Source organism: Podarcis vaucheri, assembly GCF_965113315.1.
Source record: "Podarcis vaucheri genome assembly, chromosome: 11".
In the NCBI taxonomy this organism is placed as follows: domain Eukaryota; kingdom Metazoa; phylum Chordata; class Lepidosauria; order Squamata; family Lacertidae; genus Podarcis; species Podarcis vaucheri.
Window position 1 is genome coordinate 39731869 of NC_138749.1, and position 144179 is coordinate 39876047.

General features: G+C 42.5%; 1 protein-coding gene across 1 annotated transcript; it reads right to left on the bottom strand.

Moving 5' to 3' along the window:
- Positions 1–12205: 12205 nt before the first annotated feature.
- On the bottom strand, positions 12206–95152 carry ST8SIA4 (ST8 alpha-N-acetyl-neuraminide alpha-2,8-sialyltransferase 4). The gene is made up of 5 exons (XM_082191499.1): positions 94763–95152; positions 84288–84419; positions 71966–72223; positions 60622–60915; positions 12206–13646 (listed from the first exon to the last, which is right to left on the bottom strand). Exons 1-5 carry the CDS (start codon positions 94873–94875, stop codon positions 13367–13369), a joined length of 1077 nt encoding a protein of 358 aa, XP_082047625.1. The 5' UTR covers positions 94876–95152; the 3' UTR covers positions 12206–13366.
- Positions 95153–144179: the final 49027 nt, after the last annotated feature.

Genomic DNA, 144179 nt, shown 5'->3' on the forward strand with positions numbered 1-144179 from the left:
GTTCTCCATTTAATTGGATCTTTAATTGGCTGTAAAGTGCCAGTGCATGATGGGAAAAGGTTGCAACAACATACAGTGGTACCTCGGGTTACATACGCTTCAGGTTACAGGCTCCGCTAACCCAGAAATAGTACCTTGGGTTAAGAACTTTGCTTCAGGATAAGAACAGAAATTGTGCTCCAGCGGTGTGGCAGCAGCAGGAGGCCCCATTAGCTAAAGTGGTGCTTCAGGTTAAGAACAGTTTCAGGTTAAGAACAGACCTCCGGAATGAATTAAGCACTTAACCCGAGGTACCACTGTACTGCGGAATATACCAGCTACATGGATCAAATGTTTGGATTTATATAATATTTTCTTCGGCATGAGAGTCAGTTGAGGAGGGGGAAGCCGCCCATGGTTTGTTTATTCTAAGCTTCTTTATATATTTATGATTCAACAACCCTCTCTGGAATAAATATCTTTACAAGTGAGGAAGGGACATTGGAGTAATATTGATATTAACAAGCAAAAGTGGAAACTGCGTGTGATCTGAAATGAAGAAAGCTGGAGGAGGGGAAGCTCAAGTATGACTATGTTGGAAAGACAGAGTAACTTCCCTCACCTTGTTGTAGACAAGGAAAAAGAGACTGAGATTTGTGTGTGCTACTGATGGAATGTAATCGAAGATAAATTTTAATTGGGCCATAAATTTCTTGCTGGAAAGAAAAAAAAGATTGGGGGCTATCATGAGAGTGCTGCAGAAATTCTGGGGGTTGGAAAGAAGTATTAAATTTTCAGTGTGTTCGAAAACTGCCCACCTTTTCCTAGGCTGAGGGGAAAATGATAAAGATCTGCCATTCTGTCTACTAGTGAGACAGAATGGTTTCTAGCAGACTGTTGCCTGTTCTGAGACATTGAAGCAAGAGAAGGAGAGATAAGACCTCTGAGAAACTTCGAGATTCAGCTCCATCCCAAACCACGATGGAAGAAAACAGCTGGGAAGTGAAAAGGACAACACCATATATGGACAGAAGGAATCTCCACGGACATAACAGTTTTCACACACAGGGCAGAAGAAAGATACAGTAACAGTTTGAGTTCCTCACTTGAAGCTTTAAATATATATACACTGTAATAATAAATTTTTATTTATATCCCGCCCTCCCCAGCCGAAGCTGGGCTCAGGGCGGCTAACAACAATCAAAATAATCCAACATTCTAAAAATCTAAAATTTAAAAAACATTCATGTAACATCATGAATGGAAATCATTAATTATGTAGCTGTTGACTAAGGGATTATTATTATAATTGAAATGTAACTGACATTAATTGAGATTATGGAACGCAGTGATATAAGATCAGAAATGCACCCAAACTACCATGTGGGGGGCTATTATTGGGGCTATATCAGAAAACTAATTTTATATATATAAAATAAAAATCCCACAAAACTTTCCACATGAATCCAGTTATTTTCATTCTTCTTCTCTTTCATTGTTGGCATTGCTCCTCGTTCTCAGGCTACAAGATGATATGGAAATGTGGAGGACTGAGCTTAAAAATTGGGAAAATGGAAAACTGAGAGAAACCAAGATTGACAGATTTGATCATCCTTAGTTAGGACCAATGCAACTAACAGGAATGTGCTTCTCTCAGCCAGTAGCAGTAAGGACATTTCTTGTATTTTTGCCCTAACTGCAAGGTTGGCTCAAGACATTTTGCTGCTGAAGAGATTTACTGCAGCAAATGAACTCATTGTTTCCAAGTCAAGGTATATAGTGCCCAAGCCAATCAAGATATTATGACAGCTGAGGCAGGAGAAGAAAATGTTACACAAGCGCTTATTCCTCTCCCTGCAAGACAATACATGAAAGAATTAATTAGCTAGCCTTTCTCATCAACCTGTTTGCCAAAGATGTAGCATTGATTATTACTAAATATGAAACCTTACTTTTGGCAGTGATGCAGGAACTAAAACTGTATGGCTCTGTTTTTGGCTTTATCGTAAATGTATCTAAGTCTGATCCGCTAGGTATTCACACCTGACAGGAATTAAGAGCTAAATTACACAACATTACTGGACTTAGCACTGAGAAAACATATACAAAATATCTGGGTACACTGATTCCAAGAAAATTACTTTTTACTTGAAAAGTTTAAACCTATTATTAAAGACTTTAAATTTAAAATGTGCTTGTAGAAAAAAAAATCACACCCCAGGCAGCCTAGTCATTAACTCCCCTGGAAATATAATATATACCACAGCTCATTGGCCAATTTTTCTTCCAAACCTTTAAATGCTCTCAAACTCCACTGGGAGAGACATTTGAACGATACTATAAATGAGGCTTCCTGGAATAGAATCTGGGAGAAGTTTTCTCTTAGCTCTTCTTCAGATAAAGTGAGGTAAAACACACTAAAACTCACTCATAGATGGTTTATGCATCCTGTACTACTCAATAAAATCAATGACGTTGTCCCAAAAACTAGATGGAGAAACTCTAAAAATGTAGCTTTGTTTGTCTACATGTGGCGAATTTGTCTGCTCATTTTGGAAAAAATGTTTTTTGTGAAATAAGTACTGTAAGTAAACAACAGGTAGATCTCAGTCCCAAAATTCCTTTATTATTTATGTTTGAAGGAGATGCTGAATAATTCTCATCTAAAAAGCTTATATTACAATTGATAATAGCTGCTCACTTGGCCATTGCCGGGAACTGAAGAACTCTAAATGTTGACTTATATAAAATGTGGCTGAATCAAATCGGGGACACGGCACTAATGGATAAATTGACTGGAAACTAGGTGAACAAAGAAAAGACAAAAGAGACATGTTCCAGAACACATGATTTTATTAAAAAAAAATTTTTTTGCATATGCTTATACAAAGAGCATGACTGTCAATCACAGCAAATTGTGGACAGATATTTTTATTTAACATCTCTTAGTAGGATGACTTTCAAATGATATCTTTTCTGTATCTCTTGTATGAATCTGTTCTTCCATGTGGGGCAGAGAGGAGTTTATTGCATCTTCTTGTTCTGTATAATATCTATAAAAGATAGAGTTTTTAATATAAAAAAATAGCTAGCCTTTCACGACACCCCAAATTAGCTCCTCACTGTGTCTGATGGTGGGCCCAGTCTTGCCTGAGATTTACAAAGCAGCCACAAAAATATGATTTGCATTATTTGATGGTGGTTTGTTGTAACTTTGTGGCGTTGCAGTATATTTTCTTGACTGCATATTTTCTCTTGGGCATTATTTTATTACTTTTTGGCAGTATTCCTTTTGTCAAGCTCTGCTGTCACCAACAACATGAACTTAAGATGGCGGTTTAGCATGCTGTGCACTCTGCGTAATAGCCCAGACCTACAGGAGCTCCTGAGAGAGAATATCATGGGCCTATTTTAATGAGGAAAAAAGATTTGCTATTAGCTATGCATTAGGAGCAAATTTGTGAACTGATAACCCTTGAGAGCAAAGAAAAACACAGAATGGTAAGAATTAATGTTAAAATAATTGTAATTTTATACCTGAATGGAGATAAACAGGTTCCACATTAATACTGTTATCTCATTCATGGACAGTGATGGATGGCTTTGTAATTTTTTTCCTCCAAACTAGCCAGCTACAATGAGATAATTTCTTTGAAAAAGCATTATGCACCGGAGAAGCTGTAGGTGGTGGGGGCCTCTGATTGAATCATGTATTTTAGACGGGAAAGGCTACATTAATTCTCTAATTTTGTCAAATTAAGAGGTAGCTGAGGCAAGCTGTCTTTTTATGGTGTTCATGCATTTGTCAGCCTAATGGATAGTTAAACATTTCCCTCTATTGCTATATAAAGCTTTGGTGTAAACAAATGTTTTGGAGTTATGAAAGGGACCTTGCACAGGCTGAATCAACTGTTGATTCTGGATAAAGATTTGGAATATCAGAGAAACATATATTTTTTCAGGGTGATTCTTTAATCCTTGTTTTTGGCAGAATGAACTCACCTGTAAGCAGTATCTATCCATACAATGATGAACCCAGATAACATGTCTCTTCCCCTGCTTTAAGATATAAATCAGGCTTCCTCAACCTCGGCCCTCCAGATGTTTTTGGCCTACAACTCGCACAATCCCTAGCTAGCAGGACCACTGGTCAGGGATGATGGGAATTGTAGTCTCAAAACATCTGGAGGGCCAAGGTTGAGGAAGCCTGGTATAAATTAACATAATGGTGTGGTGCATTAACCAAGGAGAGCAGAATCACTGTTTTCTCTGTGTTGTGGATCCCTTGGTAGTCCCATAAAAATAAGAGTAATCTTCAAAAAAAAAAAAAAAATCCGATATACCATTGCTACTAATTTAAGTGGTCCATCTGCTGTTTTCTTTCTGGCAAGCATTGAAAGCAAGATGATATCCAGAATAAGGTCAGGTGGTAAAGTGATCCACAAAAAAACTTGGTGATGGACTCAACCAACACTTTTGCATGTGATGATTTCAGATTCTCAAGGGCTCACCTTGGACCAACCAGGCAAAAGTCTTCAAGGATACCTACCAGCCATGTGTTCTGGTCTCCTAAGTGCTTAACAGCAATAAATAAACAAATAAATAACAAACAAATAAAATGCTGAGAATAGAAGCAAAAGGGAAAATTGAAGGGCAGGAAGATGATTCAGTATTCCAGTTGTTTTTCTGATCCTTCACATAAACGGAGGTATCAGACAAGAAAAGGACAAAGAGGAGTTGTTCTAAGCATGTGGTTCTAAGGGTGCTTTCTAAGAAGCAATATGAAGGTCTTATTGAAGGAGCCGTTTAGAAGACACTTTTGGTTTTACAATCTGAAGCCAGTATAGATACCCTGCTTGTTTATATTGGAAAGCATGGACGGATCATGGTGGTAAGTTTGTGTGTGTGTGTGTGTGTGTGTGTGTGTGTGTGTGTGTGTGTATTCACAGTGTCACTTGTCTCCTTGCAAGTAATGCTTCTCACACTTTTGCCTTCAGTGTGAAGACTAGCACAGTGAATGTCAAGTCATGTGGACCATTTGATTGCAATGATGGAAATTATTTGGTGCTCAGTGTGCTCAGTGACACCTATGCCATTGTACTGAATGGCTTCAAGCAGAAAACCCAAACTATGCAATTGCTTGCCCACTTTTCCCCAATAGCAAATCACCATTATGCAATGGTGGCTGGTGTCCACTGAGATCAGTAGGGTGAAAGGCAGAGAAGTCAGTAGTAAGTGGTGCCAAAGCCAATGAATGCTGGATAAATATGTTAATTTCATTGTATATTAGGCCTTAGAATTCTACAGAAGTGTTACGAAATCTAACAGGATTATTATCTATTAAATTTGTATATTGCCCTATAGCCGTAAATCTCAGGCCAGTTCAGAACATTAAATCACAATATGAAAAAGACAATATACATAATGGAAATAAAAGCAAAAATGAATCCATAATGCCCCCTCCCATAAAGCGTGTTCTCATTAAAAGAGAGCGTGTTTTGCAGATGGGGCCAAGCAAGACACCCTGTAGTTGCCAGGCAGGTGAGGACTGAGGGGCCTGGCAAGGATTGGTTGTTTGTGTTGCTGGGGTAAAATTGATGTTGCCAATTTGGGGGTGGGAACAGAGATTATTTAAACAGTGCTCACAGTGATCTGCTTTCTCTTTTGCTATGGGCACCAGATCACCCGCCCTCCCTCCCTTGTTTTGGGCTTGTGCTTTGACCTTGTTATGCCTGTCATGGGTTCGTCTGCTTTGGGGCAGGGACCCGGTAGGAATTTTGCCATCTGGCTGATTAGTGAGTGCCATTTGGTTTTTTGCCTACTGCGTAGCAAATTGTCACAACTTGTAAGGTTTGCGGTTAGGCATTGGTTTAAATTGGTTGGAGGAGGGGTATGGATTGGCTGTGCCTGCCCCTCCAATGCTGCTGCTGCATGGGAATTCCGTTAAAGGAATTCAGGGGCTTACCATCCTTTCATCCAAACCCCTGGAATCGGGTTTGGGCCGTGTAAGCCCCTGGGAGCATGCGGGGAGAAGGTGAGGGTCTGTGTTGCAGCTCCAGTTATCCCCGAACTTGTTTCCCCTCACTGGCTTTCGCTGGAATCCGGGAGCCAGTTCTGTCCCCAGGCGGGGGGGGGGGGCAGATAGCCATAACCAATGGCTAAGCAACCACTCACATCTTGTATGTTTAATAAAGTTGTGGCCAAAATTATGCCAAAAACCTTAAACAAAAATTATGTGTGATGTGTGAGTTATTGGGGTAGGGGTGTTTTGGGGGACCTCAGCACGCAACACATTTAAAAGGCATCAAGTGTCAATCAGCCCAAAAGGCCTTGTTAAAAATGAATGTCTTTGCCTGGTGCCTAAAGGTGTATAATCAAGGTGCCAGCCAAAACTTCCTGGGGAGAGCATTCCACAAATGGGGAGCCACTGCAGAAAAGGCCAGTTCTTGTGTTTCCACCCTCCGGACCTCTCATGGAGGAGGCACATGAAAAAGGGTCTCAGAGGATGGGAAGGTTCATACGGAGAGAGGTGATCCTGATATGTGTTAATTTTCTATTTATGGCTTTTGGTGAAATGAAATTATTGTGTACAAAAACTTCGACAAAAGAAGTACTGGAAAAAAAGTTTTAATTTGTTTTACAGGTTGTACAAGTAACAAAGAATTAACAACAACTCCTGTACACAAAATAATAATAAAAAAGCATCAGACAAGATGATCCTGACAGAATACATCTCAACAGTGCACACAAATGGGAGCTGGGTATGCTCAATAGCAGTAGTACTGTCCAGGAAGGCTGGTTTGGGCAAACTTGCTTCCTTTAGTATATACAGTTAAAACAATTGTGCTTTTGCCTATCCAGGTTAACAGTGCTCTTAAAAAAAAAAAGAAAGGGGAAAGGGGGAAAAAATGAAATTGCACCAAGATCCAGAGATATGTGTCCACCATCTCAATCTAATAGGAGAAACAGATAATGAGTGCCTGTTTCATAGAGCTCAATGTCTGATCCAGACACTGGAACTTTTTCGCCCAGGAAACACACATGCAAATACTTGTTTGTAACTGTCCCCTCCCATTGGATTGGAGCACATATTTTTAAACTATAATGAAACTTTTCAGTCTTTTTAAAAGTCAATTGCCCCATTCTGGGGGTGCCCAACACATGTCATTTACAAAAAAAGAAAAAGGACTGGAGCTTTAGCAGTTGAGATACTGGAATATATACGGAAAGGCTAATTGTGAAATATATTAGGGGTGTGCCTCAGAACCAGAACCCCAAGTTGAAGAAGGATGCTTTGGAGAGATTTTGAGCTTTTCAGAAACAAAACAGGCTCTGTTCAAGGTGTCATGAGTAAAAATAGGCACCCCTGAAGCATTTCACGGCGCCTCAGCAATCCAAATGTCAAAAAATGCTGCAGACAAGCATCTGAGAAAAGCAAAAGTAATATCTCTAAGTGATGGGGAAATGGACAGCAGACACCATGGTGGGATGGGGGCAGAAGAAGAGCTCTGCTATGAATGTCAAATCAAGATTATAATCAGAGGGAATGATTTTATCCCAAAAGTGAAAACCGTTTTGTTCATCTGCCCCCCAAAATAAATGTCACAGGTGCTTAACACAAAAGCCCCAGACCTATTCACCTGGAATTTGGTCGGTTTTTTTACCCAAAGGCAGCTTTCATATCTACAAATTTCAGAACTATTGCCCTCAAGACACTAGCCTAGGAAATTAAGGGATTCCTTTTTTACCTATCCTAAAACTTTAAGAGACATTCTTCTGAAATTTGGCAGGAGTAATACATTGAGAAGGGGCAATAGCGTCTGTAAATTTCTTCCAATTCTTCCAATTCTGCCCTCCAAATGAAATAATATAGATATCTCCTTTACAAAAGGAATTGTGCCCAGCACAAAAGCTCGAAAACCAATGTGCTGGTAATTTTGAACTGGTAATTCCACTCTGGGGGGACTTTCATCCACTGTCAAAATGAGTTATAGCTGTTTTTAAATTTCCCAATAGTGAATTCAGGTGGTGGGGTGGAGATGGTGGACTGGAACACCAGGTATTTGGGTGGTCCTTGACCTGATGGTCCCTGAACTGTTTTCTGAAGGGCAAAACTGGGGTCTGAACGGAAACTTGTCGTCAGTGCACACACCACTATTGCTTGTCTGAATAGGTGTTATCTCATTGGATAACAACCTATCTAAGCATTGTAGGATCTAAGAAGCGGCATAACTTCCACACTTGCTGAAGGCAGTGGGTAACCAGTATTGAAAGTTGCCACAAAGCAGACTAATTTGAATCCTCGCTTTTATGATCTTTCAAGGTATCAAATGTGCACATGCAAACAGAATACTAGCTGGCAATTGCATTCATTTTCGTTTAGCTCCATTACATTGTATTTCTTTTTTGTGGGACGTTATTCTGGCATTGTTGAAGAGAGAGACTCCAAACTCAATTGAAACGTTGAATAGTCTTCACATTTTAGGAAGGGAGTAAGAAGGAGAATCTCCTCAAAGGATAAACATGAATATATTATACATTTATCTTCATTAATCTGAGGAGCTCCAGAGCTCCAAACAAAAGGAAAAACACAAATTATAAAACACCGCTTTATGAATTACAAGTCTTCACAAGTAAAATTATCCGAATGAAAACAAATTCCCTTTCTTACTGTGCATTTCTAAAGAGACTGTTCCTACAGTTTTGCATTAAGGGATCAGATTTTAACTACTGGGTATGTGTTGGAGATAGTGCTGGTCAATTATGATTCTCTATCACAGTAGCTATTTGTGGTAGGAAACAAGCAACAAATATATGTTATGGAAAAATTATGAAAACAAAGAAGCCATTTATTCCTTACCTGTATTTGAACACCTTTAATTTTTTGCAATGTGATGAGCAAATGTAAATCCCACTAACTGTAACCTTGCCCAAGTTTCTGTAGGCTACCTTTTTGACTCTTTAAGTTCTGGGACAGCCTTTCCCATCCTGGTGATCTCCAAATTTTTGGGGCTACAATTCCCATCAGACCCAAGCAACAAGGTCATGCTGGTTGAGGCTGATGGGGGTTGTCGTCCAAAACATTGGGAGGGTGTTGGGTTGTGAATGGCTACTCTAGGGCTTGATCTCAACGGGGAATGTAGATCTTAAATGGTGATAGTTTTTACTACTCAAGAGAAGAGATATATAGTAAAAGCTCAGGGCAGGATGTGAGAAGTTTTTGCCAACATCCCACTGGTGAAATGCAGGGTTCCTGCCATTCAGGGAAAATTCCAGAATCTGTGCTCATGTAACTAAGAGCAGAGTTCTGGCAAAGAAAAGAAGAAGCTCATGGTCTCTGCATAATATGCAAACAATGAGGGGGCTGGAGGACCCAAAATGGCATCACGCATAAAAAAAGACAGTTGTGACATCTGGATTTAAAATTACTGTCATTTTAGATTTTCAATGAAACAACACCTAAATGAAATGCTGAGCCAAACACTGCAACACTGTATTTTAAGCAGACCATTCCATCATTTACATCTTTCCTAGCATCTTTTAAATCATCCTTATTCTTCATCTAAGTGGCTTTTTTTCACACTCCCAAGTCTATGCACTTCTACTGAGAGGTAAGTCCAATTGTGCTCAGCGGTGTTTACTCTCAACTAAACTTGCATAGGATTGCAGCCTCATGGTGCAAATCCCATACATGTCCCCTTGAATTCTTCCAAGGTGCATGGGACTGCAGCCTCATTCCATTCCATGAAAAACCTTGCTTCTTCTTTTTTATGTAATAAAAGGCTTTCATCCACTTTCAATTCTATCTTTTCCTGTTTTGTTTATATTGAAAAACTGATATTTCCCTGAGATGCAAAACATAAAAGTGGTTTTGTTAACCAGTTTATTAGCCCTTTATAGACATGTGGAAATAGTCTAGATAAGGGGAGGAAAACATGACACAAAAGAATTAAGTAACAGGATTGAAGTTATGCTTGAGGATGAAAAAGGCACTAGTCTCAACTTCTTTAAGGTGATTGTGTGAAATCTAACACCTTTTATGGAAAATCAGTCTAGCTAGACTGCTCTAACATTACTATATTTCAAAAGGAAACATGCCAACATTACTATTATGGTCATTAAACAGCCTAAGGAACTTTTATTTTGGACTATTTTTGTGTGTGTGTCATCCTAAACACCATACGTTTTCCAGTAATATCTTCGGAGTTTACAAAACCAATCCTTAAGCCTACACTTTCCTCAAAAAATGTTCTTTCGCTCTGCTATGGGCTTCCTTTTGTAAGGAAAAGAATAGTAAAAATTAATGATAACAATGGCGAAGCTCACTGCCTATGCTGCAAAAATCAACAAGCAGTATTTTACTATTCATAGTTTCCTGGTGGGCAGGGGAAATCACATTCCTTTATGGGTTTATCCATTTCATCCAATGTATGAATATCCTGATGAGAAAAGAGGCAGAATGCCGCTGAATATGCACTCTAGGAAAAGGAAAAGAGAAGGCTTTTACCTTCAGGTCTTGCTTGTGGACATCTGGTTGGCCACTGCAGCAAAAAGGATGCTGGACTAGGTAAGACTTGTTGGCCTGGTAGGTTCCTGCAGGAGCAAGATTATTCCATGCATTTGGGAATGGCATAATCAGCCCACCCTTCCTTCTACACAGCATTGTATCACTCTCTTCAGGCACTGGTCTGAACACATAAGGGTTAAAAGAGTAGTGAGATGCAGGCATGCACATAGGCTACACTCCCTTTGTCTTGAGGTCCCTCACAGACTATTATGCACTGAGCACTAAAACCTGTGCAGGTCCTGTCTGTTCCTTTAAACACACTAAATGTGTGAAGGTCATACGAGTGTGTGTGAAAAGGCCTCGAATATCTGAAAAGGGCTAAAATGAAGATTTATTCTGAATTTGTTTTTCTTCTGTTTTTCTTCTTCTTCTGCTTCTATATGGCAGAAATCTGCAGGTGAAACCACATGAAAGAACCACTGGTTGTTTCCCCAGCATGCATTTCTGAAGTCACTCCATCAATTGTGCTTTGATACTGTAGATTTACAGCCATTCTGTTTACAACCCTTTTTGTTCATACAAAACCATTAATAATTCTCATTGTCTGCTGTCTCAGAACAAAAAACACAGCCCCATATAGAAAGTGGAGTTTCAAAGAAGTGAAAAGGCAAGGGAACTTGTCAGTGGTATTTTCACATATTGCTCATCAGGATGCTATAGAACAGGAATAATGCACATATTGCCCAGCACTATGAAGAATCTGCATTTTAAAAGTGGTTTTGTAAACTAAAAACAAAATCCACTATGCCAACTAAACTATACAGACTTTGACATTTCAATGATATTTATAACTTACATTAATTCTGATTAAATATCTTGATTCAATAATATTATGGTCATAGTCTGATTATTATTTTTTTAAGGGAAAGCAACTGTTTCAGATTTTCAAGGCATATATAAAAAGCAAAGTCAAGTTAAGGAATTTGTCCTTCAAACAAAATCTAGACACCAAGTTAGCAGTAAACAAATAAACAAAAAAAATGACTGAAAACAGTTTCTAAAGCAGCACAGCAACAAGTACTAAATTTTACACATTTTCATCATTTGAAGGAAAACAAATCTACATCGATTACAAAATCAGCATAATCTTTGGTACCAAATGTAAGGGCACCTGCTTGTTAACAATATCATCTTCATAAAAAAAATCTTGCCTTAAAGACAGCTCAAAACATCAGATTGTTTAAAAGTGCTAACTTGCAATTTAGCTTCTGTTAAGTTTGTACTTTAGGCCAGACTAAATGTTATGATAAACACACTTTCAGGAAAAAAAGTATGTTTAAACTACTTCTGTTTTGAAGAAAAAGCAACTTTGGGATCTGGAACACACACCTAGATCAGGATAGTATCCTGTGGAAAATTCCTTGCCCTTGCTGCGATTTGTCTCCTAAAGATAACAATGTACACTCTATAAAAGTTTGTACACACCGTGTATTTCGTATGGTGTTTTCCTAAATACATTCAGGAGCCATCATCAGCTAGATAGAAGAGGTTAGCAGAAAAAATACCGTATTTTTTGCTCTATAAGACTCACTTTTTCCCTCCTAAAAAGTAAGGGGAAATGTGTGTGCGTCTTATGGAGCGAATGCAGGCTCTGCAGCTATCACAGAAGCCAGAACAGCAAGAGGGATTGCTGCTTTCACTGCGCAGCGATCCCTCTTGCTGTTCTGGCTTCTGAGATTCAGAATATTAATTTTCTTGTTTTCCTCCTCCAAAAACTAGATGCGTCTTGTGGTCTGGTGCATCTTATAGAGCGAAAAATACGGTAGTTTGGAGCCCCGATGTGGAATGTGTCACCAGTCCAGATTCTGACTACACAGCTGCTTTTTGTTCAGACGTTTGAGCACACTTTTGTTGTGTGTTTATTGTAACATGCAGTTCACCCTAAAAGAAGCACCTAAAAGCAGTTGGGAGATCCTAAGCTTTTTTCAACAAGTTATACCATCCAGAACAACCTAGTGAGATGACCCTCCCCGCTCCCATTTCCCATACACATCCCGACATCACCTTCCCCAGCAGAACATGTTCCTAGCAGTGGCTGGTGCTGAGATATAGGGCTGCGGGGGCAAAACCTGATGACTGGCTCTAAGTGTTACTGCAGCAGCAAGTTGTCACGTGGAGGCAACTTCAGCTGCAATGAGTAAGCTGAGCAATAAGATGCAATGAAGACTTTGTTTAAAAAATAAGATCTTCTAAGACCACTTCTTGAAGATTACTTAAAATGTTCATAGTATTATCTTGTCAAAATCCCTTAAGGGGCTCCAATACCCAAACACCATAGAAAATGAATGACAATTTTAAAAACAGGGAGGAAAAAGAGAAAGGTTATAATACAAAGCCAGGGATGGCCCCGGCTGAAGGTATTTTGCTTGATGTTTGTGATATTATCCACTGCTCTGCCAATTCCGCCTTGATTGTTGCTGCCAAATGCAAAGTATTTCCTTCAGGGCAGACCCCACCTCTTGGGTATTTCGTTACACAGCTGCCAGACTTTGTGTTGGCAAATGAGCAGCAAATGGACTATTTGCTTCTTTAACGGGTGATGAATGCATCGTTGGATCTTGTAAACACTACTGATTTTATACATTCAAGCTTTGCTCTTAGAGAAAGTGGCACTTACTCGAACCATTGCACTCAAGATTTAGCACTTCAACAGGTAAAAATGTTCGCTGGTATGGGAGTTCCGGTGCACTTCCTTGTTCTCCAATGGCTTGGTACAGCGCACAGGGATAAATCCACTGTTTTGATCCCACTGCTCTTCCATAAAATCTGCATGGCGAAGCCCATATCCGGCACTTCTCCTAGTCCTCGACTTGTGCTTTATTACTGCGCACACCGCCCCGTCGTCAATTTAAGTGCTCCTCTGTTATGTAACATACTTAAAGTTTTAAACTCTAATGGCATCCTATGTGGGCTGGCATTAGAAAAAAATCGATACTTTAAGTCATCATAATAGTGATATTTGACAGGCTTTCCATTTATATCCTTTGGGAAGGGCCAGAATCCATAGAGATGAATTTCATCGCAGAACCTCGTTGCAAGTGTGTACATGAGGAGTCCTGTGCTAGGTCGCTTGATGAAAACCTTGTTGGTCAGCCAATAACTGTAAAGGAAGTGGAAAAACAAGAGATGCACATTTGATTATTCGGATATCTTGTTTGCACTTCAGCATGCACAACTCTCTCTCTCTCTCTTTTCAAAATAAAATAAAATTATAACAACATTGAATGCATTTTGATAATTACAAATGTTATAATCACCATGGAGATGAAAGTTCCATCCTATTTCTGTGGCCCATCCCATCCCATTTCTGCATTAATCTGATTTTTAATTTTTTTAAATAATTAAACCTATTAATGATGTATTGATAAACATAGTTCCTTTTAGGAAACACGCTTGCAAATGTGTTTTCTATTAGAGTAAACTTTGTGCTTGTTTGTTTTTTAAAAAGGAGCATTTTGATACAGTTTTTGAGCTGAGAACTGCATTGGAACATTTGAGAAGTGAGAAAGCTAGTAGATAACAAAAGTTCAATCCAAATAGTAGCTGAGGAGGTGCAGAACAGGTCAATTCATATTGAAATCTAGAAAGACTGAATTACTCACACATCACTAGTGGAGAAGTCCAGGAGGAGTCTACGCTTTGCAGGTACACAGTTCAAGTATAAAGGCCACTTACCTCCCAAGCATATTACTATTTTAGCTTCTTCAATGATTGGCATTCTATTTCTTTTCCTGGGGGTGAGGCATAACACCTCCATATTTTTCTCCCACACGCACAACCCAACAAACCATCAGAATCAATTATGACTATACAGTGGTGCCTCGCAAGACGAAAAGAATCCGCTCTGTGATTCTCTTCGTCTAGCGGTTTTTTCGTCTTGTGAAGCAAGCCCATTGACGGATTAGCGGATTAGCGCTATCAGCACTATTAGTGGCTTTTAGCGGCTTATCAGCTGATCAAATCAGCTGATAAGTGGCTTAGCGGCTTTGAAAAAGGGGGGGGGAACCAGCAGGAACTCGCAAGACATTGTTGTCTTGCGAAGCAAGCCCATAGGAAATTCGTTTTGTGAAGCACCTCCAAAACGGAAAACTCTTTCGTCTAGTGAGTTTTCCGTCTTGCGAGGCATTCGTCTTGCGGGGCACCACTGTACAGTGGTACCTCGGGTTACAGAAAAGTACTGGAAGACACAAGATTTACCCACTCTGGAAGAATGGCAGATGAAGCTGATGGACTATATGGAATTGGCAGAAATGACTGGCAAAATCCGAGACCAGGGAGAAGAAATGGTGGAGGAAGATTGGAAGAAATTTAAAGACTATCTGCAGAAATACTGCAAAATTAATGAATGTTAAAATGATGTTGGACTGAAAAGAAGTGGTTTTGGTAATAAGGTTAATAAGAATAGGTAAATATAGATAGTTATACGGATGAAAATGTATAGTTATAATAGGTTAAGTATAGAGCAAAGTCAAATGAAAGAGGGTAAGGATTTGCTGAAAAGACTTGGAAAACAGGAATACAAAAGGGGAGGTGTGAGGAGGTCAAGGAAATAAGCAAATGAGATCAAAGATGCTGAAAAATGGATTTATCCTTTTTTTAAATATCTTTTTTTCCTTCTTTTTCCTATTTCCTTCCCCCCCTTCTTTCTAGGTTGCCTTTTTGTCAACTTTCTTGTTAGCTTGTGTTTGTTAGTTTTTGCTTGTTTTTTCTTTATGTGTAATTTTTTGTATAATCTCAATAAATATTCATTTTTTAAAAATAAAAAAAGAACTTTGCTTCAACAAAAATCGTGCTCTGGCGGCGCGGCGGCAGCAGGAGGCCCCATTAGCTAAAGTGGTAACTCAGGTTAAGAACGGACCTCCAGAACTAATTAAGTTCTTAACCTGTGGTACCACTGTACATCTTGCTAAGTATGGATATGAGATCAATGGATCAACTGGGCTAACTTACAAGATCAGCAACAGTTCATACCCAACGGTTGCATGAGCTGAAGATACCTTGTCGTTTTGTCCCTTGCAGTCCTGTGTGGCCCTGAAAACATTCTTCCCAGGGCTGCAGGACCTTCCTGAACAAGCTATGTGGCAGAGGGCTGCAGTGTGAAGGGGGAATTGCCCATAATCAGGTGCAGAAATGTTGCACCAGTAAAGCGGGCACTTGTGATACAATATATGCCTTGTGCATCATCATTATTACAATATATGCAATATATATTATATATATTATATATATTATATAATTATATAACTATATAATTATATATATAATATATATGTGTGTGTGTGTGCGCGCGCGCGCGCGCGCGCAGAAGCGGCGAGTCACAACCCGTGTGTGCGCAGATGCGCCGCTGTGAGTTGTGTTCTGCTCATGTTGCGAATGGGCCTCCGGAACGAATCCTGTTCGCAACCAGAAGTATCACTGTATGTGGATGCCATATGGGTTCCCCAATAAGGCAAATAGCAGCTTGGGGGAAGAGGAGCAAAAAGGTGGCAAGGAGATTGGATTTACCCACCCATCCTGTTGTGCTGCAATGCAGTCCATCATTACCCTCCACCATGCTACTTAGAAAAACAACAACTCTTAAGGGAAGGGTGATCAGTGCACAAATCTGTAATTCCTTGCTTAGTTTAGAATGATCAGTCCAGAACTCAGAACCAGCCTTTTGCTCATGCCATTCCCACTCTATGAAGGCTTAAGCACATGGAAATGTATTTGTGCAAAATAGAAACGATCAAACAGGATTATCTCTTTTGTTAATGCTGCGCCTCAGCCCTTCTCTGGTTTTCAGCAAAATCTCCTTCTGAATATAGCTGAATATAGCAACATTTTTTTATTTTTTTTAAATCTCTTTTGCCAGGCTTAGCTTTGGCTGTCATCAGTCACATGTTGGGCAGGTTTTCCCCCCTCTTCCAAAGCCTACATTAGTTGTGACTTGAAACCTCTAAAAAGCAAATGTTGAAGCAACAGTAGCAGACCTGGGGAGGGGATGGAGTATGTGAAGCATTTGCTAATTTTAGAGTTATTTTCTTTTCTGTTAAGAGGGGGAGGAGGGAGGGAGAATCCTGACTCGCAGCAAATCCTTCAGTAGATAATTAAGGGCCACTTTTCTGGTATGCTATGAATAAACCTAAAAGAAATGTAGTCTGAAAACAGACACTGAGCCAAAACACTTGTCTTACCAAAGTTTGATTTTTATTCAAGCTTCTTACCATTTCACAAGTTCAACCAGTAGCTCTTTTGTTGTTGTTAGAAGCAGAATATGAGACACATAAAGCTATACATATTTTGGTTCCAGACTAGGCTCTGGACACTTCCAGCCAGGAATTTATTCTGCAATCTCAGCAGCTCATGTATACAGGTTTTGTGGCATCATCGTCATCAAAATGCCAGGCACAACTCTTTTTTTAATCTGGATTTTCCCTTACTGTGAAAAATCCAATTTGTAAAAAAAGGAAAAATCTATTATGTTGCCATAGTCACTGCTGGTGTGGGAACTCATTACTGGGGGGGAAAGCCCCCACCTCATTTTGGGGGCAGGATATGTGTGTGGCGATGTTTTGAGGGGTGTTCTCTAGAACTGTCCCCTACTCCCATTTGTTCACCATCAAATCACAGCCTATCCATTTGGTTTAGTTAGCCCCCAATACTAAATGATGTGAGTGTGACTCCGAATTGTGTATTTGACATCTACTTCCACCGATTGCTGCAATGTAATGGCACCTCTGAATTTCAACAACCCAGTTCGAAGGAGGATTTCCACACAGTAAATGTGGGTAACTGATAGTTGCCTCAAGGTCTGTAATAACAGGACATACACTGGCCTTAAAAAAGTTATTATATGGGGGTTTTCTGGAAGACTAATTTTGTCTCTCCCCCCCCCCCCGTTTTTGTGGGGAAAATGTGTGATTGTCTGTCAACTGTTACGGGGTCCTTCAAGGTAGTATTCTTGGGGACTTTTATACTGCCTCTCTGCTCCCCCAAAATTAAACAGCAGATAAATATAGCCAGATATCAAGCTTGTACAAGACTTCCATAGAAATGGGTCTTGAAGGGCCAAAACTTCAAGCCTCTGCTTTGTCCATTGTGAAAAATGATACCTATGAGGTGGTAATAGTTGCCTGCTTCTGGTGGGTTGTTTGTTTTTTAAGTACACATGCACAGGTACAGAAATAGCATGTACAGTGATATCTTGGTTCCCAAATGGCTTAGTTGACTAACAAATAGGCTCCCAAATGCCACAAACCTAGAAGTAAGTGTTCCAGTTTGTGAAAGTTTTTTGCAGGCCGAACTGCTGTCGGCATTATTTCTGGGGCCAATCAGCCAATCAGAAGCTGCACTTCGGTTTTCAAAGGTTTTGGAAGTCGAATGGACTTTCAGAACGGATTGAGTTCGAGAACTGTATACATGTCCAGAATGGGAGAAGGTGGAGGAGCAACAAAGTAACAGAGTAAAGACAAACAGTCAAGCTCCCCCTACTGGTGCGGATGGCAAACAGCAAAATAGCAGTGAACACCAAGGAATGAGAAGAATGGACTGTGTGGATGCAAACACACCAGTTGTACACACGGGGGGGGGGAATAGATCTGAACAACCCATTTGCTATATAAAGCTCATGTCAGGAAACGCTCCTCCAACACTGGGAGAAAACTCTGTTGGCAATTGTTCCTTGGTCCTACTAAAAGAGATGAATAAAAGCACAGCAGCAGAAATAATGAATAAGGCACAGCTGCATATATTTGAGACATTGTCACTTCGCCACTGTGTGCAGAAACACAACAAGTGTTAGAGAAATAGATTGCAGGTTTCTATAAATGTTCTGCTTGGACAGAAGTTCTGATCATCATGTGCCTATAGTACAGAGATCCTTCTTTGGCTGTTGTGGATGGAACAATGGTCCCTCTTTCAATGGGCATTGTGTGGGGCAGGAGAACCTCATGCCAGCACTAACTGCCCACTGTACTGAACCTGCATTCAACCCTGAGCAAGGAAATAAAGAGCAGCAAGGAAATGGAACTCTGGATCCCAAGCAAAGCATTCACTTCTCAAGCAGAAGTTGCTTTGGGAAAGATCATCTTTAGCCAGCAGAAACTAGAATCTTGTGATGCCTGTAGTTTTTTTTTTGTAACATGAACAGTCTCAGCTTTCCAGGAATGCAGTAGAATATGTTTCTATGGCTCAAATAACCCTGGCATTCATATCACAGGGAAAGAAGAAATAACCCAACCTCATTTTGCATCGTAGTCAAGCAATTTACAAAAGTGGAGTTGGTCCCATGGAGCTGAAGCAACTTTAAAATGAAAGGTGAAGATGGCACACTCACATGCGCTGTCCCATATACGGAAGTTTGGGTTTATCAGCTGGAAGTTGGTATCAGCTTCCTTCTACATGAATCTCATAGAGCATCTGGGATTTGCCAGATGCACTGCTCTGCCTTGGGCTAGCTTCCTTGGTTAGGCTGGTGCGAATGCCCAATTTTCTTTGCTTGGACCCATGCCTAGAGTGAACATCTGCTGAGTTTTTTTATTCTGGACTAGATTTCTAGTGCCTACTGCAAATTCAGATTTGCTATGCTGGCATATGCTTAGCACAACCAGTTCCAGCTTTTATTGGGTGCTTGCGAAAGAAAATCCTTGTCAGTAGGTCCTCCTAGTCAACATTTTGCCCACAGAGCTTCCAAAAACAAGACAATGCCTTTGAGAATGGACAAAATGCTTTCTCACTTGCTTAAAAAAGTAGAAAGTTATAGGACTGCCAAGTGCCAGCCAACACCAAACCAATAACCTAGCAATAAATCCTGGCTCATGGTGTCCACATGGGGAGACACAAAGACCTAACTGGAGAAAGTATAGAGTGGAAGTAAGTGAGGCAGAGAAAGTCTCTGTCTTTGGCTACTATCAGCCTTTTGGCTCAGCTTCAGGATTTTCCAAGAGGCAGCTGCTTCTAAAAACACCAGTCACCTTGTTCTTGCCAGGGAGTGGGGGTTGCGGCTCAGGGCAGCCTGCCCCTTGGCCGAAGCAGCCTTCTGGGCCCTGCACAGCTGGCAGATGATGTCATTTCCTCCTCAGCTGCGGGGGCTGTCAGAGCCCACCCATGGCTTGAGCCAATTGTGGGTGGGCCAAGGGGGCATGGCCTGGGAAGCGGACCAGAGGGGAGACTTCCCCCCTCTGTTTTCAGTCTTTTCTACAACTCCTGATTGTGGGTGATTTTTAATAACTGAAGAAATATCGGTTTGATTATTTTTTAAATAAAATTATGAATTGTTATTTGGGACATCATTGAAATGCCCTTATGAGATCAGAAATGTGTTGCCATTGAAATGTGCATTGTTCATGTTTATTTACTGGTGTAACTGACCATTTATCTTGTATATTGTGAGCTGCCATGAACACAATTTCCTTATAAAAAGGGAGTGAGACTTTTAGGGCTTGTGCAAGGGGACCTTCCTTTCTTCTCCTACTCTTTGTAGTCCTTCATGCCTCCTCAAAGGTGCTCTGGAAGGTGCCCCAACCCTCCAGGGCAGATTTGTGGCTGCATGGGAAGGAGAGAATGGAAATGTGTTCCACAAATGGAATGGTATTCAACTAAAACAGACTTAGAACAGACCCACTGAAATTGATGGGTCTAATGTAATCACATCCACTCATTAAAATATATGAGTGGGTGGCACACATGATGAACAAAATTTGCATTTTCTTGAAATGAATGCAGATGCATGCTGGCTCATCACATCTGCTGCCTGCTTGGTTCACACTACCCTTTTCTCCACTTGGCTATGTACCTGTACAGTGGTGCCTCGCAAGACGAAATTAATTCGTTCTGCGAGTTTTTTCGTCTTGCGAATTTTTCGTCTTGTGAAGCACGGTTTCCCATAGAAATGCATTGAAAATCAATTAATGTTTTCGTTTTCGTCTTGCGAAGCAAACCCATAGGGAAATTTGTCTTGCGAAGCAACTCAAAAAACGAAAAACTCTTTCGTCTTGCGAGTTTTTCATCTTGCAAGGCATTCGTCTTGCGAGGTACCACTGTATACACAACTGCGTGAAGAAATTCAGTAGTTTTAGTTGACCCTTAGAAAATAAGAGGGGAAATGAACAAACAAAAGACACATTTCCCACATTCTGCACAAGTCTTGATGTGGTGATATTAAGCCAAAAGAACCAAAAATAACGGTTGGGTACTTTATAAATGAGAAAGGAGCTCAAGATCAATCTCAATTTCTATAAATCTAGGACACCTTGAAATTCACAGTGAAATTTTGCAGCTTCTAACCATCTCAGAGAGAATCCAAGTGCATCCAAGTAACAAAAATGACTTGAGGCATTTAACCTGCAGTTTAGAACTTAAATCCCTTTCCAGAGGCTGAATTTGTAATTAATCAGTCAATAACACATCTCATCCCAGTAAATCCCTGGCTTCCAGTTTCTGCTTAAATGATTTTAAAACTGACCTGTGGGTTTATTTGGCTTCTATGATTTGTTCCTAGATTATGCAACTGAACCGGTTAGTGAACAGCATTGCTGCCTAAGAGATCAGTCAAATCTGATTATTGGAAAATTGCTTAACCAGAAAAGTAATTGTTTGATTAATAGTCTGCTTGCCCTGTTTCTGTCCTATGGGTGAGTAAATTCAGGTAATTATTGGCCATTAAGAAATCCTGACATGGCAGTGTTTCTTTGAAGATACAGATTCTACTTATAGAATTCCTTTCCCCCACAATTACCAAGACAATGACCCAACAGGAATTGGGGGTTGGGAGGGGGAAGGAAGCAGTTTGAGGTCTCAGTGGACATAAATTTTAACAGGCATGGAGCAAGCACTTCAGAATTATCTGATAAAATGTCCCATTTAAAATCTCCTGTGCATGTGATCCAGCAATTGTTTTATCTGAACATTAGCTACTGACATGCACACGCACAAGAGGCTGTCTGTCCACCATGCAGTTCCCAATCCTTGCTGACCATCTGTTAACAAGATCCATGAGCGTATATCTGGATGAGAACAATCTGGATTGTGTTGGGGAGGGAAGTAAAGGGCGCACATTATGCATGCCTTTAAATGGCTCCACAGCTGTTCATTACACATGTGTTATTTTCTCATAATGAAAGCAGTATTTTGGGAGCAGATCCTTTGAGAAAAATGATGGAAATGGTGTCATCTGTGAAAACTATGATTAGTAACAAAACTAAGTTTTCCAAGTCTTGAACATGGACACCACATTGAATCCATCTGTGTAAATGCAGTGGTGTGAAGGAGGAAGTGGGGCCACCTCACTTGCAAGAACTTGCAGGCCCACCTCAATCAGATCTACTTTAGGCCTGCCATTTTTTGCCAGCTGTTACTGCCCATATGGCTGATATGATGAAGGATCAGGTTGGTGTGGCTGAAGCCATAGTGAGCTGTCTGCTATCTGTGGAACTTAAGGAAAACATAGCCAATTGTACACAAAGAGCTTTCCTTGTTGGTTGGGAACCACCATAAACATAGCCCACCTCGTACATCCTTGGATTACTGTACAAGCTGGGGAATGTCAGGGCATTATTGGAAGGCCCTGGGTCTGGTCCCTGCCTTAAACATAAGACTATCAAGGAACAAAAGGAAGAATATAAACATAATAAATAAAAAAGAAACCCATCAGGAAAAGATAAAACAATCCAGCCTATTCATACAAAATAAGTAACAGCATTTGCTCAGCAATGATTTCACACTGATCTCACACCATTTCTATTTTTCTGGGTCTGGCAGTTTGAAGACCTTGATAACACATCAATTCATCAATCACCACAGAATGTACTTGTCATTTTGTCACAATTTGTTAATCTATTCAATGGACCTCAAGTAGTGCATTAAGTAATATAATTGACATCTGTCACTGTACAGGCCTCATTTTGTCTTTGATCTCATTTTCCCCAGGGGAAAAGACGTTTTTGGAAGAGTTTTCTTTATGTTATCCAAAGCTTGTTTACTCAAGATTAAGAGTGATATCCAACAAAGTTTTACTCAGAGCAGACCCACTGGAATTAATGGACCTAACTTAGTCATGTTCATTTATTTCAGTGGGTCTATTCTAGGCAAGCTACTAACATGGGTTTCAAACTGCGGGAGGCAGTGGAAGACAGGAGTGCCTGGCGTGCTCTGGTCCATGGGGTCACTAAGAGTCGGACACGACTAAATGACTAAACAATAACAATTCTAGGTAAAGTTTAGTTCAGTGTTTCTCAAACTCGGGTCATCAGCTGTTGGACTAAAACTCCCATTATCCATCTTTAGCAGTACCAGTGGTCATGGTTGATGGGAGTTGTAGTCCAACAACAACTGGAGACCCAAGTTGAAGAAGCACTGGCTTTAGTTGAATACAACCCCTTGTCCCCTTAACTTCAAGTAAGTGTGCTCCGGATTGCACTGAAGGAATTTGTAGTGTTGCAGGCATGTCAAAGCAGGCATTCCTTCCACTTCAGGACTATTCTGCTGGCTAACAATGGAGGACTGCCAACCACAGCTTACTGCTGCTCAGGCCTAGTGGAGATTTGTATCACCTTATCCCTCCGCCAACAATAAACACTGGGAAAGTTGGGGTTCCTGCTGCTGATCCAAAGACACGGCAGAATTATCTCACCTCTGAAGATGCCTGTTGCAGCACTATTTGAGTCACTACTCTGAGCCTGCCTCCTTTTAATAACACTGCCCAAAAGTAACCTTTTGAGGCCATAAGGCTTCCTTGTGTGTCTCCAATTTTAAAGCCTGTTTGAGCAATCAGAAGTTTATGAAAATAAGTGACACAAACCAACAATACACAATGAAAATATGTACTTCTATTCCAGGAGGAATTCCCATTCCCATTGTCAACTTCACTTACATTCTGACATGAGTCTAAGGTGATTCTTTGAAAGGTGAGATAGTTTGCCAAACTGCCACACACCACTGCAGGGCCAAGGATGGGCGGCCGGAAAGATTCTCTGCTCTGTGTTTAAGCACTGGGAAGCAAATCATTCAGCCCCATGCAGGTGCATAGATGCTCACTTGGTAGGTGTCCTTGCTGATGTCAAGGAAAGTAAAGGACTTCTGCCAGGGATGCTAAGTACCTGTCTCTACTCCGTCCTCTGAGCACTTATGGTAAGTGCAGAAAGTCTCATCTGGCTTTAATTGTCCCAAAATGCTGGCTTGAGATCCCAATTAAGGAAACTTCTCAATGTTGCACAAGCCTTCACTGAATGCAACTTGTGTATTTTTGCATATAAATAACACATGAACAATACAAAGGAAGAAACAGGCTCCACTGTGCCATACAGAATATCCGCAATCAGAAGAAGGCAATGAATAAGCTGTGATCCACCACTGATGTGCCCAACACTATATGCAAGAATAAGGTAAAAACCTAACTTATAATGACTCTGGAGCAGCCCCACCAAATGGAGTGGGATCTATTTCCCAGAATAGGACTGTAAGGAAGACAAGGTTAAATATGCAGCCTGGACTATTTATCATCTGAAGTCTTATTCTTAGGAACTGATAGCACCGATTTATCCAGAGCACAGAAGATTGAAAATATCAGGCTCGAATGCCACAGGGTGGCTGAATGCGCCAAATGTTGATGTTATTTCTGGGAAACACAAATGTCTCCGTGTGTCAAACAACTGCCATATGATATTTAAAAGAAGATGAGAAAGATACCAACAGTCTTCTACTAGTTTTCAAAACTGTCTAGTTCCAGCATCTCAAAAGGATGCCAAATTCATGTAAATTGAACTGATGCTGTGCCTTCAATATATACAAATCTGTGTATACAACCATATAATCTGTATATGATCAAGTAATAATTATATACAACTTAGTAAAGGGGTTGTTGCTCTCATCTCATTCTATAGGCCGAGGGAGCCGGTGTTTGCCTGCAGACAGCTTCCAGGTCATGTGGCCAGCATGACTAAGCCGCTTCTGGCAAACCAGAGCAGCGCATGGAAACGCCTTTTACCTTCCTGCTGGAGCAGTACCTATTTATCTACTTGTAGTTTGACATGCTTTCGAACTGTTAGGTGGGCAGGAGCTGGGACCAAGCAATGGGAGCTCACCCCGTTGCGGGGATTCAAACTGCCGACCTTCTGATCAGCAAGCCCTAGGCTCTGTGGTTTAGACCACACGCCACCCACCACCCACAACTTAGAACTGATGTATAATAGATGCCCCATTTTATATGCAAACAGTTTGTTTTATGAAAAAAAATAGGTACTCCATCTCAGACTTGACTATGGTTGACTCTAGAATTTTGTATCGGTCTTCATCAAATCTTCAGAAATATAAGCAAGCCGATCATTCATTATCTAAGGGCAGAACTGAACCTGGTTGATGCGGTGGCACTGTGGTTTAAACCACTGAGCCTAGGGCTTGCCGATCAGAAGGTTGGCGGTTCGAATCCACGTGACGGGGTGCGCTCCTGTTGCTCCGTACCTGCTCCTGCCAACCTAGCAGTTCGAAAGCGTGTCAAAGTACAAGTAGATAAATAGGTACTGCTCCAGCGGGAAGGAAAATGGCATTTCCGTGTGCTACTCTGGTTTGCCAGAAGCGGCTTAGTCATGCTGGCCACATGACCCGGAAGCTATCTGTGGACAAACGCCGGCTCCCTCGGCCAGTAAAACGAGATGAGCGCCGCAACCCCAGAGTCGTCCGCAACTTGACCTAACAGTCAGGGGTACCTTTACCTTTTACCTCTCTTTGTAATGCATGCTGTGACATTACCACTTGTTCTACTTCACTGCCTGCTTTTCCCTGGGGGTATGGAAAACCACGTAAAATCACACCACAGAGTGCCTAAATATTTTGAAGAGGAAGGCAGATAACTCAGTTTGAGCACTCATGTTTCAAGCGTAATGCCTAGTTCCTCCCTAAAATGACAAATGAACCCATAATATTCCTCTGGACAGAAAAGATTAATGGGAAAGAATGCATTATCAATACAGCCTGCAGCAGTTAACAGGGAAGCAAGGAAAATGCAAACAAATACTAAGGATAAAGTTTAGATACTTTTCTTCCCCTTAAAGAAAAAATATCCTGAGTCCAAGCTCTGTTGGTGAGATTTCATATGCAAAACACCGAATGACTGATGTGAATTTGAATTATGTTAGATGGGTGCTGGTGAAGTAAAATAGATATTGCTCACACTGCCATTATTGACTAGATTTGTTCTGACTAATCTAGAGCAATGCTTTGCAATATGATTCACCTTAAGGACTATTCAGATACTGCAAATTCTGGCATGGCACATGAGACAAGATAAAATTTTGAATTGTGCTGAGATTTTGACCGATTTTTTCCTCCTAGCAATTTGCATGGGGAAGTCCTAAACATACATCACCCTAAAAAGAGGGGAATATAAATTTGTTACAAATTCTCTAAATTGCATTTACCTTTTTTAATGTTTTAAGGTGGGTGAGATGGGTGAATTTGTGTGTGTGTGTGTGTGTGTGTGTGTTATATCTGGCTCTGCAGACGCACCAGAAGCTCATACTTTCTGGAACGCAATCCTAACAAGAGGATCTGTGGACAAGTGGAAAAGCTTCCTTTGGTAGCAATGCAAATATATTTGTTTAAGTTTAAAACAGGAGGTAAGGAATCCTGAAATTTAAGAGTAAGTACAGTCCTTTGTGTAGCCAAAATCGTCACCATCTACACATAACAGGCAGCTATGAGCAGGTTTGGGGAAGCAGCCAATTTTAGAGAAATGCTGGTTAAATATTAAATGCCCAGAATGTACATTTATGCAACATAATCCAGAGAGACAATGCATCATGCCACACCATTTCTGATTTCAAGAAGTAGACATTCCTGAAACATAACTTTTCACCCTATTACACTGAAGCGCCATGCTTGCATTGTTATTTCCTATTTAACAACTGACATGTAAGAGACAGATTAGATGTTATTGGCAGTTGTAGATGAGGAACATGTAGATTGGTCAGCTGTGTATTGGAAGGGTAAATAAATTTAAGGAACTGTGGGGGAGATGCTTGTAAAAGCAAATATTCACAGTCATAAGAAATCAGCTCAGCACAACCGTATTTAAGGAGTGTCAAAACGTAGAAGGTCTACCATGGACTTTCTAGCAATCCCCAACCCATGTCACCCTGGTCCTCTTCAGAGGATTATGTTTGATGAGAAATGTTGAACAATCAATCAATCAATCAATCAATCAATATGGGGTCCAAAGAACTGTGATACTAGTCCTGTGTGATCAACGGCACTATGGGCTTGCATTTCTCTTAACAGCAGCACTTATGTCACATGGCGAACCACTTTTGAGCCAAAGGTGACTTAAAAAAGTTATTTGTGATGTGCCATGCAGATCTCTTCTTCAACAGGAAAAAAAATCAATGCCTAAAGCAGCTTTTGGATCCCAGCCTAAGTATATTTCAAATATTGCAGAAGGTTTTATAAACCAGTGCGTTCCTTAAAAGCTGATTCATCCTTTCCTCAAATCCTTCCCCAAATCCCACTTTTGTTGTGAATCCGTTGGCACAAACCCTCCCTCCCCAGTTCCCATGCCCTACTATAACTAAGCCTAAGCACATGCAGATGAAATAAACACATCTGCTTTCTGCTGTTTATCCATGCCTCCCTTTCTTGTTTATTCCTGCTTCTTTTGTTTTCTCTTTCTTAAATTATAGCAGGGGCGGGAAACCCTTTTCAGCACATGAGCCACATTCCCCCGCCCCCCCAGGCAACTTTCTGGGCACTTGTCAGTGGTGCCAGAGGCAACAGTGTGCAGAGCCATGAATATAACTTTTACCTTTGTACAGTAGACAGGTTTTTGCACACAAACACAGACCCCTCCCCACCCTTTATCTAAGCAAGCAAGGATAATGGTCAGAGTTCAAGGAAACATTCCAGCCAGCCAATGATGCTCAAGGAAGATGTGAAGCAAAGTGAAAGGTGTGGCCAGGAGAAAGACAGTGTGTTCAGGGAGGGAGTGTGGCCAGACAGAGATGCCTGAAGGTTTAGATCTGGCCACGGGCCTGGGGTCCCCCTGGTTTCAAGATTGTTAGGCCCTGACTGCAGGTTCCATTCTTGCAAAACAACAATGCACAGTCATGGTACAATATAAAGCAGTGTTTCCTAAACACGGGTCTCCAGCTGTTTTTGGACTACAACTCCCATCAGCCCTAGCTAGCAAGACCAGTGGCCAGGGATGATGGGAAGTGTAGTCCAGAAACAGCTGGAAACCCAAGTTTGATAAACACAAATAAAAAGGAAGGAGAATAATCAACATAACCATACTTGCTGTTTACAAAATGACCCCAAAGTGATTTTTTGTTGAAAGTAGCAATTTGTGAGTAGCAGAAGCAGTTTAGCTAGATATACAAATAACTATCCACACAATGAAACTGTCTATACATCTGCTCTGTGTGCCTGGAATTTGCTCCCTTTTTTTTTTTAACCAGTTTCTCAGTACAGTGGTACCTTGGGTTACAGACGCTTCAGGTTACAGACTCCGCTAACCCAGAAATAGTACCTCGGGTTAAGAACTTTGCTTCAGGATGAGAACTCTGGCGGCGCAGCGGCAGCAGGAGGCCCCATTAGCTAAAGTGGTACCTCAGATTAAGAACTATTTCAGGTTAAGAACGGACCTCTGGAATGAATTAAGTTCTTAACCCGAGGTACCACTGTATCGTATTTGGAGTTACTGGTCCGGTGGACCCAGTTCCAAAAAGCCCACCACCACACACTCCATATATGCAGCTCACTATCATGGTCTTTGGTTCAGGTCCAGATAATGTGTCACCCAAGTGACGGTTTCAGCAGCCGTTGTGTACCAAACTGCACCATATAAATGTGTCAGTATAATGTCAACATATGAGCATTAGCTAAAGAGCATTCTCAAGTAGGTAACATAAAATAAGACAAACAGCTGTTTTATGCAAGGTAAAAACACACTGTAATAAAGGGAGATAAGAGTCAAACATTCAATCTTCCTTTAATGACAAGTTCCACTCAGTGAATCAATACTACCTCCTCCTCCTCCTCCTTCCCACTTTGACCTCAGTCAATGCTAAGTGTTTCTGCTAAATATTGCAGGAACAACAAGATTCCTGTTTGTAAAGCAGATATTGAATGAAAAGGCCATTAGTATGGCCTTTAATTTTATGTCCCCTGTTCTCCTACAGAACAAGGAGCTTCAGCTACTACAGCTTTACAGCCAATTAGAACATGTTTCACAATCCTATGTCTGCTTAGCAGGAAGTCAGTCTGTCCACTGTTTTCATGAGGCTTACTGCCTATTAAGCAATGCTTACTAGAAAGTAAACCCCTTTGGAATCAATGGGTTTATTTTTGAATAAGCGTGCTCATCAGAACTGTGGCCTAAGCAGAGCTGGGCCAAGGTATTTTGCTGCAAGTCAATATGGCAGCCCCCTCTGTTCCACATGACTAAGGCAACTGGACTGGCATCTGGATCTTAACTGAACACTGGCGGTTAGGTATGGGCCAATCAATTTCAGTTTCTCAGTTTCCCACTCTTAAATTCAGATTTCCACATGTCCACTTCAGTTTGCAATCTTTTTTGGAGGGAAACCCCCCCCCCCCGAAGTCCTAATGAAAACGTGGCAGCATTTAATGCAGATTTCTCCTAATTTACTCATTTTTGTATTCAGTTTTGGCTAATATGCACATATGTGCAAAACAATTTCCCCTTATATATTGCATTTTATATGTTATTTCCGTTTTTTAAAAAACCCACAAATTTTATATAGGTCATTTTCACTAATATATGCATTCATGTGCACACTTTAATATATGCATTTTTGTACACATTACATAGCTGAAGAATACCGCATTGCAATATTCAGAGAAGAGCACATTTCAAAAGAAGGCTGTGCTTCAGAAAATGTAAATTAGGCAGATTTATCTATAAATGCACACTGATTTGAATTTCACCCTTATTCCTCCTTGTGGTGGTGTAATGTAAGCAAGTCACATAAAGTCAGCTAGATACTTTCTGCTCTGTATTTATTTATACTGCTGTGCTGTGATATACTGGATTTTAGTTTTGTTTACTGGGTTCTTTGTGAGGAAGAGCATGTTAACAATAATTCAAAATAAATAAATACCAAAATAAATAAGCTGTGTTGTAAGACAATCATATGTATGGACAATTCTAAGTTCTCCACTAACACGTGAATGTTCCTTTTTATTCTAGTGACATAGCACAATACTAACTCCACTTAATTCACTGTTAGGACAAGATTTCAATTTTCATGGTTCCTTCTGAAATTATTTTTAGATACATGTACCTTAAGGTTGCCTTCTAGTATGAATGAACATGTCCTTTCACAATGGTTAGATTAGATGTGCCTCTATTTCTCTGCCAAGCACTAAGAGTCATCAGTTATGCCTTTTAGACAGCAATCTAATAGCAATTAAGAGATGAGTTGTCAAACAGTTCAGCAATGATCTACACCAATCATTTTCACACTTTCTAGTGTAATGGACAGGAGACAAAAATAGACTTATTCCTATCCCAGAAATTTCTTCTCCAGCATATTGTTTCACTTAGTTTAAAACTACTTTTGTAAACTCTTGCTGACTTAGGAGCTTGCCTGGTAATCTTTGATTCAACAAACAAAACAATGCTGTATTGTTTTTAACACTCAGTTGGAGAAACTCAGCCAGATGTGCGGGGTATAAATATATTATTATTATTATTATTATTATTATTATTATTATTATTATTATTATTATTAATGACTGGAGTGTTGTCAATGATCTTGCAGAGATATTAAGAGGGGAAAGTGAGAATAGGAGTTGAAATAATTTTGATTCGAGCTGACTCATTCACTCTGGTCGACTCAGGCTGCAACCTCTGACCTTGAAACCTACTGTACTTTTTACTGCTGAACTCTCAGCCCAACAGTTTAAAATATGATTAGACTTCTATTCATCTGAATTTTGTCTGCTCTAGCCTTATTTCCAGAAAGAGTCAAGAAAGGCTTCAAGCAGAAGGAGCTTGGTTAAGCTGGTAATGTTGATATTGCTGGTTAAATGTTCTGTTTGTGGAAGCTCTTTGTTTCCAAAAGACTGAAATGTAAGCAGAAGCTTACCAGAAGAAGAAGAGTTTGGATTTTTTATCCCATTTTATCACTGCCCTAAGGAGTCTCAAAGCAGCTAACAATCTCCTTTCCCTTCCTCCCCCACAACAAACACTATGTGAGGTAAGTGAGGATGAGGGACTTAAGAGAAGTGTGACTAGCCCAAGGTCACCCAGCAGCTGAATGTGGAGGAGCAGAGAAGCGAACACGGTTCACCAGATTACGAGATTACTGCTCTTAACCACTACACCACACTGGCTCTCAGGTGGAGTAGAGCTGCAGTGCTACCTTCCTGGCAGGTGAATTGTTGTGGATCATCAGGAGGGTTCACATTGCTTAATAATATAATCAGGAAATATTAGGTTATAGGACTATAGGTTATATCCTGTAACTTAAATAATCTAGTGTTAAAGAATGCTTACAGGAGACCCTTTTGGGTCAGACATAAAACAAGCAAAGCTCATATTCGAGCCAGTTAATATAATATATATCAGGATGGTTTTGACACCTTGCCCCCTCATACTACCTTGGCTTCTTCTCTTCCCTTCCTTTAGGGCAATATCTGAGGTAATCTGAGAAAGACTTTTTAAAGAAAGGCTTACTCTTTAAGAATGGGACGCGGGTGGTGCTGTGGTCTAAACCAGTGTTTCCCAACCGGTGTTCCGCGGCACACTACTGTGCCGTGAGACATTGGCTGGTGTGCCGTGGGAGGGAGGCGGGCGAGTCGGGCGGTGAGAGGCGGCGGCGGCTCCGCAGTGGTGGTGCCGAGCGGCGGGGCAGCGCGTGCAAAAGGGAGGAGCGCGAGACAGCGGAGGAGGAGGAGGCCGGCATGTCCGGGCAGCAGCAGCAACAACAGCAGCAGCAACTCCCGGCGACGGCTCCTCAAGCCCCGCCGCCACCCCCTCCTCCGCCCGCTATCGCCGCCACCACCACAACAGCCGCCGCCGCCTCAGTTGCCGCCGTCCCTCAGTCCCTCGCTCTGCTGCCTCCTCCCACCCCCAAAGCTTGGAGGTTCCCCGGCAAGGGGGAGGGAAAAAACTTTCACTTTCGTGCGTCCCTCCCGGTGTGACGCTGTGCGCTGATGTCACGGGGCTGTGCCGCGGTGGTGTGCCGCGAGATTTTTTTCCTTAAACAGGTGTGCCGTTGCCCAAAAAAGGTTGGGAAACACTGGTCTAAACCACAGAGCCTAGGGCTTGCTGATCAGAAGGTTGGCAGTTCGAATCCCTGCGGTGGGGTGAGCTCCCGTTGCTCGGTCCCTGCTCCTGCCCACCTAGCAGTTCGAAAGCATGTTAAAGTGCAAGTAGATAAATAGTTACCGCTCCGGCGGGAAGGTCAACGGCATTTCCGTGCGCTGCTCTGGTTCACCAGGAGCAGCTTAGTCATGCTGGCCGCATGACCCGGAAAAACTGTCTGCAGACAAACGCTGGCTCCCTCGGCCTACAGAGCGAGATGAGCACCGCAACCCCAGAGTCGTTCACGACTGGACCTAATGGTCAGGGGTACCTTTACCTTTACCTTACTCTTTAAGAATGCTTAAAAAGCTGTTGAAATGTGTTTCCGCTATTACACCTACCACTAATGCATTTTTTAAAATATATGTTCTATGCTCTCATTTCATATCTTGTTACCCTGTAAATATGGTCCAATGTTTTAAAGCAAACTACGCTTTGGGATGCGGGTGGCGCTGTGGGTAAAACCTCAGTGCCTAGGGCTTGCCGATCGCATGGTCGGCGGTTCGAATCCCCACGGCGGGGTGAGCTCCTGTCGTTCGGTCCCAGCTCCTGCCCACCTAGCAGTTCGAAAGCACTCTTAAGTGCAAGTAGATAAATAGGTACCGCTTTAAAGCGGGAAGGTAAACGGCATTTCCGTGTGCTGCGCTGGTGCTGGCTCGCCAGAGCAGCTTCGTCACGCTGGCCACGTGACCCAGAAGTGTCTCTGGACAGCGCTGGCCCCCGGCCTCTTAAGTGAAATGGGCGCACAACCCTAGAGTCGGACATGACTGGCCCATACGGGCAGGGGTACCTTTACCTTTACCTTTACCTTACGCTTTTATAAAGTCCCTTCTCTCAAGTGATTTGATTTGTATTAGTACAGCTGTACTTTCTTTATTGTTAATTCTGCACGAAATACTTGAGAGTGTGAGAATTTGCTTGCAAAAAGAACATTGCAACAGTATGTTCAGGGATCCAGTTCTACATAAACTTGTCTGCTTAGCAGCCCATGGAAATCCAGATTGTCAGGTTGCATGAGCACATTCTAAGGCATACAGTGAGCTCATGGAATGCACAGACAAGAGCTTCTTCCCCAGCTTGCAAAGACCAAAAATGTTCTCAAGAACTCAGCCAATGCTTATTCCAAGGAACCTCAGGGTTTCCCCAAACACGGTATGAAAACTGCATGACAAAGTGTGTAAGTTCATGTGTCATGTCAAGTAACTGTCATATGGCAAGACAAAGCATTTATGTACACTTTGTACACTTCAGGATGTGTGAGACCAAAAGCGTCAATAGCAATGGAGACACTGCTACAAGTTGTTTCATAACTGACGACAGGGAAGTACCAGAGGCATCTGTGTTACTTGGCTGTTGGATTACAACCTTTATGTTACAATGTACTATGAGTTTAACTAAACTGCGGGAGGCAGTGGAAGACAGAAGTGCCTGGCGTTCTCTGGTCCATGGCGTCACGAAGAGTCGGACATGACTAAACGACTAAACAACAACAACTATTTAAAAATAAATTAAAAAATCTTACATTGTGAACACCCAAAAGGAACTAAATATCTGGACACAAAATGGCAACGAACAAACCGAGAGACAATAAATACATTCGTGATCATTACGACAAAGTTATTAACTGGTGGGTTCCACGTGTCTGAGAAAGATGCACATATGTCTACATAAATGTTTGCTTCAGCATGGTAGCAGGCCAAAATTAAATACATTTTAATAGGTAAAATTTTAAATTCATATGACCACTTTTCTGATCTATATGGGGGGGGGGGGAGGCAGACAAATGTTTTCCCCCACTGTCGTAGGTATTTCCCTCTCCTTAGTTGTGTCAGCAGCACTACTGAAGCATCTGACTGAATGAGCAACATCCGACAGACCTTAAGGGCACGATAAATCACTCTGACTTGCAACCCCAGGACAAAAATAAAGTGTTCTTATTTTTCAAGAAAGAAAGAGGTTGAAATGTGAAATAAATGGGATATGCATAAGAGCACAACTGCATTTTTGCACATCTCTCATTATTTTAGCTGCTTTGCAATGGACTGTTCCCTAAATAAATCCCTGGTACAAGGATGGTTTCATTTATTCGGACATTTTAAAAACAACAACACTGGGTTGCACCCAACACTGTCCTGTCATCCTCATAAGGACTTTCCCACATTTCACCTTTCTCCTGCAGTCCTCTATGCCACCTCTCATGACATTCTAGAGGGCACCCCAACTCTCTAGACCAGGGTTTTTATGGGCGTGTGTGTAAGGGAATCAGCAAAAATTGTATCCCTCCCCCTTCCAATTTTGGGGATCCCTAACTGGATCAATGAGCTGTCCACAAATGGATATAATTCCCTAAAAATTAATGGATGACTTCAACAATATAATTACACTGTATCTCAGTCTCATCGCTCAAAATACTGGTTCATGTAAGCACATCTCAGAAGAAGGTGGTGGAGAGACAGACTCACAGAGGAGACATCTGTCCACCCTTTGCCCCTGAACCCTTTTGACAGAATGGGCAGAAGAGATACCATTTGGAAGCTGAGAGGTAGAGAAAGATCAGACCTTTGGGGAAACCTAATGCCTTTCATTTGGCAGAGAGCTACTCTCTCCATGGAAATTTCATTGCTTTCACTTGCTTTGGGGAGTTATCAGTGCCTTTGCAACATCCGTCATTGCAAAGGCATGTGCCCTCTTTAAAAAGATAACCTTCTGTCAAGATGGGGGCATAGAATTTGGCAGCCTTAAAAAAGTAGTATTTTTTTCTCGATTAAAAAAAACAAAAACCTGGTTGTTATTAATTCCTCCAACACCTTTGCTTTCCGCATTTACCTGAAACCTGCCTATTCTTATTAAAAATAAATATTTCAAGCCTTGTAAAGACCTATGAAATTAAATGACACAAGCTGAAAATAATTAGCAAGGAGCAGCTCTAAAATTATTTCTCCACACACACACACACACACACACACAACATTTTTCTTTGGAGAATATGGCAATTAGGATTAAGGACTCAGGAATAGCATTGTAAATAATAAGAGTGTGGAAACACTCCCCCCCCAAACAAAAGTGGAACTCCTTACATTGGCTGTTCATCTGTAACTATGGTGCCTTAGCAACAGAATTTGTTTCCCTCCCCTTTCCCTACAGAATGCATTAATTACAATGCTGCAACAGAATTATTTTTCATCATATATTTCAGAAAAAAGCACATTATCAAGCATTTTTATAGGGCACTCTCAGCAACAACAGCATCCTCATTATTAAATTTATATCCCACCTTTCCTGCAGGGAACTCCAGGTAGCATACATGGTCCTACTTCTCTGAGATAGGTCAGCCTAAGATATTATGACTGGATCAAGGTCACTCAGTGACCTTCAGGGCTGGGTAAGGATTTTAACTCTGGTCTGACACTCTTAACTAATACATAATACTGAGGGCATGTGGCCCTCAGCCCAATTTCAATAAGTATTTTGCAGATTTTCCCGACACTTCTTTGTTTCCTACATTTTTTGGTTTTAAATTGAGATGACTGGAAGAGAAACAGGTTTGCTTTGGGCAAGTATGGCAGCCAAGTTACCCCAAAAGGGGGAGCCAATGGTAGAGAATATTATTACACATATACATATTTGTTTCCATCTTAAGGGAGATGGATCGGTGTGCGGTTACAATGGCACTTCTTTGAATGTGATTACACATAATATTTCATTACTCTCAAGCTTCATCACATGCACTGCACATTCTTCTTACTAGAACTAATAAAGCATTTTAATAACAGTCATACTTTCGATTTCAGACATTATTGCTTCACACACAAACATTGCAGATGACCAAATCCAAGCACATACAATGTGAGTACAGAAGTGCCCTCAGTTTGAGGGCTCAAGTAGCAGTGTTGATTTAAACCAACAACATGGGTACAGTCATTTGCAAAATTCACTTGGACTTGTGTGAAGTCTCATGTTCACGGGTAAAGCAATATGCAAACACTATTACGTCATGCAGAGAGCAAGACTGCCTTTTCCAAGCCATAACTACATCACTCTCCTGACCCACTTGGGTTGGGCTAGGCCTGAATAGGGGAGCGTGTTCTCTGTATGTAGGTTTCCCAAAAGGTTTGAAAGCCCAAAAATGTAGATTCCCCTGCAACATGTGGAATGTGGTGGGCATATTGGTGAGGACTTTTATGACAAGGGAGGGGGCAGCAAGCGAAGCCCTGCTCTCTCCTTCACACAAAGGTAACTGTGTGAAGTGCTAGTACTCAAATAGGCCTTTGAATGCCTTGAGAATGATGGATTCCTTTGAAGCTGTACTGCCTATCTTTGCAAGTGCTTCAACAAGTGAATTCCCCTGAAAACGCTGTGAAACTCATCTGGTTTCAGTGGCTTCAGACATTAATGACCAAGCCACACTTTGTGTATTTTCAAATATTAACATTTTAAGGGAGGCAAGTGCTTAGGAGGCGGCTACAGATGTGGGTCCCCACTTCAGAAGTTTATAACATGCCTTTAATAGATAATATCATTAATGTCCAAGGCCACTCTGAGTTCTTGTTGCTCCCTCAGAGCAGTTATGTTTGCAGAACACAGCTTTTCAGAAATGCCTTTGGAGCTTCAAGCATGGCTCAGTGCCTCAAGCCATACCAGAATGCTCTCTGTGCCTGGAATTTTGTCACTCCTCATTATCTGCACACTCGCCCAAGCCTTCAGTAGTCACTGCTTTTCTGAAGTTCTCCTGCTTTGATAAATGTATTGTGACGGTCCCTCTGAGAATACTAGGATTATTGTTAAGTTAGGGAAGAGACTCTGATGACAGTAGGCACGGGAATAAATTTTGAGAGTAGGCTAGAAACTGGTTCATGCCAATATTATATTGGAGAATATAACACAAACACACAACTGTATGTGTGCGCACACACAAAAATTAAGCTACCCATCAATTTACTATAACTTCATGCATAGCAAGTCAGTACCATTGTTGTTAGGCTAAATGTATTGCGACTTCTGGGTGGCATGAGTGCCAAACCCACTTATCTTTGCTTTGCAGTTCTCCATACAAAAATAATAAAAAATGAGAGCACAGTTCTTACCAGTACACTGTATGCATTTCTTTATGCACAATGGACTCACTCTCTATACCAAAATATACTCTGCTCTTGCCAAGAACTGATGCTTGTGTAACAAAACAAAACAAAGAAGGTAAAACTTTACTTTCATAAAGAACTTCCATTAGTTTGTGAGAACATCACAGTGGGTTTTAAGGAGGCCCTTTGAAGTATTTCAGAACAAAGCTGCCTTCTAAGAATTTTTTTTTTGGGGGGGGGGAGAGTTTCATATTTCTTTAAAGCATATCGGCTCCTTTAAGAACATCTGCAGGCAAGAGATAGTTCAATCAGCCTCCTGCCATATGATTTGCCAATGTGTACCAATGCCAAACAGCATATATACTGTATGCTCTCTAGATTCTTGTAGCACAGCTGGCAGGAGTGTTCAAATGAAATTTAAATTACTTAAGTACAGCTTAAATAAAGTGGTGCCATTCTATCGCCAAAGTATTAGGAAAGGAGGTGGGCTGATCAACTATTCAGAAACTTGTTTCTGCAAAGGTCGATGTCATAAATTAACCTTTCATCCTATTTCCAGACAATTTTATATAGATAAATAAATCGTCATCGCATATTTGAATACTGAAACATCCCTTTGGCAGCATACACTGGCAGATTTCTTATGAAATAGATGATAATTGCTCTATCAACAGCCTGGTTTTTCAAAATGGGGGGGGGGACTACTTGCCATTCTTGGTAGCGGCGGCAATTGTGGAATGGTGCGGTTCTGGGAAAGCGGGGTGGGTGGGTGTCAAAACCCTCCTGCGCCATCTTAAGTAGGTGACCATCACTGCCTTTTGTGGGAGGAAATTCCATAGGGACCACTCCCACTTGCCCCTCATGGACTGTCTGGAGGAGCTGGGGCCCCCGGTATGAGACAAACCTCTCCGGGTGTCCTCCGGTGTTGCGCTCCCCCAGGATGGCCATCAATCTTCATCCCCGGTGCACCCAGCAACACAGATCGGCTGATCCTGTGCACGCTATTCATCAGCAGAGATAGCAGTAATGACCAGAAGTGTGAATGTGAGCATCCTAAGGATTTATTCTACAGTATTTACAGGACAAATCATAATTGCGTCTGTTCTCTTCTTCAGCAACAGAGAGAGCGAGAGAAAGAAAGAGTGCAACAGCACAACATGACACAAGAGATAAGATGTAACTTCCGTCCTCAGAACTTTCCCAGCTCAGGGAACACAGACATGTTAGCCACAATGTTAGCAACGGAGGAGTGATTTGCTAACATGGACACCCTCTGTTGCTAAGAATACAACAATTGGGTACAATTGCTGGGTACAATTACCCAAAGGATTAAGTGAATGCTGGAACTGCTGTGGACAAATTTGCCTTTTGAGGAAAGGAAAAACTGCAGAGTGGCACCACGCCATATGTACGGTGGGAGTTTAAGATTCTTGCATATATATATGTACCCTGCTGACTGAACACATTATTGCAAAGTATAACAGAACAGAACCACACACCTTTGCTCGACTGCAACACCTCAATCAATCCATACTGCTAGGTTGCAGATCTGAGGTCAGAGCCTGTAAACGGCACAGACTTGTGATTTTGAAGTAGATAAACACACATCAGGGACCTCCAGGCTTGTTTGAACTACCAATCTAAATCACAATTGCCAGATGTTAAAAGACTAGCACTCTGTCTCGATTTCAGGGTGTCAGTGCTGTAATTCAGCTGAGTTAAGAGTTGTGGAACTAACAAGCATGAGGCCAATCTTTTTGGAAGCATAAACGCTAAATGAAAGGCAAGTATTACACAAATATCTCTCAAGCCTATTTCAACTGAGTATTCGCTCTGAAAACACGAGGCACTCACAAGTACGATGTGGGTATCCAATGTTCCTAAGAAACACAAAGCTTGTCTCATTCAGTTCTCCATCAAAGAAATGTTTTACGCACACAGGCATGCACAAACACATTACAGGGACGTTCACATTGTGCACTGGAACGATGACAGAAAAGAGGAAACAGTAGCCCCTAAATATTTGGTGCCTAATACAAATGGCATTTGAAAAGATGGAACTTGAAAGATGAAGAGGTAAAGTCGGTCATGATACATTGGGCCAAAGATTTTGGTTATAATATACAGTTAAAAGACTGGGAGAAATTGTGAAAAGAAGGAATCAAATTTACAGCATGCAATGCTTTGAAAGAAAATGTGATGAAAATGATGTACAGTGAAATTAGCTAAAATGTACAAAACAAGTAATAAATGTTGGAAATAAATGTTGGAAAAAGAAGGTAGTTTCTATCATTTGTGGTGGGAATGTAAGAAGGTGAAAAGCTTCTGGGAAATGATATATAATGAGATGAAAAAGATGTTGAAATAGACATTTATTAAATTAAAAAAAACAACCCCAGAAGCATTTCTACTTGTAGGCAAGGACATTAATAGACACGATAACAAACTGTTTTTATATGCGACAATGGCAGCAAGAGTATTATTGGCACAGAAATGGAAGCAAGAAGAACTACCGATGAAAGAGGAGTGGCAGGTGAAATTAAAGGACTATGCAGAACTGGATAAGATGACAGGGAGAATTCGAAACCAGCAGGACCAGAAATTCTTGAAAGATTGGAGCAAATATTTGAACTATTTGAAAAACAATTGTAATTAATTGACTACGCTTGTAGGATTACAAGAAGTTTTGTAAGGAGAACTATATGAAATCTTGCAGGGGGGGGGAAATTAGGAGAATGGATTTTAAGTTATGGACTGTAATGGTTCTAGGGGTTACTCGTGCGTAAGTTGCCGCCACTCCTGGCGAGGTTACCTGGTTGAACCCTTTCTGTCTGGACAGCCTCTAGCTTCGTGGCTGTCTCAGTCGTTGGCAGAATCCGTCAGTGGGCGTTTCTTGAACTTCTTCCAGCAAAGAAGTTCTTTGACGCCAAGTCTCCTCCTACTCTCCCTGCGCGGAAGTCTTCTGCGCAGGGAGGGTGTGGGCAGCGGAGGACCCGTGCTCTCTCCGCTGGTCTCCGGCGAGGAGTCTTGGAGCCTCCTCTCCGATTCCCCCATCTGCCCCCCTTCTCCACTGATGTTACGCTGATTTCCTTCCCCAGCAGATGGGCTGCCCCTCTCCCTACTGGGACCCTCTCCGGCATCCCTCTGGGGCCTTCCCTCCGCCTCTAGCTCCGATGGCAGTTCCCTGACATGGACTATTAAAAGTAATAGTGAAAATAATGAAATGTAAGTCTAAGTGATGAAGACTGAAATTCATTAGACGTGGTTGATGGAAGTCCTAGGCTTATAGCCAAAATGTTGTATAAGATGAGAGATGTTATGTTTTGTTTAGAAAATATATATAAAAACTAATAAAAATAAAAAAATAAAAATAATAAAAAGATGTTCTGGATGGGGCTGCACTCCCTCTGGAAAGGAAAAAAAAAAACAGGTTTGGAGTGGTGTTCTGGACACAAGATGTTAAGGGCCTTAAAAATAATAAAGGAACTTATCCAAATTTTTTAAAAAAGAGTAGGTCCCACACACAACTACCAGTGTTGCTCTAAAAATGGTATAACCTACACATATATAAAGTGCAAAAGAACTTTCTTGGGGTTGTGTTATTTGAGGGGGATATGCATATACGGGAATCGCATTTCTGAATACTTCCCCTCATGAAAAGTTCCCTGAATTGACTTGTTCATTGAAGTATTGATAATCTGCGCTTTCATTACCAGTACAAGAAGGCAGTACGCAAGATGCAGGTAATAAAACCAGTAAAAGCAAGAGTAAAAACATAAACACAAGCATCGATAAAACATCAGTAAATAATGGTCAATTAAAAAGAAAAAGAAATATTCCAAATACCTGTCTATTTACACAATAGAGTTTTCAAAAGAAGGCACGGACAGTTCCCGAAGAACTTTTACAGGTGGGGAGTTCAGACCCTCTAAGTGTCCCTATTTTCAGGAATAGTCCCAGATTTACAGAAGCTGTTCCAGTTTCTGATTTGATCCTGGAATGTCTAGCTTTTCCTTAGAACATCCCTATTTTGATCGGGTAACTTTTGGAGGGTATGGAATTATGCGAACCCTGAGTTAAGGAAGTAAGTAACTATACAGTCATACCTTGGGTTACAGATGCTTCAGGTTGCATTTTTTCGGGTACAGACTGCCGAAACCCAGAAGTACTGGAACGGGTTACTTCTGGGTTTCGGCGGTCGCACATGCGCAGAAGTGCTAAATCACGCTTTGAGCATGCGCAGAAGCACCAAATTGCAACCTGCGCATGCGCAGACGTGCTGCTGCGGGTTGTGAATGTGCATCCCACACTGATCACGTTCGCAACACGAGCGTCCACTGTACAGCCTTTAGAAAACATCTGAAAGCAGCCCTGTAAATGAAAGTGTTTCTTTTTTAATGTTTAATGATGTATTATGTTTTTATATATGTTGCAAGCTGCCCAGAGTGGGTCAGTCAGATGGGTGGGGTATTATTATTATTATTATTATTATTATTATTATTATTATTATTGAATAGGACTGCTTTATTTTCATCGGAAAAATGTTGGAGGGTTTGGGAGTTTCATAGGGCAGGGCCAGCCTAATGGGGAACCTAATAGTATGGTCCTTAACAGAGACCAACCAAACCTCAGGGGTATGGGGAACCACCAGAAGTGCCCCATCAGAGGATCTCGGTGATCAAGGTGGAACATAAGGGATCAGGTGTTCCTTGTTCCTTAAAGTATTTTGGGCCTGAGTTGTTTAGGGCTTTGTGAATTCACACACGTGCCTTGATCCTGGTCCAGTGCTGCTCTCTCAGCAGTGGAATAACATGGTGCTGGCAATCTGCTCCTGTGAGCAACCTGGTTGCTGCATTTTGTACCAGTTGCAGCTTCCGGATCGGATACAAGGGCCGCTCCGCATAAAATGTGTTAAAGTAATCAAGGCTTGAGGTTACCAATGAATGAACCACTGTTTAGAAAACTAGCGTTTCAGAGGAAAAGTTAAGCTAATGCTCTTCTTCCAGGCGTGCCAACGATTCAGCCCGGAAGGTTTTGACACGAAAGAAACACTCTAGTGTGCAATTTCCCACCTGCCTCCTGAAGTGAACAGGCACAAAAGCACTAAATCAAGTCTTTCTTTTCTGAGGTTGGTCCCCATTCTATTTTCCACCAGCTTCATCAGTTAAGGCAAACATAGAATACAGGCACACCCAGTGCTTTTTTCTGAGGGGATGCAGGGGTACACATACCCCTAAACATTTTGTGAATCTAAGTTTGGCCTCATTGAGGGGCAGTATTTCAATATGAGTAGAAAAATGAGAGTACCTCTAAACACACACACACACACACACACACACACATGCTGACTAGGTTTGTCATTAAAAAGCAGAGACATCACCTTGCCAACAAAGGTCCGTATAGTTAAAGCTATGGTTTTCCCAGTAGTGATGTATGGAAGTGAGAGCTGGACCATAAAGAAGGCTGATCGCCGAAGAATTTATGCTTTTGAATTATGGTGCTGGATGAGACTCTTGAGAGTCCCATGGACTGCAATAAGATCAAACCTATCCATTCTTAAACAAATCAGCCCTGAGTGCTCACTGGAAGGACAGATCCTGAAGCAGAAGCTACAGTACTTTGGCCACCTCATGAGAAGAGAAGACTCCCTGGAAAAAACCCTGATGTTGGGAAAGATTGAGGGCACAAGGAGAAGGGGACGACAGAGGAAGAGATGGTTGGACAGTGTTCTCAAAGCTACCAGCATGAGTTTGACCAAACTGCGGGAGGCAGTGGAAGAAAGGAGTGCCTGGCGTGCTCTGGTCCATGGGGTCACGAAGAGTCGGACACAACTAAACCACTAAACAACAACATATATATAGTGGTACCTCGTGAAAGGAATGCAACCCGCAGTGGCGCATCTGCGTACACGCAGGTTACAATTCACCGCTTCTGCACAGGCGCGTGACGTCATTTTGTGTGTCTGCGCGTGCGCGTGCGCGAGCGGCAAAACCCACAAGTAACCCTTTCCGGTACTTCCGGGTCACCATGGGACACAACCTGAAAAGACGTAACATGAAGCAAATGTAACATGAGGTATGACTGTATGAAAAAAAAAACCACTGGGCACACCAATGACAGAAATTGCAACCCACCAATTTAGTCCTGCATCTGCAAGTCAGACTTTTCATTGCAGGAAAGGGTAGTCATAATCTCTGTCAGCAATGGGAGGCCTGTAAACATTTAGGGTTCTGAATTATAGACAACATGAGACCTGAGAAATGCACACTGCTCCAATATAATTGCAATGCAATGATAGAACTCTGGGGCTTAAATTCTACCCAGGATTCTCTTCTTCAGGCACACTGCTATGAATCAACTGTGGTTCGTATTCCTGATAAAATCACATATTTAATATTAATTTATCATGCCGCTAAACTCTGACCTCTTTCCCCTTCAATCAATGTAATGCAAAACATCCTTTTCAAAGCCCTATCGTATCAAATATCCATTTACAGATGCTTAGGTTTTAAACAGGTTAGATTAATCAGATATAAAAGCTATTGATTTTACCGTTGTGTATCCCACTGGTGCCTGGGCACAATTGCCAGCCAGAAGAACCACAGTGCATTAATATAAAAGATAACCCTTTAAGCAAACAAAGGAAGTATCAATTATCATGAAAGCATAGAACTTAAACTTGGGAATCCGTCACAGGCAAAGCTGCCAGGATAGTATGTGTATAGTCCAGTGTCAACGGCAATTTATTTCTGGCAATTTATTTATTTATTTCTACATTTATTTCTACATTTATTTATTTTAAAGGCTTATATACTACACAATAAACAATGTATCCACGCAGTGATGAAAAATTCTTTGGGTGATTCCAACTTTTACACGGTCACAAAAATTCTGTTCCAGCTGAGGATAAAGGTGGGCAATTGTGGAAGTAGCGCTTGATCTCCTATCCAGCTTGGGATACAGGTGTGTAAACCACTGAGCCTCTTGGGCTGGTCAGTCGGAAGAATGGTGGTTCAAATCCGCACGATGGGTGAGCTGCGGTTGCTCTGTCCCAGCTCCTGCCAAAGTAGCAGTTCAAAAGCACACCAGTGCAAGTAGATAAATAGGTACTACTCCAGTGGGAAGGTAAATGGCATTACCATGCGTTCTGGTTTCCGTCACTGTGTCCCATTGCCCCATTGCCCTGTCGCGCAAGAAGCAGTTTAGTCCTGCTGGCCACATGACCCGGAAAGCTGTCTGTGGACAAACACAAGCTCCCTCAGCCTGAAGCAAGATGAGTGCCGCACCCCATAGTCGCCTTTGACTGGACTTAACCGTCCAGGGGTCCTTTGCCTTACAGGTGTGTACATTTACGGCCCCTAGCTGAATCTGGATGGCACTGTATATGGTATTGTTATCCATTTTTCCATTATGCTTTTCAGCGTACTAAGCCCTGTACCATTTTTATTCTCAATGTGGCTCATTGTCATCCTCCCTGCAAATATAATTAATTTCCGTTTTCTGATAAAATCTGACAACTAGATTGCAGGCAGACAGAGTACACATATATGTTTCCTCTTCTAGTCTGAGACCTTAAAACCTTTTCTCTCTGTCCCCCGCCCACCCCACATTCTGAGCTAAGGCCTTGGTTACCTGGTTACTATCTCAGTCAGGAAGTCAAGCATGCTTGCAAGGCCAGGAGGAACTGGTGTTTTTCCCCATCAGGCGCCAAGGTATCACTCAGAACCCTACAGTTCACTAAGGAGCACCAAAATGGCTTTCGGCTTGTGCACTTCGTTTCTCTCTTAAACGGCTAAATACAGGGTGGGCTGTCACCTGAGGTATGTCACATGCTCCTCTTAGCAACTGCCTGGAAGAAGAGAGCTTTGTTACTGAACTTCTCTCAAGTATTTAGAAAGCAAACTTTGAGGTCATTTTTTTTAAAAAAAGAAAACTAATAGTAAGGTGCCAAATTCACTACAGGATGTCAAGCACTACCCTTCTACTTAATCAGACTCACAGCCTGATCTTCAACAAAATCAATGGCGAAACACTGCACAACAGGAGACAGAGAGGAAATATTGAAGGATATTTATTTAGTAACCAACACTACACTTTCGGAGCCCGATATGAAATTTTCAAAGGTGAAAGGAAAATGTAAGAAGCTGGATTATCAGTTTTCTGCAGCTGTCATCAAAAAGTATGTCCTGCCTCTATCCTCCCTGCCCCCCCCCCCCGCAATTCTTGTCCCTCATAGCCACCGCAATTGATGCTGTATTCCAACTATTGCCAAGTTGGTTTCCTCTAGATGTTGTGGGCTCCTGCTCCCAATCAGCCCCAGTTTGCAAGACCTGAGGTGGTAGCAGTTATGGTCCAGCATCATCTGTATGTCCACAAGCTTTGTTGGTGTGAATCTCTACCTTACATGCTATGCCATCTTCAACTTACACATGAGCACAACAACTCTGCACAAGCCGAACAAAAATTATTTTACAGCTCGCTGAAAATTCAAGGAGGAGGAATGAAAGCATCTTAACCCAAAACTCAAAGCAGAAGGCAGTACTTGGTTATCCATTTCTATTTTGGTAAGTGAGCACATAATGCTTAAGGTAGCTATTAATACATTTACCAGTATACACTAATTTGTCTTTCCCTTTGGAAAGTCTTAATTCTTCTTTTAATTAATGTATCTTTGTTCTAATGCAGATAGAAAGGTACAATGGAAAGAAGTTGTTTTCTTCTACATAAGAACATGACAATAAGTTTTGCATCTGCAATATCATAGGTTATAGTAGAAGGAACTCCTCAAGTAGTCAAACCATTCTATTTGCTGATAGCCTTTTAAACAGTTGGTCAGGTGCATTATGTGTTGCCATAGAAGCAACTAGCTAGAGAGACCTTCAGAAGGAGCAGGTAGACCTCCCCACAGCACTGACCTGGCTGGATGCCACATTTGTCTACCAGGAGAACGACAGGAGTTGGGAATACACAATGTCTAACTTGCTATAGCTTTCAGGGGAAGGGGCCTTCCTAGAGACCCAATGAGCAAGATATGTTAAAGTGATAATGCTGTAAGCTCTTCCATTTTATGCTCTGGTTGTATATCAGTGTAAATAAAAATCGCATATCGAAAAGACACCACACTCTCCAGTGGCCTTCATTCCATGGAAACCGAAATCCCTGAAATGTCTCACTGCTTGGAGATGGGGGTGGTTTGTCATTGATAGTTTTTGCTTTTGAAACCTTGTTTTTTAATCAATATATTCAATTGAAATATTTCAGTGAGAGAACCGACCATGTGCCTAATCTTGTGCCTGGACTGGGTGAAATGCTGTTCTATGGAGCTCAGTGTGAAAGAGATGGCAGCCATGTTTTAAGTTCTATAAGGAGGAGGGACAGGATGTTGTTTCCACTTGTGCATTCGTGTGCAGTCTTCTTACTGCTGATGTCTGCAAGAAGAATGCCAGAAAGGAGACCTTATGCACACAGGCTAGGCTCTCGTATCTAACATTCCACTGAATGTGCTGGAGCCAAATTCAGAGCCAAAGAGTGTGGTACCGCTCCTCCCTTCATATGTATTCTACATGTGCGTAGGACTAACAAAGAAACAGCTGTTAAGTCATCTTTCATCTGCTCACACTGACCTCATATTCCAGGAAATAGCAGAGTTGTCTCAAGGTCTCACCCCTATTCTACCTTCATCACCTGTGCATTTTCTCCCTAAGTGATAAACACCTTAAAAGCTCAATATGTATCAGCAATTCTGTAGCAGCCTCTATTGGGTGTCCTTTCCTGATCTCATTAGCCTACAGCAATTAACACACTCTCTCCAGACCACAACTTCAAAAAACAGCTGGCCAAAATTTACATGATGCTCAGTCATCAACCTCATACCTGACTTGTTTTGTAGGATACATGGCCACAGGAGATTGTCTTTCGGAAAAAGAGAGGGTTTCGCTTCTGAGGATGGTGTGGAAACAGCTCGAGAGGGTGGTCCTTCACCAATATGTGTCTGCATCTTAACTTTCAATTTAATCTTAGGACCAGCTTCTCAAGGAACTATCAGATAGATAGGCATGTATGCATATATGTATGTATCCCACCTTTCCACCAAGGCAGTTAGATGAGAGAAAAGGAATTGTACCTCTTCCTTTCTGAATTGTCTATTTTGCTTGATGCCTCCAAATATGTACATTACTGAAGGGGGGAAAGGAGAAGAAGGGTGGTTTAACTGCTCTAAGTCTGGCGTTAAACTGCAGAACAAGAATAATCCTGTGTTCCCAGATGTCTGCAAAGTGACAGGTTGTGATGGCCTGGGAATTGGATTCAGAGGCTGAACTTGAGGAATCCCAGCCTGACAGGAGTCCCTGCCTCCAGAACCAGCTGAGCCGGGGCTGGGGTTTGAACCTGAAGGACCCTCACCTGTGCCGGATCCTCAGGAGCAGGCACCAGCTGAATCTGCTCTGGCTCCGGAGGTGATGGAGAACCCATTGCCTGCAGGTGCTCCAGTCTCAGCCGCATCAGGGGAAGGTGAGGTTGCCTCTGGGTCCAGTAACCCTCCAGCCTCTCCTGAGCTGCAGAGGCTCAGGGCAGAGAGGGGGAGGGAACTAAGTTCTCGCAGGAGGATTGCTCGTCTTCAGGCCAGGAGATGCGAGTCACCTGTGGACCGGGACCGCCCTATGGCTCGGGGCAGATAAAAGCCAGCCAGCCCCAATCCCAAGTTGCGGGAGCAATGTTGTTGGTAACCTGTTCCTGCCCGCACCCTGTCCTGCTCTTCTGCCAGAGTTCCTGACCACACCCGACTCCTTGCCTTGGACCCCACTTCAGCCTTGACGGACAGCTTCCATACCATACCCTTGACCTCGAACTGGACTCGGACCACGCCGCACAGTAACCCCCTGGGACCAGTGCACAGATCTGGCTAAAAGTGGGTACCAGGAGACTGGAAAGCCCAGCACACAAAAAATAAGAGGGTGGATTAGAGACCAGTCTTTAAATATCTCCCCACAGCCATATTCCTAAAGACACCCTCTGCCTTGGAAGAAAAAACACAATGGAATGGACTGGGAGCCAGTGTGGTACAGTGGTTAGAGTGTCAGTGTAGGATCTGGGAGGCCACGGTTCAAATCCCTGGTCAACCATGAAGCTCACTGGGCCACTTTGGACCAGTCACTGCCTCTCAGCCTAGCCAACCTCACAGCGTTGCTGTGGATTAAATGAAGGATTAAATGAGGAGGGGGGAGAACCATCTACACCACCTTGAGCTCCTTCTGGGAAAGATGGGACATAAATGAACCAACCAAATAAACAAATAAAGCAAAACAGAGCATTGATGGCAATGACGTACCTCTTATACACAGTCAAAGAACGGGATTCTTTTTTAGTTAGAACTTACAAAGACCTATGTAAAAACAGGGCAGCTAAACTTCCCCCGATGGATGATTTGTAGCACAACTGTTAACTGAGGTTTGGCCAAAAAAAGAAATTTCCCTGGAAAAGTAATCATAAATAGCCATCGTCTTCCTGAGCACATACTCAATTAAATTATTGCCAGCATTTGGTAGGAAGTACAGAGGCATAATGCTATTGTTTTTCACAAATTAGAGTTGGAAATGTAGGGGGGTGGGAGAACAGGATACTCTTTGTGCAGTTCCTTGTATAAAGGAATGAGTAGGAAAGTGCCAAAGGGTCCTCCTAGATTGCTGAAGGCAAAATTATAAAAACAAACAAACATCATGGGTTCCTCCATTTAAAATAAGGCATGCAAGGAAGTACTTCACCCCTGGAAAAGCATAGGTGGCAGACAAAAGGACACAAAATATTCTCATGTAACAAAAGGATACATGTTTGCCCTTACAGAATTATCTTGTGTCTTGCCAAATAACTATACAGGGCACATTAGTGGTACTGAGACTCTGAAGCCTCGGTGACCTGTGGCTGTGTGAACAGAGGTGTGGAATGGGCAAGCCAAGGCCCTGGGCACACATTTTTGAGGGGACAAAATTGAGTGCTCCCACGACAGGCACAGAGCCCTGGCAGCTGAATAATAATAATAATAATAAATTTTATTTATATCCCGCCCTCCCCAGCTGAGCCGGGCTCAGGGCGGCTAACAACAATCAAATAAACAATTAAATAATCATACATTCTAAAAATATTTCATTATAAAATTAGTTAAAATCAAATTGATGGCAACCGATTAAGCAAAATTCTGTGCAGGTTGCCAGAGGAGGGAGTCAGGCTGCGCCCTGACCAAAGGCCTGGCGGAACAACTCTGAAGCGCAGTGGCAGACAGGTTGGTCTAGTGGGTGGGTGGGTGGAGGCAGCGGGTGAGGAGCCTGTTGGAGGTGAGCTCCGTTCACCCTCTGCGCAGGCTCCACACACCACCACCCCGGCATGCACAGCTGCCCAGTCCACCAAGGGGAGCAACACTTGCCCTGCTCCGGCTGCCAGCAATCCATACTACACCACTGTGTCTGAGATCCCTGGCTCAAGGCACGCAGTCTCATTATGGAAAGCTGTGGAGTATTAAGGGATACTACTATACATATATGCTATGTTCTTTCCATTGAATTCAGCTAGGAGATCTACATTCAAGGAAGTCTGGCTGCAAAGCATTTCATGTCCCTAAAAACATCCATCAAATTCCTCTTATGTTTCACTGTTACATTTCTATCCTGGAAACTGGAATGACTTTGCAATTAACCTGACACTGAAGTCTAGATGCAGAAAGTAATAATTTTAATGTCACCTTTCAGCAACTGCTTTCAACTGTTAATGAACACTGCAGTGCACTGATTATCCCAATTATGTTTTCAACAATGTACCCACAATTATGTAACAAAATTTTGCAAAAACTATTTAGAAACAATGCACAAATACGTTGCGCAGTTATCCAGAGCACAGCTCTGATCTCTAAAAAAAGAAAAAGAAAGGGAATAAACACACAGCATTTATTGCAATACAATAGTTACAAGAAACTGTGTTTATTTGTCTGCAAAATAGTTTACTGGACATAAACTATTGATCTTTCTAATCAAGAGAGGTACATAACTTAAAGTTAAACAAAGAGATTGTTTCAGATAAACATTTAGTATTAAAATACAGTGGTACCTCGAGTCAAGTACTTAATTCGTTCCAGAGGTCCGTACTTAACCTGAAACTGTACTTAACCCCATACACCACTTTAGTTAATGGGGCCTCCTGCTGCCGCCGCGCCGCCGGAGCATGATTTCTGTTCTCATCCTGAAGCAAAGTTCTTAACCTGAAGCACTATTTCTGGGTTAGCGGAGTCTGTAACCTGAAGCGTATGTAACCTGAAGCGTATGTAACCTGAAGCGTATGTAACCTGAAGCGTATGTAACCCGAGGTACCACTGTATATCATGGTGCCAGCAACATAAAACAGGTTCTTTTCCATGGTGGCCCCTTGGTTGCAGAATTCCCTCCTCATTGCAGAAAGGCTGGAGTCAGCCCGACTTGCCTTTTGGTAACAGCTTTTATGGAGGGCACCTGATGTTTAAGCTGTAAATTGGTGTTTCATTATGTATTTTTTAAATTTTAAATGTTATATATCTATACCAATTTCACATGTTTTATCTGATTTGTTATTTGTTTGAACAGATTTGTCTGGTTGTTTTAATGATACTGTATGCTCCAGCATGTGCTGGTATCAAGACTTGATGAAACCAAATCAAATCAAATAAATTATTTTTCTAATTTATTTGTATATCACTTTTCAGCCAAAAAAGGCCTCCAAACTTCAAGCTACAGTAAGTCACCTCAAGGTCACACCAAAGAGCTCTAGATATAGAAGCGGATGCAAAATAATCTGAATATAAAAGGTTGCTGACATTGAAATTTTCATACATTGACTGCATGCCACTAATATCTTGAGCTGTATTTTCTACAAAAAGTAGAACAATGGGGCCATATGCTCAGCTGGAAACTTTGACATTACTGTGATATAAATAATAAACAACTCAATTGTGTGTGTTCAGGCAGTTTTTAGAGATAGAACTCATAATAAAATGTTATATAAAGAGCGGGTGAAAAAAGAATTCTATTCTTTTCCACAGTATCTACTGAGCAGTTGTGTTTTTCAGAAGGTAAAACAGAGCCTGTTAGACAGGCACAAAGGGACATGTTACTATTGGAGATAAATATTCCTTTACTCCAAAACAGTTTAATGGACTCACTTAGGCTATTAAATATAATACTGTCCTGTTTATGTGTTCCCTACTCAGATTATATCGATTTGAGTTCAGGTTGCTACTTGAGGAGATGTTCCTAATGATGTGCCTCTGGTAGAGCTTAAAAAGAAAGATTCCTGTATTTATTTATTCTAAAAAAAAATGACACTGGATTCATTTCTATGTATTAAAAAGTGCCATAACAGCCTCTGTGACTTTGCTGACTAACAGCCTCATCATTAAAATCTAATTAAAAAACAACAACACTCTTTGTAAATGGATGTTCTATGCAAATGTTCCTGTTTTAAATAAAACACAAGGCAGTGCTTGGCTGCTAATATGGATCAGAATGAAATAAACTGTTTGCAAATGTTAAAAAGGGAAGCTTTCCTTTACTTTCCAGATAAAATACATTAATTTATGAGGGTATGTCTTACATGTTAGCACAACATTGCTACTAAAGTGGAAATTGCTGTATCATCAGGACGTCATTAGAGATGATGATTACCCACCTGCTATCTTGGTGGTATTGGAGACAAGTTCCTTCAACATTCGAGGACTTTCCTGATCTTTGGGCTATAGGTGATAATACTGCTAGCCTGCCTCTTAGCCTACACTTGGTGAGGTGATCTACAGCACCAGGAGTGGATGTATATATGTATGCATTCAAAAGCATTTATATACTGCTTAAATTTTTTTTAATCTAAGTACTGTACAGTCTACTATATATTGTTACACACCACCCACAATCTCCACTGCAGTGTGAGATTCCAGAGAGTTCCAGGTGTTTGCCCAAGGGTTCATGTTTCCTTTGGAAATGGCACACAAATGTGGTATCTTTATGATATATGGTTTATTTACACATATACAGTGGTACCTCGGGTTACAGACGCTTCAGGTTACAGATGCTTCAGGTTACAGACTCCACTAACCCAGAAATATTACCTTGGGTTAAAAACTTTACCTCAGGATGAGAACAGAAATCGTGTGGCGGCGGCGCAACAGCAGCAGGAGGCCTCATTAGCTAAAGTGGTACCTCAGGTTAAGAACAGTTTCAGGTTAAGAACGGATCTCCAGAACAAATTAAGTTCTTAACCTGAGGTACCACTGTATACAGCCTGAACCTAGGATGGAAGGGCTCCCAGCTTTACACTCCAAGAAAGTCTCACTTTTCCCATAGGCACAGTCCTGTCTGTTGCCTTGCAGACTGCCCTGCTCTCCTGCTCATGGGTTAACTTCTAACCTTTCCTCTAGCACACCAGGGAAAACTGCAATGCTTTCTTTAATGCTATAACTTTAATTTATTGATTGGTAAATACAGAAAGAAAAAAACAAAGAAAGAAATAAGCACAAAAAGGAGGGGGGGAAATACAATTAATTGACTTCCCATCCATCCTTCCATGGTTTCCTTCGATTATGGCTACATATTCTAGTTTAACCAAATCAATCTTACATGTCCCCTTCCCTGGGGTGCAGTGTTGTGGGAGAGCATCCGGGACCAGCTAGTGACCCGGCTGGAGTGCGGAGGGATGCCACCTGCATCATTGGCCACTTGCCGTTCAAACTGCAGCAATCTTACATCTTTATTTCCCTCCATAAAATTATAAACTGCTGAGCTTACTCCAAACTGACTGGTGTCTTAAAAATTTTCCAAGGACAAACTGCAGTCCTGGAACTCTGCCACAGGCCTTTGTTCTTTTACCCAACTCTGAGCTCAACAAGGGTCTTCACCCATTTTCCAGCTGGCACAGACTCTCTGCTTTGTTAATCACCCATCTTTTTGCTCCCTTTGTTTGCTTTACTACTTAGTCATTTCCAGAGTAGCCCTGTGTTCCTTTTCCACTGTGCCACAAAGACAGAGATCCAGCAGGCACTGCTACCACTACTGCAACTATTATCTAGCTCAGGGTTTTCTTAAGCTTGAACAGGCAAGTGACATTGCCAGTCATTCACTCGGGAACCCTCTTCCACAGAGCCTGGGCTGGAAGAGGTAGTGGCAGCTGTGTCCATGCCCAGGGCAGGCAGGTGTGGACTTGAGGGGATTTGTTTTCCCAAGGGCTAACGTCATCCCTTCAGTGATCGATGAGGTAAGACTAGAGTGCTTTTGATTTGTAGGAAGAACAGGCCCAAGGTGTCCCAGCATCACCAACAACTTCTCCCCAATGCTGTCTATAAATATGCAATACTGTCTATAAATATGCTAGTACCTTTGCTATGGGACAGCTCCCATGGTTTATGGACTGAGCACCTCCAACCAGTGTTCGAAACTGCCATTGTTCTAGGCGCATTTTGCAACAGGAAATTTCATTAGCGTGAGCAGTTTCTGAGCTCTGGGCGCAGTACTGCACCTAAGATTTCAGATTATAACTGCAGAGTGGAAGGAAAGGAGGACCTTTTCTGCCTCCCCACTTCCAGCTACTTTCTGAAGACGGAAGGAGAGACCCTCTTAAGAATATTAGGGGGGTGGGCAAGGGAAGGATAAGACCATGTGAAAAATGAACATAATATTTTGGCTGCAGTTCATTCATTTTCAGCTTTGTATTATTGTTATTTAAAAAGCGTGTCTAGACATTCTGTTGTTGCGCCCATAACCTATTTAAATAACCTATTTAAAATAACCTATTTAAAAATATTTAAAATAACCTATTTAAATAACCTATTTAAAAAGCGTGTCTAGACATTCTGTTGTTGCACCCATAACCTAGGTTTAAGGTGCCATTTAGCTCCTAGCTTTCATATCTAGCAGGTGTGAGGGTATCGGTGGCGAGCAACTCATGTAGCAGTTAGGCACTGGATTAGTGATGTGGGGGGGAGGGGAGGTGCGGCCATCACCTGCCCCTTCATGATCAAGGGTATTCCGTTAAAGGAATCCGGGGGTCTGGATTTCATCCGAAGCCCGCGGAGGGGTGAGGTCCATGCCATGTCCCACCGGGAGCCCCGGGGTAGAGCTTGAATTGATTGCCATCGACCGAGCTCCCTCTTTGGGTGGTTACCCTTACCAGTCTCCCTGCAAGGCGGGCAGGAGTCAGTTATAGTTTGGATGCCAGTGCCTAAGCCAATACCGCTCACATTCTGTAATCAATAAAGTTGTGGCCAAATTTTGCCCATTAATGTTTAAACTTAAACCATGTGAATTCATTTCACAGGGGGGTGGGCTGGATTGTGGCCTTTATGCACATCCTAGGTTTAAGGTGCCATTTAGCTCCTAGCTTTCATATCTCAGTTTCTAACACTGCCTCCAATGGTGAAGTGATGGCTTTGGAAAAGCAACAGTAATTCTTACTACTGGCTATGCTGTCTGGGAATGATGTGAGTTGGGATACAGCAATATTAGCCACTCCTGCTTTAATGGAAGAGGCTGGGGGCTTTCTGAATGCAAAGTGTGCACCCTACCATGCACCTATGGCTCTTCTAGTCTTATCTGCACCTCCTTCCTCCCATAGTACGCAGAGCCATCTACTAACTGGGAGTGGTGATGGGTGGTCTAAGAGTATATACATTAGACTAACTTCCATAGGTTTGTATTTCCCACAAATCAGATTCATCTGTGTTTCAACAGTAGCACCCACATTATCTCCTCTTGGTGTTGCCATGCAGCCAGTGATAACTGGTATTATCTAATGGGAACATCATAAGAAGCTTTTTCACAGCTTCCTCCCTTCTTCGATTAAAAGGCAAGGCCTCAGTGAGTATGTTGCTATTTCCTGACTCTTACACACACACACCCCGCCTAGCAGCAATCTTCAGTTCCCCATTGTACTCTTTTCTTATGCCTCTGCTAAATTTGCATTCCTTAATTTGCCATAATTTGCTTATTAGATAGTAACTTAATGGCTCATGTTTTCAAGATCTTGCTGTGCTCAATAGCAGCTGAAGCCGACAACAATATCACTCCCTTTTGTCGGAAGAGCAAGATTGCTTTGACGTGCACAGATCATATTAAGTTCATACGAGGCTTGATTCGTAATAGAATACAACACAACACTGTGCCTGTTCAGGCATTGCATCCCAGAGGAAATTCTCAACCCAGCATGAACCGCGCGCGTGCACACACACCCTCTGCCTCTCTCTCTCACACACACACATACCTACTTTCTTCCAATGGGGAGAGGAAAGGCTTAACAAATGAATAGGGATGTGCAGCATTTTCTGAAACAGTTTCCCCTAGGCCATACAATTTTTAAGTTCCATTATTTTTGTGGTCAGGGCAATATGTATGTAGTACTTTCCAGTTTTTTCTTACTGTTCTGCCCACAGAAAGGAAGTGTGGTACCCAAGAATCCAAGACTCATATAATATCATTTGATTTAAATATTCTTTAAAGTCAGCATAGCTTAATACTGGTATGTTTTGCACTTCTAAGCTCTTACGGATGAGTGCAGATCAATTATGAAGGTTGTTGTTGTTGTTAAAGGTTTCCATAACAAAAGAAGAGGATACACACACACACACACACGAAATGTACAATTTCATTTAAAATATTACATTTTTCTAAATTTTAACAACCACATAATACTCATATATTTTCTTCTTGGCAACATTATTTCTGAAAAGTCCTGTTGTACACTCTGCTAAATATGACACTAAAAATACTAAATACAGTGGTGCCCCACAAGACGAATGCCTCGCAAGACGGAAAACCCGCTAGACGAAAGGGTTTTCCGTTTTTGAGCTGCTTCGCAAGACGATTTTCCCTATGGGCTTGCTTTGCAAGACGAAAACGTCTTGCGAGTGTTCCGATTTTTTTCCGCTTCCCCCCTTTTTCTAAGCCGCTAAGCTGCTAATAGCCTTTTTAGCCACTAATCCGCTAAGCCTTTAATAGCCGCTAAGCCTTTAATAGCCGCTAAACCGCTAATAGCACTAATAGCGCTAATCCGCTAATAGGGTTGCTTCGCAAGACGAAAAAACCGCTAGACGAAGAGACTCGTGGAACAGATTAATTTCGTCTTGCGAGGCACCACTGTATGTCCAATTAGGAAAAGGGAACTGCCTCAACCAAAGCCATGTTGACCCAGCATCATTTATGCCCAACTCTAGTATCAACTCCATGAATTGTTCCCAATCAGAGGCAGCAGCTTTCCCAGTTTTTCTAGTCACTGCATTCTTTTCCTATAGCACCATCTCAGAAAAGGCCTACTTTTCAGTAGCAGCTGGTGTGATGGGGCAAAGATGTGGGACTGCACTCCTCACACAGGCATTGCTACAACTTACATGGACAGAAGTGGGGCAGGGAGATGACAAGGACAGGGTTTAACAGATGCCCAAGCAGGCCTGCCAGATGAGCTCTGCTGGTGTGCCCCATCATTGCTTTTAAGCAAGTTAAAGAGACACTTTCCCTCTGCTTAGCTAGGAAAATATAGGTCTTTGTGGGTTCATCTGGTGGCATAAACACTTAATTTGTGAACTCAGAGAAGGCTGGGAAAAAGAGGGCAGGGACCCAAGTCCAAAAATGGGAGAGTAACACCAACATATGCAGCTTCTTCATGAAGGTTTGGCTTCCCTACTCTCTCTAATGCCCCTGTACTTCTTGATTCTGGTAATATTTAATGGGATGGAGCAGCCTTGTTCCATCACATTAAACAGTAATGAAGTAAGTGGCTGGTAGAGGTTCTGGCAGCCGAATATTCAGCATGCCAAAAGTATTTTCAACTGGATCTTTTGTTGCCATTATGCCTGGCTGATAAAGCTTTGCTCAGCCAGGAGACAATTCTCTTCTGGCCATGGAACGCTTTCGTCAGCCAGGGAAGCTGGCACATCTTTTCTGCCATGGATTTTCATCCAAACAGAATAAAGTCAGCCTTGCCTTTGGAGCATGCTTTTTATGAGTTCCTAAAAGACTTCCCTAAACCTGGCTCAGGAAAACTTTGCAAGCATCTCTGATTAAGACCATCCTCAAATGGCCCCCTATGGTCCCTTCACAAGCAAGTACAGGACCTGTTCCATTGGAACACCATGACTCTCCCAAGAATTATAGAATCATAGAACTGTAGAGTTCCTTTCCTTTCAGAAGGAGGCAAAGATTTTTGCTTTTTAGTTTTTAATCCTGATTTTTAATTCTGAAAGCCTGTCTGCTTTGTTGTTTGATGTATTCCCACCCTCCATAAATGGCTCTGATGGTCTTAAATTCTCCCCTAACAATCCAACAGCAAACAAAATAACTGCATGACATACAGAATTTCATGTATAGCTTTCTTCCATCACTGCATCTTTGAACCAGACTTTTAAAAACCCCAAACCCTGCAACTGTTTCATTTCTGGGTTTTTTGGTCTCCTTGATTTTTGTGCAGCTCTACAGGAGTCCTACCAGGTATAATGGTGGCAACTCTCTACCTCTGTAACTAACAGGTGATATGAGCTTATTTAACAGAGTAATCAACAAAGCTATGGGGAGCAAGGGCCCCAGAAAAGTGCTGCTGAAAAATGTTCAGATGCTAGAGTGAAAATATCATTCATGTTGCTGCGTGGAATGTCACACTTTTTCTTCTTGGGAAGATCTGAAGATGGGGAAAGTTGGATTTAAAAGACTGGCTTAAACATTACAGCTGAGTAAAAACCCCAGCCTTTTAAAACAGGGCCTGCATTTTAATCCTTTCAACTACTTGTGAGAAAAGTCACACAGAGAACAATTGGAAAAGGCATTCAGATGTTTGGCTCTACTCTCTGCTTCTGAGAGCAGTCTTACCTTGGATGTAAGTATAATGCAAATATTGTCAGCATGTGTTATCAAGAACAGGGATGAGAGAATCTGTCAATTGTGGTTTCTCTAAGTTGCTCATTTTTCTAATCTTTTGTTCAGTTCTCCCCATTTCCATGTCAGCTGCCGTGAAAATTAATTAGTGCAAATTTCTCCAAATACACATATTTTTGCAAAGCTACTTCTCCAGATAGAATGCATTCTTGTATGTCATTTTCATGACTATATGTGTTTTTTTGCACACTTTACCCTCACATAGGCATTTTTGTAGACACTGTACGACCATTTCAAAGGATGACTGTATTTCAGTTCATGCAATGTTTTGGAAATTAAGCAGGTTTACCTTTAAATGAAAACTGAATCAAATCCTTCTCCCACGCTCAATCCCTATCCGAGCGGAAGGAAGTTGAACTTCTATCGATACTCTCACAGGGAAAATATGAAGGGTTTTGTTTGTTTGCTTGTAGGTAACTATAGACTGGGGGAGATGACGGAAAAGCTGAAAGGAGTGTTCTCTATGGAAGTTAATGTATGCTTGATTTGTTTCATTTTTTTAAAAAATCAATTTACTGCATTAGGGCTATTTTTTAAAAAAAGATTGTTCATTTGATTGATAGCTGTGCTTGTGTAATATACTTAAAATTTTGAAATGACTTGTGAACATATGTGGATATAAGAAAGAGCCCCATCATAACAATATCAGGGACACTTGCAAAATGGACAAAACCTTCTGGTACATATTTAAAATGTTTTTCATGGGGTACATAGAAGGGCCCGTCAATGAAGAGCCTGCCAATGGCCATTCTAGTCCAGCATCCTGTTCTTATAGCGGCCACCCAGATTCCTATGGGAAACCTACAAGCCGGACTCCAGCCCAATAACACTCTCCTGTCCTGCCGTTTCCAGCAATGGGCATGTGGAAGCTTCTAACTGTGGTGGCAGAGCCAAGTCAATCTCCAAATCGATGCAATGTTTTGAATGAGATTTAAAAGCTGATCTATACAAACAGCGATGGGATGCGGGTGGCGCTGTGGGTTGAACCACGGAGCCTAGGACTTGCCGATCAGAAGGTCGGCGGTTTGAATCCCCACAGTGGGGTGAGCTCCTGTTGCTCAGTCCCTTCTCCTGCCAACCTAGCAGTTCGAAAGCACGTCAAAGTGCAAATAGATAAATAGGTACCGCTCTGGCGGGAAGGTAAACAGCGTTTCTGTGCGCTTCTCTGGTTCACCAGAAGCAGCTTAGTCATGCTGGCCACATGACCCGGAAGCAGTACGCCGGCTCCCCCGGCCAATAAAGCGAGATGAGTGCCGCAACCCCAGAGTCGGTCACGACTGGACCTAATGGTCAGGGGTCCCTTTACCTTTTTATACAAGCAGCGAACATTTCAGGTGCGTCCAATTGACATGTGATAGCTGACACATGAGTTATTTTGGACTCGGAAGAGGGCAGAACGGGGTGGAATGGGGCAGGCTTATGAACACACCCGACATGCACAGGGACTGGAAATGGAACCCCCTGAACAATATGGTCACCACCTGTATTAGATTAATATCATTCAAACGTTCTATCAATGAAGAAAATATTCTGTTGGATCCAGAGAAATGTGTGCTTAATAGGACCTCCTCCACCAGAAGCTCTTGGAGGCGGCTTCCCAGGGGATCGGGGGACATTGCTGGATGGGATAAAGCAGTGGGCTGAGAGGAAAAAGAGCGGCTATGAAAAAAATGGCTGAAGGCAACCTCTGTTTTCAGGTATTCCCTGCTCTCTCAGACCCCTGTGCCACAGCTCATGGGGGAGGTTTTCTGCCAGGGAGGAGGGGTATTAAAGTCTGCTTCTTCCAGTTCCTTATGCATGCATTTCTCTGCATCCAACCCACTACATACTTGACAGTTAAATTTGCACAGGGCACAAATACTGACAGCAAGTTCAGTATGAAAATCCTATCATTTCATAAAGCATCTTCAATCCACAGGGTATCTCCCATTTAATAAGCAAGCAATGCTTAATGGACTGAAAAACCTACTAATTCTAGCCACAAATATGCTATGATACCATTTTTTAAAAAAGAAAAGAGGAAAAAGCGAAACAGGAAAACACACAGCACAGCAATGCAGCACAATGAAGAAATAAATCCTAGAAAGAAGTGTCTCTAAGGAAGACTTAATACATCACGACAGACAAGAATTCGACTTTTGTGACAAAATGCAATTCTTAATGCATAAACAGAGGAACTAGGGCAATAGGAGCTAGACATGATTTTTACACAACCAAGCTGAAATTAGAATAGCAACTTTGTCTATATTTTCTAAATTGACACAGAAACTTTTGGGGAGAATTTAAAAAGAGGTACAAGAAGGATTGAGAGAAAAACAAATCACGAAGAGGTACTCCATGTCTGGCCTGTTAAGACTATCCATTTTCTTGATTGTACAGGAGAATTATGGCTACTAAAGGCCTGTTTCAGATGAAGAAATTTAACGCATACAGCTGGAGGACAGAAACACAACTTTCAAATAAGAATGTTTAATACTGGGATTAGCTGGTTCTGTTATAAATTAGAAGATTTCAAATAATTCCTCATAAAGTGGCTCTGTCCCATAAAAAGAGGAAAGGGAGGTCACCAAATCAAATCATTGCCAATGTTTGCCTCTGCCTGGACTAAATGAGTGGGAAACGTTTTCAGGCAAACAAGCATGACTTTATCGAAAGCATACTCCATTGTGGTAAGAACAGAATTATCATAAACCTTTCCAGTGCTATTCTTTCACTCTAGTGAAAATTTTAGTTATGAGTTCTATTGTGCCAAGGACAGGCCAGTCTTTTCCAGACACTTACCCTCTGACAGCATGAATAAGTCTCAGTGATGGATAGGCAGTTCGCACTTTCAATTTATTCTTAAGGATTAATGCATTAACCCACTCCACATGCTTCTCTCCGCCTTTGACCATGAAAGCAGGGATCCAAAGGACACTGTCATTCAGCATGGATAGCCTATGCACAAATTTCTCTCTGTCACTCTCATTCCGAAAGCCTCCAAATGCTCTTTGTACAACTGATGGGTTCATGGTAATAAAATCTGATTTAGTCCCCACATCGGCAGCATACTCCACCACGGGAGCTAGATTGCACCTGAAGAGGAAGAGATTAATGGAAAAAAATAAAATAATAAATATGAAACATTAACTCAGATAAAAAGGTGTGCGTGAAATAAAGGCTGAAAATGAACGTGCAAGGCTGTGGCGTCCCACATGCTTTCACAAAGCACTGTGTGGCATCTAGTCATCTAAAAAATATTGGGTGAAATCCAGAAGCATCTTAAATCCCACTGAAATCAACAAGGACCTCTTACTTTATGATGCACTTAAGCAAGACGAAGAACAGCGTACCTACTGAATGAATGGGCCACTGATTTAAAGTGTGTTCCCTAGAAGATAAGCACCATTTCAATGAATGCAACGAACTTCTGAAGAATGTTTTATAGTTAGGCTGTAAGGAACTAACCAGTGCTCTTGAAATTAACAGAGTGTTCATTTACTCTAAAGGTACCACACTAGAGGGATTTGATTTCTCTGAATTCCAATGCAGACTAACCTGATCAACACCTCCCAGTCTAATGTGTAAATCATCACACAATTATCCTAGGGGTTTTGCACTTCTCCGATTTTTGCAACACAGTTCTCGGCTTCAAAAAGTGTCAAAACGCGTTTAAAACCCACATTCCCCTGCAGATTCCATATATTAATTCAGAAATGGACAGAATGGGTTTATGGATGAGCACTGGCAGATCTGACACAGATTGGAATAGAAGGATTCATCCCTAACACACTCTCACTCACTCACTCACTCACTCACACTTACACCCTTTCGACAGTTGCCATCAGGATGCACTGATAAGAATGCTGTCATAAGAACCATCAAATTAATCATTCTGCGGCTGGTATTTCAAACTGTAATGCAGCCCTGCTCACATATTTATCTGTAAAAACATGTATATTTTTATAAAATGGTTGCCATGCTACTTAGTTGACATAAACTGACTGCTTATTATTTGAACATTGTAAAATGCTGTCAAATGTTCCATAAAACCTCAAATACCATTGTATAAGTGGCAGCTTTCTATTTTAAAATCCCAAATGTGTTGCCATTTGTAAGCAAAGGCAGGCGTGAGGGCATAGCAAACTTATTATACTGGTCACCTTGTATAACTCTAGGCATCACTACATAGGAGCAGGGGACGCAGGCTGACATCAATGGCAAAGGCTACTGAGGGACTGACCTTATTGCTTCCTATAGGAAGTAGGGACAATAGCCTCTCCATATGATTTGGCTGTCTGTCCTGCAAGTCTCCTGCTAAGGATTGGATTCAGGTTTAGAAAAATCATTGCCATTTTAAAAAGCCATAGGTAAGTGGGGTACATCTAGTCTTCTCAGGGCAATGTGTCCTGCCCATATTCCCCATGTCAGGCAGGATGGAGTTTGAATAAGAACTATTGCCTCCACAATGAATCATCTCAGACTGGGAGCTTCTACAGGATATGGAAGCTCTGCCCCTTCCCAGCTCTCAGCCAGCCCTGATCTGAGCAGGTGCTTCCTCAGTTTCTCAAGTAGCCTTGCATCCAGCTAGTCCATCCATGCTTGATGCAGCTCTGAAGTTCCTACCTGGTTCACCGTATCCTCTGCTCCTTTTCTGAGGATACCTCAGGTTTGAGGCCTGGGAAGGGCTGAACCCTGACAGTTCTACAATGATGGTGGGAGCCACTAAAAGGGCTCTATCCCATGCCACCACCAACCACGCTTTCATCCTAGATGGGACACAGATAAGGGCCTCTCCATCTCATATTAGGGAAGTAGGTAGGTTGGTACAAGAGGAGACAACCTCCCTGGCATCCTGGACCCACCATTGCTACTTTAGTACAACTAAAGTACAACCCGCAAATCTCCTCATAGGTTTTCAGTAATTATAATAAAAAATACACGTCCACCAGTCATAAATGACTACCAGGCCACAGTTACCTAAATGCCAAGTATAAGCTGAAGAATACTGGAAGCATCAGATCATCACACCCAGCCACCTACTGTAAATAAGATTACACCCTAATCTTTACTTTTCCCATCTAAATTAATGTCTCTTTTACTCAGAAGGTAGAAGGAAGAAAAGCTTTCCTTTGCATCTGCTCAAAATAATCTCTGGGCAGCTTTGTTATTTAAAATCTCAGTTGTTGTGATAATCTAGCCACCTCTCCTTCTATTTCAAAAAGCACTTCATCTTACAAAACACTCCTGTAAATATTTCAGCCATTTGCAGCATGGTCCATTCCACTATGAGCACATATCTGAAATAAGTGCCATTCTTCAGACTGCATATTGACTCAAGGAAGCAGGTGCATGACTATAAATATGAACAGCAAGAGTATCAGTGATTCATCACTTCCTGTGAAAGACTGCAATGCTACTGATACCTTTGTTGCAGAACCTTCCATTAATATGTTTATGGAAGGATTTAGAATGCAATCTGTGAGCAACCAGGAAACAATGGCAGCAAAAGAACTTTAGAAAGATTTCACTATTTTAGCTAACATCAGTGTTTAACAATGGGGAAATTAGTGATGCTTTTTTAAAAAAAATGCATTGCAACTAAATGAAACAGAAACAAAAATTGGGAGTTCCTGTAGCTACTATCAAACATAGTTAGAAAAAGGATAAGAGTCTATGTTGCTGCTTCTCTCCAGAGCAGAAAATTTCAGTACATTTTAGATATTGGAGGGTTGGAGGCATATACATATTTTAAGTGCACTTCTGCAAGAACTCCTAATCAGGCAAAATAAGCAAAGCAAAGGGATGGAGAAGAAAAGCTGGATGATGTGAAGTCATCTTGAAAGAGTGTTAAGGCGGAATATGAAGAAGCTGGCAGACATTCAAACTACATAAACTGTGGGTGCTATGGAGATTACAGGTTGACCACAGCCTTTAGGGGGCGGGGGAGAAATACACAATGCCTGATTCCCCATCTCTGTAAACTTATATACCATTCTCTTGACCTATTTCCAATGTTAGGCAAAACACACGAGTTACTTTGTAGGTATCAGGTAAGTGGGTATTTATAAGTTACCCACGGTTAGAGAAGAAGACTTTCCCATTATGATAGAGCCCTCTCCCCTAAAAAAGTATAAGTACTTGTACAATGTTGTAACTTGTGCATAGATCTGTATCAGAGAACATTATACAGAGATGCGCTTTTTGGAAGCATCTGTCTGGCCAATGTAACATACCGTATTTTTTGCTCTATAAGACTCACTTTTTCCCTCCTAAAAAGTATGGGGAAATGTGTGTGTGTCTTATGGAGTGAATGCAGGCTGCGCAGCTATCCCAGAAACCAGAACAGCAAGCTATCCTAGAAACCAGAACAGCCAGAAACTCACTGCGCAGCAAAAGCAGCGATCCCTCTTGTTGTTCTGGCTTCTGAGATTCAGAATATTTTTTTTCCTTGTTTTCCTCCTCCAAAAACTAGGTGCATCTTATGGTCTGGTGTGTCTTTTAAGCCACAGCTTATAGAACCACTTTCCACCGTCCAACACTTTCCCTGCTTTTCTACACACACACACACACACACACACATATATATATATATATATATATATATATATATATATATGCAGGTTTTGGTGTCTTCGGGTGTATTCCCGTGTAAGAGTTGGGGTGTCTGGGCGACGTTTCGACGAGGTCTCACTCGTCATCTTCAGGCTGGTGCTTTCGGCTTCTTGTTACTGGAACAGAGCTCTGTTCCAGTAACAAGAAGCCGAAAGCACCAGCCTGAAGATGACGAGTGAGACCTCGTCGAAACGTCGCCCAGACACCCCAACTCTTACACGGGAATACACCCGAAGACACCAAAACCTGCATTCCTGTACCCGTGAAAATCTACGAAAGCATATATATATATATATATATATTTGCACAAATTTGCCTCTATACCATTCTTCAGAAGCAGAGAGCTCTTTTCAAGGTTTTCCGTGTCCAGCTATTTCATGAGTTACACTTTTCCAGCATACCCTCCCAGGTTTTGTTCTTCCATACAAAGCCTGTGGTACATATGCGCGTATTGCTGTGTTAAAAGTAATGAGGTTAACTAAAAACAGACACTAAACCCATTTGCTATTTTACTGGTCTTAGCCTTACCAAGGAATACTTATGGGCCAGACCAATACAGAACTTAAACTTCAAAGTTTCAAGTGTCCAGGCACTGACCCTTAGGATACAAACGGACATTTTATTTAACAGGTCATGCATGCAGCAAATCATAAAACGTGTCATCTCTTAAGTTTTGAAGCAGGCCATGAAAAAAAAAACAGTTATCATGAGAGATCAAGAAATGGCTGCAAAAAAAGATATGACTTCAGCTGTGTCCAGGGCAGTTGTTTATCAGCTCCATCTGGTATGCAGGCTGAGACCCTACAGACTGTCTCGCCATAGTGGTGCATGCTCTAGTTATCTCCCACTTGGACTACTGCAATGCGCTCTATGTGGGGCTACCTTTGAAGGTAACCCGGAAACTACAACTAATCCAGAATGCGACAGCTAGACTGGTGACAGGGAGCGGCCGCCGAGACCATATAACACCGGTCTTGAAAGACCTACACTGGCTCCCAGTACGTTTCCAAGCACAATTCAGAGTGTTGGTGCTGACCTTTAAAGCCCTAAAATGCCTTGGTCCGGTATACCTGAAGAAGTGTCTCCACCTCCATCATTCTGCCCGGACACTGAGGTCCAGCGCCAAGGGCCTTCTGGCGGTTCCCTCGCTACGAGAAGCCAAGTTACAGGGAACCAGGCAGAGGGCCTTCTCGGTAGTGGCAACTGCCCTGTGGAACGCCCTCCCACCAGATGTCAAAGAGAAAAATAACTACCAAACTTTTAGAAGACATCCGAAGGCAGCCCTGTTTTTAGGGATGCTTTTAATGTTTAATAGTTTATTGTATTTTAGTGTTCTGTTGGAAGCTGCCCAGAGTGGCTGGGGAAACCCAGTCAGATGAGTGGGGTATAAATAACAAATTATTATTATTATTACCCTACAGATAAGGAACCCAGGACTCTCCATTCATTGTTGGAGTACAACTCCCATGACTGCTGACTATTAAGCTATGCTATATGAGGCTGATGGGCTCCAACAACATCTGGAGGGCCACAGGTTCTACATCTCTGAGCTAACCTTACTAGGACTGTAAGTGCATGCTGCTTGCCTAATGTATAGATCAGGCTTCCTCAACCTTGGCCCTCCAGATGTTTTGAGACGGCAATTCCCAGCATCCCTGACTACTGGTCCTGCTAGCTAGGGATCATGGGAGTTGTAGGCCGAAAACATCTGGAGGGCCAAGGTTGAGGAAGCCTGGTATATATCTTGTTGTTAATCTGGATTTTGAAAAAGAGGAAATATATTTCTTTCCCACTGACACTCAATAGCCAGTGGCATCTGGGACCCTGATACCATGAGCCAACTACAGTAGGTTCTTCTGCAATATAAAAAGTAAGCTACTAAAATCCATCAAAATTTTATTTTGCATTTATATTTTGAGGTTTCATTAATGTCACTTGAGAGTCCCCACTTTCGCAAGCATGCAGTATGTAAATCTACAGGCATGAGGCCACTCATTCTGTGCAGAAACAAATTTAGGAAAGTGAATTTTATCTTTTTACAGTACCTATTTATGGACAGCGTGTTGCTTTGCTAAAAACAGTGGCAGTGGTTTCAGCATGCTGCAATTGATTAGTTTGAGGAAGAAAGAACAAAGTGGGGGAAAGAACTCACATTCTCAGTTTTGAGTTGCATGAAGGATGCTAAACATAGTTCTCAGATTGTTTCATCTGTTGAAGCCAGTAGTTTGTAAGGGCATGAAAAAAATAAGCAAAAGGGATATATTTAAATTTCAGGGGGAAAGAGAATATAAGGTAGCCAGTTTCACCCGTGTTTCACCCAAGTCTCTTGAGAGTGAAAGCCTCTCCAGTCCTGCCATCTGGTCTTTAGGCAAGATTAAAAACCTGCCTGGTAAACAAGAAATTGTCAGACTATATGAAGAACAGGCTGAACGACTATTTTCTTTTTTTAACGAAAATGAACATTTTTAAAATAGTTGTCACTCGCTTCAGTCTCTCATTGTTGATCTGCAAAATCTCATCTCTTTTGGAGAGCCAAAAACACGTTCACTCATTCTTATTTTTTATAGTGACTTTTTCAGTTTTGGATATAAAAGAGTCTTTGGGGACCTGAATGGCCTTTCGTGTGACAGCTTCAAAGGCTAGTTTTTCCATGTGAATAACAGGTAGCAAGAATAACACGGCATAAAATAATGATTGTCATCCTTGATCTATACATCTACCTTCTGAAATTACTCTAATGCTTTCTGTAGGAGAGACTGGAGTGTTTGCTTCAACAAGCAGATGTGGCCTAGACACTTTATTCCTGGTTGTTGTTTTTTAACTCTACAATCCAGTTCTTCAAATCTACATACACATTATCTTTCGATCTGCTTTGCTATGTAAAGATTATACAGATAATACTTATATGCCCATGAGACCACCAGCTGGAGAGCTAAAGATCTGCTGTATGGAAAATATACACCCACAAAATATAAATGTAAGATGTTGGGGTATAATCTGCAACAGGTATTGTGGAAATTGCAGAGGTACTGGGAATCAGAATAGTGCATGATTTAGTACAGCAGAGGGGAATTTAAGACCTGCGGGCCAAATTCTGCCTGCCATGCCACCCCATTTTCCCCCAATAGTACATTCTCCTCCATTGAAGAGCCATGAAACTTCAGAACCATGGGCAGCAGCTGCTATGACATTTCTGACCAGCCGCTTACAATCAGTACAGGGGATTGTCGCTTTGTCTCCTTGGTGTTACATTGAATTCTAGGTATGTTTAGTGAAAGTAAAAATGTAAGCATACTTATTAAATATGACCTAGTTCAATAGTGGCAGGACATGGATGGCGCTGTGGTCTAAACCATTGAGCCTAGGGATTGCCAATTGGAAGGTTGGTGGTTCAAATCCCCGCGATGGGGTGGGCTCCCGTTGCTTGGTCCCAGCTCCTGCCCGCCTAGCAGTTCGAAATCACATCGAAGTGCAAGTGCCTTCCAGCGGGAAGGTAAACGGCGTTTCCGTGCACTGCTCTGGTTCACCAGAAGCGGCTTAGTCATGCTGGCCACATGACCCGGAAGCTGTCTGTGGACAAACGCTGGCTTCCTCGGCCTATAGAGTGAGATGAGCACCGCAACTCTGAGTCATCCGCGACTGGACCTAATGGTCAGGGGTACCTTTACCTTTTACTAGTTCAATAGTATTTTGTGAAGCAGGGATAAACTACTTGCTTGGAATTACATAACCAACAAGTTACCATCTTTTTGCATGCATGCTTGTTCTTGAGTGATATTTAGACACGGACATAATGGGCTATATTCAACACTGCGTGAGCACACAACAGAACTTTCCGCCTTCTCCTTGCATCCCCCTTAGTCTGCTCCCTAACAGATATTGAGGATCTGAGGTGTGGTGGTGTCTGCAATCAAGAGGAAAAGGAAATTCCTCTGCACGAGTGAAAATCTGTTGCGCAGGCAGAGCATCAGCGTTGGTTGCAACCAAATATGCTGAAGACCAATTTCCTTTATTCAGAAGTTACCTGCTACTTCCCGAATCTTGGCTAAGTATGGCTATTTTATGGGCCTTCCTCCTGAGTCAAGAAAGCTTAAGCCCATCTAGACATTATACTTGGCCATGTAGCAGACACTAAGACTATCTCGAATAATACTAGCAAGTTTCTCCCACCATGTAGAATGCAATGGCATCATTAGCTAGCACAACAATGCCACTCCATAAAAAATAAAAAACACTGACCACACATCACTCTAGAGAATGAAAAAAATATGGCTTCTTCTGAGGTATACACAGGCCACTTAAGGAATCAGGTTTATGAAACTCTGCCTGTGTAATAGTGGGCAGGAAATTTGATGGAGTGGAGAAAGAGAGGGAGAAAGAAAGTATATCCAAACGGAATCTACATCTCTGACTTCATCTCTGTGTTATTTCACATTCTTATTCTAAATTCCTGTCTACTTACATACAGGTTTATTTGTCCTCCCTTACGGCTTTTCACATATGCCTGATTCAATTCTTACATTGGAGCCAGAAGAACAACAGAAAGTCAGTAGCTGATTTTTGCTCACACTAGCAAGGATGCTCTAATCAACTGAACAAATGTTTGATTGCCGTTTCTGGTGGGGGAGTGCAACATTCCTACCATTTTATTCATATAATTCATCAATAAAGTCAGTTGTGACCTATCTGATCAATTTAATGGTAGGTATTTCAGCTTAACTATCTAGCCAGCTCTTGACTGAATCTCTTGCAAGAGAGCATGTAGGGAAAGCATGAACTAGAACCATGCCATTTACAGATGCACAGAGACTTAGCCATAAATTTTCTTATCTTTTGTAATACAGACTGCTTCCAGAGAATTGCCCTAGGAACAGTACAGGAGTATTTTTGCGCTATCTTACAGAAGAGCAAGATCTATCAAGTCTAGCCCCTTTAAAAATAGAAATCCAGATCCATTTAATAGAATATAATGAATGCATACATTGCTGATTTCAAATACTTCGCACACGACATCCTTGAATATCCTATGCTATGCATTCATCTTGCTTTAGCAGATTCACTGCTGGATAAATTGGAATTAGTCTGCAGATATTAAAAGTTTATACATCCCTGGATTCCAACATGCCAGCTATAGCAGTTAACTTGACTAACACACTGAGAGACTTGTATCCCGTGTATTGAATGTGATATTATTTTCAAAATTGAATCCCAAGACAGCTGCCTGCATTATACTTTTCAGACAAGCAATGACTCCTGTGAGTCTGTCCCCTTTCTGAACACATGCAAATAAGAAGAGCATTCCCAGATTCTGGCTAGCAGGAATGGGTCTGCATTGGTCACAAAGGAAAGAAGAGTAAATCACAGGGCATTCCGTGTCCAAATAGAGCAATATGAGAACCTAAGTTAGGAGAACAGGTGGTGGCACTAATAAAAGACCCAGGCCTCAAACATGCTTTTCCATGGATCCAGCCTGTGGAATAATCCGGGAATCAGCGTGTTTTTACATGAGTAGAATGTGTCCTTTTATTTAAAATGCATCTCTGGGTTATTTGTGGGGCATACGAATTCGCTCACCCCCCCCAAAAAAAAACCCATAGTCCGGCCTCCACAAGGTCTAAGGGACAGTGGACCGGCCCCCTACTGAATAAGTTTGCTGACCCCTGTGCTATTCTAAAATAAGCTCAAAAAATCTACTGTATATGCTTGGAGTTGATGGATGAACAGTGCATGTCTTGGAGTTACTTAATGTTTGTTTCACTTACTGTTTCTTTCACTGTATACAGAGAAAAAGCAAGTACCTTTTAACTTCTTTTTATCTTACATGCTTTAAGGTCTAAAACTCTTAAAAGGTATCAGGTGCACCCGTTTTAACAAAACATTGTAGACTAAGGAGTGTCTGGTAGGGTTCTGGGTGTGCATTCTTGATCTTTTTAAAGTCTCTTAATCAAGGACAGCATTCCGCAATTAAGAAAAGAAAGGTGCAGTAATATTTTGAGATATCATTCCATCTCTCACTGCACTAAGTCCTGGATGTACTTATCAGTGATGAGAGGGGGCAGAGGTTCAATCCATCAGCACTTTCAACAGCGAAATCCTATGCATGATTTCAGTAACGCCGAGCTAAAATAGCATGGGGCATATTTCAAGAAAATGTTTACTTCCTATGAAACATACAGCCTTTTGTGAAAGCATGGGTACTGTTCCAGGCAGAGGGGACAAGACATCCTATATGGCATGTGTCACCATGGCCAAGGCAATCTGGCTGTTCTCCCCTTGCCCCAGCCAAGTCACATGTAGATGACTAACTGGGGCAGAATGTACAGGTCGATGAACCAGCAGTATATTAGGGCAACAATAACAGTAAATAGGTGTCAAAAATGTGCAAAGAGCAAGTTTTGAATTTTTCACAGACAGCTTCATTCTATAGTCTAAAGCAACAACATTCACATCAAAAACCAAACCTCACAAAAATGAGGCACAGCAGTAATTCACATTGATTTCAATAGTGTTTACTTACTTACATGGTAAGTACTTAGGTCATAGCTTTCAACTTTTCCCTTTTCCTGTGAGGAATCCTATTTGGAATAAGGGAATTTCCCTTAAAAAAAGGGAAATGTTGACAGCTATGACTTAGGTATACAAACTCAGAAGTAAGTCCCACTGAACTCGAGCCTTCACAATACTGAACTTGCTTAAGACTGCAGACTTAGGCCCACTGATTTCAATACAAGAGCTGAGAAAAAGTGGCAGGATCATGTCCGTTCTATTAGGCATGGAAAACTGTGACTTGCTAAAAGCATAGTGGGCATAAACCATATTCCACTCAAGCCAGCAGCAAGACTCAGATTGATTTTTAATGGTTCTGGATGGCACCCAATGCCTCGTATTTTCAACTAAAACTTGTTTTACATTCGTACGTGACAGTCTATTAAACAGTGCCCACAACTCCTTTCAGTTTCTCGCTGACCTTTGACAAAGTAGAACACTTTGTTTTGGACAAACAAACTAATTATTTAAACTAAAATATGTGAATACATTTGCAGATGCAGCCAGAATATATTTTCGGTGCAGCACAGAAGGGTGTAGATGTGTGACTTCCAATTCCCTTAATGGGAGCTATCTGGCTAATCCTCAATGCATTTCACATAAATTGTACCCCATACAGTGCATATATAATAAGTAAAGGTGGTGATTTTCTGCTATGACTATTGGCAGGAAGGAGAAAATGAAAACATTTTCATTTTGCAGAGCCAGCTTGCTATTGGAATAGTGATTTTTGCCTGCATAAAGAGCAAAACCAGAACCTACAAAACAATAGTACAAATCTCACTGCGGTCTCCAACAGTGCAAATTCTCATTTGCAATATAAAAGACGGACCTGTTCTTTTTATTGTGAAATATATTTAACTCTGGGCACCACACAGTGAAAGTTATCATTTAGCAATTCCAAATCATTGTTCCAAGTTAAAACATTTGTGTTCATTACTGCTGAAGTAAAAGACAACCTGTCAAGTGAGAGATGAATGCTCACCTTATAACAAACTCGTGGTTGTCAATCTCTTTTCCACAGCCACTATCAAGGAGAATACCAGAATTTCCTACAACAGCACATGACTTAAATCGGCGGTTCTTCATCGGTGAAACTTCAGGAAGAAGACTGTGTAAATCCTGAGATATATTTAGTGTGCGGCGTCTGTCTAGCACGTAATGGATTACATCTCCTGGCTTGAAGCTGCTTTTGACTACTGAGACATCTCTTTCTGCATCCAAGAAACGAAGAATGTTCTTCCTGTATTGAAAACAAGAATGTAAATTTATGATACCTCTGCAAAATATACAGTGGTACCTCAGTTTCCGAGCATCTTGGAAGCCGAAGTTTCAGCTTTGAACGCCGAAAACCTGGAACTCATTGGTTCTGTTTTTGAACGCTTTTCGGAAGTCAAACAGCTTCTGCTGAGTTCCTCCCCCCCCCAATTTTCTCCACTGAAATTGCAGACCACCCATTGTGCCTTGGTTTTCGAACGTTTTGGAAGTCGAACAGTCTTCCAGAATGGATTACATTCGAAAACCAAGGTACCACTGTATTCCAAAAGAGTAGCCTGTTGCTTGGAGCAAAATTGCAGTGTAATCTTGCATGGACTTTTAGAAAGGTTTACGTGCAACATCGAACCATGGCTTGGTACTGATATCCAAGGCGAGTGCCACAATCGAAGATTTCCAATTTGAAAGAAATGAAATGTTTTGCTAAAACCAGGAAGGAATCACCATACGGAAATCAGGAGGTAGGGGCAGCAATGAGAATCCTTGATTGTTGATTCATATGAAATGAAACCAATCCATGATTTGGCATTCCAATCTCCCTTTCATAGGTACACTTCATCCATCTGATCACACTAATTCTGGCCTCCTCAAAGTTAGCCTTCAATGTGCAACAGCACTTTCCCTTTTCCAGTAACACCTGACACATCTTAAAAACAAAACAAAGCATGAAAACTGTTACTTTGTGGGTTTCATCAAACTGTGATGAGACTGCATTTGTAAACCTATGATTTAAAAGCCACCACTTGATTTTAAAATGTCAAAGCTCAGTTTCCATTGATCCATCTTTACTGATTTTTTATACAAAAAATATTTATTATTATTTTTAAAATCAAAACAGCAATCAACAGTTCTAGAGCAAGAATCAGGTTCAATAATATTGTTGAGAAAATAAATGTAACTCGTGGAGCCCAGACTCAAAACCAGCATGTTTATGGTTTCTAATCACATAAGGCACAATAAAAAAGTCAGCAGCAACATGGTCATTGATTTTAGCAGGGTTATAATATTCTAAATTATAGGCTCGTATGAAATTCTCATCTTATTAAGTAATTGTGCAAAGAAAGAGATAGGTGAATTTAATTCTGGTCTGGCCACTTCCACATTTCTACCCATTTCCTAATCAATCTGCAATTTTTAAAAAGTCCTCTCAAAGTACATATAAAAATGTTCATGCTCTCTCAAGTTCTCTCTCAAAATGTGTCTGATATTACGATACATTGCAACATTTTGAGAAACACAAAATCCCAGGGAAAACGAAATTTCAATATGCGCATTAGTTCCAGAGGTGCAGATTAGTTCATATTGCATAGCAATTTGCAACGAGTGCACTGTTTATGGACACAAGGCATGGATACATGCTGGTCGCATTTAAGCTAATTCTGCACATTAGCACTGACCCCTAAACCAGCAGTTCCCAAACTGTGGGCCCTGGACCACCAGAGGTCCCTGAGTCCCACTGAGGTGGCCCGTGACATTTCTGTAGATTTGGGGTTGAAGACAGGAGATGGCACAGCCATTGTATTAAATATTCAGCCGCTCTGGGAAGATGAGAAAGATTCTTCCCTTCTGCCCTGAGCTAACTGCACAATTTCTTCTGCTACAATACACACAAACTATCCACAACAGTGGTGCAGCATTGGTGGGGGCACACGGGAGGTTACCCCCGGTGCAAAATTGTCAGACACACCCAGTGATGCCTCAGTAATACAGCTGTGTGCTTCCATTGCTGGGCTCCGTTGAGAAACGGTTTCTCCATGTGAACCAGGAAGTGACCTCTCAAGACAATGGAATGGCTCTTCTTATCTCTGCAGCTGAGATCTCCTGGGTGACGCAGACACCATTAGCAGATCAATGCGCAGGTGTGCTCCATCCGTTTCCCTCCCTCCCCCCTTTCTGTGCGGCCCCAGAACGTGGCAACCCACAGTATGCCACTGCTCAGAGCAACCAGGGTCTCTGAAAGAGAAATGCCTTTTTGAATACCTTTTGATATTCCAGAAATCTATAAATTAAAGACCAGCCTGAGATTTCTGTGAGAACGGGCTGGTGAGTCACTTTTTAGGAAACAGACAGAGTGCCCCAGGAGACTGTCTCTCACACACATTATCTCTTCAAACAAAGTACACATCCTGCCCACCTGATAAATGTCCCATCAAGTAGAGATACTTAAGGAACATCTATGTCTTAGCACAGTTATTCCTTTCTTCTCCTTTGGCATCTTAGTAATTAACATCCTACTTAGAAGACAGCTTCACAGCTAACTTAGCAGTGGCTTATCCTCTACCTTTAAGGTTGTCCCCATAACTCCAGATTGGCTTACAGACCTAACAGAAAATTCCGAACTCTAAAACATCCTTATGAAAAAGAGGTGCTTATCCCATGAAGGGGGTGAAAAACCACTCATTCGGGGAAAAGGATGGGACCCATGAATTCATGACAAGAGACTAAAGATTATCAATTATTACTAATGAATTTTACTTTCAAAAAGGTTTTTGAAATGGAAGCATTTCTATGATATGACATAGTAGTGGGACATTTCCCGCAGAACAACACTGAAAGTAACATTGAGTTTTTCATAGCGCAACTTTCCAAATAAATGAGGCCAATAAACAGTTATGTAGACATGGAGGGGTGTGTGGCTTCCAATGTATTGCAGAACTAGCTATATGTAGCCTGTCTGCCAGCTGGACAGAAGATGTGGGTATTTTCCACCATTGGGACACCCCCCCCACCCTGCATCTCTGTCGCTCGCCCCCTCCCTACTGCTAACCCCTTCCTCACCCACCTGCTCTCCCCCTCTCTTAGGGTTGCCATATTGACAGACTTACCCTTCGTGCAGAGGCTTCTGCTTGCTGGTGCCTCACTGAGCAGGCTCTGCTATGGGCTCCACCTCTCCCTTTCAGGCCTCCAGCCTCCCTCCAAACGGCTGCCAGCAAGTCGTATCCAGGTGTGGCCCCCAAAGGCTGCTCAAGCCACGTCAGAGGGGTCATGGCCAGCAGCTGCATCGGCAGTTGCAATGGTGGCTGCGGCAGCTATGTCAGCACTGTGGCCTCTCCAGTCCTGCCTGGGCCTTCCCCAGCAGCAGCAGTGGCACCCCTAACAATAGCTGTCAACGTTTCCTATTTTTAAAGGGAAATTCCCTTATTCAGAATAGGATTCCTTGCAAGAAAAGGGAAAAGTTGACAGCTATGCCCCTAACCGCTACTCAAACCACATTGAGTAGGACCCAAGAGACCATAGAGCTCCTGCCACTGCTGCCGCATACCCTTCCAAACTTGAGCAGCCGTTGGGGGCCACTGCTGCTGGGGAAGACTTAGGCAGGACCAAAGAAGCCGCAGAAGAATCAGCCTCCCCCCCCCCGGCCTGATCCTAGATACGACCTTGCCAGTGATGATTAGGAGGCCTGAAAGGGAGAGGCAGCTCCACAGCGGAGCCACTCAGCAGCCCAGAGTCACCCCCAGCACCAGCACCAGCAAGCGCTAGCAAACAGGGTCCCAGCAAACAGCACAGCCAGGAGAGGGGTGGTGGCAGCGGTGGAACTCCAGATCCCGCTGCAGCACTTTTGCTTCCGGGGCATAGCCGCGGTGCAGGAAGGCAGTGGAGACTGGCTGACTTTGAAGAGTGCCTGCCCTCTCCCACCCTTCAGTGGCATGTGTCTGCCCCCCCCAATAACCCAGACATTTCATTTAAAAAATAAAAATCTGCCTAGGTAAGCATGCTGCCCCCCCCCCCAAACCAGGACATGTCTCGGAGAACCCAGACATATGGCTACCCTAATAAAGAGCTCCTGGTTCTCAGACAACATGTTTGTTCCCTTGAAGTCAGGGTAGCTGAATAGGAGAAGCTGAGAGAGGCAGATGGGTTGGTGAATGATGTCTTTAGAAACATGACAGCAGTGTTCACCTCCCATAGTAACAGTTCCTTTGCTGTCATGAAGAGTCAGGCCACATTCACACCGTGATGCTACTTTAAACAGATCCCTCCTAAGAATTCTAGGAGCTGTTGCTTGTTAAGAGTGCTGAGAGTTGTTAGGAGACCCCCATTCCCCTCAGAAAGTTACACTTTCCACAGTTCCCTGGGAAGAGGGGTTGACTGTTAAACCACTCTGGGAACTATAGATCTGTCAGGGCAATTGGTGTCTCCTAACAACTCTCCTAACTATTCCAGTGGCTCTACAAACTTCCTAAGTGTGTTTGTTCATTCTGGGAAAGAGGGAAATGGCATCGTAATATCATACAAGCCACAGTCAAAGTTTCAAGTCACAAGGAGATTTCTGATACTTGGTTTTACAACAATGAGGATGCTACACTTACTTTTTAAGCCTAAGGGAACTGAGCCATGATTTTTGGAACTTACATTTCAGTAAAATAGAAGAGGAAAAACACATTCTTTAGGATATTGGTGTAGATTTGAAGCCGTGCTGGAGAAGAGAATATCTCACAACTGAGCTTGTGTGACAACATAGTAATGAAGCAGAATGGGATATAGTAAGATGCAAAGTGCCTAGAGCATCAGATAAATGATAATCATAGAATCATAGAGTTGGAAGAGACCACAAGGGCCATCGAGTCCAACCCCCTGCCAAGCAGGAAACACCATCAGAGCACTCCTGACATATGGTTGTCAAGCCTCTGCTTAAAGACCTCCAAAGTAGGAGACTCCACCACACTCCTTGGCAGCAAATTCCACTGTCGAACAGCTCTTACTGTCAGGAAGTTCTTCCTAATGTTTAGGTGGAATCTTCTTTCTTGTAGTTTGGATCCATTGCTCCGTGTCCGCTTCTCCGGACAAGGCAAAGGTTCCCTTTCCTTGATTTTTGCTTTTCTGAAACCTAAAGACTATTTTTTTTATCATATTTTTAATCTTGTACACAGATGGGTTTAAAAGCTGCTCATGCCTAATATGCCAAGAACATCAAATATTGGAGAAAACACATTAAGAAGGTAATGAACTGATCTAAATGCACTAAAGACCTGAAATAGGACAATACATGAGATAGCAAGAGAACTGTGTAGGATTGCCAACTCCTGGCTTATAAACTTCCTTATAGAGCAAGGCTTGGGAACCTATGGCTCTCCAGATACTGTTCAACTCCAACTGCTATCAGCCCCAGCCAGAGCGCATGAGAGTAGGAGTTCATGCTATAAAGGGTCAGGCATACTAAACTGAGTTGCTCTAAACTGAGTCAGGCCAAGCACAGTATTGCCCTAAGCAATCCTTGTGGGAATGATGGGCCAACAGTCTGCCTTGTCAGTTGGCAGGGCTGGGCGATATATTGATACACTGTCCCAAAGAGGTTTGAAGTCCATATCGTGACATTGGTTTCATAATTTTTGATCTGGCAATATATCACAAATCATGGTGTGTGTGTGTGTGTGTGTGTGTGTGTATGCGATGCAAAAAACCACGAAGCCAGTCAATGCTTCTTTCAATTTCTGCAGCTCATGTTAACTCTGCCGGGTGAATTCTCCCCTGCTTCATGCAAGGGGCAGCAAATCACAAGAGCAGGCACTGGCAAAAATCACCAATGCCTCTACATAAAGGTAAAGGTAAAGGGACCCCTGACCATTAGGTCCAGTCGCGGACAACTCTGGCGTTGCGGCGCTCATCTCACTTTATTGGCCAAGGGAGCCAGCGTACAGCTTCCGGGTCATGTGGCCAGCATGACTAAGCTGCTTCTGGCGAACCAGAGCAGCACACGGAAACGCCGTTTACCTTCCCGCCGAAGCGGTACCTATTTATCTACTTGCACTTCATGCTTTCGAACTGCTAGGTTGGCAGAAGAAGGGACCAAGCAATGGGAGCTCACTCCGTCGCGGGGATTCGAACTGCCAACCTTCTGATCGGCAAGTCCTAGGCTCTGTGGTTTAACCCACAGCGCTACCCATGTCCCTAATGCCTCTACAGTAGCTCCATCCTTATTTTAGACATTGTGATATATGTACTGGTATATCCTGGTGCTTAGCTGGTGATGTATCACGGTGTTGAAAATCAGATATCAGTCCTATCAGTAAGATGGACCATTAATCTAATCTAACAAAATAACCCATATTTTCTTAGAGAAGAAGATCATAGGAAGCTGCTTCAAACTAAGTAAAGACCACCAATCTCACAACCCTATCTGGAGATGCCTAGGACTGAACCCAGGATCACAACACACAAATTTTAACACCAATCCATGGCTTCTCCCCAACTCTAAGGGAGCTCCCGTGCTTCTTCTGACACTGAAACACTCTTGAACACCCCCAATTCATAGTTACACAGAAGCCTTAGATCTGTGGCTTTTTGAAGGAGGAAATGAGGCCTATTGATATAGCAGAACACCTGTGCAGCATCAAAGATAAGTTTCAGAGAAAACCTTATCTCTAGATCAAGTTATGAACAGAGCACAGGCCTTTTTGCTCTGCAAGCTGAAGCACACAGCACAGCTTCTCAAAAGGCTCACAGAATGCAATGACTTTTTGATCTTTTAATCTTGAGAACTGCTGCAGCATGGTGGATATGAGTGGGAGCTAGGAAATCCCCACAGTTCACCTCAGATTCAAGCTTGCTTGTGGTTTTGGGCAAGGCACAGTTCCTTCAGCCTACCGTCTGCAAGATGGTGATGGTGATAAGCATGCTGTCCTGTCTTATGGGGATGCTTTAAAGATTTCCAAGGTCATGCATTTGAAATGTTCAACAGAAGTACCAAGTGGCTGCAGCTAATCAGCCGGACACACAGTGCAGGCAGCCTTAAACCCTGATTGACTTGCAACCCAGACCTATCATGGGATGTAAAGTTTAATTCCCTTGTCTGGTTAGCATTTGGGCCTTGACACCCATATAGAAGCTATACTGGTATGACCAGAAAGTGCTGAGTATCCCCACACTGCTAAGTGCATTTGTACCTTGGTTTTCAAACAGCTTAGTTCTTGAACATTTTGGTTCCCAAACACTGCAAACCCTGAAGTGACTGTTACGGTTTGCAAACTATTTTTGGAAGCCGAACATCTGATGGGGCTTCCACAGCTTCTGATTGGCTACAGGAGCTTCCTGCAGCCAATCAGAAGCTGCCCAAATGTTTTGGAAGTTGAACGGACTTCCAGAACGGATTCCTTTCGACTTCCAAGGTACGACTGTAGTGCCTTCCCCTGGCATTTGCAAATGAAATGCAAACAACTGTGGGGAAAGGGAGGGGTTGCACTTGCATCTGCACTCACTCACATATGGTCCCAGATCACATGGAAGCCTTTATGGATTCAGCTATGCAGAGACATGCAAAAGCCCCCTCTCTGCAAATGCCTGCACTGTAAAAGGGAACAACATGCAGCGGGTCTACTGAAGACTATTCACAGAGTAAAATACAGGATAAAAACATGAAAATAAGTAAAGCAAAACAGCAAAACAATAACCACCCCTTCCCACAGACACGTTTAAAAGGCTGTAGAATATTAATCAGCCAAAGGCCTGGTTGAAGAGGAATGTTTTCACCTACCGCCTAAAGAAAGCTCAACTGGGCTGACAAGGTTTCTAAATGGACTGTATGCAGATATTTTAGAAGTTTTCTGTCTTGCCTCTACCTGGTTTTTTAAAAAAGTAGCTTCTATAGCCAGAAGTCAAAAGAAACTCACTAAGTTTCTGCCTGGGGGGAAAGCTCCAAGCTGGTTCTAAAGCCTTTAAAAGTATTTCAACAAGAACAACCGTGCTGTTGTTCAACTTCAGATACAACAAACATGCATACACAAGACCTTCATTCTCTACTGAAATGCTGCAGATTAACCTGCTTCTGTGCAGCCAGTCTTGGGTAAAACAGCTAAGTACTCCATTAAACGTTCGTTTCTCAAAACTGCAGACATCTTAACAATGCAATCTGATGCGTAACTACTCAGAAGCAAGCCCCATTAAGTTCAAGAAAAAGTGTGCACAACATTGCAGCCTAAATTACCTTTGTTTCTAATTGCACATTGCTATGCAAACATGAATGGGGGATAACATTATGTTCCGAAACACAGAGAGATACAGCTCCTGCATACTATAATGAAAAAGGAAGTTGTGCAGAAAGTAACCTTTTGTTGTTGCTCTTGATCTTACAATTTCAGTTTGACTGTTTATATGAAGAGGCTACATTAAGAAAATCTTTAAGGGGAAATGCATACCAACTGTCCTGTCTTCAGCATCCAAATGAAAGAAATTTGTGACTTTTAACAATTTAAGGTAATGCTTTTCATTAAATGAAAAATGCACCATTTAACTTGATCGGTTTTTTGTTTTAACACATTATTTCCTTTTTTAAAGGTGTATGCTTTGCAGATCAGAAGTTTAGTACGTACCCCTATAACACTGCCAAGAAGACAAACGACCCAACAACTGCTTTACGGAGGATGCATTTAGGAAAGCTCCCGTATTTTGGAGTTGCAGTTAATTTATTGTGAGGATTGAAAATGAAAGATTTATGTTTAGATTCTCCTAGGAGTTATTGATTACCAAAAGACAAATGGCCACTATTATAACTAACTCCACATTATTTGATTTATCCTATGAGGCACCTTTGTAAACAAAGCCTTCACTTCATTGATCATTTTTCTAACAATTGAAATCACCTCCTCTGAACGAATAGGTCCCAAATAATAAATGTGTGAATTATTTTCTTTCTTTTTTTACTTGAACCCAACTTTTGCAGCCTGGGCAGTTAGGTGGTCTTAATGGTTTACTTTTTATTTATTTTATTTTTTGTCTGTATGAGGTCACTCCACAGAACTGCTTACAATATACATTTGGGTTGTATGAAGACTTTAGTCCCAGTGATGGCTAATGCTTCTGATTCCCTCATCTCCATGAAACCTTTAATGGGGACAGGGGAATAAAGATAAACAAAAGTCACCCATTCCCAGCCAGTAAGATCCCTCCACTGGATGATAAACCTTCTATAGATGGAAGGCAAAACTTCACTCCAGCCCAACACATGACAGAGACTCATAGTGGCATAATCCTATAACCCCAATCAATGGAAATCAGCCCCCATTGTAATAGCACCCATTAGGGGAAAGTGCATCAGCCCATAGTCTCAACCGACAGACTGTCTGCACATACCCCAAGCCATCACACGGTGCTGCAGAGCTATGCAGTTCACACATCACAGTAAACCATACTTAATGGTAATGAATTTGGACTCTTGCTCTTCCCCAACATCACACTGAGGAAACAAAGCACAATACATGGCTTATCATTACTTTCAAACTATGGGGCATGTTTTCCTCCCAACAAACCATAATGAAAAGCTGGGAGTTGATTTTGGCTCATCTACCATTTTGATCACAACCTGGGTTGATCACCCAGGGATGTGGGTGGCGCTGTGGGTTAAACCACAGAGCCTAGGATTTGCCAATCTGAAGGTTGGTGGTTCGAATCTACGTGGTGGGGTGAGCTCCTGTTGCTCGGTCCCTGCTCCTGCCAACCTGCAAGTAGATAAATAGGTACTGCTCCGGCAGGAAGGTAAACGGTGTTTCCATGCGCGGCTCTGGTTCGCCAATAAAGTGAGATGAGCGCCACAACCCCAGAGTCAGCCACAACTGGACCTAATGGCTGGACCTTTACCATGTTGATCACAACACCTTGTTCAGACAAAATCCTAAACCAGCGCTAGCAGCGAGGAATGGAGTGGGCACAATCAGGCCATGCATAGTAAACCATTAAGTTTGGTTTACTGTGATGTGCTCACACCATCACTGTTAAGTGTGGCAGGAGTAGTGACTATGCTGTAACATCCAGGTGAACTGTCACTTGCCAGGTCCAAGATGCTGTGATAGGTGCCGTGCAACAACGTGAGGCAATGTTTCTTCCGCCACTACTGATCTGGACTGCCTGGTTACTGATACGCCATCTGTACACAATGTCTACAAAGGAGAACGCCTGGCATGCAGCTTTAGTCAAGATATTTCACACCTATCAATACCCAGCAATGATCGAATCTCAATTCTACAATTAAGTTAAATTATGCCAAATGAACAGATTGCTATAACGGATTTTCATTTTCAGCCCAGGCTGGTTTCTTTTCCAGAACTTTGACTTTTGCAAACTGCTTCTTGTGTGAAGGAGCATGAAGGAGGCTGAAAGGAGGTAAATGAATCCATAATGGCAGGAATTTAAAGGACATCTGCTGACAGCAATCATGGCTTGTGTCCTTTGAATTGCCAGCCCCCTACTGCCTTTAAATGTGCAACTCCTCCTGGGATACAGCCATCCTATGACTGACTCAAACTGGCTTTGAAACTAAAAGGATAAGTGGGACCCACAAACAAAAGGTTGCTGTGTGCAGTGATCCAGTTTGGGGTTCCATACACACAGCTATGTCCTCTTGTAGGTCACTCCATCCCACCCTGCTGCCCCCACATTCCATGACCAATAAGCATGCTCAGTTCTGCTTATTCATCTGTTTGGTGGATGCTATAAGGAAATGTAAGGGAAGAGTAAAGTATTTTTGGACTTTTGCAAACTTTGAGGTTTCTCCAAGTCAGCCAGTACTTCCCTCTTGGGTGGGGATGGTCCAGTCTTGCCTACACAAAGATCTACATCCAGAAAACTGAACTTTCTTCTTCTTCTTCTTCTTCTTCTTCTTCTTCTTCTTCTTCTTCTTCTTCTATTCGTACCCCCTCAACTGACTGCGTTCCCCAGCCACTCTAGGTGGCTTCCAACAAATACAAAAGCATAATAAAACAACAGTCTTAGTCTTTAGTATTGCATGAACTATCAATCCCAGATGAAGATATAACCAAAACACGCTTGAAATCCGACTCTGAACCACCTTTAAAAGATACACGCACTAGCCTTCCCAGAGCAAAGGGATTGAAGGCTCCCAGCACAGCAGAAAACAGTCCTTAACTGCCCTTAAAAATAACCAGTAATGGGAAAGATCATAGTAAAACATCAGGCTGCACAATGCCTGGTGGCCTGAGTCCTGTCCAGGGTATAATCTGCACCACTAAGAACTGATCATGTTTACTGTTTGAGTAACCAAAGCCACCTTCACACCATACATTTAAAGTGCTATGATACTGCTTTAAGCAGGAAAGAACCATATGCCAATATACCACCCCAGATTTTGTCACTTTCTTCCTGCAAATAATGGGGTTGCAAGGGAATTGTTTTCTGGAAGAAATTAACATGGAAATGAGAACAAAACTCCCACTATATTTCATTAGATTTCCAGAAATGGTTTCCATGTGAAAGCTCACATATAGCATGGAAATTAAATTAGGAGAAAGGAATAAACTGCTGTGTGGATGTATCCAGGGAGAGACTTGCAGCCAGATGTGAGCCCCAACACTTCTCACTTTAAAAGATGTCCCATTTCCTTCTCACAGAAGAAAATGGAAACCCCCCTCCCCAGCCCCGTTCTGCCATTGTGGTTTTAGACTGATGCAACGGAAAACAAAAGATATGACTCAGAGACACAAACTCTTCAAAAGCAAGCAACTACACTTTATTTTAACAGAAGTGATTTGCTGATACTTTTTTCTTAACCATGTGTGTACAATGATATTAGGAAGATCATAAAAGAAAAGATCAGTCAGTCAAGTGTACTGAAATACAAGTTGTCAGAATCACTGTTGGCCATTTGCTTTTACAGTGATGAAACAGTGGGATCATTCACAAGCGAAGCCTTCCAAGAGCTATCAAACTAGAGGCCTCCTGCAGATTTCTTTTAATGCAACTCTGCACATATTAATTAGCTGTATGCCATTAATATCTTTTTTTGTGCTTTATTATACAGCACATTGAAATGCTGTGACCAATCCAGTCAAACTTACTGGATGCCACTATACAGACCCTATTCTGCATGAAGAATTTAGTTTAGTAAAGGATTCAGTTTTTACTGAAGGAATGTTCAAAATTAAAGAGACACCTTTTACACTGGAATCCCCAAACTTTTGTCTTCCACATTGGTAAAGACCAACAGCTGTAAAGAAAGACAGATTTGCCGGTCCTCGCTTGCATATACCCAGTTACAAGCTACCACAATGTATAAATGAGTTCTGTGTGTTATTTAAGGTACTCACCTTATTTCCAGTACCAAGGAAGAATTGATTTTCCATCTTTCTACGGAATGCTGGAACATTGAAGAGCCACTCTTTTGGTTTATTTTATCAGAGCTATTGACCATTGATCTACTTAAACTTAGCTCACCGTCTCTGAAAACACAATACAAAAAGAGAGCGTTAAAAATTAGCTTGGCACTAGACATCCAGAAACCTTTCTTTCCTGCCCTATCTACATCACAAACAGCAGTGGTGTTTTATTTATATCCATGTAGGATCATGGCTCTGCACCAAGCACCCACTGGATCACTTCCGACTCCAAGGGTAACGGAGAGCCACCCTTTCCATTTCTCACAATGCCCTGGGGCACCTTACCTGGTGTCATTTCAAGGTATTGAGGAGAGCACATGGGAAGAACAGGGCAGGTGTCACCATCACAACTACAGTGGTACCTCAGGTTAAGAACTTAATTTGTTCTGGAGGTCCGTTCTTAAGCTGAAACTGTTCTTAACCTGAAGCACCACTTTAGCTAATGGGGCCTCCCACTGTCTCCACGCCGCTGGAGCACGATTTCTGTTCTCATCCTGAAGCAAAGTTCTTAACCCGAGGTACTATTTCTGGGTTACCAGAGCCTGCGGCCTGAAGCATCTGTAACCTGAGGTACCACTGTAGTCCCAACCAGAGTACCAGGTCTGGAACGCTAACTGTTGATACCAGACCTATTTATATGTTGAAGGCCAACGGTAACCACCTGCCCTGTGATGAAGAAGAAGCATGTCAGAGAGGCAGGCACAGACAACATCAAGCTGTGCTCTGGCCAAACTGTCTATTTCTTTCCCCGGCCCCTCCCAAGTTTGCATGTTATCTTAGGACTTTAAAAATGTGTAAGCCACCTTGGGTGCCTTGGCAGAAAGTCAGTATATAAACACAATGAATAAATATGTTTGTGGTGGATATAGTCAATGAATAAATCCTTCTGTACTCATTGTTGGGCCTGGGCAACGTATTGATACATTGCCCAGGACTAGTTTGAGGGCCAGAGTGCAATGCCACCTTCACTCCACAGTATATCACAGGTAGGGCTTGCCTGCGCCTGACTCCTTCTAGCGCCAGCACCCAGAGAGAAGAACAAGTTGCATTGGCCCCATGAGGGGAGCTGAGGCAGTTTCACCCCGTGGGGCCGGGGATGATACAGCTTGTTCCTCCATCCGCTTTTCAACATTGTAATGTATCACTATATTGTGATGTTTGGCTGGTGTTACACTGCGATGCAGAAAAGCTGATATCGCCCAGCCCTACTCATTGTGAAATTTACTCAGGCAAAGGGCTGTAGGTTAGTGGTAGAGCTTCTGCCAGACTCAATCCCCAGAATCATCAGGTAAGGCTGGGAATGTACCCTGTGTGAAACTTTGAAAGGGCACCACCAGTCAGTGTGGCCAGTACTGAACTCAGAATAAGGCAGCTTCCTATGCTCCTTGTCCTACAGAGACAGAATTTACCAAAAAATCCTCTCTCTTCCTTCAAAGAAACAAACTGTTTTCTATTTAGCTGAAACAACCCTCAGAAACATTTGCCCCCACCTTCCCATGAGACATAAGTTTCCTGCTAGGGTGTTGCCCCTCAAGCGCTCTAGCATCACTGCATCCTAAAAAAAATAGTTTTTTTGCCCACAAAAAGCTATTGCTACAATAAACTGGTTTTCTTTTATTTTCTTCAAGTGCTACAGGAAAGTTGGCTGTTTACCTGCTGCAGTAGGAGAACAAGGCTGTTCTTCTAGATTATGATAGATTTCTGTAGGTAGCTTCTACATTGTGTGAAAGATTACATAACACACAAAGTGAGGAAATATCAGGAAAAGCAGAATGATGTGACGTCTGAATGCAGCCAACGTTGCTCTGGGATTGCAGAGCAGAAAGGAAGCACACTCTGACTTCGGACATTGGCCAAGGGGACCAAAGACCACTGGATGATTGAACTCCCAGGAAGAATATCATGGAATGGAACAGGAGAAACCAACATGGTTCCATCCATCAGCCAGAGAGGAAGCAGCTGCAAGAGACTTGCTTTCCTTTTCACTGCCAGGAAGAATCCTTGGCTCCAACAGTCAGTTTTCTTGGGAATGCAGAAGCAAAGGAAAAGGATACTCCAGCCCATTCATCTGCCACAAAAACAAAGAGCCGCCAACCACTATTCTAGCAACAATACCATTATTAAGGGATGGGAGAAAATTCATTTCTGCTTGCATTTTATTGTGAATCTTGCCCAGCAGCATGACTGACTCCATTGTCTGTTTCCTGCCAACAAAATGTGTTCTGAAGCCAGTATGTTGCTGGCTGACAAACTTTGATTTGTTTTATCTATGGCTTGGTGTTACGTGTAAACCCAGCACTCTTCCCAAACCATGGTTTATTTCACCATCACATCATATGTGCTTGCCAAATTATAATGACATGAGACAACGGCAGCTGGGAAACAATAAAATTCTGAGGGGAAAACAAGCCATGATTTGTTTTATCACCCGAGAAACAACTTGTAGCTAGTGTTATGTGTGAACCAAGACACTGCATATGTGAAGTTGGTTGAGAAACTGACACAACTTCCACAGTGAAAACAGATGCAAAAAATTCATACAGCTATTCTGCAATCTTGTTATCTATTTCTAAATCAATGGACCCAAACTTGAACTTACATTTTGACAACACAAACAGCAACTTCCCCGTTCCCACCTTGATGCCAAACTGTTTTTGAAATCTGGCTGACTTCTTCCCATGGAAATTCACGTCACAATAAGCTAGCCAAGTCTCCACTCTATATTCATGCCCTCACCAGCCAAACTGACAATAGTAGAACTTACTCCCAAGCCTGCATAGTATTGCAGCAGAAGCATGCTAACAGGCTGTCTTTTGCCACAAGAGACTAACATGGCCTCGCTTTCTGAAATTATTCTGTATGAAATCATTGGGCTGGGCTGTATGAGTAGGAGTCCTGTTTGGCTTGCTTCCTAACAACGTGCAAACTTCTTATTTTCTTATTTTCCTTTATTAACCACAGGAGGCAAGAGTCTCATGCATTAGGCAACACATCTCTCTCTCTCTCTCTTTCTCTGCATTCTAACCTGAGCAGTTCTTAAATTCAGAATGTTTAAAACTAGTAGAATGAGCAAGAACAGGTAAGACTAGCTCTTCCTACCTATGGAAAGCTCTTCCTAACAAAAATACCTCCTCTTTCTTATCAAATATATACGCAGAATATTTCTTTGCCAATTGAGAAAGTCCAGCCACTTCTAGGGAGGCATATGCCAGGTCTAACTACATGGTCCATCTAGTCTAGTATTGTTCACTGTGACTGCCAGCAGCTCCCAAGAGAGTCTTCCCTGTTACCTACAACCTGATCCTTTTAACTAGAGACACTGGTTATTCAACCTGGAACATGAACTGTGGTGCCTTCTCCAAACATTCACTCTGTGTGTGTGTGTGTGTGTGTGTGTGTGTGTGTGTGTACTTAGGGAGGGAAGAAGAAGAGGAGGAGTTTGGATTTGATATCCCATTTTATCAGTACCCTAAGGAGTCTCAAAGTGGCTAACAATCTCCTTTCCCTTCTTCCCCCACAACAAACACTCTGTGAGGTGAGGGAGGTTGAGAGACTTCAGAGAAGTGTGACTAGCCCAAGGTCACCCAGCAGCTGAATGTGGAGGAGCAGAGAAGCGAACCTGGTTCCCCAGATTACGAGTCCACTGTTCTTAACCACTACACCACACTGGAATTCGAGTTAATGTCCTTTAGCAGTATACCAGCTGTGCTTGTGGAATGACTTCTGCAAAAGAAAGTGCAAGAAGCCATCACAGTTCATGTGGCTGGTTGCTCAACAGATTGCTTTAGCCCTAATACTTCCTGTTGCACAACCAGCTTCTGCTAGTCCAGCTGTGGCACTGGAGTTCATACTGCTCAACCACTTTTATTGCCTTTCCACTAGCCCAGCAGCTCCTGTCCTGTGCTGGCAAGTGAAGGAGAACACCAAACCCGGGTCTGAACATCTGCAAGCAGCCTCTCATCAGCAGATCGCAAGTCACTTTAAAAGTCAGTGGAATTCTGTGCGCTACAGGTAGAAATCTTTCCCAATACATTGGTATGCATAGAGGCTTTAGTTTGCTCAAAAGCATCCAGGAACCTGACTATGTGAAGAAATTATAGGATCAATGATCATACATTAATATATACTGGATTTGCACCTCATCCGATATGCAGTATTGATTTACAGCTAAGAGTGCCACCTACTGAAAAACCAAACGCGCTTTCCTCCTCACTTCAGACACAATTATTTTTGTGGGATGGGGAAGGTTTTCAAATTAAAAACCATGGTCTTTAAAGTGTCATGCCGTGAAGAATAATTATATGATCTTCACTGAACACTGCTTATATGAATCCAGAGGGAAAGAGCAACATCGAGATTCATTACAAGATGTTTTTCTGTCTTCTAATTCAATGCGCAATATATTCCAAAAAGCCCTCGCAAAACAACCTTCACTGATTTTCCCTCTTTATCCTCTGCAACATTGCAATATACACTGAGAGAGAGAGAGAGAGAGAGAGAGAGAGAGAGAGAGAGAGAGGTTGGCTTTTCGCAATGTTTTTGCCCCTAAAAGTGCTAATGCTTGAAATACAGCAGACCCAGGAGCTCACAATTTACTTGGAGTGCCCACCAACAGATTTAAAGTACATTAAAGCAACCTTAAATCTGTTGTGGGCACTCCAGGTCCCAACTAAGACATTTCTCCAAATCCCCACTCAAGGATATGCTCTTGATGCATTTGGTTCATGTTTACTTTCACTTTGTCATTTAAAAGACATTCTTTCAACCAGCAAAACTGTGACACTGTCCTTGGGATCTCAGCAATATCTGATTGCTTTTAAATCCCACTGGGACTTCAGTGTGCTTAATGTTAGCTGGATCATGCCTCTCTTACTTGAGCTACTGAGCATAATTTTTATGACTCCACCAATGTTTTTAAGCAGAATCTCTCTTTATGTATTGCTTAGAGAGCCAGTGTGGTGTAGTGGTTAAGAGCAGTAGACTCGTAATCTGGGGAACCGGGTTCACGTCCCCACTCCTCCACATGCAGCTGCTGGGTGACTTTGGGCTAGTCACACTTCTCTGAAGTCTCTCAGCCCCACTCACCTCACAGAGTGTTTGTTGTGGGGGAGGAAGGGAAAGGAGAATGTTAGCCACTTTGAGACTCCTTCGGGTAGTGATAAAGCGAGATATCAAATCCAAACTCTTCTTCTCTTCTTCTTCTTCTTATTTTATTCACTACAGCAAAGCCTTACCCTAGTTTAAAAGCAAGCTTCTCTTATCCTACAAAAGGGCAAGCCAGGCTTAGCTTTAAACCCAAGGCAAATCTAGTAAGACAATTCATCTAGACGCATCATCCATATTATCGGCAGTCAGCATAACACAACACTCTTAACACAAGAAAGCATGCTTTGCTGTTTGTGGCAAGTAGGCAGAGCATACACAGAACAATAATGTCTTTCCAGATTTGTAAGGAAGTTGTCCAAAAAGTAACTCAAGTGCTACTTCAATGGTCCATAGGGCTATACTGTATATAACAGCTGCATTGAAGAAGGGATTTTAACCCATGTAGATTCTCACGCAATCTACACTTGCTTGGAATTCCCTCTTCTATAAAACTATTAAAGGGGCAGGAGTCCTTGCTTCGTCTGCATCGAGCTACCCTATGGTCCACTCATCCCTGAACTTGACTTTTACAGCCAGATTCTAAGCGAGTTTACTCAGAAATAGGTGTCACTGAGGTCAACAACTGAATGAACAGAACACAACCCTGGAATGCAAGCTGACAAGCTATGGCTGCAGGATTAGTACCAATGCCCTGACCATTGCTTCTACAACATCATATGTACATTCTACAACATAAAGGATATTAACTTTTAAAAGACAAATCATAGAAGCACACCGTTAAAACTAATTGCTATGGATGTTTGTTTCAAAAGGCTCTTGCACATTACTTAACCAGAAGTCTAGAGTGAGGGATACCATGTAACATTACTTCTCAAATAGCAGGTCCAACAGTTTGACTTGACCTCCAAAGTCACATCCTCCATTGTCTCCTGAGATAGGCAGGTGTCATCATGCCAAAAACAGTACCAGGTTCAACATCTGCACCACATGCAAAAAAAAACCGTAGGTTTTATATCTAGCAGACAGCCTTTACTGAGATTAGGTATCTTAGTAAAAAGGGAAGTCTTAGTTTCTTACACCAAGTTGCACTACAAAATATATCAAAGGCAAACAGAAGTTTGGAGGCAAGCTATGACTAAAACTATGCAAGAGGAAATAGTGGTTATTTCATTCAGAAGATGCTAAAGCTGTCTACAGACGAAATACATTTATTTTACTTCAATGCGTTTTTATTTCATGTTATAAAAATAGGCTTATTTTCCATGAATTCCATAAAATCTTTCAAGCAGATACTAAATAAGCATTTAAAGAATTACTGCAGCAGATATAAAATGAGAAAATGTAAACGAAGGATGAATATATGCCGATGCTCCTATTTGCAATATTATTTAGCTGCAGCTCTCTAATAAGCCAATCATTTAAACAAATATTTAAAGGACTTGGAAGGAAGTTTCCTAGTGTTCATGGAACTTTCAAGCCAAGGGCTTCAGACTGGAGAGCTAGTAACAAGATCCACTATTCTGGTTAGTAAACAAGAGGCAGGTGGATTGTTGTTTTCCTCTGCCCACAGAAAAGTGACATCAGCATACATGATCCAGGAGAAAGCTAGCAGGGGAGCAAAAGGCTTTCCAAAAAAACAAGAGTATTGATTGCTCCATTTACAAGCAACAAGGAGACAGGGAATACAGACTCCAGTTTTGCTGTGATTTAGGGCACATGTGTTTCACAATGTGGTTGTGGTTTTTTTGTCACAGATGGAAACAAGATTAGCTGCAGCTCCACTGAAAGGTCCCATCACCCTATGCAAGTCCTTGCCCTGCCAATTACGTCTTGTAAAGTTAAGTAGCATCGCAAGAAGCCAGCAAAGAGCAACCAACTTTTGATTCTACATCTCTGCCCGTATTTTCCCTTCTCCTGAAACCTTGCAGTCAAAGGATGGGGAAAGCACATGGCCTTTACGAGTCTAATAGTAAAAGGGTGTTAAAGAGATCTTGTTCACAGAACGTCATTTTAAAAGCTTTGGCGGACCTCCCCCCCCCAAAAAAAAACCCCTGATATGCACTCAACCTATGCTTTTAATGCATCAAGGGCACTTTCAAACTGTCGCTATTATCAGGTGGGATTCAATCATATAGTGGAAAATTCAGGTGTTACAACTAAAGCCAATTTGGCACTCCGCAAAGTCAGAAACAACAGAGGGGGGGATGTACTGCAGTGTGGGATAATGTTTTTGGTTTTTTGCACAGTCATATAACCTCCCTGCAAACAAAATTGGAATGAATCAATAGATCACATAGGTCATCTAAACCGCCTGCAAATGCTGGACAGAAACACCAGGTTGAATGCCAAATAAACAGATCACCTGGAAGCAAGCAAAGTTTGGACAGGAAAGCCAACAGGGATGAGAACTTGTGATACTCATGAACCCCAACTCTCATCAGTCCCAGCCAGCATTATCAATGGCCACAAATAATGGGAACTAATTCAAGTAATTGAACCACAAGTTCCTCATTTCTGGGTTGGAATGAGTAAATAGCCTCCAGAAGTCTTATCTGGGAGTTTTTGATTTTGCAAACGAACTCAAAACAGGAAGGATGGGTGAAAAATGAAAGAAGGGTTCTCTGCACAATGTGTTACCCCCTCCAGAGTTGTAATGAGTGGACTAATAGGGGAAGAGGCCTCGTGCTCTCTGGGTTGCGCAAACTCTTCGCGGGAGACGAGGAGCAGGAGGTTTCCTATCTAGCTGACAGTGGAACAAAGAGCCTCGTCTTTTGTCTTTCGTACACGGGAAGAGAGCGCCGATCTAAAGCCAAGCGGAGAGCCTTTTCCTGTTTGTGCAAACCTCGCAAAACCGCCGCGCGGATTTTTAGGCAGAGGAAGTGCAAATGCCCCCTCCCCCGCCTATTTTTCTTCTTTTTGCTCGCGGAAAAGCACTGCCGAGGGCTGGCTTCTGCTGCTTGCGTGCTCTCCGCTGGGAACCAGTTGTGTGCATCTGGCTTGGCGTAGCCCCGGGATGCAAGCGGCAGGCAGGAGAGATGGAGGCAGCGGAGGAACCCCAGCGGTGGGCAGTCAAACGTACGCGCCTCCCCTTTTTGGCACGGCTGCCTAGAATCATAGAATTGGAAGAGACCAGAAGGGCCATCGAGTCCAACCCCCTGCCAAGAAAGCCTAGAAAGCCGTGAAGCCGAGAGAGAGAGAGAAAGAGAGAGAGAGAGAGAGAGAGACAGCACAGACTACACGATCCGTAGCTCGCCGGCAAATTTTGGAACTGGGCTCAGGTGCGCAATGATGCCGCGTGGGAGGGGCAGCGCCGCGCGCGATCCTAAACGCACTGCGCATAAACTTCAAGGCGCCTATACAGGCGCAAATCCAACTGAATCTCACGGGGCTTGCTTACTCCCGGGTAAGTGAGGGGTGTTGCAGCCTTCTTGGAAGCATGTCCCATTAGACTCGAGGCAAGATGCTGCGGGGATGGGGCTGCCCATACAGAGAAGGCGATGCCCTCTTGCGCACGCTTGCCTCAGGCAGCCTCCAATCCCTCCCTCCTCGGAATGAGGCGCTACCTCTTCGCCTAGCCACGCATGGAAAGGCGAGGGAGAGGGAGGGAGAGACAGGCAGAGTGACCGGCTGCATGGACAACGCGCAGGAAGGATAAAAAATCGCACATTGGATGGGCAGAGGGTTGCAGTTACTCCTAAAGGCTTGCTTTTCTTTTCCTGCACAATGATCCATGCTGGATTTCCTAGGCGCCTCATATACCCTCTCCACAGCATCTGTGCAAGGCAAGCACACAAGCACACACATCCCAGCTCGCCCCACGCCAAACCAGCCTGCTTGAGCATTAGCTATTATTGCCACGCTTGGAAATGCTTGCAGGCGTCAATGAAATAATGCAGCAACAAATACCCTCCGCGGAGTTATCAAAGCTCTCCGGTTTGTTGCTGCCGCCGCCGACATAAATAGAACAACCTCCAGATTCCACCATCCCCACCACTCCCTCTCTCTCCTTGGTGTAGCTAGTTCGGCAAGCCTGCGAAAATCAAATAATAAATTTAAAAAGTGGGGGTTTTGTTCCAAGACTCAGACAACTCTGCAATGATACGATTCTATGATTCCAAAGCAACTTTCCACAGGAGGTTTTAAAGCTTTTAAAAACGAAACAAAAAACCCCAACAAAACAACTCACCACGCTTGACAGACGAGAAAGGACAACAAAGCCCTAAGTGGGAACCCGCACGAGACTTTGGGTTTTTTGTTTTGTTTGGGGGCAATAAAAAAGAGCGACAAGAAAGAAACAGACGGGGATCTTTGTCAGAGATGAGGCGCGTGTTTCTATAGCGAGTCGCTGACAAACACGGAGAGGGAATAGTATTTAGAGTCCCAGGGAACTTATCCTACGTGCCATTGAACTAGCTAAGAATAAAACTTCAAGGGGAGCAAGAGAGGCCGAAATCTCAAACACGCTCGCTAAGTCCCGTCAGTGGGACCTGGAGATAAATCGCCTTTCCCGCCTTATTATCCTCCTAGTGGACCCATTCATTTCATTCTGAGGGTAACTAGCGAAGGGTAACTACTTCGAAGTCAGCACGCTTAGGATCGTGCTGCGCAACAGCTCTTGGAAGGCTCACTCCCCTACTGTGGGCGGGGTACAAGGGGGACTTATGAGGAACGCTGCTCTGGGACAGCAGAGAGAGATGGCAAAGCCCACCATCCTGTGCGCACTTACTTGGGAGTAACTCCCAGTGCACAGTAGGCAAGGATCCGGCTAGGAGTTCCGGGAAAAAGATCGGTGCCAGCCAAACTTCGGAGAAATGCCACTCCCCCTTTATCAACACAGAAACATAACGGAGCCGGCGTGACACCGCTTTCTGCATTGCAAACCTCCCGCTACTTTCGTACCAAAAGCTAGAAATTTATTTATTTTCTAAAAAGCAAAAAACCGCACCCCATCCCTTCGCTTTGTTCAGCTCATCAATTGCAAATTAACCCAACCGGCATTAATCATTTGAGACCTGGGTTTTTTTTTACCCCCGCGATTTATTTCTGCCTTTGCAAGGCATCTCCTCCTGGATCCCATCGGAACGCTTAATTAGGCGGGGGTGGGGAGTGTTCTCAGGCTACAGATCAAAGCACGCGAACATCATCAAAAGGAGGCAGGTCTGATGAATGGGAAGCGGCGAGGTCCAGGGGGGCAAGCCGAACGCGACGCTTGCATCTTACTGGCTCTTTCCCCCTTGGTCAAGAAAAATAAAATAAAAGGTGTGCACAGACAGACAGACATCCAGACCCTTTGCATTTACCCGTTGGCTTGTGTCTCCTGGTGCTCCTCCGTTCTCGCAATCTCTTTTGTCTTGTAAAAAATCAGGAGGATACTTATCGTGCAGATAGTCCACCTCTTCCGAATCGAACGCATGTCTCCTTCCTCCGGCAAATAGGCGTGCGCGCGTTTGTGTGTATGTTCCTTCTGTTTCCTTTGTTTGGCAGGATGGGTTTTGAAAAAGGAGAGGAGAAAAAGAGCAAGGGATCAAATTAAGGACCAGCAGCAAAAAATCAAAAGCCGGCGGGATGCTGGAGGGATCAAAGGCGACGGCGGCGGCTGTTTCCCCTGGGCAAAGTCCTCTTGCCCACGCGCTCCCGCGAGCTCCGCGCTCCAGCCTCTCCGCGCTCCTCTCACGCTGCCTTCCAGTTTAGGTAACAGCAGAGGCGGCAGCCGCCAGTCTCCGGGGCGTCACTTAGCGCCGCCCTCCTCCTGGCGGTGAAATGATGAGCCGAGCCCGGCCAATAGGGGGCCAGAGGAGGCGGAGACGGCGCCTGCCCGAACTTTAAAACAGCTCCCGGCTCGGAGCTGTTCGGCAAAGCGGAGAGAAAAAAGGATGTCTAGAGCGCAAGCGGCATCTCTTCCAACTAAGGGGTTGCAATTCAGTCCCGGGGCGCAGTTTTGCTCGGAAATAAGTTCTAAATCAATGCAAGGGGGCTTAGGGAGCGTGCGCAGAATTGCTGCCTTGCACTCGGGAGGAATGATCCTTACTTGCAGCCCGCTGCCCGGTTTTGTTCGTAGAGACCCGAAAGATGTGAACGACAACTGATGGTTGGAGAGGACGCATCTGAAATCCGACCCCTGTAATGCAAGAATCTTTCGCCCCAAGTGGGATTCGAACCCACGACCCTGAGGTTAAGGGTCTCGTGCCGAAAGCTTGTGCTGTCAACGCAGCCTGGAGCAGACTCACGGCTGGGTCTGTGTTATATTGAGGTGCAGTAAGTAATGGTGCACTGTAAGTACAGCCCAGCCTCAATTCTCTCTCTCCCATCCCACTAGAAGAAAGCCTTCCTTGGAGTTGTATATAACGGTGTTCAATAAACGTATCCGTGTGCGTGGACTTTGAATGTCAAGCTTCAACAGACAACCCAGGACGGGTTTCAAGGGCGTTTTAGGTTGGATTAAGCTGCATTCCAAACTTCCAGGCTACTTATAGCTGGGACTCAGTGGTATAGAAAAACATTCAAAGACAAGCGAGCAAATAGTTCAGGCTCAAAGGCTGGGCCATTCTAGAAATACCTACCCCAGTTCTTCTTGCATGAGAGAGCTGGGGATGTTAACTGGACAACCGTGAGGCAGGGGTGCCAACTTGAATAAAATATTGTGGGGACCCAGGTAAGCCCCGCCCCACATAATTCATCACATGCAGTGCTTTTTTTCTGATAAAAAAATGTTTAGGGGTACTCTCATTTTCCTACTCATATTGAAATACTGCTCCTCAATGAGGCCAAACCTAGTTTCACAAAATGTTTAGGGGTATGCGTACCCCTGTGTACCCCCAGAAGAAAAGCACTGATCACATGACACAGTGCACATACACCGTTTGAATGAGAATGCCCATCAACTTTGCGGGGGCCCGCCCTGCTCAAATATTTTATTTCTAGGGGCCCCCACAGCCCCTGTAAATTGGCTCCTATACTGTGACGACAATTAGTAGAGTCTGTGATGTGTGCATCTGTGTCTTAGATTCAACATAAAACCCAACCAGAGTTTAGCATTGCATACACTAGCCTTGGACTGACGCGCACTCCTCTCCCCTTCTCTACTGCAGCTGCAAGAGGGAGGAGATGGGAAGCTTTGATTCTATTTTCAACTAACCACAGTTTCTTGTTCCATCCAAATCTGGACAAACTGAGATAATTAATAGCTATTGATTGAAATAAGCCAACGTTGAACCATAAATGATAATTGCGGCTTCTTTCAATAAACTATAGTTGGCACCGACCATAGTTCCCAATTTAAACAGTAAGAAACCAGTCAACTGAAAACAGAAGCAAAAGTGTCCCGTCTCCTCCTCATGGCCATGCTCTTGCAGGTAACACAAAACTATGGTTTAGCACAGGGATGGTCAATATGGTACCCTCCAGACCTTTTTGATTCCAGCTCTCACAGCTTCAGTCAGCATATTCATTGGTCGGGGATGATGGGAGTTGTAGCCCAATACATCTTCAGAACCCCATGTTGGCTATCCCTAATTTAGCATTACTTCTGAACCATGGCATAGTTGAGTAGTAAACACATGTATTTTGAGTATTTGTTGCCTGTATTTTCAACTTTAATTCAAAATAAAATTCCATGTCAAATTATATAGCTAATCTAACCAGTGACATGTTTCTGGAGCAATTTTGTATATGCACTTATAAGAGTCCCATTGCATTCATACACAAGATATATGGTTAATTTTCAAAGATAATGTTTATTTCAATTCAAAACACATCTACTGAAGGAAAAAATAATCCAGGCAGAATAATCTACTGCACAAGCCATCTCCAAACTCAGCATATAATAAAATCAATAATAGTTCTCCAAAAGCTGTGAGATATGTTTGCTTACGTGGGTGGGTGGGTGGGTGTTACTTGTGAAGTGGAGTATCCCAATAGATGTGTGACTCTGATTTTTAAGTTATGTTCCAGTGGTGGGAAGGTACAAAAGTGACAAGAAATGGAAGCCCTGTTTCCAAACAACGCCAGTTATTTGATAGCAAAGCTGACTATTGAAATATAAATTATGTGTCTTGTGTCAAACGAATCATTTCTATGTATGAATGCTAAATAGTTCAATTAAAGGAATGAAGACACCAGCTGAGAAAAATCCAGTTTCATGGCCGTTAAAGATGACACAGTTTGCTTCATGAAGTGGTCCTGAAAGAGCAAATGTGAATAATAGAAATAATTGTACATTTAAGCTATTCAAATTACAATGTGCTAATTAGGGAATGCACTACATATCTCGTAAAAAAAAAAAAAGCATTATCATGCAAAACCCTTAACTGCACTTCTATTACCACATTTTATTGAACACAAATAGAGGCAGTTATTGCATAACGGTTAGAGTGTTGGACTAAGAGTAGAGAGAGCCAGGTTAAAATCCTCATTGATCATAAATCTCACTGAGTGACCTTTGTTACAGGTAGGTAGCCGTGTTGGTCTGCCGTAGTCAAAACAAAATAAAAAAATTCCTTCCAGTAGCGCCTTAGAGACCAACTAAGTTTTTTATTGGTATGAGCTTTTGTGTGCATGCACACTTCTTCAGATACACTGAAACAGAAGTCAACAGACCCTTATATATAGTGAGAGGGTGGGGAGGGGTACACCACTAGTAATCACATACAGCTCCCAAATTAAAACAGTTCAACGCATTGTCAGAGATCTACAACCTCTCCTAGACAATGACAGTTCTCTTTCTCAAGCTCTGGGAGAAAGACCTTTCATTGCCTACAGACAGTCACCCAATCTTAAACAACTCCTCACCCACAATAATACAACAACCAGACTTAACATGGACACCGGTACCAGAGCCTGCAATAAACCCAGATGCCAACTTTGCTGCCACATATTCCCGGACAACACCATTACTGGCCCCAACGACATCAAACATACCATCTCAGGACTATTTAATTGCTCATCTTCTAACATTGTGTATGCTATCAAATGCCAACAGTGCCCTTCAGCTCTCTGTATTGGACAAACAGGCCAAACCCTATGCCAAAAGGATAAATGGACATAAATCTGACATCAGGAATCACAAGACAGAGAAACCAGTAGGAGAACACTTCAATCTCCCAGGACATTCTATGCAAGATCTCAAAGTAGCTGTCATATTATAAAAGAATTTCAGAAATAGACTGGAAAGAGAAGTTGCTGAATTGCAACTTATTACCAAACTTAAAACCATGGAGAGACCTGGTCTGCATAGAGACATTGGATTCTTATCTCATTATACACAATAAAGCTATTTTTAGCCATCTCACTCCTTGCGTTTTCCTGTAAGACCAATTGCAGTCATTAACAGTCGTCAACAGGTTTACCACACCTAATACCCCTCTCCACCTTCTCACTACGGTATATATAAGGGTCTGGTGACTTCTATTTCAGTGTATTTGAAGAAGTGTGCATGCACACGAAAGCTCTTACCAATAACAAACTTATGGTAGTTGGTCTCTAAGGTGCCACTGGAAGGATTTTTTTTTATTTTGAGTGATCTTTGGACAGTCATTGGACTGGTTTGCAGGTAACACTAAGCCATGATTTACTAACATTTTACATAGTAAATACACATGGTTTGTTTGATCATCCAAGCCTAGCTCTGCAGCTTAACATAAGCCACGGTTTGTTTAGCTTACAAAGCTTGTTGTGTCTTCACTATAGCTCAGCATAATGTGCAAATGTGACCCCATTATCTTTATTTTATTTAACAGGATTTAAACAGCGCTTAATAATCAAAACCCCTCAGCAGTTTACATAGAATATACATTAAAAATACAAATAAAAGAAGATTTTAAACACAAGTTGATCTAAAAAAATATCAAAATATTAATGAAATCAGCTGTTTTAAAAACGCATACACTATAAAATAAAATTAGATATTAAAATGTCAGATGTACACATCTGAGTAGGCTTGCCAGAGCAAAAAAGAAGAATTTTAGCCTCCCCTACTTTACTGGATGATTGTGAAGATAACATGGCTCATTGCTCTGAGCTTCTTAGAGACAAGCTGGAATAAGAAAGTAATAAATCTGGGAGGCATGCCCACCTCAGTAGAAGGGGTGATATTCCAAAAACTTGGTGTGGCTCCTTCTGGATTCTCACAGCTTTAAGCCAAGTGTCACACGCTCAAGTGGATTAAAACACCCCAAGTTTGAGAGTGTTTGAACATTTGAATAAAGAGAGGGACACCACAATAAAGAGGGCATGTTGGAAATGGAACACCTTTCTAGATTTTTTAGCTGTGCAATATTTGCTAAGAATTAGAGAGCGCTTTCGTCTGGTGAATCATAAGGTGTACGGCTTAGCAAGGTTGTTCTGCGTTTTTAATAAGCATGGATTCTCTCTTGTCATTTTGCTAGCAATCCTCTGTGGGAAGCCCAACTTGATACCGTGGATTAGGTTTCAGAGAAGGAAGCTTTGCATTCGAATTTGTGACAACCATAGTCAATTTTCAATTGTTGTCAGATAAGAGAGCCCCCAACCTCACCCTCTTTTTTCGGTTTGGAATAGTGGCTTTTTGTTTCGTAAAGAAGCATTATTGTGCTTTTTAAGAAAGCCTGTGTGCTTTCTTAGGCAGATTCCTCCTTTTAAAGGGGGGGGCGGAGCCACGTTCCAAACATCCTCCAAATTAATTTCCCAAAACATCAGCTAACTCTTAAGACAGGCAGCTTACAGCACCTGAACTCAACTCCCATGATGCTTTTGTAAACCCTCCCAATTTGCAAATGAAGCTCTCCTGAGTATGCATGCAATAACAGTGCTTTCTCCAGGTGGCTACTGTTCAAGACTGTTTCTCCCCCTCTGTGGCTTACAATGCAGTTTCTGACTCTTGAATAAATAATTCAGCCACCCTTGGAACCAGTCTTTGCTGATGCAACAGACGAATGATTATAGGTTGCACAATAAACACCTCCTCTGTGTTACAGCAGTCCATGTTTGGGCTTTTGTCTGTTATATATACCAGTATTTTAAAGAGGGCTTTACTGAAGAGCAACTCAGACATTTATTACTACTACTCCAACTAAACTGCTACTACTAAATTATTATTATTACTACTAATAATAATAATTAATAGATTAATTTAGGAATCTCCTTTTCCATTAAGCCCAAGACAATTTATACTGAACTTCATCATCTGACCAACTTATTGGGGACATCAAGCTCTAACCCTTTAAAAGCCCCCTGTGTTTTACCATGAAACAGCTCTTCAGATTTCTCCTGGCACCCATTTCACTGCAGCGTTTGGTAAGATGTCTGCCCTCTGGTTGGTCTGAGCAACCAGCCAGAGTGTTTTCAGACTGATCGAGTAAATTTATATTATCAGCTGCTAGATTATTAGTGTTAAGATTTGTGTGCTAGGGGAACCTATACTTATGTGTGTAATAATAAAGCATTGGAAAGGGACTGAGTCTGTCTTTTGTGGGTCAGCCAGGCAGTCTCCTTTGGTCTCTGGGGCAGTGGAAACATCCATAATCCTGACAGGATAATACTCTCTCCAGGCTTCAAGTGCTTGCTGGCTGCACACAAGATGCCCAAGTAAGTGCTGCTGTGAGCAAGCTCGGCTTTCCTTTTGTATGTTTTCTCAGGAGAGTGCAAAACAGCCCCATACGTCTGACAGAGGACTTACAGTAATTTTTGTAAAGGTATCAGGAATGTCCCATACCTTCCAACATTTCTCCGATGAAAATAGGGACGTCCTATTCCAAAACAAACAAACAAACAATATATTTATAAATAATAACATTATTTACACTGTTAAGATGTGGGCAAACATATCAGACGACACAGCGATTCTTCCAAAGCAGCTCTTTATTTGTAAGCTGGAACAGAACTGAACTGAGGAGCTCAGTCAGCCTGCTTATATAGAGCTCCAGAACAATTGTAACTGTTGCAACTTTCTAAAACTATCCAATCACTGAACGTCACTTTCGATCCTTCATTTGCATACAAACTATCCAATCACTGAACGTCATTTTCGATCCTTCATTTGCATAACTATCTACAGTATCCCCCTGCTGGCTCAGGGTGAGAACTTCACTACATAACATATACCCTGCCCATCTGATTGAGTTGCCTCAGCCACTTTGGTGGCTTCCAACACATAGAAAACATTAAACATAAAAAGCTTCCCTATACAGGGCTGTCTTCAGATTTCTTCTAAAGGTGGTATCTTATCTCCTTGGCTCGGGAGTTGCATAACTCCATACCCTCCAACATTTCTCTGATTAAAAATAGGGACGTCCTAAGGAAAAGCGGGACATTCTGGGATCAAATCAGAAACCAGGATGGCTTCTGTAAATCCAGGGCTGTCCCTGGAAAATAGGGACACTTGGAGGGTCTGAGGTTCCATGATCAGCAACACAACACGATCATCAACACAACTGTGGGGAGCCTTATTCAATCTGAGGGACATACTCCCTCATGAACAGCCTTCCAGTGGCCATGTGCCAGTCATGGACATGGCCAGAGGCAAATACTGAGATGAGCAGCAGATACATAATTTGCCTGTGTACAGTAGGGCACATACCAGCCATAGAAAGGTTAGAGGTTTCTGCATCCTTCTTCCTGCTCCCTACAAAAAATAATAATCCACAATCCACCTAGGCAAGCAGAAGGTATTACCACAGCTCAAGGACATATTCCATCCAGTATTATAGGACATGGAACAGGAGAAGTAGGGTAGTGGTGACCATAGATATCCACATGGGGTAAATTCCCAGATTCCTACCTTTCATTGAAAAGAGACAGGTTTCTAGCACTTGTGGAACCTGAGATATAGGGCAATGTTCTTATTTCTCTCACACACTATTGTCTCCTTTCACTGTTTTGCTGTGGACACGGATGGGTGTAGTCTGAGGAGAGCTGTTGTCTGAGAAATGTTCCCAGGACAAGATAGAAAGACATGGAGGGTTGCATTTGGAGCCTGAGCTGGAGTTCCCCACCCTAGGTACAATACTTCAGTATAATACTTTAAGGTGGGGAAAAGGGGTGAGAGGAAGATGAAGCAACAGAGCTGCTGTAGGAGGCTATGAATTGCCACATTTAAAACACACAATCCTGATTAAAGAATAGAAGAAGAAGAAGAAGAAGAAGAAGAAGAAGAAGAAGAAGAAGAAGAAGAAAGGATTTGGTGGTTTCTAAAAATGAGGAGAAGCAATGGCAGGAATTGTGTCAGCTTAACTTTAGCAAAATAATAACAACAACAAAGAGATACAGCTATTTTTTTGTTGGTTATACTAGAACTAGGCCTTGAAGATGTGCAGTTAATGAGCCAGATCCCCAAAGAGCGAAAAACCCAGTTCTAGGTCTCAAACACACAGGGTTGCATTCAGAGTTTTCATGCACACAACCAGGGTTAGTTGTACTGAATATTATCTTTTGGCTGCCAGAAGTTTCCAACAAAAGTGAATTAATCACCAACGTATCCCATGACTGGAAAAGTTTCAATCAGAACCTTAATCCTATTATTTTCAATCTCCCCCAGTGAAATGGAGACTGTATTTTAAAATATCCTGTTAACTTAAAGCATGGAAATGTTTAAACTGGCCACAGTGATAAAAGAGGTATCAAAGTCTTTTAGAAGCTATTCAGTACTGAAATATTTTTTTTTCCCGTCAGAGAAAAATAAGTACTGTATCGTCTTCAGAGCACTTTTATAACTTTTCAAATACGCTTTTATTAAGTACAACTAGGGAAGGTTGTACTTTCTTCCTTTATAAAGAACATTTCACTTTTTTAAAAAATAAAAAAATCTTTTTGCTTATTTCTTAGCATAATTATGCCTGTCACATATAAATACTTCCTTTGATGGAGGAAGGCATAATATTAGAAGCAGTTATAGCTGAACGCAGTAGTCCTTTTTGAAGCTAACAACTTAACAAATTGGCAGCATAATTTGAACTTTGACTTTTGAAATATCAGTCCTTAAAATCCATGTTTGACTCTTTCTTGCAAACACTGTTGATGAAATAACCAATGAGGAATATGCTAATACCTTGTAGCCCAGTAGTGTCCTGAATTTAATTGTCAAGCCAAGCAATCCTATAGTTACCTAATACCAGGTCCTGAGATATCCCACCAAATCCTATGTATGCTTAGCTGGGGTAGAAGGTAGGGGAGGAACACAAGCAGAAAATATGAACATAGCAAAAAGATAAGACCACCATCTATAGAGACGCTGTGACTGTCCACAAATTAGGGACTGCTGAGAACGTTGGTCACATGCCACCAGAATTAGATCTTTGGATGGGACATTGTCACTATGCTAATTTCCTAGCAAGTGAGCCTTACCAGGAGGAATGATGCCTACTAGAGATGGATGAATCTGTCATTTTGGTTTTTTCCCTCAGTTTCTCATTTTTCCAATCTCAAGGTTGGTTCCCCCCATTTCCTCTTCAGTTTGAAAAGCCCTGATGAAAGTTCATCAGCAGAATATACACATTTCTGTATGCAATTTTGCATAATCCTGTATACACATTTTGTATTCCTAAGGCATTTGAGGCATTTGGTATTATTTTTTCACTAATATGTGCATTTTACACACACTTTACTCAAGTAGATGCCTTTCTTTTGCACACATTACTTGGCTAGAGAACTATATGGAAAAATTCATAGTAGTGGCCATTTGTTTCGGTTCTGCATTCATTCCTTTAAAACACCACCGGGAAATGACAGTGGTGGAATTGGGTACTATGGTGTCCTGTGCAAAGCCAAACCCCCCCCCCCCCGGGTCCTCGCATTGCCTTCCCAAAGGTGGGTAAGGAGGTGTCCGGTTTTGGGAAGGAGGTGTGAGGGCTCTGGCAGGATCCTAGAAACCTCCCGCCTCCTTCCCAAAGCTGGGAAAGTGATATATAGGGCTTTAGGAAAGAGGAGGGCTGTGTAAGAGCCTCATGCCTCCTTCTCAAAGCTCAGTGCCTCACTCACTGGGTTTTGAGACGGCGTCCCCTCAGCTTAGCACCTAGTGCATGCAAACTGCTTGCACAGCCATAAATCTCCCCCTAGAATATATTCATATAAGCAGTATATACCATATTTTTCGCTCTATAGGATGCACCCAACCATAGGACACACCTTGTTTTAGAGGGGGAGAATGAGAAGAAAAAAAATCTCCCCCTCTCTGCTCAGTGCCCCATCGGCGAAGCGGCAGGAGAAACGGAGCCCCTTCCATTTCTCCTGCTGCTTCGCTGAAGGGGCGCTGCGCAGAGAGGGGGAGAATTTTTTCCCCTTGTTCTCTCCCCCTCTAAAACAAGGTGCATTCAGTGCGTTCAAGGTGCATTCAGTCACCTGCAGTGAAGGCAACCCGAAGCCTCCGTAGCGTAGTGGGAGTTCCCGCTGCGCTCCGCAGGCTTCAGGTTCCTTTTGCTGAAACCGGGAGAGCAAGAATCTCCTGGCTTCAGTGAAAGGAACCCGAAGCCTCTGGAATGTAGCGGAAACTCGCACTGCACTCCAAAGGCTTCAGGCAGCTATCCCTGAAGCCTGGAGAGCAAGAGGGGTTGGTGCGCACTGACCCCTCTCGCTCTCCAGGCTTCAGTGAAAGCAATGTGAAGCCTCCGGAGCGTGAAGGGAGTGCTATCGCTGAAGCCAAGGAGCCTGCATTCGCTCCACACACATTTCCCCTTAATTTTTGGAGGGGAAAAGGTGCATCATATAGAGCGAAAAATACGGTAATTTTTGCTGAATAATCAGACGACTTATAAACCCGCCATGTACCCAATGAGGAAGGCCAGCTGTAACTAGGCCAGGGTGGAAGGTGTTGCTACAACAGGAAATGATAATAAACTAAGTCATGAGCAATATTAACAGCCTTTTCAGGGCTTGTTGTGCATAAAAGGTATCCAACCTTTCCAATCTTTACCCAGCTTTGCAGAAACTGATACAAATCATTGGGTGAAACACTGCTTACCAGACAGATGGGACCTTTCAGAGATCTTTGTTGAGTGTGGAACCATGCTAATCAATACTGGAAGGATGTGCAATGGGGGGGGGGGGTTTATTACCAATTCCTGCCTAGTATTTGGTGTAACATGAAAGAAAGAAAAATAAGCCACATTATATGTTATTTTAGTGGAAGGTTATAGGGTTATCAAAATCCCATTTAAGCTAGGGAATTGCTCACCCTGCCACTGTGACCTCCAACAATACCCTCTACTCCACCTAGAAGAAATAAAATGGTGGCAGTTCTCCCAGCCTTGAAGCATCTTGCTTTGCAGTTAGTAGCTGTGTTCAGTTACTAATCAAAAGAGATTAAACTGTTGCTATTTTACTCAATAGATACAAGTCAGATTTGGACGAACCTTAAGAATGCTAAGGATAGTGGTGCAGAGCCTCAGATGTCTGAATAATCTACCTCCACATTTTTTAAAGGGAATTTTATTGGGGGGGGGGAATCTCCATTACATATAACTTTTAATTATTTAAGCCTGAACCGTTTCCCTTAGATTTGCTCCCATTAATTCTCTAGTCCAACTTTGCTGGAGGAAGAGTTTCACATCTAGGGTAATGTTTCTATGCTATTCCTTCCAAGAGTTGCCAGGTCTCCAGGTTCAGTCTGACGTTTTAGAGGTTTAGCCTCCTACTCCTGGTCTCCAGCAGAAGTGCTAAGATGCAACAGATGAGAAAAGGAGCTTGCAATTTTCCCTTAGGACCATTCAAAAGTTTAAAATGCTGCTGTGTCCTTAGGAATGTAAGAGCCCTTTTGGATCAGACCAAAGGTTCATCTAGTCCCGTATCCTTTTCCTCCTTGACCCGCCAGATTCTTATGGAAAGTCCATGGGCAGCAAATGATGTTAATGCCCCTCTACTCTTGTTCCATAATAGTGCTATTTTTCTAGAAAAAGAGGTGGTGGAACTCACTATGAACACCTCCCTTGCAGGGCTGTCTTACCCAAAGACGCTAGTGGTGCGGGGCACCAGGGCGCCAAGTTCTGAAGGGCACCAGGCAAGAGTCTGGGGAACATTGAACAAGCGCGCTGAGTGAGTGAGAGTGCATGCGCCCTTCCTGCTGAGCATTGGCTCAGTTTTTCCCTTTTAGCCTGTAGGCACCGAATTCTGCAGGGCGCCAGAAGGCTAAAAGGGGGGGGGCAACGAGTTGACACTTGGCAGAAGAGGCGCATGCACACTCACTCGGCACAATGGTTTGGTATGCTCGCTTGCCCAATGGTTTGAGGCGCAGGCGTCTTCGTCTGCTAGCCATCTTCATCTTTGAGCCAGGCATCAGGTACAACAGATCTCCACAGGGCCGGCTCCCCTGGTCCACTTGCCACCCTCACCTGTTTCCGAAGCAGCGCCACACCCGGAGCCTCCACCTGCTGTGGCCACTGTGGCAGGAAGCGGCCAGCTGAGCCAGGAGGCACCACGTCCAGCCTCCACCTCTTCCCCGCCAGAGGAGCCACCCTACAGCCACTGCCTGCCTCCTCCAGCCCCGCAAAGCTAGGCGTGTCGCCAGCAGCACCGGCCCCTCCCAAGGGGTTTCCTCCGCCACTGCTGGTGTTCCCTACCTTAAAAAAGGTCTGGGAAACCGGGGGGGGGCACTGGAGGGATCTTTGCACCACGGCACCGGATATGCTTAAGATGGCCCTGCTGCCTTGTTCTCTTAGAATGGCAATGGCGCCCACCTGAAAGGTGCCGGAACTGAGTTCAGGCAAGTTTTGACTGAAATAAAGGCCTGCTTTTCCACATAAAACTGCCTTTGAATTTGGAGGTAGTGCATAGCCACCATGAATATCCCTAAGAATGCTGTTGCATTTGCCACCTGATTCAATCTCTATCCAAAGCACCAGATGCCACTCTGTGCCCAGAGTGCATAGAGCTCTCTGGGTGCAGGGCAGGTAATAGTCCTCAGACATGAACTCTGAGCCTACTTCTCCCTCACCAACTTATAACACAGGAAATATTTATTTATTTATTTATTCACCAATCAGTTTTATAGACTGTCCTTCATCACTTCAGTAATCCCAGGGCAGTTTCCAACATGAAAAAGCAACTAAATTTAAAGTACATTTCAATAAAACAACCAATAGGAATCAGTGTGGTATGGCAGCAGTCTAGAAATCAAGAACAAGAGTGACTCTCATGGACTCACTGCTATTGTCTAGGAGAACAGAAATGTGTTTATATTAAAGTCTCTGCCTTCAATGCCTCCGGGAAAAGTGAATTCTAAAGCCAGGAAACCACAACAGAGAAGTCCCTATCCTATGTTGCAACGTAATGGGCTAACTCCGTTATATAATCATAATGTAACCTTGCCATTAGGCATTGGATTTGGACCAAGAAATTACAACTATACCATTTATAGTCCAACCATTTCAATGGGCACTCATATTTAAGCTAAATCAAGTTAATGTCATCAAACTCTAGGGGAAGAAATCAACGTAAATCTAGATAGTCAAGCTTAAATACTTAGCATATCAGGACTGATAATTGGGCAGTTAAGTTACACTACATGTAAGATTGCAAACATGACAAACCTTGATTCATCTTTATCCTTCGCCCCCCCCCCCAACAAAATGTTTGGAAACTTGACTGTTCTTTTTCTTGAAGTTAGTCATATTGGAAAGATATTTGAAGGGTATATTTTCTGCAGCATTATGTGTGCGAGGACCAGAAATTCTAGAGATATGTAATACATTAATTTGAGAGTGTGAAAGAAATTATAAATGGATCAAGGCACTTTGAATTTCAAAAAATACTGTGATCTGTGACAGACATGGCAAAGCTAAGTCATATGAGCAGTCCATCAAACTAATTACAGACCTGATGATGTGCAGCTTAGGAGTTGAAAGCAAGATTATTGTGAAAAATGAACTTGACTTTTCAAAGAACAGTGAATATCTTTAGCCTAATGAAAACTGTACTTTCCAAGTAAAAGTGTGAGTAACAAAATGGAGACTGATGCTCACCTAATTAAAAAAAATGAAGACGATCCTGCAGAGATGATAATGTACAGGGCAAATCTTCAACTGGACATGATACTAGAAGAAGTTGGGGAAAAGATGTAAGATCTTCCTCTTGAGACATTTTCAATGACAGAACTGTTGGTCATTCATATGGCTTGGCCTTGCCTTCGGCTACCATATTTCAAGTCTTCTCATCTTCCTAATCTTTTCTATATCTGAATCTTGCCCTTATGAAATTTGTTCACTGCTCTGAACTTTAACTTCAATCTCACCTGGACCACATACTTGCCCCTGTTCTTTCCTAGCTCTCTCCTTCCAAACATGCACTCCCTCTATGTCGTCATCTCCACAAAGTTTTTAATGAGGATTTTAAATGCCTTAACTAGGCTATTTTCCTATCCAGGAACAAATTAAGACACACTATAAATAAGACAATAAGAAGGGGGGAAAGCCCACAGCGTCCTTCTCCGTGTTTTGAGCCTGCTGTGAGACCTATTGTGAAGTTAAAGCTCCATTTGTCAGGCGTTATGCTAGAGCTCTTATGGTGATGCTGGTGGCGGTGGGATGCATTTCCACCAGACGTTCTAATTATTCAAGAACTCGCTGATAAATAGTTTTTGACTCATCTCTATCTATGTATCTGTATCTCCGAGGCTAAAAAAGAATAGTTGCACTGTATGAAGAAGATACTATAAAATACAGGAACAAACTCTGTGGGGAAGCAAGCATGGAGGCTGTCGAGAGGGTCAAAGCTACAGAATGTTTGTGGGTTCTTCCAAACCACAATAACAGACGTTGAGTGAGGATGTGTGCCACGTGTCATGATAGGTTCCATCAGGGCCAAGAGGATGCTCGTGTGGTCAATGAGCAGATTCTAAGGTGCTATTAGAGTTGTTGATAGGAAAATAGTCTGTTAAGGGTGAAGGGAGTTGTTGTAAGAGTTCTATTTGACGTTTCAGTACTCAGAGTGGTTGAACAACCAACCCCTCTCCAGGGAATTCTGGGAATGGATGCTCTGTGAGAGGAATAGGGGTCTACTAATAACTGTCTTTGTCCATGGAGTTTTCTTGGCAGGAATACTGGAGTGGCTTGCCAGTTCCTGCTCCAGGTGGATCACGGTTGGTCAAAACTCTCCACTATGACCTGTCCATCTTGGGTGGCCCTGCACAGCATAGCTCATAGCTTCTCTGAGTTATTCAAGCCCCTTAGCCATGGCAAGGCAGTGATCCATGAAGGCGTTTTCCCAGTAGTGATGTATGGAAGTGAGAGCTGGACCATAAAGAAGGCTGATCGCCAAAGAATTGATGCTTTTGAATTATGGTGCTGGAGGAGATTCTTGAGAGTCCCATGGACTGCAAGAAGATCAAACCTATCCATTCTTAAGGAAATCAGCCCTGAGTGCTCACTGGAAGGACAGATCCTGAAGCTGAGACTCCAATACTTTGGCCACCTCATGAGAAGAGAAGATTCCCTGGAAAAGACCCTGATGTTGGGAAAGATTGAGGGCACAAGGAGAAGGGGATGACAGAGGACGAGATGGTTGGACAGTGTTCTCGAAGCTACCAGTATGAGTTTGCCCAAACTGTGGGAGGCAGTGGAAGACAGGAGAGCCTGGCGTGCTCTGGTCCATGGGGTCACAAAGAGTCGGACATGACTAAATGACTAAACAACAACAATAACTGTCTTCACCTGTAACAAACTACAGTTCAAATGATTATTTGAGGGGAGCCAAGGCTTTTTAAAGTGGAATGGCATTGCTTTAAATGTACAGTGCAGATGGGGCCAATGTTTGGACAATACCAATTTATATAGCTCAGTGACATGAATGCTCTTCCATTCATAGAAAACTCTGTGGGTTCTTCTCTAGCCTTTTATAGTCAATGAATATTTCTTAAATGTGTGGGCCTCTCCACTGTGGTTTGAAGGGACACAGATATATGCCTAATTGGGCAATAAACTGTTAAACAGCAACTGAAATATTATATTTGCCCGTAAGAAATCCATTCAAGTCAAATGCTATTTGCAGTTTGAATTGTGATAAACAGCTTTAACATTTTTTTAGGTCTAACTTCTTCAAACAAGTCTGTAAACTTCAGTTTATATATACTTTAAGTCTTCTTTGAAAACCTCAAAAACTGTTGAGCATCTCTACGAGGCAAAGAGAACGCATTTCATTTTTCACTTCAATGAAAGTTGAGTTGCCTAAGCACTTTGGATGAAGCAGTGAGTTTATCTGTGTCACACACAATCCAGCCTTATACGCATACAGAGTTTGAAGTGTTAAACTTACATCATATTTGAGTTATCTGTGCAGAAAAACACCTGGAAAAACCTTTCTAGTTAAATTGCTTATTTCTGGGTTGTTTTTTTTAAAAAAGTAGTATTATTAGCCTTGATGTGTAAAGTAGGTGTCCCCGTCCCCCCCACTTCTTATCTCCAAAACAACTCAACAGATTTTTTAATGAAACTTTTTGGAATATTTCACTTCTCTGCTGAGAATTTGTAGGACAAATATTCCTTTGCAACAGTTATGCTTGCATTTTAAGAACAGTTTAACCAGCTAGGGCCAGCATTTGTCACCCATTTATTGAAACTTTGTAAATTAAGGATATAGGATATTGTGACAGATTGGTGTAAAAGCTGATATTTATTTAAGGTAGATATTGTAAATGAATTTTAAACTGTTGTCTTTTATTAATACATTGTTAATTCTTTTTGCTGTTGTTATTTTGATAGAATGTTAATGTTAACATATAAAAAGGAAGCTACTTCCCCTTGGATTCATCCCATTGTGTTTCTGTAACATTTAAATAGTATGATTGCTGGTTCAGGAACTAAGTCTGATGGCAGTGGTTTCATATAATTTTATTCCCACCAGAACCCTGTCAGGAAGGTTAGGCTGAGAGAGGGTGTTTGGTTCAAAATCACCCAAACTACATTTACAGTATACATTTAAAATACGATGATACCACTTTAAACAATCATGGCATCCATGAAGAATTCTGGAGTTTGTTAAGGGAGATGCTAGGAGATCCAGAACTACAACTCCAGAGTTGTTTAACAATTGGTCCCTCTTCACAGGGAACTCTGGGTATTATAGCTATTTGAAGGGAACAGGTGTCTCCTAACAATTCTCAGTACCCTCAAACTACAGCTCTCATAATTCTTTGGGGGAAGCCATGACTCTTTAAAATGGCGTCATAGTGCTTTAAATGTATGTGTGAATGTGGTGCCACTTGGTTTCATGGCTGAATGGGAATTTGAACTTGGGTCTTCCTGGCACAACTGTACGCTACCTCTGCAGTGTCCTATTTTTCATGCAGCTCCAAATTAAGCAAGGATTCCTTGTGTATATTGCCCTACCTGGATTGATACAATGATGTTTTTCTCTCTGTTTACTGTACCGAGAGGTAACTGTGATGTTTACATCCCAAATGGCTGCAAACTACACTACACAGTGGCGAGAAATAATTTACCAGAAAGAAATGAAACTAGCATGGGCAAGAATTGCAACCCACCTCTGGCATAACATGAAGACTAACAGGAAAATATAATTTACCCTGCAGGGATATGCTGCAGAAAAACTCTTGCGTGCACAAACTCTCAGTAAATGTTACTTGCCACTTTTATTAAAGGTAGTATTATATTATGGTTGTATGATCTTATGGCTCTGGTATAAAAAGAAATATTAATATGAAAGCTTTATTAAATCTTGGTAGATATGAATGAACTCTTTAAACAATTAGACAATTTGCATGTTCAGACCCAGAGACCTCCCCCTAAATAAAGACACATTTGACTCAAGTTTTAGTTTTGGTTTTTGGTGGAATTTAGGCCACAACTTTATTGATTACAGAAAAGTGAGTGGTTGCATAGGCTCTGGTTCAACTAGCTCTGTACACCCTTGCAGGTAGCGCTGACCCAGAGCTCTATCATAGGTCAGCCAAGGGTGAATATCTGAGGCAGATGAAAAGTCTGGGAACAGACTCTGTTCACTCCCCAGATGCTACCCTGGACTCAGGCATGGGCACAACCCCCTCTTGGCGGTTGACCAAGCCAAGTGGAGTCCCTGGATTCCTTTAATGGAATACCCTTCACATAGAGAGGGCGAGACTGTTCTCCCATCCCTATCACATGAACCAGTGCCTATCTGCAACCTTACAAGTTGTGATGAATTGCTACGCGGCAGGTGAAACTCAAATGGCACCAGCCAATCAGCCAAGTGGAAAAATTCCTGCCATGCCCCTGTCCCAAGGACAGACAACACACGACGGCATAGCAAGGTCAATCGCAAAATGCCCTAAAGTTAGGGAGAGGTGGACGGGTGTTCCAATGCACGAGCCAAAAGAGGAAGCTCTGGGACACGTGCATGGGTTTATATAGGTCCCTCGATCTGTTTAGACTGCACCCCATTGGTCAGATTAAACCCAGCAACAAGGGACCTACCAATCGGGTGTTGTGGCTATCCAACAGAGCCACCCACAACCAGGTCTCACCGCAACACGTACCCTCTTTTAGGGAGGACACAATTAAACAATTATAACTATTTTCAATGTAGTATATGTTTGTGTGTGTATAAACACTATACAGTCTACATTATAGCCCTGCATATTTTGTCTGAAATCTTAAGAATGGCCTTCAGAACTTGGTAGTTTTCCTTTGCTTCCTTTTAACTTCCTTTTCTAATTGAATTCTGTGCAACTTGGCTTTAATCTGTTGCTTCTCCCTATTCTGTTTTTACAGTCATTAATTAATTAACTAAAATATTAATATTGCACCTTCCTATATAAAAATATCCAAGCTGCTGCCATGGTAGCAGAAGCAAGAAAACAAAACAATTAAGACAGATGAAGCAAAACGTTGCTAAAAGTAGCAGATAAAAACAGTGAAATCAGTTTTAAAAGCTTTGAGATTGATCCATTAAAAGCCCTGGAGAATAGAAAGGTATTGACTCAACGTCTGAGGAGTACCAGTATCAAGTTCGTTTGGGGAAGAAGTTTCACATCTGGAGTTCCACCACCGAAAAGACCCTGTGTCGCTAGACAGCTAACCTTGGGTTGCTAGGGGCATCCAGAGGAAGGAGATCTTAATTAGGATATGGGATGCAAAGGTGCTTATTGCAAATTTGTGTATTTGACAAAGAAGACAAACAACATATAGGCACAAGGAGCTGCCTTATATCAAATCAGGCTATTGGTTCATGTAGTTTAGCACTATCCACACGAGGTGTAGGGTAAACCCTCCAGATGTTATTGGACTCAAACTCCCATCAGCTTCAGACAGCATGATGGGAACTGTAGTGTGACAACATCTAAGCAACTATAGGGTCTTCATCTGCAGCTCATGAAGAAACACCATGGCTGAATAGCAGTCTTAATCAATGCTGTACAAAATATTTGGACGAGATTGCATTTTTAAAGAAATAGGACTTAATCTATGTGAACTTTACAAGGCTGTCGCGAAATAAAAAAAAGTACCCAAGATGGTCATTTTGATTTTTGATTTTTTTTTTGAAGAAGAAGAAAATCAATGACAGCTAAGTTGTAGATCCAAGGGAAAGGATATATCAGAGCCAAAGATCCAAGAGTAATTTTCGCTTACCATTTGGAAGCGAAGGACAGTAATGATTTATGACATTTTATGACATTTTACATGACATTTTACAAAAAAACAAAAGTGCCATTTTATGCATGACATAGTTTCATATATGTAAATGTAAGTTCCTCAGTTATGCATCAGATTTCCCCAAATCTCTTGTGGAATAAGAGTCAGCTGCTAGAGCTTTCTGCCTCTGAAAGTTCAAAATGTGTGACTGATTAATTCCGATTGAAACAGTTAACCTTTGTTTGGGCTGTCCCACTTCAAGCTCCAGTTGAGGTTGACATAATTACACTCCACTAAATATAAATTCTGCTCCACATATGTTATGGATGTCTACCTTAGGCCTCTTCTCCCTGCCATCTAGTTTTCTCTGTGAAGGATGAGTTATTGTAAGAATGTAAGAGTGAAATGGGAGCCTTGGACAGGCTAGACGAGGATTGTAGCAGCTGGCTCCTGAAAACGCAGCAAAACTGTGTACAGAAAGGGAGTAGCAATCCATTGCTAGATCTTACTTGCAGAAAGCCCATATGTAAAGATAGGTGTGTCTGAGCAAACTGAGTGATACAAAGCCCCAAGTCTGCACTCATGACAACTCAAAGGTTAATAGATATTAATATTGTGAGAGGGGGAGGAGCATGTTAAAAAAAGAGATCCAGGATCTCACCTGCTAGCTCCATCACTGATCTCCACAAGTTGATTTAAATTCCTTCTTCAGGTTGCATCCAACGTCCTTCACCTAATCTTGTGGCAACCTTTAACCTACGGTAATATCTCTCTGTGTCTTCGTCTCTCAAAGGTAAAGGTGGGTGGCGCTGTGGTCTAAATCACTGAGCCTCTTGGGCTTGCTTATCAGAAGGTTGGTGGTTCGAATCCACATGACGGGGTGAGCTCCCATTGCTCTGTCCCAGCTCCTGCCAACCTAGCAGTTTGAAAGCACGCCAGTGGAAGTAGATAAATAGGTAGCACTAGGGCGTGAAGGTAAATGACGTTTCCGTGAGCTCTAGTTTCCATCACGGTGTTCCGTTGTGCCATAAGTGCTTTAGTCATGCTGGCCACATGGCCCAGAAAGCTGTCCTCAGCCTGAAAGTGAGATGAGCACTGCAACACCACAGTCGCCTTTGATTGGACTTAACCATCCAGGGGTCCTTTACCTTTTACCTTATCTTTGTCTCTTTGTCTCTCTCTTCACTGCTTTCCCAAGCGCCAAGTGAATGTGGATTCAGGATTGTGCTGGAGGAGCAAGAGGAACAGGGTGTGCTTTTGTTCAACCTGGTGCTACAGATCTGGGGTAACAGAGTTTGGGGGTGCAAGGGCACCCATAACTGCTAGAGTTAGTGAATGTTAGGAATGAATAAATGGTAGCATTTAGATAGTATTTGGAGTATTGAAGAGAAGATACTTTGCCAGTGAAAAATAAGACAAAGTTTCTTTTCCAAGCCAGGGCATCACCTGGGATAGAAGTCAATAAGAAAGACAAAAGGTGCTGAAAGCAAGACATTAACCCATCAATAGAAGCCATAATCAGGGCAAGAGATTCTCTGCTGTTGGACAGAGGGAGGAGTTCCCATGGTTACCATGTGTAGAGAAAGGTTTAGGATTTCAGCTTCCATGATGTAGGAAAACGAGAGGGAATAGACACAGGGGAAAAGTGTCATTTTACACAAGGCTTGGTGTTATTTTTCTGGCAAGGGGTCTTTGGGAAAGAGAAGGGGGGAGCAGAGGCCATGTGGGGCAGAAGCATCTTGGCAGTCTGGATTGGAGGCACAGAGATGGTGTACAGGGTTCTTTGGACTCCAAACTCAACCCAGGTTTAAATAAACCATAATTCTTAAAGCTGCTAGGCTCCTCTCTGCCTTGATTTCCCAATGGAAATATAACCCTGGATAAATGCCTGGAACCCCCGGAATCTCATACAGTCATTCAGCAGAGATTGGGGTTGCACATAACACTGGACTTTCTTTGTTCAGATTTTCTCAAATATGGAACCTTTTAGTAAAGAATACTGTAACCAAGGTCCGAATGATCTTATGCTAAACATTACAGTAATTTATTCTGCACAATAGCATAGGTGAGATATCAAACAAAGTGCAAAAGTATTAATATAGAACATGGTTTTAGCATAACAGTTACTCACAGTTTTATCATATAGTACCAGTCTTGAAGCTGACAGCGAATAAGACTTGAAAATCCTTTTACTATAGTGATGCTATTAAGATACAAATATTTATTGGTTTTGCCTTAAGTATTGTGCCTTGCTTGGGATGCAGAGAGACAGATATACAGCAGTTTCTTACCCAGCAGGGATTCATTTTGCATAGAAAATCCAGAAGGGCTTCTCTGCGTGCTTGCCGTTCAGAGTCAGGAACAGAATAGGAGAAAATGAGAGAAGAAATATGACACAGTCTTTAATTCAGCAATATGGTTCTTTCCTAAAGCATTGTGTAATTCAGCAATACAATTCCTTGGAGTCGTGCCTTTTTATTGGGGCTATGAATGCACATTGTCAGGTAAAATCAGTACAAATTGGCCTCAAGTCTTCTGATACTACTCACAAAACTACTTGCATCTTCAGCTACTTCAGGTACTCCTACACCTGCTTCTGCCAGTGCTATTTAAATATACAGTCAGCACATACAAAGGCACCTGAAGGATCAGTTTATGTATGGCAACCATTTACTCATGTGCAGGGGCTGATCTACTATGAAACTAATGAAGCTTAAGCTTCAGGGCCTCTAATGCTGGAGGGGGCCCAAAGCGACGTTATATAGAAATATAGAAATACTTTATTGTCACTGTACCACTTGTTTACAGTGAGATTAAACGAGCCCCCCCCCATCTCTCAGTCCTTGTAACACTCTGTGTGCTGTCGTATGATCACCAACCCCGAACGTCAGCTGCAATGTTGCTGCCTTCCATTCAGCAGTCTCACGGCCCACAGGTAGAAACTGTTCTTTAACCCATTGGTGCAGCTTATCATGCCTCTATATCTCCTGCCCAAGGGCAGGAGATTAAAAAGGTCCTGGCCATGGTGTGAGTCATCCCTGAGAATGTTCCTCGCTCTTCTGAGGCAACGGTCTCCTGCGATGACATCTAGTGGACTCAGGGGACAGCCCATGATATTGTGTGCTGTCTTCACCACCCTCTGTAGGGACTTTCTGTCCATGGCTGTCAAACTAGTGTACCACACCATAATACAGTATGAGAGAACACTTTCTATTGTTAACCGATAGAAGGAAATCATCAGTTGCTGTCTAATATTGTTCTTCCCTCGACCCTAAGGAAATGAAGTCTCTGTTGGGCCTTCCTAACTACTGTATTTTTCGCCCTATAGGACGCAATTTTTCTCCTCCAAAAATGAAGGGGAAATGTGTGTGTGTCCTATGGAGCGAATGCAGGCTTTCACTGAAGCCTGGAGAGCGAGAGGGGTCGGTGCGCACTGACCCCTCTCACTCTCCAGGCTTCAGGAAGCTCTCAGCAAGCCTTGGGAGCCCGCGGGAGTTCCCGTCGGGCTCCCTAGGCTTGCGGATAGCAGCCTGCATCTCGAAGCCTGGGGCGCGCTGCACAGTGTGCCCCGGGCTTCAGTTCCCTGACCTGGTTTGGAGGCTGCTGGTGGGGAGAAGCGTGCTTCTCCTCATCGCCAGCCCCACAAGCTCGGGGGACAGCGGGGAGGCGGAACACCATTCCGCTGTCCCCCGACCTGGTTTGGAGGCTGGCGGCGGGGGGAAGCCTGCTCCTCCCCGTCACCAGCCCCACAAGCTCTGGGGATAGCGGGGAGGCACAGCGCTGCCATCCCGCTGTTCCCCGACCTGGTTTGGGCTTCAGGCAGATATCTGCAAGCCGTGGGAGCCCGGCAGGAAATCGCGCTGGTCTCCCAAGGCTTGCGGAGAGCTGCCTGTTCTGGGGGCTGGGAGTTCGTGCTTCCCCCGCCCCAGCCCCGCGCCTGGGGGGAAAATAATATTTTTTTTCTTTATTCCCCCCCCAAAAAAAAAACTAGGTGCGCCCTATGGGGCAGTGCGTCCTATGGGGCAAAAAATACGGTACCTGGGCTGTACTGATCTTCTAAGTAAGGTCTTCACTAAGATGGACTCCCAGGAATTTAAAGGAAGAGACCAAAGCGACTTTAGTTCACATCGCTTTAAAAAACGGATCTAGTAGTTTGAGTTGCACAACACAAATGAATTAAAGTTTTTGTTGTATATATTTCAACAATCCCAAAGTTTGAGAGTCAGTAGTTGTCAGATGTTGTAGAGGTGGTTGTGAACAATCCAACTGAAGAAAATCACAGTGGTTACCCAGACCACGTTGCTAGTTGTGAAGATGATTGCCCCCATAACAGTTCAGGGCCCCAAAAATGTAGGTCCACCACTGCTCATATGATAGGCAACGGTGGTAGCAGAAAGAGAAACAGCAGGAGCAGATATCGTAGGTGTTCCTCCTGAAAGGAGTATATGAGCACCTAAATGCAAAATATTAGAGGCAACATTTAAATGGTGCTGTTAGATCCAGGGCTAATAATTTCTCAGATCTCAGAGCAGTCTTTAAGCTGCTGAAGATGACTGTTGTAAAGAAGAAAGTGGATCAGCTCTAGACATTGGAAACACATAAAGCCAAGCCTTTTGAGGAATGGTTGAAGACGCCTGGAAAAAAGGAGACTGAGAGGAGACATGACAGCCATCTTCAAATATCTCAAGGGCTGTCACATGGAAGAGGGAACACGCTTGTTTTCTCCTGCTCTGGAGGATAGGACTCAAACCAAATGCTTCAAGTTACAAGAAAGGAGATTCCGACTAAACATCAGGAAGAACTTTCTGACAGTAAGAGCTGTTCAGCAATGGAGCGGTATCCCTTGGGAGACTGTGGACTCTCCATCCTTGGAGGCTTTTAAACAGAGGTCGGATGGCCATCTGTCATGGATGCTTTAGCTGAGATTCCTGCATTGCAGGGGCTTGGACTAGATGACGCTTGGGGTCTCTTCCAACTCTGCAATTCTATGATTCTACAAAATCAAGATTCCTTACAGTGATACTGCCCACCTATCCACCAGCCGACATCACAATGGTGGCAGGTGGCCCATTTTCGCATGTACAGTGCTTTGATTATCAGTTATCAGGGCTTCAAAATACCAGATAGGGCTCTAAGCAAGCACAAACTATCAGCAGCTTCTAAGGGCCTGCAAAGAGCAGCATGGCACATTTAAGTCCTAATGAACAGTTTATTGTCGGGGTTTCAAAGCACCCTGCAATGCTTTGTTCAAGCATTGGCAACAGCTGATCACCAGTACTTACAGACAGCCTTGTGCAGTGCTTTGAAGACCCAACCATCAGCTGATTGTTGGGGCTTCAAAGTGTCCTGCACAGCTCTAGGAAAAGCACACACAGCTATGTGGAAGCTTTGCAAGTGCTGCAGATCTGTAGTGTCCACCCACCTGCATTTGCATCTGTACTTTTCTTCTTCTTCTATGGAGGAGCACTTAGTTATATGAGTTCCCATCTTCAGTACGAATTTCATTTACCACTACATCTGTTGTTTGGGGAAAGTACCTCATGGTTATGCAGAAGTGCATCGGTTTTATTTTTCTGTGAGCCCATATGCTGCTGTAATTGAAACCTGCAGAGGATGAACCTGCTCAGATAAAATCTGCTTAAATAAAAACGTATTTAGTTTTGCAAATAATCAGCTGATGGGTTTCATCAAATGTACCTAGTGGTATAAGCATAAATCAGTGTGGCTGCTTTGATCTCAATTAAAGTCCATTAAGATTTTCGGGGGGGGGGGGGCGACACCAAAAACAAATTTATAGGCAAATTTATTGAGGCTGATATCCAATGTTAGCCATGTTCAGGCAGATGCAGTGAAATCAATGAACTTGGATTTGTTCTGAGTATGAGTAGCAGGAGTATCTTTCATAAGACTATTTCAAAGAACAACATACAAAAGTGGATAAAAGTTTGCTTAGTAAACTGAAGTACTCACTTCAGAAGATGAAGCCGAAGCAAATAAAATGTTAGCACACCCTGTTCTATAGCATTTCTGTCTCTGGAAGTCAAGGGGGGGAATTTCGTTCAGAAAATGATTTGATTGCACACTACAAAGATGTTGCCTTAGCTGCTGCTGATATGTATGTCACTGAAAATGCAACTCTGTATGGTTAGTCCATCTGTGGAAGTCAAGAAAACTACAGGGCATTTTTTCATTCTAGGCTGCCATTATGGGCCATTAAATAGTGTCATTGCCCCTCATTGACTTTCAACCCAGACTTCCATATGGCTGAAAAAGGTATATAAATATATTTCATCCTATTCCAGCTGGATAGAAAACCTGATGTTAATTTTCAAACAACAGAAATCATTGGAATTTTGAGGAGTACAACCAAATGCACAGAGTTGAAAATCAAGCAGGAATCACAAAAAATACTTTATGTAAATGATGATGATAATGATGATAATTTATTATTTATATCCCATCCATTTGGCTGGGTTTCCCCAGCCACTCTGGGCAGCTCCCAAAAGAATATTAAAAACACGACAAAACATCAAACATTACAAACTTCCCTAAACAAGGCTGACTTCAGATGTCTTCTAAAAGTCAGAGAGTTGTTTATTTCATTGACATCTGCTGGGAGGGCATTCCACAGGGCGGGTGCCGCCACTGAGAAGGCCCTCTACCTTTGCTGACTTCATTAAATTGATAGGCAACCTGTTTTGTAGGGGGCATTTTAGGTCTTAAATCAGGATATGTATTTATTTAATCGATACTTCTTATTGAGAAAAGAAATCAGTGACCCAAGGATGAATTCCAATATAAACAGCCCACTAAATAAATAAATAAATAAATAAATAAATCCCTCCCTGAACTCCCTGTTCTCACATAAGAAGAGCTTGCAGGATCAGGCCAAAGGTCCATCTAGTCCAACATCTTCAGCTCTGTAACCCTAATCACCAGTGAAGACCTATTTCTCCAGTCCTTATCCTGCAATGCATATTTATGTGGATGCTGTTGGTGGTGGGTCTGAGGATAAGACCATAAGACGGAGAAGCAGAGGCATTATGCCAGCTACTGCAGGTACTTGGGGAATGAGCAGTAAGTAGTTGATGGCACTTGTCATGTCCTTCCCCTCATTCCACCTCAGGTCCCTTTGGTTGAGCTAGCTTTCTGCAAATAGTGTTCTGTGCACCCCACTCTCTGAGTGGGGAGAGACTTCCAGGATTCCTGCATTTACCCAGGATTCAGTTTCATTGAAATAAAGGTTAATAATAATAATAATTTATTATTTATATGCCACCCATCTGACTAGGTTGCCCCACCCACTCTGGGCAGCTCCTGACAAAATATTAGAAACACAATAAAACATCAACCATTAAAAACTTCCCTGAACAGTGAAGACTGTGGTGTCTTCAAGACCTATAGTTTTATTTACAACATACATACAACCTGCGCTCAAAACATTAACACCCCAACACATTATGCTTCCCCATTATCTTTCCAGGGATGAGCCAAGCCACAGCTTTGGGTCCAGCACAGAGCAGGCATGTTTCTGTCTCTCCAGTTTCCAGCATTGGCCAGACTCACCTACTGTTCTCCATCCTAGCCTGATGTGGCATCCAGCCAGGTGTGGTAGGAAAAGGCTCACTCATTTGTCTCTATGGCAACTTCTTTGAACTTGGAAATGGCAGCACTTCACATGTCTGGAAAGGGACCCATGAGTGTCACCCAGATTGACCCATCAAACCCATAACACTCATCTTCTTCCCAAAAGCACTAACAGTCTGCAGGACTGAGGAGTCCGTTATAGAGACAAAGGGAAAATTTCTCAGTCTTCCTTCCTCTTATTTCAGTTATTGTAAAAGCTGCCTTTGTGCAATCAGAAATTTCATCTCTTGGAGTCAAACCAGGTGATCACAGGTTGCATCAGAGTCTTAGGTTGCAGCCCTCAGATTGGTTTCTCAGGCATAGCGCTGAAAGAGTCAATGGGCTACTCAAGATCAACAGGTAATGAGTCAGAGCTGTTATTGGTTTGGCTCGGGGCAGAAAGGTTACTCTTGTCAAGGAAGGCATCGTGAGGGGGAAATGTTAAAATTCCTGTCAGAGCAGGAGACAGAATGCAAACAGTAATCATAACCTGTCACTGTGAACAGAACAATCTGTCCAAGTGAAATTCCATAGTTGAATTTGTCATTGCAAGATTATAGCCAGTGTAGTATCAAGAACAAAAAACCCCAGTTTCACGATGTCTTAAATGTATGACTTTTCAGATGTCAGGCTGAAAATGAGAATGCTGGCTATCTCTAAATGCATGAATGTCATAACAGAGAGAGCACAAAACTAGGGAATATAATGAAGGAGAAAGAACTGTAAAGCCAGTTCATATGCCTGAAGTTCTACAAGGAACACATGAAGCTGTCTTCAGACATGTCAGACTAGTGCTCCATCTAGTTAAGTGTTATGTATTCTGACTAGCAGCAGGGCTGCAGTCAAGAGTCTTTCTCAGCCCTGCCTGAAGACACCGAGGCTTAATCCTGAGATCTTGGGCACACAAATGATGTGCTTTTGCACTGGGCTACACCCCTTCCTTGTAGAAATTCAGAAAGGGTTAAATGGATTATCAAATGGATCATCAGGGCTTTTTTTTTTTCAGCCAGAACTCAGTTCCAGCACCTCTCTGGTGGGCGCCATTGCCATTACATGCTGTGGGTTGTGAACGTCCATCCCGTACGGATGATGATGAAGAAGAAGAGTTTGGATTTGATATCCCGCTTTATCACTACCCAAAGGAGTCTCAAAGCGGCTAACATTCTCCTTTCCCTTCCTCCCTCACAACAAACACTCTGTGAGGTGAGTGAGGCTGAGAGACTTCAGAGAAGTGTGACTGGCCCAAGGTCATCCAGCAGCTGCATGTGGAGGAGCGGAGACGCGAACCCGGTTCACCAGATTACGAGTCTACCACTCTTAACCACTACACCACACTGGCTCTGGATCACGTTCTGGATCACGTTCTGGATCCATGTTCTGGATCACGAACTGGATCACATTCGCAACCCAAGTGTCCACTGTATAAGAGAACAAGGTAGGCGTTCCTGCACCTCTTTTTCTAGAAAAATAGCACTTCTTCTTTTTCCTCTTCTTCTTCTTCTTCTGGAACAGTACAGCCCTATTTTCATCGGAGAAATGTTGGAGGGTATGCACTTAAGCCTTTTGACTCTTAGGAGCTTCTTCCATATGTCTGTCTTTGAATCTGGTCTATTGAATTGCCCTTTCTTTCTGTAATTAGAAGGTGTTTTTATGAGATGTAAAGGAACACCCCCTGCCAATAATTTTATAGTGGTAGTCTCCATGGCACACTGAAAGCTTTCACACTGTGTGTATGTGTGAGAGAGAATGTGAACCAGTGCTTCAACTTTCTTGAGGTAATTCTTTAGACTGAAGCAAAGGATGATTAGTGAAATTGGTTCATTTTAAGGCTGGAGTGACTGCCCATCAGCTTTTATGAAAGGCAGCCATACCAGGGACATATGCTTCAGAAGCAATTACGGTGTCTGGAGATCCATAATGCACAAGCTGTTGTCTTCATTTTGCCCCCCCCCCAATTATCCCAACACTTGCATTCCTTCCCACAATTTCTTGCCAGAACACTTTCAGACTCAAATGTACCTGGACCAAGACAGGTATTTTCTTAATATCTGTGTCAGTTTCTAGATTTCCTTCACTTGTATCATGCATCCTTTCCGAAAGTCTGGGTACTGTCTGCTGGTAAACTGTAGAGCAGTGGTCTACCATTTTAGGTCTGGGGGCACATTTGGAAATCTAAAAAACTCACCAAATGCCAATTTCTTAGAAGGAAAAACTGGTGATAACATCAGGTTCTTAGAATAGATTCACAGAGTCAATAGGTAGAGCGTGTCTGTCAGAAGTGCCGAATTGTGCTCAACATTTCGGGCCATCATATGAATAGCATGCATATGCGGTGCCATGTGCTTTGTACGATGCGCGTTGCGAGGAGGCCTATAGCAAAAGGAGGCCACTGCTCAGGGACCTGGAGAGGCCTACCAACAAGAGGCTTGTTGGGGCCCACCACCGTGAGGCCCTGCAAGGTCCAGCACTGCTGCAAGGCCAGACAATGCCTACCACTACTGCGGTGAGGCGCACCAAGGCCTGCCACTGCAAGCCTTGTCACCGTGGTGAGGCCCACCACTGTCTGCCTCCACGAGGCCTGCTGAGGCTTGCGGCCGCGAGGCCCAGCAAGACCCACCACCACAAGACCCAGTGAGGCCCGACCCCTCAAGATTGGGGGTGTAGCAGGGCCAGTGGCACAATGGATAATGCCTCTGACTACAGATCAGAAGGGGGGGGCTCAGCCCCGTCCCAACTGTGGGGGCTGAAGACACGTCAACCCTATAGAGTTGGTGCCTTTGATATCTGCTGCCATTTGAGGGAACTGTTCTCCTCTGTGAAAACTCAGCCTCATTACAAGGACAGATTCTTCTGCCATCCAACACCAATAACCTGATGGTTTCAGTGACCTATTGGCTGATGCCAATTCCGACCAGAAGATGATTCACTCATTCACTTTGACTTTTGTGGGGGCAAACTGAACTGTCATTTCCCCCCGTAGCCAGTTGCTTTCTGTCCTATTGCTATTGTTTTATCTTGTATTTCATTCTGTATTGTGAATTGGAATGTTAATATGAACTACTTTGGGATTGCCTGGGCATGGATGAGCCAAAATATTAATAATAAATAAGATTATTAAAGCTCAAGGCAGCCCTGAATACTGCTGTCTTCAGTACCAAAATATTGGCGCAATGATTCCCAAGCATTTTGAAAATTCCAACAAGTATGTTGGCTGCATTTTTATTTTTTGCAAAAAACGTTGGTTTTAAGAACTTACTGTGATTTCTTCTTTTTAAAATAAATAAATACATCCATGTATGTATGACTTACATTTAGCAATGCATGTGTCTGATAATGCTAATGCACTTGGTGTTTCAAAGAGCACTTAATAATAATAATAAAAACTTCAAATGGAGCTAAAGTTTTCACTCATATGTCCCCTGGGTATGAATAGAAATTGAAGTGTCATTTTTCATCTAGGTGAAAATGACAAAGTATCAGAAAACAAGATCGCAGTATTTTTCTTGTTCTATTTTATTTATTTATTTTAGAGAGCTAAGTATTTCTGAGAAGCGGCAGGCAGCCTCAGAAATAAAATATTCCACCCCTCACAAATAAAAACTTCAACTGTGGCAGAAAAAGAAATAAGCAGCATGCTGCCCCTCAAATTCACATTGAGGGGGCTCTTCCATTTGAACTAAAAACTATGCTTACAGTCCTGATGCCTAGGGACAGGTGGACAAGAAGTAGTGAGTGAACCAAAAGGAAAGAATTGCAGAAGGGAAAGCACCCCCCCCAAAAAAACCCCACCCACTCTCCCTTTGCATTTAAAACTCTGAACACACACACTCCCAGACTGTTGCTATTTTGGGGGTAGGAGTCAGTCTCATACCGGCAACTTCAGGTTGTGCAAATCTTGGTGATTGGGAGGTCTTGTGTAACAAACCCACTTTTTGCTGTAAAGAAAGCGATTGGGAAATACACTGGAAATTGTTGGATAGCACAATCCTTTGATGCCACATCCTCTAATGTCTCTGAAAACAAATTTGAATAAATGTTCACCAAATAGCCAACTTTGTCTTAATGCCCTGTAAACAATTCAGGATGAATGTTCAGCCAGAGTTGAGCAAGCCCAGATCCTTATGGCCAAACCAGCATGATATCTCAACAGCTCTGTCTATGAATAAGGTTGAATAAGCTCTATGAATAAGCTCTATTTAATATCTGGAGGTTCAACAGAATTGCCTGGGTTCAGCTTGGGGAGGGGAGGTGGTACTAGGTACAGAAGCAGGCTTATGCATATACAGTCGTACCTTGGATCTTGAATGCCTTGCGAATCGAACGTTTTGGCTTCCAAACGCTGCAAACCCAGACGTGAGTGTTCTGTTTTGCGAACGTTTTTTGGAAGCCAAACGTCTGATGTAACGTCTGCAGCTTCCAATTGAGTGCAGGAAGCTCCTGCAGCCAATTAGAAGCCACATCGAACAGACTTCTGGAACAGATTCCTTTCAAGAAGAATATATGCCTAGCCACTGGTCCCATCACCTCCTGGCAAATAGAAGGGGGGAAATGGAGGCAGTGAGAGATTTTACTTTCTTGGGCTCCATGATCACTGCAGATGGTGACAGCTGTCACGAAATTAAAAGACGCCTGCTTCTTGGGAGAAAAGCAATGACAAACCTAGACAGCATCTTAAAAAGCAGAGACATCACCTTGCCAACAAAGGTCCGTATAGTTAAAGCTATGGTTTTCCCAGTAGTGATGTATGGAAGTGAGAGCTGGACCATAAAGAAGGCTGATCGCTGAAGAATTGATGCTTTTGAATTATGGTGCTGGAGGAGACTCTTGAGAGTCCCATGGACTGCAAGAAGATCAAACCTATCCATTCTTAAGGAAATCAGCCCTGAGTGTTCACTGGAAGGAGAGATCCTGAAGTTGAGGCTCCAATACTTTGGCCACCTCATGAGAAGAGAAAACTCCCTGGAAAAGACCCTGATGTTGGGAAAGATTGAGGGCACAAGGGGAAGGGGATGACAGAGGATGAGATGGGTGATCGCCACCAAATTAACTCTTTATGGAATGAACACAAAAAAGCTGGGATGAGCAAAAACAAATCCAAATTCCAGTTAGAAATAATAGAAGGGAAGTCTAAACACCTAACTAAAATGTATAACCAACTATTAGACTGGGATACTATGGATGAGGAAGTCAAAGAAGTTATGATCAAGTGGGCCATAGACATAGGACATCCCCTAGAATATGATAAATGGAAAAAACTATGGACCAAGGACATGAAATTCTCAGCATGTGTTAGCCTCCGAGAGAACATGGAAAAGATGATGTACCGTTGGTACATCACTCCAACAAAATTAGCTAAAATGTATAAAACCGGAGACAAGACCTGTTGGAAGTGCCAAAAGAAAGAGGGAGACTTCTTTCATATGTGGTGGTCTTGTGATGTAGTAAAGAAGTTCTGGGGCTCCGTCTATGATGAATTAAAAAAGATGTTAAAGTATACCTTCCCAAAAAAACCCGAAGCATTCCTTTTAGGAATGACGGGTAGTGAGATCAATAAGGATGACCAAACCTTATTTCAGTACGCAACCGTAGCCGCTAGGGTGCTGCTAGCGCAGAAATGGAAAAACCCCAGCATCCCAACAATTATGGACTGGCGAACCAAACTAATTGAATATATTGACTTAGCAATAATGACGCAGAAGATTAGGTATCAGAAAAATACGAAATTTATTAATGACTGGAATAAATTTTTTTCATACATGGAGATGACATTAGGAAACACCAAAGTCACAGTAGGTATAATTTAAAAGCTGTGAGGCAGAACATGACGATTAGTATAAGACACTGCTGTAAATATCGTTGAGATAGAGGTCTCGTCGTGGTGGTGGGAAGTCAAGGAACGGAAATATTGTATATCGATTTTTGAATTATTTTATTATCTTTGTCTTTTTATTTTTTTCTTTGTGTTTTACTCTAATATTAATAATGTATATGTATTTTTTAGAGGTTGGATTACAATAAAAACTTTTTAAAACTTAAAAAAAAAAAAGAAGGCTGATCGCCGAAGAACTGATGCTTTTCAATTATGGTGCTGGAGGAGACTCTTGAGAGTCCCATGGACTGCAAGAAGATCAAACGCATCCATTCTTAAGGAAATCAGCCCTGAGTGCTCACTGGAAGGACCGATGTGAAGCTGAGGCTGCAATACTTTGGCCACCTCATGAGAAGAGAAGACTCCCTGGAAAAGACCCTGATGCTGAAATAATAGCTGTAAAAGGTTCTGGGGTGAGCCCAGGACCAGAATACAGCATGGCCCAGGAGGTGCGGCTTGCTGCTGGGAAGTGGGACACAAGGAGAAGGGGACGCACCCTTACAGGCAGCGCTGACCCAGGGCACCAGCATAGGTCAGCCAAGGGTGAACACCCGGATAGGCAGAAAGCCAGGAACAGGCTATATCTACCACCCAGATGTTCCCCTGGACTCAGGCACGGGCCCAACCCCCTCACAGGGTTGACCAAGCCATCAAGTTCCTGGATTCCTTTAACGGAATACCCTTCACATAGGGACGGCGAGAGCGCTCCTCCATCCCTATCACCTGAACCAGAGCCTATCCGCAAACTTACAAGTTGCGACGATTTGCTACGTGGCAGGCGAAACACAAATGGCACCAGCCAAGTGGGGAAAATTCCTGCCGTGCCTCTGTCCCAACGACAGACAACACACGACGGCATAGGAAGGTCAAGCACACAAGCCCTAAAAGTAGGAAGAGGTGGGCGGGTGTAGGTCCCTTGAACCATTTAGACTGTGTCCCATTGGCTAGATTGCACCCAGCTTCGAGGGACCTACCAATTGGGTGTTGTGGCTATCCAATCACACCCACCCACAACACAGGGTTTTGTTGCCAGGTCCCACCACAACACGTGCCCTCTTTAAGGGAGGACCCGATTTGTGAACACAGAGGCTGTTGCACAGAGATGGTCCCTCTCTCCCATCCAAGAATTGTGACTTTGTGCATGGAGTCCTGTCCATAATTCACCGGATTTCTGGGCAAAGGGTATAGTGGTTGGCTACATTCAGAACTTGTCAGTAAACCTATATTTTTTAAAAGGTTCTGGTACACTCCTTTGGACTAATGGCAGGCTTTCACTCTGATTTTACAGTTTAAAGCCAAACAGAAACATTCTGGCTGCCATTTCTTGTATAACAAAAACAGTTTTCTTTTCTATCAGCTGACAGTGCAATTTGTACCTGAATAATTAAAATGCTTCCTAGATAGTAAAAAGCCCAATAGTAATCCAGACATAAAGATGAACTGCAAAAAATATTCAAATCAAGAAGAGTTCCCTGTTGCTATGAAAGCAGTGAGAATAGTTCCCTTGAGGGAAAAACACACATTACTTACACAGGGTTAATCTGAAAGAATAATCAATTTGGTTGAGGTTAATGAGCATGTCACTAATATCAGAAATCACACTATAAAAGAAAGAACAAGAAGAAAATGTAGCATCAGAAATTTACGTGTTTCTGTGCTTTGCTTCTCTCCTTTATAAAAACATAGTTTCCACCTCAAGACTGTCACTAAATATACATGTTGACTCAACAAGATGAAGGCACCTTTCTATTATTATTATTATTATTATTATTATTATTATTATTATTATTATTATTAAAATATTGCCAAATGTTGGCAACCTCTTGTCTGACTCAGTCAAACAAAAAGAATTATTTTTCAGTGTTGTTTGTTTCATGAAACCATTAGAGGTTGCAGGGGAGGGAGGAAATGGATATAAAGATATAGCGAAAATAAGAGTGCATGATCACCCACACCCACACACCCCACAGAGCAGCAGTATAGATAAGACTTAAAGGTTTACCTCCCTTACTTTTTATTTTGTCTAAGTTTCCCTGTATGTTATCTTGCAGGGTTTATCATTTGCCTCTGTTGCTACAAGACAGAAAGCTATGCAAGGTATAGATGTCTTTGGAGAAAATAAATAGTCCTGCACAGAACTCATTTGGCATCTCTTTCTATTTAAATGCACTGGTCCAGCATCATAAAGCAGTTTGGGCTTGATTTATTCACCTCTCATATGTTAATTCAGAAGATGGGTGAAAGAAGTGATTTATTTTGATAAGGAGTTGCTCCAGACATCCAAGCAGTTAGATGTTTCAGTATCAACAGTTCTAATCTTTCAGGGCACCAGGATTTTTCCCCCTCAAGGCAAGGCAGCAAAAGGAAGGAAGGAAGGAAGGAAGGAAGGAAGGAAGGAAGGAAGGAAGGAGCAGTGTTGAATCTCAACCTACACCTAAAATGAGGAATAGCATGGACTATACCTGTAATCCTGTAGTTCTGCAAATGAGGTATATAAGACAACCAGCAATGCTTGAGGAATCTGATTCCATTTACCACTTCATTGCACAAACAACACCATAAAAAATAGAACAACCAAGGGTGTTTCCAGTTGGAGGGTGAATTTCTGCATGGGCCACTGAACTATCACGGACAGTTCATTTGCAGCAGTGTTTTGGATTATTTCTTACTTATTTGATTGTCCCTGGAAAGGGTAAATCTGAATTAAATGGACAAAAATACACATGGGTGCTGCAAAAGACTTGCATGCACGAGGAGCACCAATCCCACAATTAACATCTCTCTGGAAGCTCTTCAGTGCTGTTTGCTGGGCAGTGTGAACCATACTTCTTTCTGAATTCCATTAAGTTAAACAATCGCCATGAAGGCCTAAGTAAAAAGTCTCCACTGTTTGCCCAGTATTTAGATTTACACGGAGATATTAGTGCAGTGATGTCATACTACAAGGACTTTTTTTTTGCTTTCATGTAGCAGGGCACTGTCTGGGTTTCAGAACACTGGCAGCCTACTATACTTAAAACAATCTTTTGGCTCTCAGTCAAAACTGCTCTGTCCACTGGGCAAACGAGCTATTTATCCCCTTCATTTGCCAAGCAGCAACATCGCCAAGGGCTTGTGGGAAGCAGGTAAATGGAGTGGGGAAGAAGGTGATGATTATCTTGATGCCGTCATGGAGAGAGGCAGGAACAGCAGAATTCAAGAAATGAGACAGAGCCAACTTGTATGAACATAAGCAGTCGGCTTGCATTACTGGTTTCTCTAACCCAGTATTCACAACTTTCACTCTGCAAGATCTCAGTCAGTGAAAGTTCCTTCTCAGCACTGCTGCCATTTTAACTGGAGATACTAGATAATGAACCTCAGCCAAAACTGTGCACTGCCTCTCCTTAGTTCCTCAGTCCAGCATACCTGAAAGAGCGTCTCCAACCCCATTGTTCAGCTGAGGTCCAGCTCCGAGGACCTTCTAGCGGTTCCCTCACTGTGAGAAGTGAGGTTACAGGGAACCAGGCAGAGGGCCTTCTCAGTAGTGGTGCCTGCATAGGCACCGACTCCATGGGGCTTGAGGGGGCTTGAGCCCCCTCAAATTTTTTTTGGGGGGGCTCAGCCCCCCCAATAATCTCGGGCGCCGCCGCTGTCCCCCGCCTCCTCCCCACCTGCTCCCTCGCCAGCCAGCCAGCCGCGCGCCCTAGCCGGAGAGCCCCGGCCGTCCCCCGCGAGATTAGGGAATCCCCGGGGGCGGGGGCTCCTGCCTCTAGCCCCAGGTTTCCCGCATATCAGCTGTTCCGGAGCTGATAAATAGGCAGCAGCACGCTCTCCCCTATTCGCTCACGAGGGGGCGGCGCCACTTTATTTGCATATTCATGAGCTTATTTGCATATTCATGAGCTTATTTACATTTCACGAGCTTTCCCGGGCCCCCCCAATATTTTTTATAAGTCCGTGTCCCTGGGTGCCTGCCCTGTGGAATGCCCTCCCACCAGATGTCAAGGAAATAAACAACTACCTGACTTTTAGAAGACATCTGAAGGCAGCCCTATTTAGGGAAGTTTTTAATGTTTGATGTTTTGTCGTGTTTTTAATATTCTGTTGGGAGCTGCCCAGTGTGGCTGGGGAGACCCAGCCAGATGGATGGGGTATTATTATTATTATTTCTTCTTCTTCTTCTTCTTCTTCTTCTTCTTCTTCTCCTCCTCCTCCTCCTCCTCCTCCTCCTCCTCCTCCTCCTCCTCCTCCCTAGATTTCCCAAATGTGTCCGTCTTCATGCTATATTTAGAGGATGGGGCGAGAGAGAAGGTGCCAGCTCTCCACACCACAGTTAAATTGCCCGCAGCCACACCCACCCTGAAAGCTGATTGGCTGGGGCTGTCCCACAGGGGGAAGAATCCCAGCAATGATGATGCAGCCAGAGTGACGAAGCGGAGAGGTGGCGTCCCTCCATCTGTTAGGGAAAAGATGAGTGGACTTCTTAAATCTGTATTGTCCTTTTGTAATGTAAAACACAGGGACCCTGCCTGCTGAACCAAAGAGGAAATACACCAAAACTGAGATAGGCTAGAGAAGACCTGGCACTGTTCTGTGCGTCCCCAGAGAGGCCAAGCTCACATCTTGAGAAAAATTGAGAATGCTTACTAATACTTCATTACTAGCCTCTAACATAACACAGGGGTTCCCTCCCTATTGCCAGTCCCTGAGCACTTAGAATTTGTCAGAAATGCATTAGTATAGAATGGTGTACATATTCAACAACTCCTTTTGGAAGCTAATTTCCTCTTCTTGTCTGTTGCAGAGAGACAAGCAGCACTATGAAAGGGGAATGACTGGTGCTGTTTGTGGCGCGCTATAAATGACATATTGGTTTGAATTCCATTTTCTTTTAAGAACTCAGAGCAGGGGGTGGGAAGTACCCATTTGGATCCCATTTTCTCTCAAGAGCTCTAAACTATGTTCCTAAGAGGAGAATAGCTATCCTGAAAGAGGTGTAATTTGGCCTCTTTCCTTGAGCACATTAGGGCCTTTCAGACATTCAGTATGGGTGAAATGTATACGCATGAGGGTGGAGTGGAAGCAGTGGTGGCCTCAGTCCCCGGCCTGCATGTGTTATAGGTATAACACAAGTGTGCACCTTTAGGGATCTCTCTCTTTTAGCATTTTTCATTGTATGGAGAGGTCTCTGCACATCAACACTTGGCAGTAGCAGAAGGCATTTGGAAATTCATCTGAGTTGCTGCTGTTTATTGGGAAGAAGAGGCAGAGGGGCAAAGCAGTGGCCAGATCAGCTCAGTGCCAATTCACTGGCAGAGCCAAGCTGTCCCTCACGGTGGTGTGTTCGCACCACACCAACCTTCTCATCGTTTCACCACTCCCACACTGCTGCTTGGTAGGCAGCAGCATCTCAGCTGTTGGGAGGTCACTAGAGTGCTGCTGCCCCACTATGCCATCCACACAATGTCATAGCTGGACCATTTTGCTTCCAGAAGGTGCACACACATATATATCCAAACGCACAAACTAGGGACAGTACTTTAGAAAGCAGGCCAATTCACACTAATAATAATAATAATAATAATAATAATAATAATAATAATAATTTATTTATACATCTGGCTGAGTTTCCCCAGCCACTCTGGGAGGCTCCCAATCAAGTGTTAAAAACAATACAGCATTAAATATTAAAAACTTCCCTGAACAGGGCTGCCTTCAGATGTCTTTTAAAGATAGGATAGCTGCTTATTTCCTTCACATCTGAAGGGAGGGTGTTCCACAGGGCGGGCGCCACTACCGAGAAGACCTTCTGTCTGGTTCCCTGTAACCTCGCAATGAGGGAACTGCCAGAAGGCCCTTGGCGCTGGATCTCAGTGTCCGGACTGAATGATGGGGGTGGAGACGCTTCTTCAGGTATACAGGACACTGTTGTACACTATGTACAAAGGTTTTCTTCAGAACTTCTTCAGAACAAGTCTGCAAATATTGGGTTTAGAGCCTTGTTTCTACTGTAGGCTAGTTGTGTATTCTACTTTACAGAGGACAACCCTCTATTTGAAGGGATGTCAGAAGACACTCCTCTCTTTGACAAAGTCCTGTTTGAAGGGCGGTCCAGTTGAGAGACCCATTAGAACAGGCATAGGCAAACTCGGCCCTCCAGATGTACTACAACTCCCACCATCCCGAGCTAACAGGACCAGTGGTCAGGGATGATGGGAGTTGTGGTCCCAAAGCATCTGGAGGGCGGAGTTTGCCTATGCCTGCATTAGAAGGTCGAGCAAAAGCACTGAAATAGACCACCAACAATTAGCACCTTGGCTAGCATACAGGTCACCTTGTCAGATATGATGACATGTGTTATTAAGTTATAATAACTATTTCCAAATGTGCACCCAGACCTATCAGCATCTGTAAATTTTATGCAGATCTGTACCTTCCTTTTTGTTAATGCATTTCCTCTTTTTTGGTGATGTATAAATACCTGTCCTATGTTTCTGTCTAGTTTCTCCTCTGTAACCATTCATTTCAACCTAGCTGAATGCCTGAAAAGCCTTTTTTGATCAAATCAAATCAAATCTAATGCACAGTGAAAATTGTTCTGCCCTTTGTTAGCTATCATTATTATTTTTGAAAACATGTAGGTGATGTCTCTTGTTTTGTATTGAAGATCTACGATGATGGAAATCAGCCTATTGTCTCTGGTGCTAGTAGCGCAGGGGGTGGTGTGATGTGAACAAACAGGCTTGTCAAATGGGTCCTAATAGCTGAAATAAAGAAATTAAAATGTGAGATTCAAGAAAACTGGTAAGCGATGAAAAGCCTAATATCTTTTTTCATGGGTTAGCTGGAACTCATGGATGTACTGAAGCAGAGTACGCCATCACTGCCCATCTTGTAGGCTGTTTGCTTTCTGTGCTTGTATTGGACGACTACTGTGGGAAAAGATTTCCATGATGGCATTTAATAGCAAAGGCCTGATGCACTCGGGGAATCCGATTCTTTCTCTGATGGGAATAGGCAGGGGGTCTAACACAATCATTTCAGCTGCACAATAATTTAGAAGCTTTGGAAGAAATTTGTTTTCCCTCTTTCGGCAACACTTCACACAGAGAGAATTCTCCTGCACTAGATAATGTTAATTCTGTAGTTCATAATCTTGAGTAATAAGGGTTGGAAAGCACAATGCTAATAGGTTCAGCAGCATTTTTTCTCCACTGAATTTCACGTCGTAACCACAGGGAGGGGAGCTTTCAAATTAATTGCAAATAAGGTACGGCACAAGGTTTCTTTCACTTACATCTTTGTTGTTCAATTAGTATATATTTGATCGTTGCTTGAGTCCAGCTGCAATAAAAGCTTAAAATTGGCTCCATCCTTCCATATGCATTCCTTTCACTGTAAAGGGTAGAACTCAACAGGGCAACATTTTTAGATTTCATATGCTTTGACAGCAGCAGTCCTGACTGATAGCATTGGTCAAACATTCAACCTCCAGGGAAGCAGCTTGTCTATTGCTTGTCTTCTGCGTCACCCCAGTGCAGAACAGAGGATTCTGAGACGTGTTTTAGATGCACTCTCAATTAGGCTCGTAGGCTGTGGTTTTACCTGGGGTGTGTGGGGTCTTAGAGGAGGGCCAGTACCTCTGGTGGTGGACACATTGTGCTCCTTCTGGGGTACTTTGTCCATCTCTCACCTGTGGCTCCTAGAAGCTGTCAGCATGCAACAGCAACCACACCCCAGGAATGGCTTCGACTGGTCGGCTAAACCAGGTGAGGGTAGCTGATGAGTCTCAAACCCTCAGTGAGCTAGGGACTTCCCTTGGTTATCGATGGCAGCTGCTACACAGGCAGAAGCAAAACCCGATTAACAACAACAAAAAGGAAGTACATCTTTGTTTATTTTTTATTTAATGGATTTTGTGTACTGCTTAATTTAAAACAAAAACTAAAGAAACCCCACACAAAATATAATAACAATAATAACAATAATAATAATAATAATAATAATAATAATAATAATAATAATAATAATTTGTACCCCACCCATCTGGGCAGCTCCCAACAGAATATTAAAACATGATAAAACATCAAACATTACAAACTTCCCTAAAAAGGGCTGCCTTCAGATGTCTTCTAAAAGTCAGATAGTTGTTTATTTCCTTGACATCTGATGGAAGGGCATTCCACAGGGCGGGCGCCACTACCAAGAAGGCCCTCTGCCTGGTTCCCTGTTACCTCACTTCTTGCAGTGAGGGAACTGCCAGAAGGCCCTCGGAGCTGGAATTCAGTTTCTGGCTGCATGATGTGGATGGAGACACTCGTTCAGGTATATTAAATATCAAATATATGTCTTCATGTAATGTGAAACCTTTCTTCTGTTTTGTCAGTCGAGCCCTGAGCACAAGACACCAGCATTCATGAGCAGTGAGGTGGAGGGGAGGAATAGCAGGTCGGTGTAAAAATTGCAGATGAATCGAATGATGGTGACTGTGGTTTGGCATTTTTCTGATCAACCAGCCCCCAAGTCCATTTGCAGAGTCTTCTGTACTCCTCAAGGGTGAAGAATATGGGATCTGGACTGCATTGCTAACTACAGGGGATCAGAAGAAATTGCTTCCTACCCCACTGTAACATATCTCTAATTAATTTTGCATTTTTTTGTGGATTTTAGTTATAAACCCCTTTATATATAGCCTGCTTGCTAACCAACAGCATCCCATTTGCAGACACACTTTATATACGAAATAAGAACACAATCCATATTTCTTTTGCAGAACATCTAAATTGTTAAAAGCTACACTGGATTTAAGTACAGTGGTACCTTTGTTCTCAAACTTAATCCGATCTGGAAGTCCATTCCAAAACGAAAGCGTTCCAATACCAAGGCACATTTTCCCATAGAAAGTAATGCAAAATGGATTAATCTGTTCCAGGCTTCTAAAAACAGCCCCTAAAACAGCAATTTAACATGAATTTTACTATCTAACGAGACCATTGATCCATAATATGAAAGCAATAAACAATGTACTGCAGTCACACAATCAGTCAGTAGCTGACACAGTTACATAAACAAAAAAGAGCCACAAAAATGCAAAATAAATAGCAAAAATAGACAGACCTCAGCGTAACACTCAGTGTGACACTCAAATTGGAAGCATAACACTCAAAACGAAGCACGTTCGGCTTCCGAAAAAAGTTCAGAAACTGGAGGTACCATTATATCTTGATCCTGTTGCAAAGCTAAATCCTAATGAGTCTTATACCAGGTAAGAATGTATAATTTATTAACAGTTTTGGCAAGAATAAATAATTTTTTTTTTAAGAACCATTTTTCAACTTACAGAGATGCTTAGTTAACTGCCCTATGTACACTTTTTTTTGAACCATATCAGAATTGATCATAGGTGAACTGTGTCCTTCACAGCTCTTTAACGATAACACTGGAGGTCATTTGCTGGGACTTTTACATTCATTTTCTATGCAGGAAAATTCATCTCTGTGTATCCAAGGAAGGCATTTTCTGCTTTACTTCCTATCAGGAAATTAGGTTCAGAACTCTTCAGCCATGATCAATGGCAAAAATCAACCATGGAAGAGAATGAGATGACACCACCAATTCTATGTACTATAGTGACACAAGAAAGTAAAGCTTCTGTCAGCAATTCAATTTCCAACCCTCCTTTCTACGAAGTATTTTAAACTGGCAATGAACAATTCATTCCCAACTAAGCGTATCTACGATGCCTAAAGCTCGAAGCAAATCTTTTTTTTAGTTTAATTTCCAGAGAAGCCCATTAGGCTGTCTCTGTGTAACGGGATTCCCCCCCCCCCAAATGACTCATTGAGGTGCTTCTCCTCCTTCATTTTACTACAAAAAAAGGTTTATTTATTTACAGTGAAATATTACAGGCTGACTCCTCCACTTTTAATAGAAAATGCACAGTTGTGTCAAGGAAACAATAGATTATCTATGCCTTTTAGGCATCCAATTGTCAGGAGGAGGAAAGTGCACTGCGATAATGTGCGGAGGACCCATAATCCATGGGTAGGCTTGTCACTGGGATTCGTGAGTTATTAAATCCCTGGGAAATCAGTCCTGTTACCATGTGGAGGCAAAGCGAATTTGTGTGGAGATTAAATGTGTGAAGGGGAAGGGCCATAGCTCAGTGGAAGACCATCTGCTTTGTGCACAGAAGGTCCCAGGCTCAATCCTGGCATCTCCAGGTATGGCTGGGAGACACAGCTGCCTGGGCCCTTGGAGAGTTGGTGCCAAGGAAAATACTAAGGTGGATGGACCCACATTCTTACTCATGTTAAGGCAACTCCTTGTATTCCTGATCCAGGGGCAGATCTACTATGAAATTAATGAAGCTTAAGCTTCAGGGCCCCCAGAAGCGACTTTAGTCCATATTGCTTTTTTAAAAAATGGGTCTAGTAGACTCAATTTGAGTTGCATGACTCAAATTGATTTTTGTTTTGTTTTGGTTTTATATATTTCAACAATCCAGAAGTCTGAGAGGCAGTAGCACAGCTGTTGTCGAGGTTGTTGCAAACAACACATTGAAGAAGATGACAGTGGTTAGCTAGACCTCATTGCTGGTTGTGAAGGGCCCCCATAACAGCTCAAGCTTCAGGCCCCAAAATACGTACGGTAGGTCCACCACTGTTTCTGAGACTGGATTCCTAAGCCACCTGGATCCCTCCACCCCATACCCCCTTTTAGAGTAAATTTTTCTTAGGGCCTTTAGAGAAAAATACAAAACTGAATATCAAATGTCTTTTCCTCTTTTTTGTTCAGACTAAGACTTGATCTAAATACAACAAAAACATAAAGAGAAGAGGGGAGAAAGGACTAGAGAAAAGGAAAAAGAGAGAAATAAAGAAAAAGAAGTAGAAAAGAGGTAAAAAGAGAGAGAAAAATAAAATTCAGCAGGTAAGTGACTGCCTTACGCGGTTGGCGGGTGGCGCTGTGGGTAAAACCTCAGTGCCTAGGGCTTGCCGATCGCATGGTCGGCGGTTCGAATCCCCACGGTGGGGTGAGCTCCTGTCTTTCGGTCCCAGCTCCTGCCCACCTAGCAGTTCGAAAGCACCCCTAAGTGCAAGTAGATAAATAGGTACCGCTTTATAGCGAGAAGGTAAACGGTGTTTCCGTGTGGTGCGCTGGTGCTGGCTCGCCAGAGCAGCTTCGTCACGCTGGCCACGTGACCCGGAAGTGTCTCCGGACAGCGCTGGCCCCTGGCCTCTTAAGTGAGATAGGCGCACAACCCTAGAGTCGGACACGACTGGCCCGTACGGGCAGGGGTACCTTTAAGTGACTACCAGTTCTTTGTCTGTCCAGTATATGTAAACAATATTTACTTCATCCACTCCAATATAACACCCAACAAAGCCACTTTCTATAAGCAAACATAATCTTCAATCCTGAAATCCAAATGTCATTAATTCTTTTTCTTTTTCACACAAAAAGTCTATGAGAGGTTTCCAGTCTTTAACAAATGTTAACAATGACTTTTCTCTGATTAAACATGTCCATGTCGCCATCTCAGCTAGGTCTGCTAGTTTAAAAAGCCATTCTTCCATTGTTGGTAATAATGGGTCCTTCCATCTTTGGACATATAAAACTCTTGCATCCGTAATCATATACAGTGGTACCTTGGTTTAAGTACTTAATTCGTTCCGGAGGTCCGTTCTTAACCTGAAACTGTTCTTAACCTGAAGACCACTTTAGCTAATGGGGCCTCCTGCTGCTGCCGTGCTGCCGGAGCACGGAGTCTGTAACCTGAAGCGTATGTAACCTGAAGCGTATGTAACCCGAGTACCACTGTATTGTAACAAAGTTACATACCGTAGTCCCTTTCTAACCTTTGACAGTTATTTTCAAGACTTTGAGCCAGTAAAGAGAAACTCCTTTCTGGGTGATGTACAAGAAACCACCTTGTCACGTTCTCCCACTCCAGCCTTACACCTCTTGGAACCAGGAGACAACAACTGTGGAGAAGATGCCACAGCATGAATTCATGCTGCTCTGGAAAGAGAAACAGCTCTTTGTGGCTCCCACTCTTCAAACATAATGTAAAAGGAAACAACAGAGGGAAATGGAAAGGTTTTGGTTCAAGGGTTCTTTGCTACTGGTGCATGCTAGCCATTGTAGTAATAAATAAATGTATTATTGTTATTGAATGGGCAAGGCTCCCAGTAACACTAAACCTGATCATATTGGGGTTTGATGACAACACTGAGAAGATACCAAAAGGGAGAAAAACCCTGTGAAAATGGTCAACAGATTGAAGATGCTATATGTTCTGAATCCATACTAGGGATAAGTATTTGAATATAGGTCATAATTGCTTCCCTGCCGTAGATTTCCCTCCAACACACACACACATCTGGGTCACAACAGCACTGTGATAATGGTTGTTTTTTAAAGTAAAGATAAGTTCTTGGTGCTATAAACTGCACAGTTTAATCAATCATCTCCCATTTCTACAATCGCAAATCCATTGCCATTTACAGCGCAGTAAGTCACTAGAAAAAGAGAGGGAGGGAGGGAGACTGTGGCTACAGTCCAGCCCGGATTTAAACCCATTGAAATCAATGAAATTAAAGCACACCTAACTATTTCCTGGACTGTGTCTATTGTGAAGGACTAATCTGATCTCCTAAAGGGCAACACAGCATTGGGGAGATAATCAGAATGTGAGCAGAACAGAGAAAGAGTAAAGAAAGAAATTGCCTGGCCATTAATACTAAATAATGTACTTAGGAGGTTTTAATTCAAAAGATAAGAAAATATGCTAGACGTTAGGAATTGAAAAGTGTCTGTCAGTCAAAAATGCTGAAACAAAAAATGTAAATCAGGAAGACAAAGCTAGGGATTAACAAACACACACACACACACACACACACACACACACACACACACACGGTAACCAATATAAAACCTGCAAGGTTTAGAAAACAATGTGACAAAAGCAGAAAACAATGTGACAAAAGCAGAAAATAATCACTTCATTCATGAATAGCTTCTCATAAAATATCTCAAAGCAATTTCACAATAAAACATCAGCAGTATAAACATTCAAACAATTTCGTATATAAAACAATTATAACAATTAAAAATATTTTAAAAACCATTTCCAAATTTAAAAACAATTTAAAACACTTTCATATGTAAACACAATTTCAGATCCGAGTGGGGAGGGGGGGGAGCAAGAAAGACTGGCATAAAAAACACACACACTCCACTTCAAAGGTTTGTTGAAAAAAGGAAGGAATGTCTTTAATACATACTCCCACTCCTGAGTCAAGGTTTGTTGATAGGTACCAGGAGGGAGTTCCAAGGATCCAGTCCTTATACTTTATGAAATGAAACTTTTGATGAGATAGCATCTGCACGAGGTACAAAATAATACAGTAAAGTAACATATGATAGATAGATAGATAAATTTATTGTCATTGTCCGTATATACACAGTATACACAACAACGAAAATCAAACACCCACCCAAAGACCGGGTTCACATATACATTTGCACATATCTCCGAACTCTCATCCTATTTAGACATAATCTATAAAACATAACATAATCCAGAATATAGCATGACCTATTAAAAACATAACATAACCTAAAACCTATCTCATTTCTTCCACTCCCTACTTACAGTGGTACCTCAGATTACATACACTTCAGGTTACATACGCTTCAGATTACAGACTCCACTAACCCAGAAATAGTGCCTCAGGTTAAGAACTTTGCTTCAGGATGAGAACAGAAATCGTGCTCCGGCGGCGTGGCGGCAGCAGGAGGACCCATTAGCTAAAGTGGCGCTTCAGGTTAAGAACAGTTTCAGGTTAAGTACGGACCTCTGGAACGAATTACAGGTAAGTACTTCACCTGAGGTACCACTGTACTGAAAACTCAATGAGCAACAATGTTACTAGAATATCATTGCACAAATACTGCCTTTGCTGGATCTTCTCAAATTCCCCCTAATCGAGCATTCTGCTGTCAAAAGTGGCCAGTCAATTAAGCCCTCGTCAAATGTTACAATTAGGGTCAGGGGTGCCAAGCTGAGTAAAATATCGTGGTGGCCCAGGCAAGCCCTGCCCCACATAATCAACTACGTGACGTGGTGTGCACACACAGCATTTGAATGGCAATGCCTTTTAACTTTTTTTTGGGGGGGGGTGTCTGGCCCACTCAAAATTTTGTTGTGGGAGCCAAAGCCCTCACAGCCCCTAGGAGTTGGCTCCTATGATTGGGGTAAACATGAAGTGCTGGGCAGCGAGGGGAAAATTCACCAGTTCCATCTCCTATTATTATCTCCATTGGCTCCCAACTCACAGAGGACAAAGGTCAGAAGTGGGTAGCCATCTACACTTGTGCAGGCTCCTCATGTATTTTAGAACCCTGGAAATCCCCCGCCCCCAGTTCAGAACTTAGCCCAAAGGTGACAAGAAATAGCAAGGCTAACTGGAAGAATCCGACAGCAGGACGATGATAAATTCCAAAAAGGATGGTCCAAATTTATGGTATACTCAGAGAAAACTGTACATAAAATAAAGACACTCACAGGACTGAAATAAAACTCATAACGTTTATTGTAAACATTTGGTTAGACCACAAGATGTAATGCTGTCATATAATAAGGAATGTATGTCTAAAGTATAATACAAAAATGTATTAAGGAATTATAGACACTTATAGAAGGTATATATAGTAATGACGCTTAAGTAAGAGCAATGTAGAGAAACCAGAAGAGGGGTGGAGGCAGTGGCGTAGCGTGGGTTGTCAGCACCCGGGGCAAGGCAAGTAATTTGCGCCCCCTAACCCGTGGATTTGCACCCCCTAACCCGTGGATTTGCGCCCCCTAACCCTAACACCCAGATGTTGCGCCCGGTGCGGCCGGCCCCCCTGCACCCCCCACGCTACGCCACTGGGTGGAGGGAAGTTAATTCCGATAAGATATAGATGTAAAGGAGAATAATATTGTTAAGATGTGTTGTGTTTAAGATATTTGGAAAAAAATAATAAAAATTATTGGGGGGGGGGGAACAAAGGTGAGAAGAATGGCAATGGAGGGAACACAGCCATCCCATGTCCACTGACGGAGTGCGGGGGCAGCACACTGCCCCCAGCAGCATGATCACCAGGGTGCCATCGTGGCTGACCCCCCGCCCGTGCTGGGTGCCCCGCCCCCCCAGGTGGAGTGCCATGCCCCCAGGATGCACGCCAGCCCCGTCCCCGCCTGCTCTCCACCCCCTGGTGCCAGAGCATGAAGCACCGCCACTGCCCATGTCTTCGCCCTATTTATAAATGCCTAAAGAAGGCTTTTAGGGACACGGGTGGCGCTGTGGGTAAATCCTCAGTGCCTAGGACTTGCCAATCGCATGGTCGGCGGTTAGAATCCCCGCGGCGGGGTGAGCTCCCGTGTTTCGGTCCCAGCTCCTGCCCACCTAGCAGTTCGAAAGCACCCCTAAAAGTGCAAGTAGATAAATAGGTACCGCTTTCTAGCGGGAAGGTAAACGGCGTTTCCGTGTGCTGCGCTGGTGCCGGCTCGCCAGAGCAGCTTCGTCACGCTGGCCACGTGACCCAGAAGTGTCTCCGGACAATGCTGGCCCCCGGCCTCTTAAGCAAGATGGGCGCACAATCCTAAAGTCGGACACAACTGGCCCGTACGGGCAGGGGTACCTTTACCTTTACCTAAAGAAGGCTTTAGTTAGTTTTTCGAGACACTTAAGGGTTGGCTCAGTTTGTTGCCTGGGCAAATGGACCTCTTTCCCCCCAGCACTTCAATTCAAGGTGCATAACATCCCATGATGGCCAAGTTCTGTGACCCCATTTGGGAAGAAAATCCAACATGTGCCTCCATATGCATGCCGGATTGTCAATGTTGCTTTGTGGTAGCTCACGATTTTAGCAATTTGGGCAATCGCTATAACATAACATATTTAAACTAAATACAAAAGATAAATACACTAGTAAAAGAGCACACTTGTGAGTATGTGGGAGAAAGCTACATTATTGTCAAGGAAATAAGTGATGTGTTAAGTTCAGGTGTCATTACATAAACTGCATGAATAAGCTATAGAACAGAGTTATTGTAAGTGCTTCCAATAACACCTTGAAAGTGCACCAAGATATATTTATTTTATAGATGGTGCACCACTTATTTTTAACATGGTTTGTTGATCAAAGAAGAGAGAGAGAGAGAGAGAGAGAGAGAGAGAGAGATATTTAGGCACTTCAATTTTATTTTGATCCTTCTACTTTGACTTTCATAACTCTTCATTTTAAATGAAGGTCTTACAGAAAAGCAAGAAGAAAAATAACCCAGCAGGTTCGCCCCTACCTTTTAATGACACATTCACTACAGTGGTTGATAGGACTCTTCATATCGCTGTCACCCTGTGCCTTTGCCCCATGGACAATGAAACAAAATGCATACCTGAATCAGAAAAAGAGGAACACTAGAAAGCAAATTACAGACACAATTCCATTACCAATCAAATATTATACTGTAATTCCAGCATGTATTATGTTGAGATTCCTTTAGAAGGCAATCTCATGACCTGGCACTGGGACGTAGTAATATAAACAGTTTTACAGAGTCACTGCTACCAGATATAGAAAATAAGGATACGAGCTCTCCTTCAAGTAGCTCTACAGCAAAACTCTCCTCTTTTTCAGGGTTTGATGGTTGCTGGGGGTCTAGCTCTG

Coding starts and splice junctions, on each gene's coding strand:
- ST8SIA4 (XM_082191499.1), bottom strand. CDS start 94,875: ATGCGTTCGATTCGGAAGAGGTGGACTATCTGCACGATAAGTATCCTC. Junction 60,916..71,965: donor AACCACGAGTTTGTTATAAG/GTGAGCATTCAT, acceptor CTTCCTCTTCAG/GTGCAATCTAGCTCCCGTGG. Junction 13,647..60,621: donor CTTATTCATGCTGTCAGAGG/GTAAGTGTCTGG, acceptor CTTCCTTTACAG/TTATTGGCTGACCAACAAGG.